Source organism: Epinephelus fuscoguttatus, linkage group LG18, assembly GCF_011397635.1.
Source record: "Epinephelus fuscoguttatus linkage group LG18, E.fuscoguttatus.final_Chr_v1".
Taxonomy (NCBI): Eukaryota; Metazoa; Chordata; class Actinopteri; order Perciformes; family Serranidae; genus Epinephelus; species Epinephelus fuscoguttatus.
In genome coordinates this window covers 34,751,125-34,895,303 of record NC_064769.1, presented here as the reverse complement: position 1 = coordinate 34,895,303, position 144,179 = coordinate 34,751,125, and the positions used below count along the sequence as shown (strand labels likewise).

General features: G+C 41.1%; 4 protein-coding genes and 1 long non-coding RNA gene across 5 annotated transcripts; 3 read left to right on the top strand and 2 right to left on the bottom strand.

Moving 5' to 3' along the window:
* The first annotated feature begins 1,824 nt into the window (after positions 1–1,824).
* Positions 1,825–3,365, top strand: LOC125905980 (uncharacterized). Its single transcript, XR_007451724.1, has 2 exons — positions 1,825–2,471; positions 2,564–3,365. It is a non-coding gene; the product is annotated as an uncharacterized LOC125905980 (long non-coding RNA).
* A 1,085-nt stretch (positions 3,366–4,450) lies between these two features.
* Positions 4,451–15,811, bottom strand: acads (acyl-CoA dehydrogenase short chain). The gene is made up of 10 exons (XM_049603961.1): positions 15,697–15,811; positions 11,187–11,347; positions 10,916–11,065; positions 10,716–10,827; positions 10,381–10,532; positions 10,069–10,239; positions 9,099–9,236; positions 5,844–5,939; positions 5,705–5,761; positions 4,451–5,611 (listed from the first exon to the last, which is right to left on the bottom strand). The coding sequence occupies exons 1-10, from the start codon at positions 15,722–15,724 to the stop codon at positions 5,459–5,461; spliced, it is 1,218 nt and encodes a 405-aa protein (XP_049459918.1). The 5' UTR covers positions 15,725–15,811; the 3' UTR covers positions 4,451–5,458.
* A 3,306-nt stretch (positions 15,812–19,117) lies between these two features.
* On the bottom strand, positions 19,118–23,793 carry crybb1 (crystallin, beta B1). Its single transcript, XM_049603962.1, has 6 exons — positions 23,684–23,793; positions 23,204–23,347; positions 22,085–22,203; positions 21,830–21,962; positions 21,131–21,273; positions 19,118–19,510 (listed from the first exon to the last, which is right to left on the bottom strand). The coding sequence occupies exons 2-6, from the start codon at positions 23,324–23,326 to the stop codon at positions 19,333–19,335; spliced, it is 696 nt and encodes a 231-aa protein (XP_049459919.1). The 5' UTR covers positions 23,327–23,347; positions 23,684–23,793; the 3' UTR covers positions 19,118–19,332.
* Positions 23,794–33,363: 9,570 nt separating this feature from the next.
* cryba4 (crystallin, beta A4) lies at positions 33,364–36,084 on the top strand. Its single transcript, XM_049603963.1, has 6 exons — positions 33,364–33,472; positions 34,163–34,206; positions 35,033–35,151; positions 35,294–35,435; positions 35,537–35,679; positions 35,845–36,084. The coding sequence occupies exons 2-6, from the start codon at positions 34,168–34,170 to the stop codon at positions 35,990–35,992; spliced, it is 591 nt and encodes a 196-aa protein (XP_049459920.1). The 5' UTR covers positions 33,364–33,472; positions 34,163–34,167; the 3' UTR covers positions 35,993–36,084.
* Positions 36,085–40,013: 3,929 nt separating this feature from the next.
* On the top strand, positions 40,014–139,095 carry grk3 (G protein-coupled receptor kinase 3). The gene is made up of 21 exons (XM_049603773.1): positions 40,014–42,164; positions 60,017–60,093; positions 91,746–91,819; positions 91,973–92,074; positions 94,933–95,007; positions 97,174–97,235; positions 97,330–97,381; positions 100,115–100,206; positions 100,296–100,395; positions 102,633–102,711; positions 103,300–103,430; positions 104,953–105,047; positions 109,940–110,047; positions 119,575–119,641; positions 125,653–125,753; positions 126,175–126,241; positions 131,505–131,600; positions 135,686–135,848; positions 135,963–136,099; positions 137,596–137,709; positions 137,809–139,095. Exons 1-21 carry the CDS (start codon positions 42,052–42,054, stop codon positions 137,968–137,970), a joined length of 2,067 nt encoding a protein of 688 aa, XP_049459730.1. The 5' UTR covers positions 40,014–42,051; the 3' UTR covers positions 137,971–139,095.
* Positions 139,096–144,179: the final 5,084 nt, after the last annotated feature.

Sequence of the window (144,179 nt, the reverse complement as noted above, 5' to 3'; positions counted from 1 at the left end):
TGGACGCCGTGCCATGGCGAGCTTCAGGTCCTCGATCTCCTCGCGCTGTGTTTCTACGAGTGCTGCTTGACGCTGCACAACGAGTGCTGCTTGGCGCTGCACACGGCGCTCTTGCTGGAAACGCTGTCTGTATTTATAAAGCATATGGCTGGAATCATGAGATTGCGTTTTACGGTCTGTGACTAAGACAATTTTCTGGCGCAGAAGCTTCGTCAATTCCTCAGTCAGTCTGTTTTTCTCAGTCCCAAGCTCCCAGTTCTGCAGGGTGAGGGACTCGACATCCTGCCTGAGTGACTTCACCGTCTCCTCTAACGCGTCGTTTGCAGTCTTCTGGACGGTAATGGTGTGATGCTGCTGCGATGCCTGAACCACAGAGTGCTGCAGCTCTCTCTCTAGTCCCTCCTTCTCTGTCACGATCACTCTATATTTCTTCTCCTCCAGCTTTTGATCTTGTTTTATGCTATGTTTATACTTGTCCTGCAACACCTGTGTTTTTTCCAGTTTGCGACTGACCTCTATCAGCCGGTTGCGCGCAGAGTCATAATTTTTCTTGACCTGGTCCAGCTCTGTGCTCAGTTTATTCTCATTTAAAGTCCTGGCTAGGATCTCCTGCTGCTGTTTTTCAACCGTTGTATTTAGCAGACCAATTTCCCTCTGAGCCTTGTACAGGTTCTCAAGGGTGCAGTCTCTCTCACTCTTGAGAACGGTAATCTGGATTTTCAGCTCTGTGTGCTCGTCCTTGTTATTTCTAGTCTCGGTTTTGAGATCAGTTATTTTCCGGTCCTGGTCCTTAACGTGCTGCATTGTTTCTTCGGCATTCTTTTCAAGTTTCCTCTTGACTTTCTGGCCGGTGTGTGCGTCGCTTTGAAGCTTTGATATGAAATTACGCAGTTTCAAAGCTTCATCTTTGTGCAGCTCAATCTCTAATTTTAGCGCATCCATATCTTTTCTCAAACGATCCATCTGGCTGCTCATTTCTGTTTTTGACAATTTCAGCTCCTTTTTATCACTTTGCAGGCTTTTAATTTGCCTTTTCAAGCAACCGATATTATCATGCTGAATTTTATTTTGTTGTGTTTGGTTTTCAATTTCCTTCCTCAGTTCTGCCAATTTTTTTTTGGCTCTAACGCCATATTCTTTATAAGGGACCAGGTTTTTTGCTTCCTCTCTGTAATATTCGCAAAACTTTTTCACTTTTCTAAGCTCATCTGTCATCTTCTCCTTTTCTGCTTCCTTGTGTTTCAGCAGTTGTTTCTGCTCCTCTAGTCTCTTGGAGGTAGACGTGTTTTTCCCTGTCAACACTGCTACCTCACGCTGCAACATCTGCACCTCCGAAGTCAGTTTCTTATTGACTGACTCAGTCTTCCGAAACCTCCTCAGTTCATACTCCTTCTGCTCTCTGAGGGTCTTTTCGGGGGACAGTTGTTTCTCCACTGTAGCAACAGCTGAAACCCGTTGCTGAAACTGTTTATTCTCTTTGATTAAACTTTCCTTGTTTCTCCTGGAGGCATCAAGTTGCTGTGGCAGGTCCGCAGTCATAATTGCGTCAGGATGGGTGACGTTCTCCATTTTGAATACTACTTAACCTAGTCGCGATGAAATGTCGGTCGTGTGTCCGTGCGTCGGTGTGGAGGAGATGTGAACTAACACGCAGTCAGATCAGAAAATATTATGGAGACTGGGTTCTACTTACTAACTTTGGCAATTTGTTCTGTGATGTCACAAAGGACATCAGCTTCTGTGTGACGTCACTACGCCCCGCCCCCGTCAGCGGTCTGTTTTGCGCATGTGCGAACCCCTCTGTCGCGAGCATGAGTCAATAATGGTCTGAGTGCGGCTCGTTTAACCTGCGCGTTGTAAACCCAAAGCCATCCGGGGCCGCTTTGCCTTTTGCCGCTGCATTTTAGCCACCCAGGCTACGTCAGCGGGACGCTTAAAAAAAACCACACACGCACACACACAACGGAACTATGGCGACAGGTAACGCCAGCACGACCGGTGGACGAGGAGTAGTTTGGTTCAACGACGAAACAATTTCACTTCTCCAGAGACGGGACGAGGAAACATCAAGCGGAAACTGTCCACGACGCTCAGAAACACAAAGGTATCTCTACAGTTTTCAGGACAAATGAAAGCGAGAGGCTTCAACAGGACCGCTGTCTCGGATTTACCTGCGACTCCGTTAACTGGCGACTTCCGGCCGAAAGCATCTGTGGCTGTAGTGACAACGGCTGTCTTCAAGCAGGAAGAAATGGCGTAGCTGTCCTCGTGAATGTCTCTTTTTCAGTTTTCTATTACAATATGAAAACATATTGTAGCAGGCGGACACGATGGGCCAGGCTGTGGGTCAGGAGGTACAGCGGGACGTCCATTAATCGGAAGGTGAGCGGTTCGATCCCCGCCTCCTCCAGTCTGCATGTTGAAATATCCCTCAGCGAGATAGTGAACCTCAAATTGCTCCCGATGGCTGTGTGAGTGTGTTAAAAGACTGGAGATTAAGATTAAAATGTATTGTGCTCAATTCACAAGCAAAGTGCTGATAACTGTTTATTTTATATTACAGGAGCAGCTGGTGCAGTGGGAGTTCACCTGCTGAGTTGTGCAGATACAATATAAGGTTTGGTGTGTCACTGGTAGAAGTTTGGGTGTTTTTCTGTTGGTAAAAGGGGTTTATTTTCTGTGTAGTACTTCCAGTGTACTGACCTATAGATTTGTGCTCCACACCTCCTGCAGCAAGGCACTTTTAATAGCTTTTATAATGTTGCTGATAGGGAGCCTGAATTTAATAAAAGCCTGTTGTGGCATTTTGACTGTTGGTTTTGTTAGTGAAGTTCACCTGTAGATATATAAACGTGAATTTGGGTGTTACACATACCTGATGCTGATGCTGATACTTCAGCTTGGCTCTCACCCTCTCCACAACGCTCTGGTCGAACAGAGGAGCACCTTCAGCCAGAGACTGATTGCTCCTCAATGCACCACTGAGCGCCACAGGAAGTCATTCTTACCTGTGGCCATTAAACTGTACAACTCCTCCCTCTGATGATGGGACTCATTTGGCTATTTATAAAACAAAACACACAATATAATTACTCATTCTTATTTCATTTATAACGCTACAACCATTTCATTGCATATTGTACATATTTCAGATTGTCTGCTTTACTATTTTATTATTTATTTTATTTTAATGTCCACTTTAATGTTTTATTTTATTTATTTCATTGTCTATTTTAGTATCTTATTTATATCTTCATCTTTATCTCTTGTTTCCATTTATGCTGTATTTCTATTTCTACTTTGCACAGAGCATTGGAACAAAAACAATTTCCCCCCAGGGATTAATAAAGTATTCTGAATCTGAATCTGAATCTGAATTCGTCTTTGGACTCTTGTCGTGTTTTCAATCACACTTGCTTATTTATTTATTTGGATCATCAATAATTTCACTATATATAATTACGAATCATCCACCAAATATTTAAATTCCCTTGTTGTCTGCTACGGTCAATCAGTCATTTTAGTGAGGATGATTTCCACAAAATTTGAGGCCCCTTCTGAAGTGAGGAATCACTAACTCCTCTGTACCATAATGCGAGATTTATACTTCTGCGTCGAATCAACGCCGAACCTACAGCATAGGCACTGCGTCGACGTAGAGCCTACGCCCTAGTCTGACGTGCACCTCCCCAGAAATGTAACTACACATCAAAGTGACGCAGACCCCCTCCACAAAACTAATATTTTATGTCCTGTGTGTGATTTATCCTGGCTTCATATGAGCAGAGGAACTCTCCACTAGCCACTAGGCTAATCGATACAATGTAAAATGCCATAGGCTTGTGCTAATAACATTAGCATGTTGTATTTGTGGGGAAAATGTGTCCAGATAAAGACAAGTGTTTGTCTGTGAATGCTGCGACTTATAGTGAAGCTGTTTTGTGTACTTGTGTTTGACATATCTCTATTAAGCCATGTTTAATGTGTGTTTTGAATCAACTAGCACTTCAAAGAAACCCAACCGCAGACTATTTTGGAGGTGTAACTGCAGAGTGACACAGACACACCACCGCACAAGTATAAATGCTCACAAAGGCGTAGGCCTTGTGCTATTGGATTCATCGTGAGGCAGACCCTACGCCACAGGTACAGCGGGGATTCAACGCAGAACTATAAATTCCCTTAGGGTGAGGAGCTCGGACATCCACAGAGAGCTGGGAGTAACACTGCTGCCTCTTGGAGTCAAAAGGGGTCAGACCCAGAACATGCAGGAGGGATTATATATCTAATCTGACCAGGAAACACCCCGGGATCCTCCAGGAGAAGCTGGAAAGCTCTGCTGAGAGGAGGGACGTCTGGAATACCTTGCTCAACCTGCTGCCCCCCCCTGACCTGGCCCTGACAAACTAATGACAATGGATGGATGGATAACTTAAATAAGCTCAGATCCTTCATGAAACACACCAGGTTTTCTTTATTTTTTTAAATGTTGAAATAGAATCCATAATTTCTCTGTAACAAGTCCTGTCGTATTTTAATCGTCATCTGCACACAATAAATTACAATAAAATATGTACACATCATTGAGGCACAGAGGTCTGTGAAAACACCCAACACAAAGCTTTTTATTAAACACAGCCTCTTGCAGATTTAAACCCAAACTGCTTCAACGTTCAGGCCAACAGACTTTATATGCTACGATCATTCAAGTATAAACTCTAACTGCCATCCAGAACATTAAATTAGTAAAACCTTAGTCAGTGTGTACATTCTGAAAACACGTGTGATGCATTTGCAGTGTTTCATGTGATCATGAATGTGTGTGAGGAAGAAGTGGGTCAAAGAAACATGAAGGCATGCTGTCGCCCTCTGCTGGTTAAAACCTCTCATGATCTTAAAGAGTCAGTTCAACCGAATCTCAGAATGGAGACTCATTCTTGATATCATCGGGATTAAACTTGGGTCTATTTGTCTGTTTTAGAAAAGAAGAGACCTCTGAGGATAATTCGGCTCATATTTAAAAACCTCCTGAACACTGAAGGAATCCTAACCAGGAGAAGTTTCAGCACCACTACATGCCACTAAATCCCCCTAAATCTTACATTCCTTTAAGTGTAAGATTTAGGCTTTTGAGCACCAAGAATTATTTCCTTTGTGAAAATACATGTAGGTGAACTGACCCTTGAAACCAGCAACACACGGATATCCTTTTAAGGCAGCAGAGACCCATTTACAGTTGAGGCAATGGACTCATAAAATCATCTGAACTTGTGTATCATCATCTCTGATCTAACCCCGACATTCAGACCTGCTGCCAAAACGAATAAAAGCTGCACCTCAGCTCGTACTGGCTCTTCTTTATCTTTGTGGATGAGGTGATGTCCCGGTTGATTTTTATCTGACTCCAGATCTGAAATTATATGTCCATACTGTAGCAAAGGCACTGGCAGAAGTTTGTCTATGACTGGTATTCCTTCAGTAACTGGCCGGCAATAACCAGTCTCTGGATCTCACTGGTGCCCTCGTAGATCTCTGTAATGCGAGCGTCGCGGTAGTGCCTCTCGGCAGGCATGTCGGACACGTAACCCATCCCACCCAGAACTTGGATCGCCTGATTTTTTAAGCACAAACAAAGACACATTTAAAAAGTTGCCATGAGGGTTTATTCAGTATGTTTATGCTCTGTTTGTTGTTGTTTTCTTACCTGATGTGAGCAGAATGTGGCAGCTTCAGATGCTGCGAGTTTGGCCATAGCTGCTTCCTGCAGGTAAACACAGGAGGTTTAAATGTGTGTTATGCTGCAGAACTGTAAAGCCTGTTAACAACCAGAGGTGACTGCGTACCTTGGTGAAGGGTTTCTTTGAATCTCGAAGAAGTGAAGCCTTCCAGGTGAGCAGACGTGCGCTCTCTATTGCCAAAGCCATGTCGGCCAGTTTGAACTGAACAACGAGAAAAATACCTGATTAGTACCTCAGTGGTTAGTTGATTTTTCAGTCATTTATGAAGCAAAAACACCAGAAATACAAAACTTCCAGCTCCTAAAATGTGAAGCCTTTTCTGCTTTTCTTTTTTTATGTCGTAAATTAAATACCTCTTCGTTTCAGACAAAAAAGGCATTTAAAGACATCACCTTGAGCTCTGGGAAACTGTGATGAACATTTTAAATTATACCCTGACATTTTATAAACTTCAAGGGTACTCCAGAGAGTAAGTACAGTATTAGGTGACCAATAAAAATTGGATTAAAAACAAAATATCCTGAATTTTAGGCCTTAAACTCCAAAAATTGCTGTGTGCTGCATTTGCTGCATATTTCAAACTCACACTTCAGGTTTGCAGTGCAGACTTTCTCGTGAGTTGCATTATGGGGAATGAAGGATCCAGCATTTTCATAGCTTCAGGCCTCAAAGTCAGGATACCTCAATTTTTAATCATTCTCTTTGAGTCCCCAAACTTTATGGAGATACTTAATCACTGTAGTCTCCCTTGAGTTTAAAAATAGCTGTGTCCAGTTGCACATAGCACCTTTATGCGGGATTTAGAGCGCATATGCCATACCCTATGACATAGCCTGATGTGCACCTACCCAGAAATGTAACTACACGTCACACTGACGCAGACCTCCTGTCTGTTTCTGTAAGCTGAAACCATTTCCCTCAGTGGAAACAAAGCTTTTATTTACTTTAATTTCAAAGATAAGAAACAATAAATCGTGAAGACAATAAAGCCTCCACAAAAATAGCATTTTAAGTCTTGTGTGTGATTTATTCTGGCTTCATATGAGCAGAGGAACTCTCTGCTAGTCGCTAGGCTACTTTTACAATGTAAAATGCCATAGGCTTGTGCTAATAACGTTAGCATGTTGTATTTGTGGGGAAAATGTGTCCAGATAAAGACAAGTGTTTGTCTGTGAATGCTGCGAGTTATAGTGAAGCTGATTTGTGTACTTGTGTTTGAAACTGTGTCTATTAAGCCATGTTTAATGCGTGTTTTGGAGGTGTAACTGCAGAGTGACACAGACACACCACTGCACAAGTATAAATGCTCACAATGGCATAGTCAGCGTACGTGGGCTATGGCATAGGGTCTGCCGCACAAGTATAAATCCCCCTGAAGTTTGCTCCTTAAAGGGATAGTTCAACATTTTGGCAAATTCGCCTATTGCCGTAATCCCTATAGTCATATGAGTAGGTACATTACCTTTAATTGTCAGTGCATGCTGTTCTGAGATCGGTGGGACAGAGCTTCCCGCTGAAATGGAGGTGAACGGTACAGCTCCCTCTCTCCCTCAAAACTAATCAAATGACTCCAAAACGCTCTGGTGGACAACACATGGCTTGCACATTCCCCATGCTATGAAATAATAATGTATAATTAAGTAACATTACGACACATGAAGCAAATACTCGGAACTACTTTCTTGAGTAAACCACTGGGCGGAGTGACACAGTGCGCAGCTGAGACAGTCCCGTAGTTTTTGCTTGTAGCCATTTGCGGTATCGTCAGCTGGACACACCAGAAGGTTTGAGGAAAGTTTATAGAGCGCTGTTTTAAATCATGGTTTACACATGTATTGTAAAAGGTTGCAGTAACAAGCCGAAGACATGGAGCAAAGTGAAGTTCACGTAGTTCCAACCAGTAGTACGGACAGGATGAAACAATGGCTATTTGTGCTGGACATCGACCCCAACACGCCTGTGGCAATGGTCCGAAAAATGTTTGTGTGCTCCTGCCATTTTTTACTGGAGGACTACGCTGAAAGGATGGAGCGCAGAAGCTCAGGAATGGTTCAAGCGGTTTTCTTCAAAGATACTGTCACACCATCTGTCGGCATTACTAAACGAGCAGACATGGTAAGTGATCGTTGTGTATTTTGCTCAGCTAAATATGTTGTTGTGGTTATGTTATGGATAAGTGCTGCCCAGAGCATATGGTGAAGTGACTGGCATTACTTCTCATTGTTGGGAATAAACAGACTGCTAGGGAACAATTTATGTTGTTGTTCCTTCAGGAGTTGTGGCGATTTATGAGTGTGGAGTTAGCATGTTCTCCCCGTGTTCCGGTGATTATTTTGAGGCGTACTCTATATTTATCTTGCACGGGTGTGCCTAATAAAGTGGCCAGTAAGCCCCACATTTACACCACCGGCTCTGGGTCTCCCCTCAGCCCCTGGTTGCTCGGCAGCCTCAATCTCTCTTCTTGCTCTCTCTTATTCCAAAACCTGTAACTCTTCCTCTGCATATTCTGGCTTCTTCTCCACAAACTTGTTGTTTTGATGACGGGAGGAACTGCACTAAACATACGCTGTTTGAAATCACTCCGCCCAGCAAGTACTGTATGTCTGGAATGTAGTTCCGGCTCTGCATTTGGCTTCAAAACAACTCTGTCTCGTAATATTACATTATTATTTCATAGTGTGGTGAATGTGTAAGCTACAAGTTGTCCACCAGAGCGTTTTGGAGTCATTTGATGGTGTATTTGATTAGTTTAGAGGGAGAGAGGGACCTGTACCGTTCACCTCCATTTCAGCAGGCAGCTCTGTCCCACCGGTCTCAGAACAGCACGCACTGACAATTAAAGGTAATGTACCTACTCCTATGACTATAGGGATTACGGCAATAGGCGAATTTGCCAAAATGTCAAACTATCCCTTTAAGTACGATACTTAAGGCTTACATGAAATACTTTACCAATATCTAACTGGAAATATTGTGTCAGCCCTGTGATAGTCTGGCCGATTCAGCAAAGCAAAAAAAAAAAAAAAGGCCAGCGGGGAAACAAACATGCAGTCAGACAGGTTTTATATAAGCCCGAGATTCAAATTAATTTACCTGGAAGAGAAGACAAATGTGAAAAGTAAACTTTATCCCCCAAACCAAACTCAAACCTAGATTACCAAACAGCTATCCTGTTGATTACACACCTTTCAGGTGTGTCCCCTCACCACTCACCCAACTGTTTGTCTACAACCTGTCTGATCACATTTGTTGCATTTCTAGCGATGTCATGGTGTTCCCAGAAAAAACCCAAGTTGTAATAAACCATAGTTTCCTGTAGTGTACAGAGTCACGTCTGACTGCTGACAGGTCTCCTGTTACCTGTATGGCCTGCAGCTTGCCAATGGGTGATCCAAACGCGGTGCGTTTGAGCGCATAGTCTGCGGCACAGTCCAGAGATGCCTGAGCGATACCGAGAGCCTGAGCTGCGATGCCGATCCGTCCGCTGTCCAGGGTTTGCTGTGTGACACAGATAAAAAGTACATTTACGACTCAGGAAACCAGACAGTGTGAGAGATGGTTGAGAGAGGACATGCTCTGTGGTGAGAGCAGTTTTTATGTTTTTCAACTGTAGAGTCAGACTTGTTTGGACTTTCAGAGGCCATCTGGCGTCAGCATGGAAACGATGTGCTTTAAATATACGCTGTCACAGTGGTACTCTTTGTATCTAAAGTCTTGTGTGCATGTAACAAGAAGATTTTAAACTCTACACACAGCCAAGAAATCAGCATTTTCTCTAGGAGATTCTTGAGGATGTTGCCCTATGTGTACAATGGATGCTATGCTGCAGGGATACCTTAAAACTTTAATTCCTGCAGCAACGCATTCATCTCAGAGCTGTTTGCATTTTTACTCTGAATGATGTTTGCAAGATAAAGTTGTCTTGTTAAACATGCTTCACCTTCAGCAAACCTTACACAATGACAGAACTCCATCTTGGCACCAGTATTGCTTTACGGATGTGTTTTCTATTGAGGAAACGGTTTTAATACTCCTGTGGTTGTTGAACAGGAAGAAGAGCCTAACTGGAACTACTCCGTGTCACATGGACGGGTGTGTTGAGAAGTGGAGTTGATATTCAGGAAGCTTCAGGAAATTTGAACCGGTGCACGTAATGTGGTACAGAAAACATGTTTGGCACGACGGCCAACTCTTACACTTTGACTGTAAGACTCACGCAGTTGATACGTTTCACACGCCCCATGCCTCTTTTACTCATGCAATGAAAAACTGCTTACAACTGATACCATTACAGCATGAACAGAGGGCATTAACAGTGCTTTAAAAGTACCATTGCAATCTTGAATCCAGCTCCACGTGGGCCCAGCATGTTGCCCAGTGGCACCCTGCAGTCCTCCAGGATGATGTTAGCAGTGGACGAGGCTCTGATGCCCAGCTTGTCTTCCTTCTTCCCCAGAGAGAGCCCCGGGTGTGGCATGGGGATGAGGAAGGCACTGATACCCTGTGGACACGGAAGATATAAACGCCATGTTAGAGGGGGAAAAAAGCACAAAGGTGAGGGAGGATCAACATTGTTACACTCGTATTGCTCAATAGAACAATTCACTCTTTATCTCTGTCGGTAAACTGAGCCACGTCATGCCTTGTGTTTGAGTTTCTTGTCTGTGGTGGCGAACACGATTGTGGCAGAGGCGTCCCAGCTGTTGGTGATCCACGCTTTGGTTCCGTTCAGCACCCACTCGTCTCCCTCCTGACGAGCGATCGTGGAGGCTGCACCAGCGTCGCTGCCATTACCTGGAGGTCAAATTAAAATCACTATATTTAAAGTAGCAGATGTGGATTTAAACCAGGTTTAAATGTAAGTATTGTTTTCTGTTAAAAACATATGCACAGCCTTTAGAGGTGAGACCAAGTCACGGTTCTGCAAGTCACAAGTAGGTCTCAATTCTTTGCGGTCAAGTCCTGAGTTGTGTTTACCTGGCTCACTGAGGGCGAAGCAGCCCACCTTCTCTCCCGTGGTGAACGGTGTGATCCACTGCTTCTTCTGTTCTTCTGTGCCATTCTTCAGTATCGGGCCGATGTAGAGAGACTGAGAGCAGAACAGGTCGATGAACACCTGCTCTGACACAATATCACACCACTTATATAATTTATTTCATGTGACAGACTGCACTCACGTTATTAACGGACACCACGACTCCAGTGCTGGCGCAGCCTCTGCTGACTTCCTCCACAGCCAAACTGTACGCCAGATAGTCCATCCCGGCTCCACCCAGCTCCTCTGGGACCTCCATGGCCATCACCCCCAGCGCCCCCAACTCCTCAATCTGCAGGAGCAGTGACAGTTGAAACGCACATCAGTAAAGCTGAGAGGGAGCTGCAGCATCACTATGTGCAGCTGTGTGTGTGTGTGTGTGTGTGTGTGTGTGTGTGTGTGTGTGTGTGTACCTGTTTGGCAGGGTAAGCATGTTCCTTGTCTAGTTTGCCAGCGATGGGGATCAGCTCTCTGTCTGCGAAGTCTCTGCAGGTCTGTCTGAGAAGCTGATGAGTGTCTGGTAACTCTGCTAGCTGAGTCAGACTTCGACAACCAGTGAGACACAAGCCGAGAGCTGCGGGACAGAAAAACAAGAGTTCAATAAAAAAAAAGCCCACCCTGGATCCAGAGGTGTTAGCCAATTATAGACCAATATCTAATCTTCCCTTTATGTCAAAGATCCTTGAGAAAGTAGTCGCAGACCAGCTGTGTGATTTTCTCCAGGATAATAATTTATTTGAGGAATTTCAGTCAGGATTTAGAGTGCATCATAGCACTGAGACAGCTCTAGTTAAAATTACAAATGACCTTCTGATTGCTTCAGACAAAGGACTCATCTCTGTACTTGTTTTATTAGATCTTAGTGCGGCGTTTGACACAATTGACCATCAAATTCTACTGCAGAGACTGGATCACTTAATTGGCCTAAAAGGTTCAGCACTAAGCTGGTTTAAATCGTATTTATCTGATCGTTTTCAATTTGTTGACGTTCGTAATGAATCATCCTTACGTACTAAAGTTTGTTTTGGAGTTCCGCAAGGTTCTGTGCTTGGACCAATCCTATTTACTCTATACATGCTTCCTTTAGGTAACATCATTAGAAATCACTCTATAAATTTCCATTGTTATGCGGATGATACTCAGTTGTATTTATCGATGAAGCCAGAAGAAAGCAATCAATTAACTAAACTCCATAACTGCCTTAAAGACATAAAAACTTGGATGAGCACCAATTTCCTGATGTTAAATTCAGACAAAACTGAAGTTATTGTTCTTGGCCCCAAACAACTCAGAGACTCTTTATCTGATGACATAGTTTCTCTAGATGGCATTGCTCTGGCCACTGCCACTACCGTAAGAAACCTCGGAGTAACATTTGATCAAGATTTGTCTTTTAATTCTCATTTAAAGCAAACCTCACAGACTGCATTTTTTCATCTGCGTAATATTGCGAAAATTAGGCCTATCCTGACCCGAAAAGATGCAGAAAAATTGGTCCACACTTTTGTTACCTCAAGGCTGGATTACTGTAACTCTCTATTATCAGGTAGCTCTAGTAAGTCCTTAAAAACTCTCCAGCTAATTCAGAATGCAGCAGCACGTGTACTAACAGGAACTAAGAAACGCGATCATATCTCTCCTGTTTTAGCTTCTCTGCACTGGCTCCCTGTAAAATCCAGAATTGAATTTAAAATCCTACTGTTAACTTATAAAGCTCTAAATGGTCAAGCTCCGTCATATCTTAGAGAGCTCATAGTACCTTATTATCCCACCAGAACACTGCGCTCTGAGAACGCAGGGTTACTCGTGATCCCTAAAGTCTCCAAAAGCAGATCAGGAGCCAGAGCCTTCAGCTATCAGGCTCCTCTCCTGTGGAATCATCTTCCTGTTATGGTCCGGGAGGCAGACACCGTCTCCACATTTAAGACTAGACTTAAGACTTTCCTCTTTGATAAAGCTTATAGTTAGGGCTGGCTCAGGCTTGTCCTGTACCAGCCCCTAGTTAGGCTGACTTAGGCCTAGTCTGCCGGAGGACCCCCCTATAATACATCGGGCACCTCTCTCCTTCTCTCTCTCTCTCTCGTATCCTATTACTGCATCTTGCTAACTCGGCCATTCTGGATGTCACTAACTCGGCTTCTTCTCCGGAGCCTTTGTGCTCCACTGTCTCTCAGATTAACTCATATCACAGCGGTGCCTGGACAGCGTGACGTGTGTGGTTGTGCTGCTGCCGTGGTCCTGCCAGATGCCTCCTGCTGCTGCTGCCATCATTAGTCATTAGTCATACTTCTTCTGTTATTATACACATATGACTATTGTCACACATGTATACTGCCAGATATTAATACATACTTTCAACATATTGTACCACAGTAGCCAGAACTATAACTATAATATTATTACTTCCATTAATGTTGTTGTAAGCTATTGTCATTACCTGCATATCTCTCTCTCTCTCTCTCTCTGTCTCATTGTGTCATATGGATTACTGTTAATTTATTATGCTGATCTGTTCTGTACGACATCTATTGCACGTCTGTCCGTCCTGGAAGAGGGATCCCTCCTCAGTTGCTCTTCCTGAGGTTTCTACCGTTTTTTTTCCCTGTTAAAGGGGTTTTTTTGGGGAGTTTTTCCTTATCCGCTGTGAGGCTCTTAAGGACAGAGGGATGTCGTATGCTGTAAAGCCCTGTGAGGCAAATTGTGATTTGTGATATTGGGCTTTATAAATAAAATTGATTGATTGATTGATTGATTGATACTGCAGATCGGAGTCGTCCATATTTAGTCAGGCTTCCTGCAGTCGGTCCACCGCTTTGGTCCGGACTGAAATATCTCAACAAGTATTGGATGGATTGTGATGGCATTCAGGCTCTCCAGAGGATGAATTTACCATCATCAGGTCAACACTTTAGACTTCAACAGTGACCCCTGATCCACAGAGTGACAAAACATTGAACAAATATTGTATTGTTTGCTCTTCCCTCAGGAGGTGAAGATGGTGAACACTAAGATGCATGTTCACAGAGCTTTCCAAAAAAATAAAAAATCTGAAAGGAAATACAAGATGCATGAACCTGTTCTCAGACAGAGACTGATGCCAGACGTCTCACATCACCAGCCTAAAAATTTCTCTTTCCTCTTTGTTGTCTGGCAAGATTATATATTTGGCATCAGTTCAAATGATGTCAAGTGCTTTTCTTCACTTGGCTGTCGACATTGACACCTCTCACTCAGCTGTCACTGGTCTTTATTTACCATTTGTGAACATAAATTATGCACTAAAACTAGTTATTTTTTAATAAATTTGACGGGAGACGAGGCAAAGGAGTTTCCGTTCTAATCGAGCTCCTCTTTTTTGATGCAGCATAAAACTGCAGCGAGAAATCTCCAAGCATTACTGAATACAGCGCACACAGTACTGTGTGTCAGCTGTCATCAGATCTGTTCAGTTCATCCGTTAATCAGTTTGATCTCAGGTGATTTTGACCTTTGATGAACTGGTCTGAGTGGTGAGACCCAGCTGCAGCTGCAGAGACGCCCACGGCCAGCCAGAAGTGACACATGACGTCGTTACGGGTGCAATGATTCACAGAGTCAATGGTCAGATTTGATCTGTCATGACAGGGTCACATTTGACCGTCTGTGAGGACAGTGGAAAAAGGGAGTGTCATAAAAATACACAAGACTGATATATTACCAATTATGTGATACTGAATGCTAACTGGCACATTAATGGAGCGGGAAGTCTGGAGTGAAGTGTATGAGATGATAAGATGATGTCACTTTGATGGAAAATGTGAGTGTGTATTCTTTTATTTTTGTATTGTTTTAATTGTTTGAATCAGATCAAATCAGATCACAAAATTTTAAAGCACGTACGTGAATAAATAGAGCGTCTTGATTGTGGTACAATTTTTATAGCTCTCTTCTGTAGCATGAAAATTGGACAAATGTTGGTTTTATATGTGTGTCCCTATACCTCTACACAGCAGGTAATCTGACCTCCGGATCTTTAGTTGTATAAAATATTGCAACTGTTTTACTTTTTGTGTATCTTAAAAATGTCTCATTTAATTTGCCTTGATCCTGCATCGTTTTAATCCGAGTTCAACCACATAAAGCACTTTGTAACCTCATTTTGAAAAGTGCTTTACAAATAAAGTTAATTCAAATATTAATATTTTGATGATAACCCATGCTTTAACGTCAGTAATGTTTTGAATGCAGGACTTTTATTTGTAGTATTTTTACAGTGTGGTGTTAGTGCTTTTACTTAAGTACATGATCTGAATACTTCTTCCACTATTGTTAAAATAAAATGTCATTTTATTCTCTTAAATCTGCGTTTAAGAGAATATTTTGTATTGCATTTGTATTTTTCTGACGTCTTTGAAGGCAGCACCAGCACTGGTTAGCTATACGTTATTTAGGTGAAAGGTTATCTTCTTCGTCAGTCACCTTCATCTCAGCCTGACAGTTTTAAAACCTGCCAAAGAAACAAAAACATATGTTTAACTATTCTATAACATTAACTAAGCTCAGTGAAATCTATTCGGTACCTGTTATTTAACTCATTGATCGGAGTTAGCCGGCTAGGCTAACATATAATCTTATTTAGCCAGTGAGCTAGCTAACTGCTATCAACATGTTAACCATTTAGCTACTTAGTTTAATTACTAATGTCAGTAACCGAAGCTGGCAAACATTCATATTTTCACCGACAAGTTATCAGTTATAATGTTAATTAAGCCAGTGTGATAGTTTCCCCATTGTGTGTACTGGTTACGTAGCATGCTAAGCTAACCAGGTTTGCTATTGCATTCCAGCATCTATCCACACGAAGCTAACAGAGCACTGGTAGCACTGTGTGTCCCCGTCAAAGTCATGTTTCTCATCGCAGTTTTTTTCTGTTGATGCACTCACCTCTCCTTGCTTTGAACAGTGCAGCCATGGCTCCTTCCTCTCGGCTCCAGGTACAGTCTGAGCACAATCACAGTTTAACTCAACTGTTATGAAGCATATTGCTGCCTTCACGTGCTGTCGGAATTATTAGTGTTAGTGAGGACTGCGAGCAACTAATGGCAAAATGTGTGCTTCAGTGGCATATTTCAATATTGTGACACTCTAGTATTTTATTGTCAAATATACGAGTTGATAATGTTATTGTGGTATTTATCATATACTATTCAAATCAACATTCTCAAATGTTCTTGAAGTCCAAGAGGTAGTCACTGAGGTGATGCTAGTGGACACTGAAGAGGTTCTAGTGGTCACTGAGGACATATAGTGGTCATTGAGGACCAGTAGGTTCTCAATGAAGTAGGTTCTAAGGGTCATCAAATCTTAGGATGTATATTGGTCAATAAGGAGGTACTAGGGGTCCTTAAGAGGTTCTAGTGGTTGCTGAAGATGTATAGTTGTAATTGAGGAAGGTCTAAGGAGGTTCTAGTGGTCACAGAGAAGATATAGTGGTCGTTGAGGAGGTACTAATGGTCCGTAAAGGAGTTCTAGTGGTTGCTGAAGATGTGTAGTGGTCACTTAGGAGGTTCTATGGGTTTTCAAAGAGGCTCTAATGGTCACAGATGATGTATAGTTGTCATTGAGGGAGGTCTAGAGAATCTCAAAGAGGTTCAAGTGGCCGCTGAGGACACATGGTGATCAGTGAGGAGGTTCTGGGTCCTTATAAAGGTTCTAGTGGTCACTGAAGATGTATAGTGGTCTCTGAGGGGGTTGAAGGAGTTCTTAAAGAGGTTCTAGTGGTCATGGAGAACATTTGGTGGTCATGGAGGGAGGTCTAGGCGCTTTTAAAGAGGTTCTAATGGTCCCTGAGGACATAAAGTGGTCAGTGAGGAGGCACTAGGGGTTCTTAAAGAGATTCTAGTAGTCACAGAGGATCTAAAGTGGACCTTGTTAAGGTTCTAGGAGTTCTTGAAGAGGTTCTAGAGGTCGCTGAGGACACATAGTGGCCATTGAGGAGTTAGTAGGGGTCCCTTAACAGGTTCTAGTGGTCACAGAGGGCATATAATGGTCATTAAGGAGGTTCTAGATGTTGTTGAAGAGGTTCTAGTGGTCACTGAGGACGTATGGTGGTCATCATTCTAAAGGGTCCTTTAGGGGCTTTCGTAGTCACTCAGGAAGTTTAGTGGTAATTGAGGAGATCCCAGAGGTCTCTTAGAAGGCTCTAGTGTCAATATTTGAAGCGTTCTAAGGGTAACTGAATAGGTTTAGAGGTTATTATGAAGTCTTACAAATCTAGAAGTCCCTTAAGAGGTTCTGGGACCTCTGAGTAGGTTCTAAGAGTCCTTTAGGAGGTTCCAAATGTCCTTAAAGATGCTCTAGTAATCACTTAAGACATTATAGTGGTCCTCAAGGCAGTTTCTGTTGAGAAGGTTCTAGTTCTTACTGCAAAGGTTTTGGTGTCCCTATGGGAAGTACTGTCCAAGTGTTGTCATCCTCTCAAAATAATTATCAGTTTTAGCTTTGAAACTTCAAATATTAATGGATTCAGAATATTCAAGTCAGACATTAGCCACAAGTTTAAAGTGAAGTTGCTCTTTTTTTTTTTTTTGTGGTTAGAGACAGTTTTCTTTGTGTTCTAACAGCAATGCAACTGAATTATTACACAACTCTCGAGCACGGTTGGTGGAATTTCCGAGGACCATTGAAGGCAGCATCTGTCCCAAGTTAACATGACGTGACGTTACCTCGCCAAATGTATGTCAGGTATGTTCTCTTTCAGTCAGTTATTTTATGTCTCCTAATGAATTTCTCTGTCAGCCAAAAGAGTGTTGATGAAATTCTGAATGCTGTTAACGCTCTTAATGCATAATATCATCCTTAAATAACGTTTTGACGATTTTATAAGTTACAAAGGAACCTACAAATGTACAAGGAACATTACTCTTAGTGAAGTTACTGCACCACCCTTTGTTTCTTTCTGGTATAACTACAATGAAATATATAACTCAAGTACTTTTTCTCATTGCTATATTGGTAGGCTACTTTTACCAATTTTGGGGATGTTCTTTGGTCCCTAAAAGGTTCTAATGATCATTGAGGATAAATAAGGATCAATGAAGAGGTTCTAGTGTCCTTAAAGACGTTGTGGTGGTCACTGGGGATGCGTAGTGGTCATTGGGAAGGTTCTAGGGTCCTTAAAAGGTTCTAGTGGGCACTGAACATTTGCAGTGGTCACTTAGGAGGTTTTAGGGGTTCTTAAAATAGGTTCTAGTGGTCACAGAGGAGGTATAGTGGTCATTGAGGAAGGCCTAGGGGTTCTTAAAGAGGTTCTAGTGGTCACTGAGGATGTATAGTGGTCTTTGTGGAGGTTCTAGTGTCCTTAAAGAGGTGCTAGTGGTCACAGAGGATGTATAGTCACTAAGGAAGGTCCAGGGGTTCTTGAAGAGGTTCTAGTGGTCACAGAGGAGGCATAGTGGTCATTTAGGAGGTACTAGTGGTCTTTAAAGAGGTTCTGGTTGTCACTGAGGATGTATAGTGGTCTTTGTGGAGGTTCTAGTGTCCTTAAAGAGGTGCTAGTGGTCACAGAGGATGTATAGTCACTAAGGAAGGTCCAGGGGTTCTTGAAGAGGTTCTAGTGGTCACAGAGGAGGCATAGTGGTCATTTAGGAGGTACTAGTGGTCTTTAAAGAAGTTCTAGTTGTCACTGAGGATGTGTAGTGGTCATCGAGGAAGGTGTAGGGGTTCTTAAACAGGTTCTAGTGGTCACTGAGGAAGGTAGGACAGTAAGTAAAGGATCTCGGTACTTCTTGCACTACTGTCCAATGCTTAGTTACAGAATAGGAAAGCAGCAAAGACTTTGAAACTTATTATTAATTACTCAAATGTACATCTATGTTTTTTTTATTTTTTTCTCCTTTTATATGTTTATTTTTTCCTACTCTCTATGCTTAATGTTTTTATGCGCAATGCCTTAATTTAATTACCTGGCATTAGAAATGTATATACCATATGTTGCTGTATCTCTAATTTAAAAAATGGGCCATATGTGATATCCATAAACTATTCTTATTTACTTCAACTGAGTCTGTAATACTGTACTGACTAAGTGCCATATAATATTCTCAAACTGATAACCCTACACCAAAATACTTTAAATATAGGTTTTTTTTTTAAATAGGTTAATGTGTAATTATTTTTAGGTTAAAAATAATAAGCCACAATAATAATTTTGTCATATCAAAGAAAATGAGATAAAAGTAAGTAAAAACCTTTAACTTTAAGGTCACAACAAACCACCTACACACCATTAACTCATACAGGACCACTATCCAAACATTAGAGTGACTTTTCAGTAGAAAGAATAAAGGTAATCCAGCCAGGGAGGTTTCAGGTTTTTCACAACATGTTTATTTTTTAGCACCATAAAAAGTCAGTGAATGTTGTCCCGTGTGTTTGCTCTCATTCTGTCTTTCCTTTGGGATGGAGCGATGATGGTGGAAATTAAGGAAAGGATTGGAGAAAAAGGGGGATTGTTTGGAGAAATAAAAAGCTGAGAGGGCTGCATGGCTACGACAGCACCAGACGGCCAGCGGGCGTCATTCACTTGCTGGCGGAGGTGAAGGTGAAGCATCCTCTCTGGTGGAACTGCATGTCCCTGATACGACGCATGGACTGGATCTGGGGCTGGAAGGCGCAGAAGTCGTTGTAGTGTCTGTAGTCACCGCACTCAAACAGGTACTGGTAGCCTCTGTATCCAGGGTACTGGTAACCCACCCACCTGAGGGAGACATGAAGAGGGTGGAGGGTTAATGCTGAGTGTCAGTATTACTTTATTCTCATAGTTCATTCTCATAATATTGTATTATTGTAGGGTTTCTGGAGACTAGAGGTCCTTTAGGAGGTTCTAGTTGTTATTGTGGAGGTTCCAGGAGTCCCTGAAGTGGTTCTAGTGATCACTGAGGAGGTTCCAAGGGTCCACGTGGTTTCGTGATTATTGATTTGGTTCTTGTGGTCTTGTAAGTTTTTGTAGTTGTCATTGATGAGATTCTAGTATTAGTAGTTCTTCAGGAGGTTCAAGAAGTCCAGCTGGTTTCATGATCATTGAGGAGGTTCTAGAGGTCCATTGAGAATTTCTAGTCATCCTGTAGGAAGCCCAAGAAGTCCTCTAAGAGGTTCTATTGTCATTGGAGTGGTTGGGATGGTCCTTTTGGAGGTTCTAGGGTTCATTCGAGAAACTCTAGTTCACATTAGGAAGGTTCCTGGGGTACTGCAAGAGATTCTAGTGGTAATTGATAAGGTTCTAGAGGTCACTGAGGAATTGTAGTTCAAAGTTCAAGAAGTCCAGGTGGTTTAATCGTCATTTAGGAGGTTCTACAGGTCTTTCAAAAGGTTCTAGTTTGCAATAATGAGATTCTAGGGGTCCCTAAAGTGGTTCTAGTAGTCATGGAGGAGGCTCGAGTGATGTTTTGAGAGGCCCTAGTTGCCACTGATAAGATCAAAGGGGTCCTTAAAGAGGTTATAGTGGTCTTTTGGGTGGGTCAAGACTCCCAGGAGGTTTAGTGGTCAGTGATGATACTCTAGAGGTGCATTAGGAAGTTCTAGAGTCTTAACGTCCTGTAAGAGGTTTTGTCATCATTGGGTCCTTTTAGATGTTCTGAGTGTCATTTAAGAGATTCTAGTTGCAATGGATCAATTCCTAGTGGCACTTTTGGAGGTTGTTGAAAATGTTGTATGGGTCTTTTAAGAAATTCTAGTTGTCACTGAGGAGGTTCTGTGACTCTTTAAAATGTTCTAGTGAGATTCTGGGGGTCCTGTAAGAGGTTCTAGTGGTTGTCACTGATGTCTTGAGTAGTGGATCTTTAGATTTTAGGGCTCGTCTAGGTGGCAGTGTACTGCCACAATCATCCAAACACCAAATGAGAAAACATCTCTTGGAATTATGGTGTTCACTCCTCCAACAGAGGTCCACACATTTGGAGAATCTATGACAGTAAGTTCTAAAGCTGTTCTGGAATCTTGTGGTGGAACACTTGTGCATTTTGCTGTGATACTTGGAAGTCATAAAAAGTGTGAAGGAAAATTCCTGTCTAAAAATACACATATGTCTCCAAACAAAACACCACGCAGTCAGCATTCACAAGCTTTCCTTGTGATGACATGCCATCCTACTTTTTATGAACAACTACATTGTAGTGGAACTCTGGAAGCCCGCAGCTTCCTCTGAAGCTATGCCCAGAACAATATCTGCAGCACAAAGCCTCCACTTGAGTTATGTATGGAAAATGAGCAAATGCATTTACTCTCAGGCTGCATGAAGAAGTCTTTTCTCATTGTCACGCAAAAAAAACACTTGATCTGCTTCTGAATTCATTCATTCATCCTGTTTGTGTCTACTCACGCTCCTCCGGGGACCCTCACGCTGCCCACTCTGTCACAGAAGCCATGCGCCCAGAGGGTGGGCACATCATCCTCCTGGATCTCCATCTTGTTGCCCTTGAAGTCGGAGAGCTCATACAGGCAGATCTTGTGCTCCATGCTGTCCTGTAGGGAGGAAATTAAGAGTTAGACGTCACGTTGTGTCGACTGCATGTGAATGAGTTGTATTTTTGTAATCACGCTGCAGCTCTGAGGGTGGTGCTGTTGGCCTGTGTGTGATCCACAGTGAAACATGTCGGCATCTGTTGGATGAATTGCCACGAAAGACTTTAGCTGCATCCAGATGATGAATCCTAATGGCTTTAATGATAGTCTGGTCTAATCTGTTTGTCGGTCAAAACCAGACATTTAAATATATCACCTTTGGCTCTGAGACAAATTTTTACTATTCTGTTATATTTTTAGATCTAGAAAATAACCGGTAATGAAAAATAATTGCATGTTGCTGCCTTGGTTTTCTCCATCTCCACCTAACAATTTAGATTTGTGGTGTTTAATAAGCATTTAATCTTCATGGTGTCATTACACTGCTTGTTTTGTGTAATTATTCCTACTAAATGTCACGTCTTCCACCACAGGGTATCTCTCATTAGCTAAAGGTAGCATTTCCCTAATGCCTCCACGTATTTAAGCTAATGTATCCAGTGTTTTTTCACTCTACCATGCGGATGGGCCTGAGGGACATGAGGCAGTCGCTGCGGTAGGAGTTGCTCCAGGTATCCCAGCGAGGATACTCTCCCTTCTCCAGGATGAACATCTCCCCACGGAAGTTAGTCTGCTCAAAGGCAACAAAGCTGGAGAAGGGGGTCCGCCGGGCGCAGGTGGGGCACAAGGGGTTAGAGAGGACAGGAGAGAGGAATTAGAGGAGAGATAACAGTGAAATATATGAATACACAAAGGTTGTGTGTCCACTTACGGGCCGCACTCCACAATGATACTACGCACTCTATCCATGCCACGGTCACACACGTTCATACACTCATTCTGGACCTCGATCATCCTGCCCTGGAAGTTCTCCTGGTCGAACAACATGATCTGCAGAGAGATGACACAAGCACAAGTTACACCACGGGCATCAAACACTTCACGTGTCCCTGCAGCTGCTTCTTAGATTTCAAGGGTAATAATATAAACCTAAAATTATCTCAGCTGCATAGACTTTTAAATATTCTGTTTAAACTTTTCCAAGAATGACCTCAGGTCTCTCAACTCTAAATTGGCCTCAAGGATCAGTGTTTTTAACCAAGTATTTTTACAGTTACTGAGAATGAATATGTAACTGAATGATAGTCACAAAACAATATTCTTTAAATATTATCTTTGTAAAAGGCTTTTGATTGGTTGTCTTGTTTGAATTTGCACCGCCTCTCATCTGCCAATCAAATCCATGTGCATTACTTGAGGCAACCTGCGTTTGTTGTGCCTGCGACCAGCCATGTTGTTGGATAAGAACGCCTTTCAGTGCTGGAAATTCAAAAATATTTTCCTTCTGAAATCAGAAAAGTGCTCTGACATGACTGTACAGTGTAAAGGTTGTTTGCTAGCTGAGAAAATGCTGTCAGCTCTGACATAATTTATGTTTTTGGGATTTTTCAGCTTCATTAACCAAATTAAAACATTTGCTAGAAAAGTCATTGAAAAGTAATCGATCTGTAAACTATTACATTTCAGAAGTAACCTTCCCAACATTGTGCATCAATAATAAAAACTTGAAATAATATAACCCTCTTCAGCGGGTACTATACTTTTGATACATGCAATGTGAATCAAAAACCTGTTTGAAATGCCGACTACAAAGGGTCATTTCATTTAAATCACACAGACCAGGAGGTGACTAAAATACTTGTGGTGCTCAAAGCAAACTCAACAGCAGTGCGCATCACTCAATTTTCACTACTTTTACCACTTCTGCTTCAAAAACATGTGCAAATAAAACCAAACCCATCTGCCGGATAGGACAGGATGTTTTTCTTTGTCATTTGGGTGAACTGGCCCTTTAAATAAAACCGACTCTGTAGGAAAGCGGTTGACTCACTCTGTAGGATCCCATGCCAGGCTCTCCGGTCTTGGTGGCCTTGCTGGAGGCAGCGGGAGCTGGGGCTCCCTTGTCCTTGGCATCGGTGCCCTGGCTGGAGGCGGACTTGGCAGTCTGAGACATGGTGAGGGGCTTCAGGAGAGTCTGGGTGAGAGATGGGGGAAGACAAGGGGATGAACAGAAATAGAGGTGTAAATGGAAGTGACAGGGCTGCAGAGCAGAGAGGGAAGGAGACGTGGAGGTTCAGTGTGGCGGTGTTAACGTTGTCAGAGGGGTGGTAGGTAGGTAGGTGTGTTTGAGGGATTTGCTGTTCATGTGGGAGGCTCATTTGGGCTTCTGTTGGGGCCTTTCCCCCCCAGGCTGAGGGTGGTTTGCCCGGGTGTAGTGGGCAGGGAGTGGGCCCTGGCTCTGGATGTGTGTGGTTGTCCCCCCCTGCACTATGATGGATGCTCTGGTGTGTCTGTGTCTGTGTGTCCTTACCTGCGTAAGTATAGCTTGCAGTGCCGTGTGTGGGAGGCTGGCTCGTGCTGGTGCCTTCAACGCTCGACCCGAGCTTTTATACTCTGGCAAAGGCCAAACGTAGAGGCTCACAGCACAATAGAAAGCCTCTCGTCATCACAGTTGGCCCGAGCCAAAGCCACCGGGTCATCGCATAGCCTGGAAACGCCGCCGGCCCCTCTGGCCTGCCTGTAAGCATTTTACTATCAAAGGAAACCCCTGACCGAGGCATTTTTGCCCATGTGTTGCCGTGGTAGGGCTGTAAGCTATAGTCGCATGTAGAGAGGAGGAATGCAAAGGTTCAGAGGGCACAAAGAGGTAATCCCTTCTCTCTGTCACCTACAGGGGAACACAGACGTACAACATACTCTCTGGAAACAAAGATCTTAAATCGGACTTTCATCTGAAACATAACAGGCAAGAAAATAAAACAGGAAACAGGCAGTAAACACACCTGTTCAGCTTTCTGCGACAGTAAAATCTTGTCTTGTTTATACTGCATATGTCACACTGAACAGAATACAAAACAAGGGTGTGATTCATATGAGATTTAGCAGCTTATCCCCTGGAACGAAATTGTTTTTCACTTTGGGAAATATGCGTATAGAGTGCTGCAGGGACGACATTTTCTGTAGGACGTGGAAGTTAGCGTTGCCCTGGTTCCTTTTACAAACTTTTGTTTTTACAAGAATATCCTCACAAATAAACACCACTTTTACCATTTTTGAAGAGACTTAAAAAGTTAACATTAGGCTATAATCAAAAATACGCTACAGTCACTGTGGTCTTATTTAGCCACTTATCAGCAGCTACATTTTTTCAGAACACAGAGATGCTTCAGAATTCACAAATGGGGTATTAACTGACATGTTTTATGTTGTAGAACAAAATGTGAAAGTGCCTTACGTTTATTTTAACTTGTCTATCACCTACAGGGGAACACAGACATACAACATACTCTCTGGAAACAAAGATCTTAAATTGTACTTTCATCTGAAACATTACTGTGGCTAGCTTAGCATAAAGACTGGAAGCTGAGGGAAACAGCTAGCTAAAATAAACCTAGCAACTCCAGCACTACTGAAAGTGCAATAGAGCTAGAGGCTTGGTGATGTGACACAAGGCTAGTTGGTAAACAACTGTAGTTAGGGAGCTAACCACTAACAAGCTAGCCAGCTGGGAAGATGCTACATCATTCTGAGCCTCTCACTGCACTCTAACATTTTATTATCAGGATTGAACATAATTTAATCCAATAAAGAATTAATTTAAATGCTTTATGATCTAACCATACTGCAAGATCATTAACTTGGTTGCTAATGTGACAATAAATTCACAACAGACGTGTTTGTAACATCGACCTCCCACTTCTGGTCTTCATGCTAAGCTAGGCTAATTGCCTCTCAGCTAACATACAGACACATGAGTGGTATCAATCTTTTCCTGAAATTCAAAATGTTCCTTTAAAACAAGCTTATTTGGCCTAACATGACGTTTAAATGCTAAATTGTAGTGTAACTGTAGCACAACTAGAGACAAACACAGTCACAGCTACCTAAAGTAACATTAGCAACATTAAACCATGAAACCAGAGTGTACTGAAGTGAACATTGATGAGTTTAATTGCTTATGAGCTAAACTTTTCATTCATAAATGTAAGATTTTTCACTCAAAGTTGCATACATTCCCTTTATATCTACATCCATAAATATATTGATGCACTGTTTGAGTTTAAAACAATATAACAGCAGTGTTGTAATCAAGGATCTCTCCTCGCTGCGCTTTAGAGGTGAAATAAAGGTTGTTGTTGGTGATGATTTTTGGATTACACCCCGGATTATGTCTGGATTATGTCACCTCAATTGTGATTATCTCCACTATGAAGCGGGATTAAATTGTGTTTGATATGTGCAGATTAGGTGTGAACTAATCCAGCGGTGTAATCTGTGTGGATCCTGTTGGATTCTGTGTCATAAATCTTAATACTGTCTTTTGGCAGACCTTCAAAAACTACTGGTGTAATCATTTATTCTTTCAGGTCGATCAGACAAAATGGATCCAGACAGTGTGTAAGGTAAAGTTACGATGGGCCCGAGTGCACACTATCATGCATGTATTGTCTTGACACAAATAGAGACGTGAGAATGAAAGAAAGTTAGAAATTAATCATTTAAAAAAAATAAAATTATTAATTAGTAAAAAAAAAGTAAAAAAATAAATAAAATATATATAAAATAATTAGTAAAACAAAATTAGTAAAAAAGAATTAGTATTAGTCAGTAATTAATCGCTTAATTGAATAAATAAGATTTTATAGCTTAAATAGGAAAGTATTTAATTCTGTTTTAGATAGCTACTGACTATTTAAAAAAGATAAATAAATGAATGAAAATAAAACCATGACACAGATGGGTTGGTCTTTTGGGGGGCATATGTAGTAAATGTGTCTGTGTTTTTAAATTGATTATTATTATTATTGATAATATATATACATATATATATATATATATATATATGTTATCATTTATTTATCTGCACTGTCTATATTTACACCCCTGGTGCCAGATATCAATCCAAATTTTGCCAATTTTAGATAATTTTATTTACAGTAATATTTTTTGTTACAGGTATTTTATTATTAAAAACATTTAAAATGTCTTTGTTAAAGGCTGCCAATATTCCAAATTTTTGTTTTCATCAGTGACTCCAACAAAAAGACTAAAACCAACAAAAAACAGCTGCTCACTGTCAGTGTATTTGTTTGGCACTATTTCCAGCGGCGGATTAATTAAGTGAGTTTTTGTGGCAGCAGGACAGTGTATGTGGGTTTGAATTATAATAAACTACAGTGTGTGTGTGTTCATGGTGATGACAGAAGATATCACCCAATGCAACAATGTGGCTCAGTGATGTGTTTTTAATAGTTTTGGGACAACAATGGAGCTCCGAGGCACAGAAGAAGACGATATATCAGGCTTTGATTAGCACATAATATTTGATAGTAATTACATTGACTATTTGGTCGTGTCATGGGATTTATTGACTATAAAGAAAATTACAAATTATTATCAGTATTATGTTGTTTCCTAGTAAAAGTAAAGTATTATCGTGGTACACTAACAAAACTCAGGTATTTGCTGAATTTTTAAACCAAATTCTTTTTGCAAGTGAACTTTATTTAGAAAGCATCTTTCATACAATTCCCTCCATTGAATTACGTCTTAAAACGTATATGTTTTCAATGGCCTTTGGTTGTTTGAAGGGATTTAAATATTTTTGTATTTTATAATTTTTTTTACGCAATTGTTCTTACTGGTGTTATTCTGTTTCATATTTGTGTACGTGTTTTATTGCGATATATTTGTGTGTCATTCTGTTAATTTGTACAGCACTTTGGTCGACTGTGGGCTATATAAATAAACTTGATACAAAATGACAACAATAAAACAACAAAAATATTTTTAAAAATGAAAAATAAAAGCCTGTAGAATAAAATAAACAGCAAAGATGAAATGAAGTCAAAACCAATAATTGAAACATAAAACTAAGACTGCAGTATTACTCCAAATTAAAGGCCAGATTTAAAGAAATAGGTCTTAATTTACTTTTAAACATACAGAGAGAGCTTGCTTTTCAAATATCCTGAGGCAGTGAGATCCACAGTTTAGGGGCATCAAAACAGAAAGCACTCGGAAAGTAAAGCAGTAGAGGACCTTATTGATCTGGCTGGAACATAAAGTGAAAGAAAATGTCTGATGTATGGAGGTGCAAGGTCATTTAAAGCTTTACAAACAAGTAAAAACATATTTAAATAACTTCTAAAAGATACAGGGAGCCAGTGCAGTGACTGAAGCAGCAGTGAATGTGATCCAAAGACGAAGACACCTGTCAAACCTATCGACCCTGTGACCTTTCATCTCCTTACATAAAATCTACAGTGCGCATTAATACTCCCAAATGGAAGAAACACATTGATTTTTGGCACCCTATGACTTTTACAATCAACCCATCCTTTCAATTTTTTAGGAGGCATTACTCTTTTGATTACACCCTCTCTCCAAATTGATGTTTTTGAGACATAAAATCTGACGTTTTAGGTGATTGAATCTGATTTGTGACTTAAATTACAGTCTTTCTTTTAACATGCGGTGTTATGTGTTCACATTCATGCCACCAGCAAATAGACATCTATAGATTTTTGCTGACCCTGTGACCTTTTCCTTCTTCTATCAATTTAACTGTACCCTCAGCTAACAGAGCTAATTAATACGCTGTGGTATTGATCTCCGCTCTCTTTTGGTTGCTTCCGATACGACGCTGACTCACAATAAATCCAACAGAACGAGCAACATATCAATGACTTCTTTCAGGGAGGAAATTGTTTTGGTCCAGCTGAGTCACCAAGAGAACATGTTGGCATTGTTTCATAGTTTCATAGTTTCAATTAGGTGCAGTGGTGGAATAAGGTAGCATATATACGTCAGATATCAATAGTTACCCTGTAAAAATGTAATAGGTAATGTAACCATTTAAATTACTTCATCAAGGTAATGTAACTTATTATTTGCTGACTTTTTAAATACTTTTCTAAAATGTTTCAAACTGTGCAATGAAGCTGAAACATATCCAGAAGTAGGCCAAAAGAAGACACTCCTGCACGAAAAAAGATGCAAAGCAACAGAATGAATGTTATATTTTACTTATTAGGAATGTGCGAGTACACCATTATCTGTATCTGTGTCTGTTCAACCAACTAAATGATCTGTATCTGTATTCGGAATGGACGGGGTTTGTGTTGGGAGTGGGTGGAGTTTAAATCGAAAGTGGGTTGGGCCTAGGGATGAGCGAGTACACCATTATCTGTATCTGTTCAACTAACTAAATGATCCGTATCTGTATTTAGAATGGGTGGGGTTTGTGTTGGGAGTAGTGTTGTCACGATACCAAAATCTTTGTTTCGGTACCAATACCAATATGAATTTCGATACTTTTCGATACTCTTCGGTACTTTTCCTAAGGGAAAAGTCCTTTTGGATACAAACCTTTAGAACAATAAATAGTAGGGGTGTAACGGTACCAAAAAAATCATGGTTCGGTAAGTACCTTAGTACGGACGTCACGGTTTGGTATCTCAAATGTTCCACCAAGTTTGTGTTGTCTCATGTTGTCTCCCTTTGTGAGGCAGACTTTCTCTTGTCTTTTTTCACGTGCACCAGCTGCGAATGTTGATACAGGTGTTGTCATACACACCACTTGTGCAATCTGTGCTCCAATAGGAACAAGAAAGGCGTTTGCGTGCATAAATGAGTAAAATAAATTAACTAAATTAATGAATTGAATCAATTTCAAATTACCGGTATTTTCCAAATGCAGTATAGTACCGTTTGGAATACTCTAGTACCGCGGTACTATTTTAGTACCGGCATACCGTGCAACACTAGTTGGGAGTGGGTGGAGTTTAAATTGAAAGTGGGTTGGGCCTAGGGATGAGCGAGTACACCATTATCTGTATCTGTATCTGTTCAACCAACTAAATTATCTGTATTCGGAATGGGCGGAGTTTATGTCAGGGGTGGGTGGAGTTAAAATTGAAAGTGGGTTGGGCTTAGGATGAGCGAGTACACCATTATCTGTATCTGTAATTGTTCAATCAATTAAATGATTTGTATCTGTGTTTGTCCAACCAACTAAATTATCTGTATCTGTATTCGGAAGGGGCGGGGTTTATGTCAGGAGTGGGTGGAGTTTAAATCAAAAGTGGGTTGGGCGTATGGATGAGCGAGTACACCACTATCTGTATCTGTATCTGTATCTGTATCTGTTCAACCAACTAAATGATCTGTATCTGTAAAATGTACTTTGATAAGGTGGAGTTTGAACTGAAGTTGTTATTGTAAGCCTGAAATTAATCAGAAGTTGATACAGTTATCATATATTGGAAAACTACTTACAGAACAATCTCTGATCAAGTTTCAAGACAGTGTTGATCACAAGAGTAATAGATTAAATACAGTTTTCCTTCATCACCAGTACAGATATTGACATGTTTTACTCGGCTTATATAAAGTAGATTATCTGTAACGGATACTTGTTTTATCCAAGTACTCGGCTCACCCCTACTACATATAGACGTTACTGAAAAGAATATATGTGGTTGCAAACCCTTTGTAATCGCCGACATTTTGATTAGTAACTGTATTTTAATTACATATGTCTTACTCAGTAACTGATTACAATTGCATTTATTTTGTAATTTAATTACATGTAATTCATTACGTTTCCAACACAGACCACAGTGTAGTTACCAGGAAAAGTCCTGCCTTCAAAATTGACTTAACTTACAAAAGTGAAAGTGCTCATTATGCAGAATGGCCCATTGAAGAGTAATTTATATCATACTATTGGGTTATAATTATTGATGCATTCATATCTACATAGCTTTAATATCGCAGCATTTTATTATACCTATGTTCCACTGGGTAACGTGTGAGTGTCATAAAGGGATCAATAAAGTCTGTAAAGTGATGAAAGATATCAAATAAGTGTAGTGGGGTAAAATGTACATTTGCCTCTGAGATGTAGTGGAGTAGTAAAGTACCTCCAAACTGTCCTGAAAGGGACAGTTCACTCTTACCTGTAGAGCTGTTTATCAGTCTGGATTGTTTTTGAGTGTTGGAAGTATCGGGCGTAGAGATGTCTGCCTCCTCCGATATAATGGAAGTTACTCAAGATAATCTGGGCGAGGAGAAGCGGTGATATTTGACGAGTTGGGAGTGGGAACATGTTGGAAAAGTACGTATTTATGAATTAGGGGTGAATACACTCAGTTACTTTCAACAGCTGCTTAAGTAAAATGTGTCTGTTATAGATTATAAGAATTGTGAGTATAACTTTGAGCCAGAATGGACTGAAATAAAGACTCAGAGCTGAAATTCTTTCGAGCTCACAGGAAATAAAGCTGTTGTTCAGAGTCGTTCTGCCCATACAGTGCCTCTGCTCTCCTGTTTACAAGTGGTTGATTATGTAAGCAGTCTCACTCACTCACACACACACACACACACACACACACACACATACACACAACCTGTTGCTGTTGACACACTGAGGACTTTTATCTTTTATCTTGTCAAAAAGGCTTTTTACATCGTGTGATAAGGACAAACACGTGTAACAATATTTGCTGGAAGTTCAACTTTACATTATGTTTCAAAGCACCGTGGTGTGTCGGCCTGTCTCAGAGCCATCAAAGGGAGTATCAAAGTATTGCTTCACCAAACGCCCGGATGAATTACTTCCTGTATTTCTGCTAGCACTCATAAAGTACACGCTATCATCGCAGTAAATCTCCCCAGCTAAACTTTATGTGAGACTGTGTTGTCATTTCACTCTGCAGTAACAATGTCAGATATGAAACCTGAGCAGGTGAGACAAGAAGTGACATTAGAGAGACAGAAATAATTAGTTTAGTGCTTAATTACTTGAGTATTTCCATTTTCTATTCCTTTATACTTGTACTCCACTACATCTCAGAGGAAAGTATGTTATTTTTAAATGCACTACATTTGTCTGACAGCTTTAGTTACTTTCCAGACTAAATATAATCAGCAAGTAAACTATGATGTGTTATTTTGGATTAAGATAAAACTTTATTGACAATTAAGATTAGCGCCACCTTCACCAGCGTGCATCAGTTATAAAAACCCATTCTGAAATGGGCCATTCTGCACCATGCATACTTTTATTTTTTGCATCCTTTAACGCGTCCCAGCCAACGTTGCTAGGCGTTCATATTTGGTTGAATTTTAGTTGAGAAAAGTCAGGTGGCCAAAATTTTACATCAAGACAACGTATAATGTCAACGTTTACTTGATATAGAATACTGATGACAATTGACGCTGATAATTTGATGCTTTTTTAACTAACCAAAATCCCCAAACGTCTCATGCTAACGTAATCTTGACGTAGAATAATGACATTTACACATAACCCAGCTTACGTTCTAATGTTTATTCACTGCTGAATGAAAATGTCATGCACCATGGTTGAATCACTGTTGAATTATATTTTAATTTTGAAAGATGTTGTTTCAATGTTGTTTCATAAATTTTAAATGTCATTTCAAAATTTAAACAGATGTTGATTTGTTGTTGATTTATGAGAGTTTTGTTAACCTTTTTACAGCCATCAGAATTTAACCTTGTTTCAATGTTGTTTTAATGTTGGTACAAAATTGAAGGTCGGTGGTGTGCCAGCTGGCCCAAAACCCAACATCTACGAAACGTCATCACGTTAACGTCCACACAATGTGAAATTCTATGTTTTTAGACATTTAAATTATCGGAAAACTTGATTTTATCCCAATCAAAATTTGACATCTGAGTCCAGGTTCGTTTCACAACAATGTTTCAGTGTTGTTTCATAAACTTTAAATGTCATTTGAAAATTGTTTCAACACTGAAACGGATCTTTCTGACATTTCAATGTTGATTTATGAGAATTTTGTTTTTACAACTATCAGAATTAAACATTGTTTCAGTGTTGTTTTAATGTTAAAACAGCAACTAGCACACATTTCAATGCTGAAGGTTGGTCATGTGCCAGCAGGGAAGGTACGGAGACCAAAACCCAATGTTTGCAAAACTTCATAATGGTAACGTTCACACAACGTGAAATCCTAATGTTGTTAGATGTTTAAAGTATCATCAACCTCATTTTCAATCTAACCAAAATTTAAAATCCGTTTTTGTTTCAGTGTTGTTTCATGAACTTTAAATGTCATTTCAAAATTGTTTCAACATTGAAACTGATCTTTCTGACATTTCAATGTTGATTTATTTACAACCATCAGAATTAAACATTGTTTCAATGTTGTTTTAATGTTGAAACAACAACTGTCATGATTTCAACCACATTTTGGTGCTGAAGGCTGTTTGTGTGCCAGCTGGGAAGGTACAGAGACCAAAACCCAACGCCTGCAAAACGTCGTCATGTTAACGTCCACATAACGTGAAATTAAAATGTTTTTAGACATTTAAAATATCGGCAACCTGATTTTTAATTAATTTGATTCAACTAAAATTTAGCATCTGTCTGATGAAAGAGTCTAGTGTCTACACTATATTAATAGTACTTTTACTTAAGTACAAGACATTAAGTATTTTTCCACCACTGTAGAAAGGTGATTGGTTAATGTATTGATAATTTAATTATCTTTATTTGAGGGTTGTTGTTTTTTTTCATGGCAGGTTGTTGTTTCAAATGTGAGGACTGGTTGTTTTTCTTTGTCATATATGATAATAACCTGAGTATCTTTTGGTTTTGGTCAGATAAAACGGGTATTTTTTACTTTTTTTATGATATTTAATGGAAGAAAAACATGAATGATGCCCAGATTGATACACAACAAAATGAATCGTTTGTTTCTTTGGAAAAAAATTGACAGAAAAAGGTTTTCAGCTGCATCTTTTCTCTCCATCCTCCTCCTCCGCCTCCCTCATGTCCTTGGCCCTCGGTATTTTCTCAGCGTCACATCTTGTCTCTCTTATATTCCTGTGTCCACTGCCACGGGGTGATAATGTGGTGTCTGCACTTCTGCCCCGTCCACAGATTAACCACGCTTTTGTCGGGGGGTACAAAGAAAAAAAAAGCCCCTCCCCTGCTGCTGAGCCGGGGCTTTCAGCATGGCCCCCTGCCAGGGGAGGCTTTAAAAGGGTGGGGGCGCGTGGCTCCTCTCACTCTCACGGCAGGACAACCCAAGGGCATCAAAGCAAGGTGAGTCCCCCTGTCCCTCACCCAGCACAACACAGCACAGCACTACACTGCACTGCACAGCCAGGGCGGCACAGCCAGGGTACAGCAGCCCCCCACCATCCACACACACACACACACACACACACAAATCCCCCCAAAAACACAGGTGCTGCCCGGGCTCCAGGGCCCCAAACGCCATCACTGCACACGGTGATAAACAGTGGTGATGGTGGGAAATCTCTGCAGCAGCAGCAGCAGCAGCAGCAGCAGGGAGGAAATGGGCAGAACATAAGATAAAGAGATAGAAACGGTGGGGGAAAGCAGTCTAGATGAAGCCTCTGGCTCCTCTGACCCTCTTCATTTTTGTGTCGCAGCTAAATATAGACTCATTCAGAGTTATTCACTCAGGCTCATTCTAGTGTCCGGGCCATTATGCTGCTAAAATGCACCCTGTTGTTGTTGCACGTTGCAGTCGAGGCTTATTATTTGCACAGAATAACACTAAAGCTGTTGTTGTTGAAAGGTTTACTGGATTTCCTGACACTTTATCACACGCTGTCCTCGTCAGAAAAACTTTGACACTTAACTTTTCTCCCTGACTGCATGTTTCGCTTACTCCTCAGACTCTATGTGCACAAAGTCTTAGCTGTCCTCTTGTCATCTCTACTCAAGGTCCCTATGTCTTCTTTTCTTTTTCTCCCCTCCTTCCAGACAAGATGACTCACCATTGCACCAAGTTCTCCGGCCACTGGAAGGTGAGTCTGCAGACGGAAACACAGATTCATACATCACCTCTCTGGAGGGGCCTTTTCAAATTACAAGTTTTCCCTGAGATGCAACCGACTGTCTCTATTAAAGCGTCTCAGCTGGAGCGGCAGACAATTTATCACCGGCTCTTAGAGCAGAGCTGTCATTTGAGGATAAATGTGACATAGGGCGCAGTAAAAACTCATTTTTAATATCATATAAATGTACCTTTAGCCTTCTTTATCATAATTCTGATGCTAAAAGTGGTTTGTCAGGGTAGAAAATAACCTTTTCTCCCAATGTGGGCACAAGTAACTCAATTTTATTGATGATTTCCTACATTACATAGCATTTTTTGTCGTGTTTATACGTGGTAGTGTTCCCATATGTATAGATGTTAAGTAGGACACAGTAAAAACAAATGTTTAGTAAGCCTTCTTTATCATAATTCTGATACAAAAAAATGGTTTGTCAAGGTAGAAAATAACCTTTTCTCTCAATTTGGTCACAGCTAACTTAATTTTATATACAATTTCCTACATTACATAGTATTTTTTGTAGTGTTTACATGTGGTACTGTTTCCATATACATAAATGTTACGTAGGACACAGTATAAACTCACTTTTAAAACCTTATAAATGTACCTTTAGCCTTCTTTATTATAATTCTGATACTAGAAATGGTTTGTCAGGCTAAAAAATAACCCTTTTTTCCAATTTGGCCACAACTAACTCAATTTTATTGACAATTTCTTACATGAAATAGTATTTTTTGTAGTGTTTATATGTGGTTTCCCATCAGCTGCTTTAACACGCCTCCATGTCCCCTGTCAGATCATTGTGTTCGACGAGGAGTGCTTCCAGGGCCGCCGCCATGAGTTCACTTCTGAGTGCTGCAACGTGATGGAGTTCGGCTTCGAGACTGTGCGCTCCCTGAGGGTGGAGAGCGGAGCGTGAGTGAACAGATATATATATATATATATGTATATAGGCACACAGATAGTTTTACAGTCAAAATGTCCATTAAAGAAAGAAGGTTGCTTTGACAGAGATAAAGTATGACAGTGATGATTCTTGGCTCCTGTTTCTCCACAGCTGGGTGGGTTATGAGCACGCTTCCTACCAGGGACAGCAGTTTGTCCTGGAGAGGGGAGAGTACCCCCAGTGTGATGCCTTCGGAGGCAGCAATGCCTATCACATTGAGAGGATGACCTCCTTCAGACCTATTGCCTGTGCTGTGAGTCCAACACATTTCCAGGAATGTCAACGCTGTGTTTTTGCCCGACAGGAAAAAACCTCACATTCATTGTTTGTTCTTTTTTTGTCTCCGTCCTGCAGAACCACAGAGAGTGTCGTATGACTATCTATGAGCGTGAGAACTTCCTGGGCCGTAAGGGTGAGCTTAGTGACGATTATCCCTCCCTCCAGGCCATGGGCTGGTGCAACAATGAAGTTGGCTCTCTCAGGATCCAGTCTGGAGCGTGAGTGTCCCCCCTGCTTCTCTTTTCCTTCCACATTTTTATTATTTCCTACGAGCCACCTATTTTTTTTTTCAACTCCCCAGCAGTTTAAAAATAATCCCAGTTTCACAACTTGTTGCAACATTTCATGATGTGGACTTCCCTGCCGTTGTGATTTCTCAACAGATTCGTGTGCTACCAGTACCCTGGTTATCGTGGATACCAGTATATCATGGAGTGTGATCGTCACTGTGGGGAGTTCAAACACTTCAGGGAGTTTGGCTCCCACTGCCAGACCCCTCAGATCCAGTCCATCCGCCGTATTCAGCAGTAACAACTTACTCCAGACCCCCTCTCCCATGTGACCCTGCACCCTTGACCCCTGCTGCTCCCCAGTGCTGAATAAACTGTCTTTCTTAAACCTTACTGACTTCCACCAGTGAATCTGCTTTTGTCACAGAGTTGTTCTGACGTACAGCCGCTCCTACACATGATGGTCAACATGATGGTGTACAGACGATACCTGGTGTCAGTGTTTCACCAATAAAGGTTGAGATGAAGACAATTTGTCATGAAGAGCTGAGTTCATAGTTTATTAAATCACAGCCTAGCTGCCAGTCTGACCAATAGAATATTTGCAAGCAACACATTTTGTTAAACTGAAGAGCTGATATGACGAGTCGACTGAAACTGAATTTAGATAATCCATTTATCATTTAATTCAATTAACAGGCAAAGATGACAGACATGATCCAGTTCCAGCTTCTTAACATATGAAGCATCTGCTTTGTTTTTCTGTGTGAAATCACTGTAAATGAAATGTTTTTTGAGTTCAGGACAGTTGGTGAGACAAGAAAGAACATTTGCCACATCGGGCATTTTTCACATTTTTTTCCCAATAGTTAATAGAGAAAATGATCGATAAATTCATTAAAAAAATCATAAATAGATGAAAGAAAATTAACATTACTTGAAGCTTCAGTTAAAATACATATACTTTTATTTAACTGCAGCATATTTCCTGTTATTTGAAACAAAAAACAAACATAATTGCTTGTGAAACTTTGCCACTGGTAGTATATATTTACTGGTTGACCAGTTCAAGGTTCTTTATTGTCAAATGAACACTTGAACAATTACAAGAGCAGTTGCTGCCATTAAAAAACTTGGGTCACAGGCTCCCTCCAACAGTGCAACTTAAATATGTATGAAAAACAAGATAAAATGAAATAATAAAAAATAAATAAAATAAAATAATAAAATGACATAATAAAAAAATAAATAAAATGAAATAATAAAATTAAATAATAGCAAAATAAATCAAAATTAAATTAAATAATAAAATAAGGTAAAATCACACAAGAAGAAACGAAAAGAGAAACTACATATAAAGATAAACGGATATAAGGTAGTGCAAGTTATAATAGAAAATAACACAACACTAAATTATAAAATAAATGCTGTAAATCAGTCGACTAAAGAGTCAAAGGAATGTGCTGTGGTAAAGTGTATATGCTTAGCAAGACTGATAATAGATGTGTATATAACAGAGGTGCAAACAGTTTAAACAAAGTTCAGACAAAAAAAGGTGAATTATTTCTCATTGTTTCTTCTTCTGCACCTTTTTAAGGTCCTTGTACTCGACTATTTCTACCTCATGGTACCTCGACTCCTTCATTTCAGAAAACAATACTGTAGTTCTCACTCCACTGTCTGACATTTATTGTTACTTTGAGATTTTACAGACAAAACATTTTATAATAAATGATGCACTGTTATAGACTGAACTTCCCATCAAAGGAGATTAAATCAGATTAATTCGACCGGCTACAACATTAGTGTATTTAATTATGAAAATCCAATAATGAGATGTACAGGGTTGAATTATCAGACAATGGGCCCTGGATACAGATCAGCAAAAGCCCCGACACACAGACTTTATAGCTGTTTAGCCTCTTTTTGTGTCATTGTTTTGCATCTCTTTGTGGTTATAATGCATCTGTTTGTGATTTTGTGTCTCTTTGTAGTAGTTTAGTGTCTATTTGAGGTTGTTTTACGTCTCTTTGTGGTTGTTTTGTGTCTCTTCGTGGTTGTTTTGTGTCTCTTTTTGGTTGTTTTACATCTCTCTGTGGTTGTTTTGTGTCTCTTTGTGGTTGTTTTACATCTCTCTGTGGTTGTTTTATGTCTCTGTGGTTGTTTTATGTCTCTGTGGTTGTTTTACATGTATTTGTGGTTGTTTTATGTCTCTCTGTGGTTGTTTTGTGTCTCTTTTTGGTTGTTTTACATGTATTTGTGGTTGTTTTGTGTGTGGTCGTTTTATGTCTATTTGTGGTTGTTTTGAGTCTCTAGTAATTTTGTGTCTGTTTGTGGTTGTTGTGGTTGTTTTACATCTCTTTGTGGTAGTTTTATGTCTCTTTGTGGTTGTTTTGTGTCTCTTTGTGGTTGTTTTACATCTCTCTGTGGTTGTTTTATGTCTCTCTGTGGTTGTTTTGTGTCTCTTTGTGGTTGTTTTTCATCTCTTTGTGGTTGTTTTACATCTCTTTGTGGTTGTTTTGTGTCTCTTTGTGGTTGTTTTGCGTCTCTTTGTGGTCGTTTTTTGTCTATTTGTGGTTGTTTTATGTTTCTTTGTGGTTGTTTTGTGTCTCTTTGTGGTCATTTTTTGTCTGTATGTGGTTGTTTTTGTCTCTCTGTAGTAATTTTGTGTCTCTTTGTGGCTGTTTTGTGTCTGTGGTTGTTTTATGTCTGTTTGTGGTTGTTTTGAATCTCTGTAGTAATTTTGTGTCTCTTTGTGGTTGTTTTACATCTCTTTGTGGTTGTTTTAACTCTACGTCTCTTTGTGGTTGTTTTATGTCTCTTTGTGGTTGTGTTATGTCTCTCGTTCTTGTCTCTCAATGGTTTTGTATCTATTTGCCATAACTTTGTGCCTTTTGTATGGCATTTTGTGTCTCTTTGCAGTTGTTTTTACCCTTTTCTGTAGTTATCCTGTCCCTTTTGCAGTCCCTGTGTATCTCTTTGTGGTCATTTGAGTCTCTCTCTGGTCAGTATGTGTTTATTTGGTGACATTTGAGGGCTAGGGGGGCCTGTTACACCTTAGACCACTGAGCCTGTGCTCCTCAGGCCCATCCCGTGATGATATATAGTATAAAACAAACAAAGGCCACTTTACTTTGAAATGAGCGCCTTTAATTTTGATGATAATTTTGATTTATGTACAATTTGCTGATATTGTGTCTTTACTTTCACTTATAGATCACATTTTTAACGTACTAGTAATATTTCTGCATTGTGTTGTTGTTAGCTAACACTGCATCAACTATAGATGATGTTTATTATTGATAATCTGTTTATTATTTTCTCAGTTAATGATTAACTTCCCAGAGTCCAATGTGATACACTGAAGTTTTTTCTGCAAGCACAAGTCCAGACCCAAAGATATTCTGCTTACTATGATAACAATTGTTAATAATAATGTTAATAATAATAATAATGATAATAATGATAAGAATAATTTAGTCGTAGTAGTAGTGTTTTATTATTAATTAATTAATTTTGGTTGGTTTTGCTTTCAAATATGACTGAAATGATCAATTATCATTACTGATGTCACTTAAACATCTGAATATTTCCTCCAGCACTGCTCTGACATGCTTTTCCTTCACATTCAAGGTGTAAAACACATTAAACACTTGTTCCTACGTGGTGTGTGTGTGTGTGTGTGTGTGTGTGTGTGTGTGTGTGTGTAGGCCTGCTGCAGCTGCAGGCCTGTCCTCTGCAGTGTGTCAGGAGCATTACCAGTACTGGCCAGGAAACGGCACTATGTTCCCACCAAACACACAACAACACATCCAGCTCACTGGGGCATCCTCTAGGGAATGATTTACTGGGCTGTATTATTAATTGTCAGAGGCTTCGTGAACCTTTAGACTCAAGTGTGGACGAAGCAACTTATTTAATAGTGACACAGAATATGTTAGAGGTGCTGCTGCAGTGAGGTGTGGCTTCAAATTAAAAAAAAGAAAAAATCAAATTTAAATAAATGTGTTTTTTTCAAGTGGTGGGAAATTTCCTGTGTACAGAGGTCGATGCTTTTCCCAGGAAAGGTCGTAAATCACTGACAAAATTGTACAAATCTATAAAAAGAATAATAAAAAAAAAATTGCGGTGATTAATAAATTAATAAATAAATAAATTAAAAAATAATAATACATAAACAACATAAAATCCAGTTTTTGTGACATGTATAAAAATAGAAATAAATTAGAAATAAATGTTTTCCTCCCCTCTGGACCCAGACTGTGGTCCGGCTCCAGCCACCGGTGACCCGCTCCGTGTTTTACGAGCCTCTCCCCGCCGCAGTGGGAGGAAGTTGAACCACAAAGCAAGCAGTGCCACTGTGCTAGCAAAAAACACAGAAAAATACAACTTAGAAGAAGGGACTCCAACTTAAAACATGTGCCATATTGGAGCTGGGGAAGGAGCAGCTTAACAGAGACGGATCGGACAGTATTGGACGCCAAGACGCTCCAGCGGAGGCAGCGGACCGACACTTTGCTACTTAGCCGGAGTGTGGACTCCCCAGCGCGGATAGCCTGGCAGGCAGGAGTCGCTCGGGGCTGGCTCGGCTCCCCTCGTTTTTACTTCAGCTACCGACCTCCGTGTGGTCGATTTACGAGACAAACACCCGCAGCACAGTGCTATATTAGGTGTTAAGCACAACACCTGGTGCTTGACGGTGTTGTCGTGCCATTTTTAACCAGTTTACAGCGACGAGGAAAGTTTACCAAGCTAAACTACCGCCGGAGCCGATTTCCATCTCCCGGCGCTCCCTCCCCCTCCTCCACCACCATCAGCGTCACCATCAGCCCACCGTCAGTCACTCTGTGCTGGCTCTCCAGGCGAGGAGGGTCCCCCCAACACTCGGGGTAACTCAACAAGCAAACTATGGATTATATTGTGCGATTTCATCTTTGCTTTTGAAGCCGTTTGGACTCTCGGTGTCATTTTTTCTGGTGCTGGTTGCTCTCGGAAACGCTGCAAGACTTCCCCAAAATAGACTCGCAGCCGTTAGCTTATTAACCAAAGCTGAAACCGAGCCAGTGTTGCTGTTAAATCCGCCAGCTAGTGAGTCTGTTAGCTGCTGGCGACCACGGTGCTTGTTCACACGTACCTGCTGGAGTGAAACAACCCAAACTCGATGTATAAATTGATTAATCATTCTTATTCGATAGTTAGCCTGCTGGCTAGCTGGTTTCATTTTTTGCTAGCTAGCGTGGTGGCTAACTAGCAGACGAACCCGAAATATCGATAATCCCAGCAGCAGCAGCAGCAGCAGCAGCGGGCTAAAGCAAGTTAGCTTCGTGGATTTGGTGTGTGATTAGTTGAGCACACCCTTTATCTTGTGTTAAACCTCTGGTGTTTAATGACATCTTTTCGGGCGACATTTTTTTCGTGATTGACTTAAGGGACAGGAAGCAAGGCAGCAGCAGCAGCAGCAGCAGCAACGACGGCAACATAAACAACCGCGGTGTGTAGACCTTCCTCATCTTCAACCTGTGTGTTTATTTGTGCCAAACTGCATCAGAGAGATTTGCATTTTCTTGGTGCACCAGCTGAGATCTTGAGGAGACACCTTGATGACACACAACCCGTCGCCTCTTTTGTTTATCTGTATCCCCCCTTTTTTCTTTCCGATTGAGACGAAGACACGTGTCGCTGTTATATTACTGCTTTCCTAAAGACACAGAAGGAGCCAGTCACATTTCCACTGTGCAGCCACTCCACTAAAATTAGACCCTTTTTTTTGCTCAACAGCACAGTGTTTACATTTTAAGGAAAAAGCCCTGCAACGCCGCACTGGAGACAAACCAGTCGTTTGGACACATTTCCATCAAGAGGGGACCAGGAGAGTCCCCAGAGACCTGTAGGGTTTGACAGCTGTCTCCAGACCCAGCATCTGGTGCATCTACCTATCTCTGTGAGACTTATCACGTTACTATAAAGCGAGGAAGGAAGTACAAGATCTTTTCTTTGCATCATTTTCCCCCCTGAAGAAACCTGCATTTTTTCCTGCACTAAATGGGATTACAAGGACGGTGCTGACTGTGTATCTCTCGATCAGCCTGTCACCCAATGTCTCCCCTCCTGAATTCCCTTTTTTCTGTCACAATGATGGTAGTTTGAGGCGAAGTGAGCAGAACACAGCCGACAGGAGACAACGACACCATTCCCGTCGATGGTCAGCCCTGCCGTCCGCTCAGCTGGCCCTGTCACGCACCTTGGCGCTTGATGTTGCTCATATCTGGTGGAGGACATTGTTTTTTTAAGCCCCTCAAATAAAACAAACCCATCCCCAGCCCGGTTATTTTATTGATTTGCTCGTCCCAGGGTCGAAAGATGGCGGACCTCGAAGCAGTGCTCGCCGATGTCAGTTATTTGATGGCGATGGAGAAGAGCAAATCTACTCCAGCGGCCCGGGCGAGTAAGAAAATCATCCTGCCTGAGCCCAGGTAACCACATTTACAATGAGCTTTCATGTTGTGCTGCTGTGCCCCCCCCCCCAGCTTGTGTTTGTTTGCCTGTCTAATGGACGAATCTTTTGTGCATGCTATGCAGCCATATAGGGAGATGGAGGCGTGCTTCCTCTCAAACCTGTGACTTACTGTAGATGCTAAATATGACCGGAGAGCTTCTGCAAACATGCTGCAGCTCAGTGGCTTCACAATTTCACCAAAACATCCATGCATTGACTTAAACCCTGTGTCATTTTGCACCTACACTTAACAGTAGTGAAGAGAGTGCTCTGAAAAGCTCATGAGGGAGCTGCACAGGCAGGCTGTGATGCAGCTACGTGCAGAACATGTCATGATATTGTCATTATTTCAAAGTGTTCATGATGTCCTGTTGTTGCCGTCTGTGCCAAACAGTCTTCACTTGATCCCGGACTCAAGATCTGATCACACATATGTTTCATGTAGCATGTGCAGCCCAATTATTGAAGCTGCTGTGTGCGGTGTTGTGGCCCTTTGATGCAGTTGCACTATCAGTATGTGCAGCTCTTGATCTGAAACCCCTGCTCATCCAAGCTGTTTGCAAGAACTCAGCCTGAGTAGGTCATCAGATTTAAACAACGCCCCCCCTCTCTCCTAACCACCACCAACATCTACACATAATTGCACATCCTTTTGTCCCTGCTGCTATGCAGCTTGTCGGGCTTGAATGTGTCTCCTCAGACCAGGTTTTAGGCATGTAGCATGCAGGCTGATTGGAGAGGATGTGGTTAAATTTGGTTATTAAAGATAGTTGCTTTCCATACGAGGTTTGTAGTTTTGACAGAGCTGTATGGGTACAGTCAAATGATCACCGTTGTGTGAACAGAAGCTTTGCCAGATTTAATTTGTTTGTCGTGTTTACATTCATCACCTTGTACTTCACTTTTATTAATCACAAACTGACACACCCGCACATGTGTAGTGGCTTTATCTTTCAAAGTGTGCATGTGGGTTAAACAATCATATCTAAACCAGGAGTGATTTTTTTTTTTTTCTTGGAGGAGGAGGAGGAGGAGGAGGTCAGCTGTTCAGTAACTGACTGACTTGTCTTGGCACATCAGCAGAAGGCAATGATCCAGGCAGTGTTTTACACACATTAATGAATATAATGCATGTTGTTTTTCCAGCTGAAATGATTTAATTAAAGGAGATTCTGTAATAGCTAATTAAATGTGCTATCCTAGATCAATTGCCATTAATATATTAGAGTTTACAATGATGTGAAATCATTCGTTGTCGCCTTAATCCAGTCATAAGCAGCAGAAATGCCCTGCTCTCTTGACAGGCTTAAGAAAACAATTTCACCTCCAGTGCATGAGCAAAAAGGCAGCCAGGGTTTGTCATATTGTCAATATTAGCTGACCTGACCTCACTTAGAACACAGAAAAAGTCAGAATATTTCAGCATCATCTCCCACTTTCGGATCATTTATCAACCACGCCAGGATCTTTGCATATTTTAGTCCCATTTGCTTCTAACGACATTAGCTTTAACGTTGCTGCTAACCATTTGTGAAAGGTCTCTAAGTTGGCAAATGTGGGTTTCCTTCCTTCAGGCGGTTGTTGGTTTCAGTTTGTGTCACTATAGTTTTAAAATGATCCTGCAGAAACGTGAAGTGTGCTTGAGACTGGCAATCCATTACAGTGGACGTTTCAGTCACATTTAATTGTTGTCAAGTCAAAAATTGGCACGAGATGTCTTCAGGTTCTTGACCCCTGTAGTAAATACGACCACTGGTCTGCCTTCAGTGTAGAGACACGCTAATTCTGACAAGTTGGAAAAAGAGGCCAACAAATTCTAGAAGGATATCTTTTCAGCCTTCTAGTGACAGACTGGGTTTTGAAACATGGCTCTCGCGCCTGGTCTGTTGGTTCACATGAATCTGCTCTCAAGGAGGACTAGCATGGCCACTGGTGGGCCTTTTTAGTTTCTGAAAGGAATACTGAACTAGAAAACAATGTGTTGAACATCCCACACCTTTTTCAGGCTTGAAACTTTGCCCTAGAAAGTTTGTAGCTTGCAGCACCTTCACACTTGGTTGCAATTGTTGCACGTGACAGATGCAAAGAGGTAACCGTGCTGACGTCAAAAGAAACCTTTAGTCAAATTTAGTCATGTTTTGCATATGTAATAGTCGCGATTTTGGTGGGAGCGGTCATGTTGGTGGATCTGTATCCAACACGCATGTTCCCTTACATGGAGTTTGGGGTATTACTGTAGCACTACAGTGCTTCATTTATAATGGTGGTGACATATTTGACTTTTGGATATTGCACTTGGCCAAATTGTGATTTTGATGTGATTTGGATTAATTGTGCAGCCCTAATATATAATATGCGGCAAAAGTGGGGTTTTAAAAGCTCCTATATCTGAGACAACTTTATTGCGGTGTGAAAATAGGTCACTCTTGGTTTTAATTTAAACTGCTGTGAGTACAACTGCCATTACCTGAATGAAGGAAGCTACAAACTTTGACATCTTTCAAGCCTGCCTGGCATCATGCATATTAGAGATGTACCAATACCACTTTATCCTTCGCAATACTGATTCAGATCCCGGAACCTTAGGTATCTGCCGATACCGAGTACCGATCTGATACCAGCGCGTAAAATAAAAATGGATGGGATATGAATTGTTGTATGTCTCAACTCCTAAAACTCTATGTAAAATATTAAAAAATAAATACATAACAGTAGAATGAATGCCATAAAACTTTTTTTCATTATTATTATCCAGTGTTGACACAGATCAAGACACAGGTTAAAGTGCAGCCAAACAATTTGGTAAAAAAGGCATTTTAAAGGCTACAGTAGAATGCTTTTTAAACTCCGCTCCGTTTCCATTTTGTTTGGCTGTAGCGTATGCATAATGACGTGAGGCATTACGTGGTATTTGACTGGTCATAGGCTGTACTCGCCGATACCACATTTTAGGCAGTATCGGAGACATTTCCGATACTGGTGTCAGTATCGGTACAACTCTAATGCATATTAACATATACACAGGTTTTTGGAGGAGTATTCCTTGAAGATGCTTTTACAAAGTTTTAATATGGAACCAATATAGGTAATTTACCATTTAGTGTAGTGTAATACATTTTTACTTTCAGTGTTTAGCCCAACATTGAAAGACCAATTTGCAGACGCAAGGTAGTTCGGAGCCTCTTGGTTCATTTTCATTTTCCAAGGGGTGTTATCAACAGTCATATACCATATTGCCTCTGGATACAATTAAAAAGACGTACAACCAATCACAACAACGAAACGTGATGTAGTGCTTAGCAACGGACCAATGTAAACAGACTACAGCGTGCAGAGATGTGGTGAGATGGTTTAGCATCAATATATCTGTGAACGAGTGTTGGTGTTTTCGCCATCAGAATTTGTTTTATTAAACACTGCACATATTAGATAAACGGTTGAGATTGGCCCAGGCCATGACAGGTGGGCTGAAAATCGAAACTGAGAAGTCTGAAAAATGATTTGGATATTGACAGGCTGGGTAAACTTTTGTTAAATCAGTTGATTGCAAATGTTCCTTGCCTTTCCTGGACTCCATTTCAGTAATATTGCCATACCCCCAGACTGCATAATTGAAGTTGTTGAGAATAATGTTGTCATACTGATGGAAATGATCGCCAAGGCACAGGTTGTAAAGAAAAATATCTCCCTGAAGTGCAGGAGAATTTGTCTGTTTAATGAGAGGAGAAGTCCTCAGTGTTGCAGTCTGACATATTGGCGGACAAGGACCTGTGAGCAGGGTGAACAGGGTCAGATATGTTAATGTTCAAACCAACCCATCACTTTAGCAAAATGATCAAAAGAAAACCTTCCACCGCTCCACCGTACTCCGACTTCAGGATGTGCATGTGAAATGTAATGGCTTGTAACTCAAATACCTCCAACCTAAAACCTTTTGTAGCCTCATTGAAAGCCTTCAACAGTTGACACAGGCTCTTTCAAAGGCAGCTGATATTTTAATTAGGGATGTCAGCTTTGCTTAATTTAATCAAAAGGTGAATTTTTAAGGGGGAAAAAAAAGCAAAATGAGATGAAATACAAGAGGCTTTTCCTTTTAGTCCTCTCCTCAGTAAGCTTTAGCATTGCTTTCGAGGTGCTATCCATTTAGAGGTGGTGAAATTTTAGTGTCTTGTAAATGTTTTGCCTTTTATTTCATTTAATGTTAGCCAGCCATGTTAACATGTGGAAACAGTGCCCACAGCCCACCTTTCGGTCTTCACTGGTTAGCTAACATTAGCCTTGGCACCAGCCGGGCCATGTGGGAGCTAGCTAGTGGCGGCACTCATTCGTCCACCATACGCTGGTGCGGAAATCTTGTGACCACTCTTAGTCTCCCCACAGGTAGCCCCGTAAAGTAAGCAGCTACATTTTTAGCGGCAAACCCCCCTTAGCTTACACTGCTAACGATGCTAACAGAGCTAGCAGTATGTAACAATTCTAAAGGGGGTTTGCAACTCAAAATTTAGCCACTTACTCACCAAAGCAACGTGGGATTACACCAGAGGGTGAGCACAATGTTTCCACAGCAGCACTGCAAGGTTGAGACGGCGTTACAAGCGGTAACCGAACGAATGGCGCTGCTAGCTAGCTCCCACCTAACCTGGCTGGTGCTGGTGCAGAGCACGGCTAACTAACCAGTGAGGACCGAAGGTTAGGGAAGGAGCCACTATGTTTGCACGAGTTTTGTCTCCCACCAGTACCAGGCGATTCGGCAGCGGAGTAAGAGTTCACGTCCCTAATTTTAATCATGTATTGCCAGTATGAATGTCACCAGCCAAACATACAAACTGAAGATCTCTACTTGGTAGGATTAACAGTAGCCACTCAAAAAGCTACGTTTATTAAGTCTATAAATCTGTATTAAATTCTGCTGTCGAGGTGCTTCTAAAAATGAAACGGAGACCCAGGTGACAGCAGATTCAGGCTGTGTGTCATCATCTTGTTCCCCAAACTTCAGTCCATGCTAAATGAGATTGCTGCCCCTCATTAGATGCTCAGTCAACAATCCAGGTTGTGAAACACTGACGCTTGAAGTTAATCCAAGGATTGGTAGCCATGAGCCAGCGAGATGTTGACAACACCAAAGACAACAGCGGGCCGTGTGATGATTAGCACATGATCAAGCACAAAGTAGGAGGTAGCGTTGAGCTGAAATTAATACCTGCACAGTGCACACACAGTCCTTCTCAACCGCATCGTGCAGAGGAGTTTCTATGTGAACACACGCGAGCACGCTGCCTTTCTGAAGTGATTTTATGTTAGATATGAGCTTTGTTATTTATTGCCCACTATTACACAGGAGCTGCAGAGATAAAAGCCTCAGCTAATGGACTTGTAAAAGCACTGTTACACTGAGTAAATCAGCCTGCAAAGCAAGACTCACATAATATGAAAATTTACTTAAAACATGTCAGTTAGGTCATTATTATCACAGTAATGTGTCCAATCTAACTGGATGAAATGGTCACATTATGGTTTTTTTTCCTGTGCAGCCTTATCACACATAATGTTATCACGCCCGAGTGCTTCAGATGATTTACTTTAATTTGGAGTGTAAAAGATATGAGAATAATGTGGCTAATACAGGAGAGGAGTGAGAGGGGAAAGGGGGTGTATGGATCTGTAGGACCAGTTTTTGATAAAGATTTTGGATTGAACTGACAAACTTTTACGATGCATGCATGATTTTAGCAGTTGTGCATGTGTGAAGCTTTCAGCTGCATGCTTGTGGGGGGCAGTTAAATGTTTCACTTTGGAGATAGCGTGGTGCTGCCACATTCTCGGCGGGCCAAGGCTGTGTCCTCTGGCAGAGAGGTGAGATTTTGACAGCAACACTGGAGGCAGTTGAGATGAGAGGCGTGGGGGAGGGCCATCGGACGACGCGCCGTTATCGAGAAATCCATATAGAGAGTCGAGACATGACGAAGTTATCCAGGAGGTGGAGACACGGGTGAAAACAGAGACTCAGGCGGAGCCAAGATCCCACCACCTTAAAGCATAAAGCGTCCTGACAGTTGCTACCTTAAAATCAAGAGTAGGATCAATACTGTAAGCTGGTTTCTCATTTTTAGATGTATCAGCCGTGGTCAGTAGGTCTTTGACGGTGCACAGGAGTCACAGCTTGGTTCATATCATGCATCTTTAATGCAGCGTCTCGGTCGCCATGGTGTTTCTTTGTTTTTCCGGGAGTTACTGCACTGCTGCTAGTGGTGCATGCGCAGAACGCCGAGTTCAACTCCAGTCGGATACATGCAGCAATAGTTCGATTTTCAATTGAATTATCTAGGTGCGTTAGTTGAGCTACGCACAGTCCGGTTTCAGTCTGACTAAGCCAATAATTCGATTTTCTCAAGCTGCATGTAAACGTACTGAGTGTGTGACTTGCACACCAATCCGCTTGTTGTACTAATCTCAGCAAATGTTGCTAAAAGTGTACAGCTAAAAGTTTGTGAGCGAAGCTTGCACTTGTGAACTTTGGTTCCATATTACGTGCAGCAGTCCACATGCATGCAGCTGCGTGCACCAGACAGTGAACCCCGTATTGTGACTGTTCGGTAGGAATACACAAACTCTTAACAGCCCTATCAGTCAGTAACGTTAGCCTTAAGTTAGTCAGACTAACCATGAAACTGTTGGCTGTTACCTGGTGAACATGCACTGTAAGCTGGTGTTAGTACGCTTGGCCAAGGCTCAGAGAAAAACACCATTCTTTATCGTTTAAATTTTGAAAGTTAGCAAAAAGATTGTGCCTTTTTTGCTGCGATTAGTTCAGTTTCCAACCCTGTTTTCTCTGGCTTGATAACAGAGCGCTTGCAGATGATAAACAACAGTCGCAACCCTCAGATATACTTTTAAGCACTTTACACTGCTTTAACAACGCCATAATCAGGATATCTGGAAAACTATAACATTAGCTAGCATTATCTGTTGTGTTCAGAGCCAAAGTGGAGAGCTGTCAACAGCATCCATTTAGATGATATCTGATCGCTTAATTGTTGGATGTGACTTACCAGAAGTATTATTTCCATAAGTAAAAAGCACCATGGCATACATAGAGGATACATTTTTCTGGTTTTCTGGGTAATGATGAAGTTTAAAGTGTCAGTGTTTCAGTTGAGTCCTGGTAAAAACAACTTGTGAGCACCCTGTTTTTCATCCAAATGATTTACAATTGTAATCTCTTCAGTGTAGTTGAAAACAAAATTAGTGCCGTTTCGATTCTCGTAACATTTTAATATCATTTTGTGGTGCTCATGGGGTGTTGAGTTTTCACAGGACTCCTGGATGTAGCGGTGAGTCATTGGAAAAGCACCAATGGGCCCATTTGACTCCTTCAAGACAATTCCGCCTCAAACACTCAAAGCAACGGTACAAATATCATTTTCCAAAGAGCACACTCACACTTGAGTCATCACTGTTGTCTGTCACCTCCTGTACATGCTTGGTGTCTTCTGTCTCAGCTGATTTGTCAGTATTTCAGAGGCTTGTTTCTGATGATTTTTGCAGAACTTGCAACAATTATTATGATTGCTGATTAGGAAATGGAAAGCAGTGTTGAGGTTATCAGGAGTTTAGCTCATCCTCAGATCAGCTACACATGCTTTGTTGGAAAAGGACATCAGATTAGCACAGTGGTGGCAACTTTTGAGTCCTTCTATAAATATATCTTTAATATACTGTATTAGAGATGCAATGATTGATCGGCTAGTGACCGGAACTGGCTGATTTTCAGCTTTATCAGCCTTGAGCAGTGAACGCCCCCAGTCAGTCTCAGCTGATCCTGTTTTGATCAAATTTACCTAGACGTATCACACGGTGGTTCACGTTCTCCTTCCCACATCGTCCGATATGAAGCTTCGTCATACCCCCTCATTAGCAACTTATTGGACCCTTTTTAGTGACTATTTCTAAAAAGCAAATAGCGACATATTTAGCGTCTTATTTGGACCATCGTGGAAGAAGTTGTAATTTAATACCATGCATGCTGCTCATGGTTTGAAATCTAATGTGTCAAGCTAAGTAGCAGACTGGGGTACACCACCCAAATCTGTATTAATCATGGAGTTCATAAGTGTAGCATAGCAAAGCTAATGCTAACCATTTTATTGAAGTGGACAGAAGATGCTAAAACACAAAGCTTCTTAGTCTGGGAGGTGTAACTAAAAAAACACAAACAAAAGTGGTCTGCCCGAGTCTGGTAGTTAGCCGAGTAGTCAATTAGCTAATGCTAATCCTTTCTGTATAAGAAGTTGTTAAATGCTAAAGCGATTAGCGCCATATTGCAGGAGGTATAGTTGAGTAAAAACTAGGGCTGACCCAAAAAATGCGAAGCTTTGTTCGATGGCACGGGATTCGATTGTGGGAGCGAAAAAAAATTTGGCGCTTTTTTTCACGTTTTTTGGGGGGGAGGCCTTAAATGCAACACTAACCCCCGTCAACGAGCCACGAGCGCACTCAGAGCACTCAGAGCCACTCTGAGTCTGGTGTCAGAGACACCTCTGATGCTCTGAGTTGGGCATCTGTTTGATTGTGCTGCAGTGTGCACCGAGGGTTTTAATTTAAAGTGCTCACAGACTCGGGCGCACTATAAGCGGGGCGGACTCTGTGAGGAATGTCCGCAGTCATTCTGGCTTCCACAGTTGAGCGCACTTCTGCGTTGTAGTTTCCTGTAAAAATGTCCGTGAAACACTACATTACCCCCAATTCTTGCACGTTTCTGTCATGGCAATGTGAAAAATACATGCCGAGCAGTCTTTTGAGTGACACTCAGGGTATCCGCGGATCCTTGAAAAGTCTTAAAAAGTCTTAAATTTTACTTACTGAAACCTGCAGATACCCTGGACACTGGTGCACGGAGCGGAGTCCGCTCGGTCGTAAAATCTGAGCTTTTAGTCCGTGCGGACCATCGTCGTCGAATGCTTCGAATTATATTCATTCTGAGCTCCAAAGCTTCGAATGTCCTAATATGGAGTCGAAGGTTGGCCCTAGTAAAAACCCAGATTTGGGTGGTTGAACTTGGTTATCTGTTTGTCTAGTCAGCAAAGGTATGGATAAGAGTCACAAATTTTCTTCAGATTGAACTCGACAAAATCAAAAAAGACTTTCAACCTGACTTGGCCCTTAACACCAGTGATTCTTGACTTCACTTGCACTCTGGACTTGCCCGTCTTCACTTGGGACTTGAGCGCAAAGACGCAAGGCTTACTTGTGACTTGCAAAACAATGACTTGGTCCCACCACTGCTGGTTAGCTTTCTAACCAAGTAGGGTCCATTTGATAGATTTGGTAGTTTACTCTGTGGCAGGAAAACGCCTCGACGCTAGTGTTTGAAAGAAAAATGAAAGAGCAAGTCAAGCCTGATGTGATCACACCCCAACAATCCCGAGGACTGAGCAGCCAAAAGAGCGGTTTCTCAACCAGGTTTTCTATTATTATAAACATTTATTGTCACTCAGATTTTTGTGGACCCTTAATGAGACACTCATCTTTATTATTTTCTAGTGGCTGTAAAGAAAATTTACAAAAATGTTTGTGTATGCTGTCAATTTGAAGAAAGAAAATTGGCCAAAATTGGAATTGGCAGGTCAGACTTTGAAGAACAAAATTAGAAATGGGAATTAGCCAAGAAAACTGTGACCGAATGTATATAACCTGTTTCAGAGCAGACATCTCAAACAAGTGTTGCACTTTGGAGGTTTTCTCAGATAAGCATTTCTTTTTGAGGTTTCTGTCGAGGCAGTGAATTAGGACAGCCAGTGATTATTTTTATAATTGCATTATAAAGTTCAGATGGAGGATAAATGCGGACAGTGCCATTGTGTTAAAATCACACGAGGTGCTACATCCACAAACTAACATTGCTACCACGACTGCTGTTTTCAGCCAACACTGCCATATTTTTCTTTTGTTTTTTAGCTCTTGAGGACAAAACATTGGAGTGAATCAGATTTTATATAAAGGTTTCAAAACTGAAACCAATCCCAAATCATTTTAGTGCCTCAGTGAGTTAATAGGAAGTGATGGCCTGTGTGAAAATTGCCCAATTTGTCTTAGGCGGCTCCATTCACACCCCCGAACCCAACAGTTGTTGCAGTCAGACTCTGAGCAGTAGCTGGAAAAACAGGTTTCAGAGTTTAACAAGTTTTCCAGGTAAAGAGAGTAATTGCATGTCTAGAGGCTTGAATAAGCTCACGCAAGTGCTCAGGTCATGTTTGTGTTGATACAGCGCCGCTTATTGTTTCGGTCACTGTGAGAAATACACAGAGCTTGGAAGTCTATAAAGTAAAGATTAAAGATCAGACTGAAATGAATTTGAACAGGTCACAGCCTTGGCACTGTGTGGTTTGTTATCAACGCAGTTCAATTACATGCCCACAGACCCAGCTGTAGAAATGACAGTGACACCCTGTTAATATGTTAAATATTTACACTTCTGCATACTTCCTGCAGCGTTAAATAGTCACTAAGACAATGTTGTTACAGTGTCGGTGTGGAGATCAGCAGCTAATGAGAGTCACTCACTGCTGCTGTGACGCTGGAAACTTTTAATTGTGAAAGAAAGATGCAAAACATGAGAGAAACGAGAATCTGTCACACTGCATGCACTCTGACCCTTACTCAAGAGATCTCAGCTGTGTGGTTCACACACATAAAAATCTATACGTGGGTTTTGAAACCTTCTCCACCCACCAGGAGCTCAGCATTGTGAAAGGGACAGTTCTAGGGTAAGGTACCGTTCGCAGTTCAATTGATGACGGTACCAACTAGATAGCAAAGCAGCCAATACATCATTTTAAAACACAGTCACAAACAGCAGTGATACTTGGCTTAAAACAAATAGAAAAGGAAACAGACCAGAAAGACCGAAACTATAAGCGCTGTAGTGATAGTTTTGGCTTGCTGAGAAGCTGATGGAGCTCCGGGGCTGGTTTCGGGGCATGTTGCGGCTCCATTCTGAAGCTGGCGATCTCACCTAGGCGCACTCTAAAAGTGCAGACACACCAAACCGACATCAACGGCAAAAACCAACTGTTAGGTCGTCTACGTCGCCTCACGTCGCCCTGTGTCAGTTGCAAGTGACACGTACGTTCTGCACCTGTGTGAGAGAGAGAGAGCGGAGTGAGAGAGTGGTACATCCTGACAGCCGATGGGGTTTCCTATCTGTGCAGCCGAGCCCCACAGCACCCCCGCGGACTATTACATCCAGACAGTCCCAGCGTTTCCTCCGCAAGTTCAGCTGCCCATTAAACCGGCTGCTTCTTCCCACTTTAACCTGAATAACAAACCAGGGCTTGGTGCTCCGGTTGGATCCATACGGAGAGCTGGGGCTGGCTGGGAAGCTAGCGGAGGCTAACTGTCTGTGCTTCCCTCCGGTCATGCTGTGGCTAATGCTCCGCTAGCCGCTCCCAGCTAGCTCCGGTTTGTTATTCAGGTTAAAGTGTGAAGAAGCAGCGGGTCTGTGGGGCAGCTGAGTGAAGTGGAGCCTGAGGAGGAAGCACCGGTTAGCCCCGGTTTCACTACAAGCAGATTCACTCGCTACAGGGGCCAGAAAATAAAACCTGAACAGCCAATCAGAGTGATCTCTCTCACTGATAAGCTCCGCCGCCGATTCAACATGCTCAATCGGCCGAAAAGCCACCGACGCCGAAGTTCCGATGGTGTGAGACACACCGCAAAAACTAGGCCGACAGACGCTCACAGACGGCCCGACTTTGGTCGACGGCTGACCGTCTGCTTGGTGTGTCAGGGTCTTTAGTTACCCAAATTTGGCACTGATTGCTTCAACCCAGCAGTAGTGTATTGGAGGGTATACACAGGGGTATGGGGTATCTTGACAGCACAAGATATAAACATTAACAGCGTCCTTGTTGGCTGAGCTGTAACGTTAGCTAGCTCAGTGGTGTTAGACGAGCTAACAGTAGATGCTAGCTTCCTTTTGCGTGGTGATGCTGCTAGCGGATGTAGTTCGGTGCAATTTACTACTTGGGTTTGCCGCACCTCAGTCTTCATTCTTGCTTAATGTAGACCTGTTGTCCTCGTTTGTGGATGCTTTTATGTGCCATATAGTGGTAGCAAAACCACAGTAAATTAATGTTGCAGCTGATCACAGTGGAGCTCATTTTAATTACTGTATATACTGCTGGGTGGCTTGTGAAATTCCCCTCAGGGAGCAATTAAGTCTCATCATGACCTATAAGAACACGTAACAATGAATTAGTCGATTATATTTGTATTTTTAATCTGAATCTGTAAAGTAGCTTATCATACAGTACGATTTATTTTTAAGTACAAAGTAGCAGAAAATGGAAGTACTTTCGTAAAGTATAAGAACCTCAAATTGCACTTAGGTTCGTGTACTTACTTCACAAATCATCACTTTTAGTCCAGGCCTAAATTCAAAATTTTAAATGTCTGAACATGTGTTTGAATGTAGACTGAGCAGCTGTGTTAATGAAATAAATGAACCGTTTCAGACAGATTCAGGTATTTAAAAAGACATGTAATTAGGTCAGATGACATTGGAAGGGTGTCCCACCATCAGTGCACTGCTTTGTCATCACAGCAGTAGCTTTTGGGGGTTTAAAAAAAGGTCACCTCGGAACAGTAGCACTGGAGCTTTTGGCTGATTGTAATCGTGGTCATGTTGTTGGCGAGGTGAGCGCGCTCCCATCTAACTGTGCTAACAGCGGGCCCATGCTGAAGCAGATGTAATGGAGGCAGAGTTATGTAACGACAGCCAAAAGGAAGGTGCAGTGCATGCTCTCATGGACCTCGTCTGTATCCAACTATGCAGGAAACGTATAGCGGGTACTCATGTCGGGTCATAAGCACAGAACTCCTCGCGTCTTGCTCAAGGATACTTCAGCATGCCTTTCTGTCTCCTGACCTCACTGACACTCCCACCTGACTCACAAATTTGCCACTATGTTGCTCTGGTGTCCTCATGTTTACCTCCTGTCCACACAGGACTAAAGTTCAGCCGTGTTTTTTTCGTTGCCCATCAGTTTTTAAGTTGATACAGCTGTGGTCTTACGTTACGGCTTGTGTTTCACTCTCACTGAGCACTCTCAATCTCTTTTCAAATTATCACTTTAAATGAGAGTCAGGTTTGTAACCACTGTTCTATGAATTGATGGCATGTAACACCTGGATTTACACCATCTGTGGCGGTCAGGAACAATGAAATGGAGCTCTGCACAGTGCCCAGAGTTTATTTCTATTTTTATATCTAGTTAGAGGATGTTGCCCATATCAGAGTGTGCTTAAGCTCAAAGAACATAAGGAAGTATGGACAGTGGGCTTTGGCTTGTAGAATGGTAAACAATAGTTTTCTAATGAGTAAACCTTCAATTGATTCCCTCAGCTAATGTGCATCCATGTCCCCATTTAAGTTTTATTTGTGGATAATAAAGATAAGTAGTTTCTCCTGCCAATTTTTTACTTAATGTCTAAGTTTACGAGATGTTTATGCAGCATATTTTCCAGCAAGTTGGTATCTTGTGGGAGCCTTTAACTACCCGATATGAGTAGCCTATCAAGAAGCATTCCCGTTTTACTTTGTAGTTTTTAATATCAGTTGAGCACCGTTTTTTCCTGTGATTGTAGAGAGTTGTTAGTTCGACTTAAGGTTGAGGTAACGTTGATGTCTTTTGTTTTCTGCTCCTTTAAAACCACACACGCACACGATAGTTTATTAGTAATAGTGCCTCTGCATCTAAAGCCCTTTTTACACAGAGATCACGCTATATTGCCGCTAAAAAGTCCTGTCTTTACACCGCCTCTGTATTTTTACACGGAACCAAACAAAGGCGTTATCGTGCCACTTCAGTGTGTGATTTTACACAGCATCCCGACATCAAGGACGCAAAAGAGGCATGGCGGGCGTGACGTTTAAAAGTGGTACTTTGCCGATTTTCAACCAGCTTTGTGTCAAAACAATGTGGGTATTATGTGTAAATGAACCGTGGTAAACCTCCATCACCTAACTAGTGTCTCGATATCCTTCCTCGCCTGCCAAAGAAACTATCGCTGGCTCTCTGGCTGCTGCGGGAACCACAGGCTGTGCTTTTGCATTTTCATATTGCCTGCCACCCATGTCTCCACTGCGGACATGATACAGTATGATACTATACTATACAAGTATTTGTGTCTTCCTACTGCATAGACGTCTTAGTTTTATTAAAAGGCCATCTTTCCATTGGTGAAATACCCCTTTAACACAACAGCGTCGACCTTGTGCAGCACTTTCTAAACAATAACAGTTGCACAACATGGCGTTAAGAGTCATGTACTGTCCCCGATATATGGCGGCTGATCTCGTCCTGTGCTTGGAGGGGACATTTTCGGTTGCTTTCTCATCTTTGAGTTAGCTGCTAACTGCTGCTAGCTGCTTTTTAAGTCTCCCGGCAGTGGGTTGCACACATAACACGTCATCAAACGTCACATGTGTGGCTAACCCATTTTCACGGACATCAGTTCCGCCCTGTCACTTCGTCCACTGCCAGTTTGAGGCGAGATGTCTCTGTCCCCCATTCCACAGTCATGCCTTTTATGCCTCAAAGCGAGGCAGAATAACAACACAACGTTCCCAGTTTGAACAGGCAGTATAAAAGAGGCTGAGTGAAGCTTGAATGATGACACATGAGCATATTTAATCGGCCATTACTCTGTGCACTTTGATTTTATTGTTTCATCTTTTACTAATTCTCTAAATTGTAAATGAATACTAACATCTGTGCGTCATGCATACACTTACAAGAGCCCTTCACTGATATATTTCCACCATCATCGTGGCAGTCCCTCTGTAGATAGTACTGCCTTATTTACCACAATGTTGCCAGCGGTCATAGTGTCAGTCATTGTCACAGCAGGAGCCTCTTTGTTTCCTGCTCTGCTGCGGTCATCTGCTCCCGTAAGCTAATGTTGATGTAGGTTCTCTTTGTTATAAAGCTCTGTGTGTTATTGAGAGTCACTGGGATGTTGTTTTTTTAAAAGACGTGTTGCTGTTGAGGTTTTAAAATGTTTTTCAACGCTTGGACAGAACATACTGACGAGATATGAATAGTGTTGAAATGAGAACATTTACGGTTGAGCTGACATTATAAAAAAAAATAACCCATGTGTTGTATGATTTATTTTTTTATGCACCTGTGTTTTCATGAGCCACAGCTGTCTGCACGCCGTCTGGCTGTCTGTAGGTTCACTGATCTCTAAACTAACCTCACCAACCATACACGCCGAATCGGGAACGTTTCTCCCCCGTATGTGTTTTTAAACCTAAATATACGACACGTCTTTTACAGTAAATGTAAGCAGCTGTCTTAATGCTGCGTCCAAAGTTGTGTTGTGGTTTCATACAAATAATCCAGAGTCAGCTGCTAATGATTCAGTGGTGCACACAAACAGGCCTTCTCTGAAAGGGGAAGTGTTTACTTCCTAGGTTCTTGTTCCTGTAGCTGCAGTTGAAATGTTATATCCACTGCTCATTCCCACTCTCCCATTAAAAGTTGCCTGCACATAACAAACTGGGACTGCTGGTCTGCTGGGGTCCCTGGTGATGATATTTAGGTCGCAAGTAGTCCCAGTTTTAGCTTTAAGTTATAGTTGCATTGCAGTGTAGCTATATTGCAGTGCGTCAATGTTTTTATTAAATGAAGAAGATATATAACCAACAATAACGTCATTGTCTTTCAAAGGAGGAAGAAGGTAAATTTAGCTCCACTGCTGTGGAGTAACAGTCACACGTTGTTTTGCTCACCTGCCACTAGAAAACTATTCATGCAACAATAACAGTTCATATATGGCGACATGGGTAATGGCACAGTTATGTGCATTTTGAATAAATACATAAATGTAAATATTTAAAGAGCTATTTGGGAAAATACAGACGCTTTGGGTTCACATCACCTCCTACATTTTTAATACTTCGCAGGGTTGCAAAATCTTTTATTGTCAACACTGTGTGTACTTGTGTAATAAACACATTGCGAAAGACTGCGATATTATGCTCAGGGCCCTGACACACTGAGCTTGCAGTCGGCTTTTGGCCGGTGTTGGGCGTAAAATTATATTTGAAGCCACTGATCTCTTTAGCAGAAGCAGTATGCAACTGATTGTGTTATTGTTGGCTAACACAGCGTAAATATAATTTGTTCTTTTGACATATGATGTCAGTCATGTGTGTCTGGGCCACGAATGTATCAAGAGACCTGGATACAGCATTGGTGGCAGGGCTACGTTCATTCCTATGAAAGTTGCTCAGTGGCACATGAGGCCAAAATTGCCACGGTATTAAATTTCTCAGATTATCAGCACTGCTTCTGCATCATTAGGCCCATAGAGCAGGTGCACTAGAGACTTCCAGTTTAGCACTCCACTAATTTAAACAAAATAATTTAATGTTGTGGCTCTTTCCGAACGTTATCGGACTGAATGGATAAAATCTTGATAGTGGAATGAGTTGGGGATTGTGACGCTCAAAAAGATGTATCCGCTGATATATAGATGTCTTTTTCCCAATAAAAGTCTATGAGAAAAAATCTTTTGGGGCCAAGTGACATCACACAACAGACCAGAAATTGCAGTACCACTGTTTGGCCACTATGAAAACTGGCTTCAGCGCCTGGCACAGTTCCTGGGGCCTGGTCTGGGCCCTCTGGGATTTTTTGAGTTATCGGGAAACAATAGGGTGCGCCCCCGATGCATCAGTAGTGAGTTTATTGTGTTCCTGGGAAGATCTCTGTTCATCCCAAACACTTTTTCTTTCATCCCCAGGATGCCGTTAGCCATCAAGCTCTGCTTTTTGCTTGGGCAAAACTGATGTGACACAACAGCAAAACATCAGCAAATGCCAATGATGAATGTCGTTTTATTTGCTGATAGAGCAATGCCAGTCAACAAGGCGAACATCTGCTGTTACTAATGTGCGGCCTACCAATCGGTGCATCCTTTGTGGCAAACTAAACTATTGGAAGTATGTATATAAAGTCACTGAAATGTGTCAAATATAACAGAAACGTTATGGAAAAGTTTTGAAAATGTGTTAAATGTGTAGGAACCCTCTGTTCAACGTTATCTCATGGTGCGTAATTTCCTTATACATTGCAGCCCTATGCAGAAGTGTTCCCCAGTATGGCTCAAGGTCAGCTAGTAGAAAATCATCCAAAAATCACACCAATCAGCATGAGCGCTCTCTGCAGTCACACACGTTTTGTTGAGGAAAAGCTTCTGCAGTCTTTAACACTTTCTTTGGACTTGATCCTGGAAACAAAAGGTTATTTATGATTGTGTTGTTTTTCTGCTGCTGGAACAGAAAACAACAGAACCTCGCCATGGGAGCCAACACTATCAAAATGTAAACACTGCAGAAATTATGACCTCCTCACAAGGAGCCAGGGCTTCTCCTCACACATGCCCAGTGTGTGCCATGCGGAGGTGTTTGTAGGTAAAGCCTGGCCACTTGTCCCTGGTGTACGCAGGGCGCTGGTGTGGTGTTAATGGGCCCGTGGAGGGGGTGCTAATTGATTCATTCTCCCAGCTCTCATTCTCATTAACACCCGTTCCCAGAGTAGCGTGTAACTCTCCAGGTTCCCCCGCTGCCTCCCATGTGTCCCTCTTCCCTCCCTGCAGTTTGACTGTGTCTGGGGACAGGTGGCAGGGAGAGTCCCAAACTGAGGCTGGGATCGCACAAGAGAGGTGGAGGTGGAGGAGGACAGGACTGACGATGTCCTGGATCAGATTATTGTCCATTAATGATGGTGTATATTAATCCCCTTCTCCTTGTCTTCACAGCATTCGCAGTGTGATGCAGAAGTACCTCGAGGAGAGAGACGAACTGACATTTGACAAAATTTTCAACCAGAAAATTGGTGAGTCTCAACATTTTTTTTTTTTTTTTAAATTACATTAAAGAACACTCTGCTGCAAACGTCCTAATAGGATCAGCAGTATTCAGTGGCATTCCTCTCAAGGAGGGAGGAGATCGCTCATCCACACACAGTTAAATAAACGATTGTTGAAATCTGTTTTATTTTAATGGGATCACGTTCACACAACCATTGCATATTACTCCTGTGAGCTGCTGAAGACGTGCTCTCAATTCATACGCAGACAACACAATAACTCAAGGCTCACTGGCTTCACCTCAGAGTTAATAGCCACATCTCCAGCTGGTCAGAGTTTTGCTTCACCTTTATTTAACCAGATACTGAATATTATGTAACAATAAATGTCACTTAACCAGTGAAATATCTCAACATCTTTTGTACGGACATTCATGTTCCCCAGAGGATGAATCCAAACAACTTTGATGATCCTCTGACGCTCCAGCATGAAGTTCACATTTATGCCTTTGAGTGAAAAATCTCAAAAACTATCGGATGAGTTGCCATGAAATTTGGTTTACACGTTTATGTTCCACTCAGTTATAGCTTTGGCAAGTATTTTTTCATCTAGCGCTATCATCAGGTCAACATTTTAATGTGTCCAATACTTTGGGTTATGACCAAACACCTGCAGGACTATTGTTTTTTTTTTTTTTTTGCTTATTAGCAAATATTAGCTATGCACACTGAACCAAGATGGTAAACAAGGTGTATGCTAACCTGTTAACAGCTGCATGTTCACATTCTGGCATTTTGGCATTTAGTGCACAGCTTCACAGAACTGCTAGCATGACAGTAGTCATTTCATTCAGGTAGCTTCTCATGTTTAGCTGACACCGACTGTTTTTTTGCACATGCACAATTATTGCCAAGAGCAGATTATATCAGCTGTAGCTAATTTGCATTAATGCCATAAATTGCTTGCCAGAAGGCCAAAAGGGCTGGTTATCATGAAAACAAATTATGTCACCACGAAGTTCGTCAAGCCTTATATTTTGGGACATGCTGTTTATTCACCATTGCCTTTGGAAGCAGAGACAATGAGACCCACCTTCACCTGTAAGCAACATCAGAAATGTTTCAACGTGTGATCCATAGTATGGCTGTATGACACTTGACTGACACGCACACGAATATAAAACACATAACTATCGTTGCGTTCAAGCCTAGTCTCCATGCTAGTCTGGCGTTTATGATCAAGGAGACCCTTGAGAATGCTGCCAACCCTGTTGTGGTCTGATCCGTCCGGGGAGGAACAGAAACGCTGGTCTTTATCTCCGCTGTATTTTCTGTAACTAAGCAACTAACTGCTGAGTAGATAATTTGCTTCCTGTTTACATCCGCCCACTGTACGTGAATGATCATGTGATGTGCTGTTTCAGGCGTGTTGGTATGGACGGAGATTATTTCTTTAATGCTGCTAAAAGGCTCGCGTGTACGGAGATTATTTTTGTTTCAACGTTGTAGTGTGGATGTGGCCTCAGGCTTTCTTATGTTGCGTTCACACTGGGCACGGAGAAAACAATCCGTGTGAGTGAATTACATGTAAAGTCAATGTAAAGACACGAGTAGACGCATTCCCGCCGAGCAACACGATGGATGTGAATTAAGCGAGTAGCATGATTTCGCGTCAAATGCTTATTAATGAGAGTTGAAAATTCTGAACTTCAACGACCAATATGCTGCCTAGGACGGACCGGCAGAAGTTAATTTACCGAATCAGTGAATTCACAAGCGAGTCAACACAAAAGTTTCTAATGTTTAAACTTGTGTGGGTAACGTGACATGAAAATTTGCATCACGTTTGTTGTGAACACATCATTAGGATAAAGTAGTTCATGAATTGCTGAAGAGATGTGTGCATGCTTGGTTTTCTATCTCGTATTAAGTCCAAATTGATGCTTTGATAACATGCACATTATTTTCTTTTGATGTTGCCTCCATGTTGGATTTGCAATTATCTTACATCTCATACACCTCACAGTTTACATAATGAACTATCATGTCAAGAAGACAAATTATTTACACAAAGTATTTTACATTTAGTAGAGAAATGAGCCATCGTCATTTATAGAAACATAGTTGGTCTCTGTATCGTTGAGGTACCTGTATCGAATTCAAGGTACTGGTATGGGACCCAGCTCTTGCTGTTGTCTGGTTAATTTGCTTTCTGTTAACTATTTGCTCCTTTCCAGTTTTTGGGGCTTGTGTTTTTGGTTCTTCCCTTCAGTATTTAGATCAAGCAGCTTGTGAAAATAAAGTGTGCAAATTAAGTCAGGAACAGCTCATGTTTTGGATACTTTTAATCCACATTTCATGTCTTCTGATGTTCATCTTGTCTGCAATATGTGAACAGTCGTCTACATCGTGACATTCTCGCTTTGCAGTCCACATTATTTTTAACATGTTGAATCCAAATGATTTGGATTCAGATTAGATGAAATGCTGTGGAGCCACAGTGCAGTGTGGTTTCATTAATGCCAGTGCAGCTGCTATGTTGCACCGTGCAGGCACTAATGTGCACCTTGATCCACTAGATATTCCATCTGCAGCATTGATTGCTTGTGGTCGGAGGTGAGGTGTTAACGCTGTTATCGGTCTCGCTGGGGTTCTTCTATTACTGCTGCGTGTCCTCACATCTCTACCCACATACCCAGCTTTCCCCACATTTTTACAGCATGCTGCTTAAAGTAAACCCCTTAAATGTTAAGTATTTGTCTTCATTTTCCTTATTGCTCAGCCACAGAGCACCTGAGTTTAAACGCTCATATTCTGACACACTGAATGTCCCAGACCTGGATTTTTGAACATCAGTGTGGTGTCTGTTTCCTATAAATCTTTTTCTGTAGCGTGTATACAGATACCTGCGGTCACTTCTCCGTGCAGAGTTATTGGTTGTGACCGTGAGGCGGCTCTGTTTTTGTGTAGTGTCAGTGTTGTTGATGCAGTGGCTCAATACAGAGCGTCATGTTTCCTGCTTCCTCCTGCCCTCCAGTCGGTAGCGGTGCCTCTGCGCTGGCTCCTCCGAGTGTTTCCACTCTGAGCAGACGGGCTGTGTGCCAGTAGATGTGGCGTACTGGGGTACCAGGGGACCACAGCCGCCCTGCAGGCTTCTGCTAGGTTTACTTACTGTTCTAGGTCTCAGCCCCCTTGTGAGAAGAGACTGCGTTAATTCTCCCGGCCTCCTTCTCTTTGTCTTCAGCTCTCCTTCTGTCAGACTTGTTGCTGTCTTTATGATCAGTATCATCAGCTTGTACTTCCTCTCTTCTACTGTGTGTGTGTGCACATGCTTATTAGACACCAGTTTGAAACCCATGACACTCAACCTAACCCAACCACCAGACCACTAATCTAGAGAAGTCCATGGTAAATGTCCTGGTTAAAGCTCTTTCTAGTGAGTCTGTTCTCAGGCTGGATCATGTCAGGTTCCCATCACGTGTCACCACTGACCAGAATCAGTCTAGTCTACAAAATTTCAGACAACAGAAAAAATATTGTCATTACAGCTTCCAAGAGTCCCTCAGTAAGTTTTTGGGACATTTGCACAAGCCTGTGTGTAGGTTCATTTTGCTACCCTTTCAGTTTACAACACTGCACCACCCAGGTCTGTAGGGAGCTAGCAAGTGGTGTCAATCTAGCGAGTACTGCTAGTAATGCCTTCCCTATCCAACAGAATTGCTGTGTAAACATTGTGCCCATCCTCCGGTCTCTACCATGGACGTATCAAGGGACCTTGATACAGCGTTGGAGGCACGGCCCTGTTCATTGCTATCAAAGTTGCTCAGTGACGTGTGACACCAAAAACGTTTAACTGCAGCTTATAAAATAACCCGGATGGACGGCACTGACTCTGCATTATTGGCCCCATAGAGCACTAGAGACTTCTACCAATCGAGCCAGCTACTTCCGGTTTAGCACTCCGTTAATTTGAATGGTGATGAAATGATTCAACTGTGTTGCTCTTTTAGACTTTCAAAATGTTATCAGAGTCTCAGGGGTTGTAAATCCATTGGTTTCAAAGCCAGGCACAATTCTTGGGGGCCTGTTCACCGTGGTGAGTAAGCGGCTTAATTTTGAGCTGCAAACCCCCTTTAGAATTGTTACCTACTGCTAGCTCTGTTAGCATCATTAGCAGTGTAAGCTAAGGGGGGTTTGCCGCTAAAAATGTAGCTGCTTACTTAACATGAGTACTTGTTTGGACTTGTTCAACGTCTAAAGTACTCACCACAACATGTGAACATGACTCATATATTTTTTTTTACTATCAAAATGGGTAAAATTTTATTTTATTGTAGACCTGCGAGCAGTGTGTTGCATTGCTCAGCGCCGGTTTGCCCGGCTGTCACTTTCTTTCTTTTTTATCTTATCCTGAGACTGCTACTGCAGGAGTTCGAGCTCTGCACCAGAGAACTTTTTGCACAAGTACCCAAGTATTCTCTGATAATTAAATTTGAGTACTCCAATATCTGTTACTTAAAATGCCCACCCTTAGTTTCCACATAGTAATGCATCTAGCCAGCCATCTGTTAGCAAGATGTTTACATCACGAAACACTCAAATTTCATCACCTCTAAATGGATAGTGCGTTGAAATGCAGTGTTAAAGCTCACTGAGTCAATGGAGTCCAAACTGAAAGGAGAAGCCTCTTTTATTTCACTCAATTTTGTGCTTTTTTACCTAAAAATTAACCGGCTAGTTACTGGTTAAACACTGAAATTACTTGTTTTTTTGACGAAAAGTCCAAAACCCTCAAATATTTAATTTCGGATTATGTGAAAATCCTCAGATTTGTGAATCTGGAGCCGGAGAATGTTTGTCATGTTTGCTTGTACTGTTCCTAGTGGTTGATGTTTATTCTGCCCTGCTCTTCTCTCATCTCCCTGCTTATCACACTGATCTGTCTTACTGTCTTCCTCTGGGCCAGGGCCAGTCCCCTGGTTGTTACTGGTCATTAGTCCGGCTCTCAGGATTCATTAGCTAGTCTTCTAGAAAACACTTGATACCAGTCCAGCCAGTGTCCCTCTGGGACATTTGCATTCCATGTAATCAACAGGCAGTCGTCCTCTGCTTCATAAGACGTTGGTCTCCACTAGTGTGGACATCTTTGTTACAGTGTGCAACACACTTTGTTTTCTCTCATGAAACCAGGATATTTCATCATGTGTTGATTTTGCCTTGACCAATCAGCAGAGACTGTCATATGTGTCCCATCACTGTCACTGTCATTGTCAGGTGATGCAGAAGCTGCAGTAGTGATTGTAAGAGCAGTTAACTCGACGTTACAGGGTGTTGACTGAAGAAATATGCCGATTTAATAAGAATAAAATGTCCTTTTCTAATTCCACTTTAATTCTAATTAAATTGGAAAATACAATAACACAGTAAGAAATGTTAAAATCTGAAATATTCATCAAGATAATTAAGTCACAATAATAATAACAGTGGGAGTTAAGTTTTGATATCGTGTCTTGATGGTGTGACTCTCTTTTAGTGAGTGTGGAAAGATGCCGTCTCAAGCCTCCACCTTGCATCACTGCCCCTTCATGCTCGGTCCATTAACAGAACAACAGAGATCTGAGAGACCTGACAGTGGTGTATTAGACAGCACAGCTTTGGGAAATCTTGGCGAGGCTGAGAGCACCACAGAGATCCGCTGTGTTGTACACATTTGAATGGCAAATATGTGGCTTTGCATGTAACAAGAGATGGTTGTCTAACATCCTGTGACCAGAGGGGTGACCATGTAGCGGTTTCAGCAATACAGACAGTAACCACAAACACAAACATGTTGCTTTAGGATCACATTGCTGTCGAAACATCAACAAGCTTCCAGTGAGGAAAATGTTGTTGATACTGGTTTTATATTGACATCATTTTAGAGTCAAACAGTGGTGGAATATAAGTAAGTACATTTACTCAACTACTATAGTTATGTACAGTTTTGCGGTACTTGTACTTTACTTGTGTATTTTCATTTTATACTGCCTTTTTATTATTATTTTTATATTATTATGAATTAAGCAACATGACAGTACATAAAGTAATTCAAATTAGCTACACCCATTTTGAAATTGGCCATTCTGCAAAATGAGCACTTGTTCTTTAGGTACTTGAAGTATATTTTGATGCTATTAATTTTGTACTTTTACTTAAGTACGGTTTTTAATGCAGGACTTTGAAGGCCAAGAAACACCAAACCGACATCAAAGAACTGATGGCTGACTGTTGCGTTGCCTCACGTTGCCTGTGGCGCGCCCAAAATGTTGCACTTGAACACATCACAAAAACAACCAATGGCCAACTAGCACATATGTGCTATAGTTCTCCATACCAGTAGGCAGTGGTAGTCTGCCAGCCTTCCAGTTTCCCTTTTCGAATGACGAAAAGGGAAACCGGAAGGCCGGCAGGACAGATTCAAGAAGCTAGTTAGCCAGTTAGCAACACAACCCAAGGTTGAAAGAACACAGATTATTTACCATGCACTAGTAAGTAGTAACACAAACAGTTATGAACCGTATCGACTGAAGAGCTCAGTGGCTAACAACATAGTCTTACCTTATATAACAAGTTTGTTTCAATCTTGTGCCCTCTTGGTTTTACTGTTGTTTGCTTTCCTCACTTCCATTTCTCTTCTCGTGCGCTGAGCTGAATTGACCTATTGCTAAACCCCGCCCTGCCCCTTTGTGATGGTCCAGCAAGCTGACGGAGTAAGCATAGAGCCCACACTGTCACTAACTGCACTCCCTGAAGAAATATGATCATATTTTTGGAAAAATGAAGCATTGATTCCAGAGGGAAGCAGACAGAGGGGTCTACAGTCTGTGTTTGAAGGATATATCCAGGATGTCAAACTGACTCAGCAGCAACAACAGGTTAAAAAGACAAAGATAGTTAGAAGCTAAAGCCGAACGATAGGCTACAGATCACAGTGTAAACGTGAACCACCACATCACTGCTGATCGCCACACAAGGCAATGAATATAAAGGGAAACTTTGCTGATAGTGATGTCAAACAACATTCATCTGCACACACTGTGATGACACGCGGCAGGTTGAATATCAGCAAAGTTTCCCTGCTTCCCTTCACTGGTTCCTGTACAGCAGGGTCGCTCTTTTTTTCACTGTTATAATCATTACAAAGCAAAAGCAGCATGTGTATACATTCAGTAGGCTATATCTTCAGTAGCTAGCTAGCTAACCCTACACTTTTCAGGGTTTGATTTTGGTTTTGGAACAGGGAAGAAACGTATATCTTTTTCCAACCTCTCCAGGTAACGAGTATCATTAATACACAACGTGCCCCAGGCACAACATTTAGCTCCAAATCCACAAAACCAGCCTGAAAATGAAGGAATCTGAAACGACTGCTTTAGAGTCAATGGAGCACAACTGTGTTCTTGTCGGACCCTGGTCTGATGCCTATTCAACATGCTGAATTGGCCATGGAAAGCTGACAAGGGTGTGGGACATGCTGCAAAAATTAGGGTGACAGACGCTCACCGACAGCCCAACTTTGACCAGTGGCTGACTGTGGCTTGGTGTGCCAGGACCCTTACCTGCGACAGAATATTTCTACATCGCAGTAGAAAGTAAAATACCTTAATTCTTCCTCCACCTGTAGGGTCAGTTTGTTTGAAAGTATATTCATAATATTTCCAAAGTAAGATCAGTGCTGTAATAACAGGACACAAAGACTCATTCATGCTTAAATAATCAGTCTGCCTCTATTATTTTGATGCCCTTCAACTCATTTAGGATGCTGCAGCTTTGCTTTTGGCAAAGAGATACAGACATTGCATACCACTTCTATGGGGCATCTGCTGTTGACTTGCTGTCTCCCCATAAAGATCCCCCTGTCTTTATTTGTTTATGCAGATCTCAGAGGATTAAAAATGGTCAATTTTTTCATGATCCAATGTGTGATCATTCTTAGAAATTGATGTTCTTTGCTCCTTGAAAAGGTGTACTTGCATTATTAAGCATTATATTATTATACCAGTGACATAAGATGGTCTCAAAATGACAGCATCATTTATCACAATTATTTCTGAGACAAATGTATTATCAAACAAAAGTAGTTATGGTGACAGGCCTGTATGACGGCATTTTCAGTTTTACTCACAGGGTTTTAGCTTCAGAATTGGACGTTGGTTTAGTCATCATTGCTGAGAATAGTTGTAGAAGCTCTGCTGTGAGTTTGCTTTGAATTCATTACTCTTAACATGCTTTGTCCTTGAGCTCAACAAGCCTTGTTGACTGTCATGACAACCAAGGTCAGGAAGAAGACACTGCAGTGGTGCTGGAATGTTTTACCTCAAGGGTACAGACCCACGATTAAAAAGGCAATTTCTACTCTAGAAGCAGTAATAAAATGTCATTTTAAAATAAATGCGGGTTTGTGAATTAGATTAGATGGAGTAGGATGAGTTTGTGCATCGAATGAGTCAAACTGGAACATCTGAAAGCAGCAAATAGTTGTGTCATTTTTTAAAAAATCCATCTGGACAACATCCTCCTCAGTCGCTGGCAGTCCATGAACTCTGCCGTCCAGAGTCCTAAGGTGCTGAGAGTCAGAGTCCTTTTTTAGACCCCGTTACAGAGCTGAAGGAAGCAGTGCTGAGGAGGTCCACCTGTCTTTACAGGTTGTGAGTATGAAGTCCATAGGCCAGATGAAATTAGGGTCAGACAGGATGAGCATTATGTAATGGACATTCTGTGTGCTCCATATTTAGCAGGCATACTGGCCACTAATTCACCTTGAATACACTTTAGAAAAGTATGTTTTACAACAATGACTGCATTCATACCTGTAGCCAGTTTACTAATGTGTTCTGCTACTTTACGTTTCCAGCTGTTGCTTTTCAAAGCAAGCTGCATTATTCATTGAAAGGACTTAGGGCCCTGTTTATACCTGGTAATAACATGCGTTTTGGGTGATTCAATTACAAGTGGACAGTGCTAAACACGTGGTCATCACTCAAACCACTTGCTGAGATGATCCAAGATGCATTTGACCACGTATCTTTTGTAGTGTAAACGCTAATCGCCCTGATGTGTCCCTGACAAGGACTGTGTTATCTGTACATGACGTGGTGGTTGTTTTGGTGTCAACACTCTAAAGCTCTATAGCTTAACCATTTTACAGTGAGTTGGACTGTACATTGCTTTGCCCCATGGAAGGAGGCATGTTGAATTCTACTAACAGTAAAAACTAGGGCCGTAACAGTACATGTATTTGTGTCGAACTGAACGGTATGCGACTTTCGGTTTGGCACGACCCTGTACCGAATTATTGGGTGCAGGATATTATTTTATCTTATTTTGTTTTATTTTAATTCCGTTTTTGCGAGCCGAACCATTTAAAATATCTAGTTCCCCGACGGACATAATTGAGTGACGGACCGAGTCCCGTAAATCTCCGCTTTCACTTTGTGCAGCGCATTCTCGCATTTTGACAACATGGCAAGTGAGCCTGACGAACCTGAAGACCCACCCGCAAACCTTAAGTCCTCCGTTTGGGAACACTTTGGTTTCAGGGTAAAATGCGAAGATGGAAATAAACAAGTGGACAAAACAAAAGCAGTGTGCCGGCACTGCAGAACAGCGGTCGGGTATGTACTTGGAAACACGTCTAACATGCTAACGCATCTAAAGCGACACCACCCGAGTTTGAACGTTAACCGGCACGACTAGAAAAAGCTGGTGCAAACTACGATATCGTCATCGTTTAAAAAGAAAGAGCGTTTCCATGACCATCGCGCTAAAGAAATAATTAACGCCATTGGAGTTGAGTAAAACTGTTTAAGCTGCACTTTAGATATAAGCATGTTTTGTTTACTGCACTTTAACAAAGTGGGAAAGCTAAGTAAGTTCCTAGTAAAACTGAATCTGAGCAGGCTTTAAAGCTGACCAGCTGCACTATACTTTTTATTTTAATTGAGTAAAACTGTTAAAAGCAGAAATGTATATTTATATTTTTCATTCAAAAAATGTGTTAAAAAAACAGCAGGATTTTATTTTTCACTTTAATATTTCTATTTTCATTCAAACAATGTGAAAAAGCTGGATTATATATATATTTTTTTTCATTCAAAAATTGTGTAAAAAGAGTTAACTGCTGTGGTGGTATGTTTTAATAAGGTTACCAATAAGTAAAAGATATTTAATAGTTGTCTGTTTTTTTCATTACTGTACCGAAAAAAACCGAACTGTGACTTGTGTACCGAGGTACGTATAGAACCGAGATTTTTGTGTACCGTTACACCCCTAGTAAAAACAGGTAAAGATAGCACACACAACACGTTAATACCAGGTGTAAACAGGCTATTTGATTACAGTAGCCCTTTTCAAGCAGAGATAAGGCCGCTACAAAATTCTTTGTTTACACTCCCTTTACATTTTACACAGAACCAGACAACAGCATCATGCCGCTCCACTGTGTGATTTTAGACAGCATGCTGGCATCGCAGCGGCAGAAGAGGCGTGACGGGCATGACATGTAACACAACAGCATCAGCCTTGAGTGTGACATATGCGTTGGCAGCCCTTTATAGACATTAACAATGGCATTGACATGGCAATAACAATCATTTACCATCCATGTTATATAGCAGGTGGTCTCATCCTCTGCTCGGAGGGTAAGGAGCTCCAGGATCTCATTGTCTCCCCAATTGGCACATTTTTGGCTGCTGTTATTCCTCTTTGAGTTAGCTGCTAACTGCTGTCAGCTGCTTTTTTGATATAGAACCTTTTATAAAGAACCCACAGATAAATGTCACTTGTCTCTGCTGAGCTGTTTGACACATTATGATTTAGGACAAATTTAAAATGCTAATGCTAATAAATGCTAATGTTGTTCTGAAGAACAGTAACAGCATTATAAGGTGATCACATGTTAGCATTGTAATTTATGCTGGTTTTGCTGCCTCTAAGTGTCCAGACATTCAAATATTGCCACTTTAAAGATAAAAGGTTATTATAAGAGAGGGTAGAACTTAGCTTGTTTATTGTGTGTTTTGGGAAACTGTTGTACAATAGTTGCAGTACAAAAAAAATGAAGGGTGCAAACAGAAAATATCAGTAAAGTTACAAGTATTAAACTATCAAACAATTATCCAAAATCCAAAATATACACAATGCCAAAAGAATATCTTAAGTTGCTAAAGAGTAATTTGCCACTAAATCTACTTTTAGACTTATTAAACTATGTTTAAGGTCATTTTATTATACTGTCAGTTATGGTCGTGGTCACTTAGAGCTTTGATCCTGAATCTGATTGAGTCCGACCTGCCGGGTTTGGGTTGAGCCTTAATTTGTCAACATTTCCTGGGCTTGAATCAGGTCAGGTAGTCACATTTTTACCAATGTTCGAGCATCAAGGTTCACTTTGACTGTACTTGACGCTGTGCAACTCCAAGAATAAGGGGCTCTGAATAACCATAAGTTTATGAACAATTCAGTTTCTGCCAGAGAGTGTGGTACTCTAAATAACCCAACAGTGTATTCTAACAGTGCTCAAAATTTACGAACAATCCAGTTTGTGCCAGCCAGAGAGCTTGGTGCTCTGAATATCCCAACGGTATATTCTACCAGCGCCCAAAATGTACAAATGAAAGAGTTTGTGCCAGAGAGTGTGGTGCTCTGAATAACCAAACAATATATTCCAACAGCGTCCCAAATTTACAAACGGCCCAGTTAGTGCTAGAGAGTGTGATGCTCTGAATAATCCAATGGTATATTCCAATAGCACAAAAATTTACGCACGATTCAGTTTGTGCCAGAATATTGTGCTCTGAATTAACCAAACAGTATATTCCAATGGCGCCCCAAATTTTCAAACAATCCAGTTTGTGCCAGAGAGTGTGGTGCTCTAAATAACCGAATACTATATTCCAACAGTGCTATAAATTTATTAACAATCCAGTTTGTGCCAGAGAGTGTGGTGCTCTGAATAACCCAACAGTGTATTCTAATAGTGCTCAAAATTTACAAACAATCCAGTTTGTGCCAGAGAGTGTGGTGCTCTGAATAACCAAACAGGAAATTCCAACTAGGGCTGCAACTAACAATTATTGTCATTGTCGACTAATCTGTAGATTATTTCAACTAATCATTTTTATCGAAAAATGTGTTAAAATGTTGAAAAATGTCAGTCCGTCTCCCCCAAATCCCAAAATTATGTCATCTTATATCTTGTTTCGTACTCACGCCAAAGGGTTATAGTTCACCGCCATGGGAGAGTGTGTACAGCTGCCAATATTCGAACGTAAGACGCTGCAATAAGAGTATTTTGGGGTACTTTTATAGAACTTTTCTATGAAAAATGACTCACACTGATTAGACGACTACTAAAATAGTTACCGATTATTTTAATAGTTGTTTAGTCATCAATTAGTTGACTAATTGTTGCAGCCCTAATTCCAACAGCGTCCCATATGGGTGGCCCAGTTAGTGCTAGAGAGTGTGGTGCTCTCAATACCCCAAAGGTATATTCCAATAGCACCCAAAATTTATTCACAATTCAGTTTGTACCAGAATATCGTGCTCTAAATTAACCAAACAGTATATTCCAACAGCACTCCAAATTTACGAACAGTCCAGTCTTTGCCAGAGTGGGCTCTGGTGCTCAAAGTGACTATTTATGAAAGCGCCCCATGTCACAAATGTCTGTAACAGCGCTGAAAAGACTTCAGTTGACTTAAGTTAATAATTAATATTTTGATATTAAACAAATATATTTTGTTACACTGGAAATTCAGGTTTTAATGGGGCTCACGCTCAAGCTACTGCTGTAAACAATTTGTTTTGGACAGAAACTATGCAGGTTCAGGTTGGGTCAGGCCTGATTTTTGGGGCCTTTTCAAGGCTGTAATCTCAATGGGACTCTCCTGGTTATATAAAGGAAATAAAATAAATAAATGTGTGAATCAGCAGCCTTTCATGTTCGTTTTGGTAGTTTATTTCTCTCGATAAAATGAAAACATCACATTATTTTCATTGTGTTCATTTTGTTATTATTTACGGTGTAATTTATTATTAGGAGCATAGAGGGAACTGACACTCAGTACCTGCGGATTAAATCATCTTACAAAATTATGAATAAGTCATCAGGTGTTGTCGTTGTGGGTCAGAGACACACAGCAGCTCAAAGCTTTACAGCGATGAAATATCATTCATAAAAATGGACCTGAACAGAATACGTTAACAACGTGAAGCCACCCGATATGACTGTGGTGAGAAATGAAACTGTGGACTAATGGAGGGTTTGAGGCAGAGGAGAAATCTATATGAGGAGAGGATAATTGATGACAAGGTTATTGTTTTATTTGGATTGCATCATCTCACAGCTCCTCCCGTTTTCATGCTTCAGCCATCTCTCCTTCTTCTTCTTCTTCATTCTTTCCTAATGTCCCCCTCTCCCCCTCTCTCCCTCTTCTTTCTCTCACTCTTGCCTTGGCATTCTCCCTCTCCATCTGTCAGACTTCTGGAATGGATGATGGAGAGTTGTGTGTTGCCTAGCAACTGCGGGTTGCCATGGGAACCCGACCAGAACTGCTGCATTTGCTTGTCGGCGGGGAGAAATGAAATTGATTAAAGGAGGAATAAAATAGGTGATGAGAATTGGAGAGGGAGAGAGAGAGAGAGCAGGGGGAATGGAGAGGAGGACGTTTTTTAAAGGAGAGCAAGAAATGGAAAGAGCCGAGAGAGAGAAATAGAGACTCGGATCTCTTTTCCCAGAATGCAGCGTTTTCTCCCGGAGGCCGGGATGCGTATGTCAACAGACTGTCCACGCCTCCGGTCCCTCTCACGTCTGTCCTTTATTCAGCCATCATGATTCACACCATCCATCTCCACATCAAAGGAATCTGATCCCTGATAGTTGGAGTTACTGGACACCAGAAATTACACGTTAAAGAAACCGTGATGCCGTTTTTATAATTAAAAGATACCATCAACTAGTAATGTAGTCAGATTGTTCTTCTGCTTTCTTTTGTTATACAGTAAAAGCTTAAAGATAGCCAAACCTACCCTTAATAACCTCTAATAATAATGATAATGATAATAAAACTTTATCTTTAAAGTGCCTTTCAGACACAAAATGCTTTGCAACACAACAAAACAACAGTTAAAATATATATTTTCCTCATTTATTTTAATTAAATCGAACTGGGATTCAAATACAAATGTTAAGACTTAATGAATGATGAATAATGAGTCAGTGATTTTGCTCACTGGGTGGACAAAACAACAAACAGCTTGTAGTTTAATGTATTCTGCTGAACAAAACCGCAGACTACAGCTTGAAAAATAACCTTTACAGGTGTTTTATCTTCTTCTGTCCACCCTCTGTATGCACAAACAAGGAAAAAAAACAACACTTTTGTTTTTGGTTTGATAAAACAGTCTCACCCCAAGGTTCAGTTAAGCCCCATTTCCACCAAGTAGGCTGGTTTAGTTCAGTCGGTTCACTACACATAAGAACATTATGTTATTTTTTTCATTTGCATTGTGAAAAGTTTTGGATGGTACCAATAAAACTGTTCCAAGCCGTACTGTTTTGTGTCACCCTTCTGTTGGGGTACCTAGCACACTGATCCGGTACCAAAAGTTGGAGCTAGAAACACTGCAGTCCGTTAAAGCCTTGCTTCCACCAAACAGTCTGGCTCCGTTCAGTTCAGTTCTGCACACATTAGAAAGTTTTTTTTCCCATTTCCATGGTGAAAAGTTGTGAATGGTACCAACAGAACCATTCCCATTTTTGTCACCCCTCTGTTGGGGTACCTAGCACACTAAGGTACTATAAGGTGGAGCTAGAAACACAGCAGTCTGTCGATTGGTCAATAGAGAACTGTAACTCTTTCTCAGGGCTGAGCAGTGGCTGGTTTTGAAGCCACTGTGGCAAGTTTTACATACATTAGTGAACGATAACTAAAATCAAAGTATGTTTCGTTGCCTTAAGCAGCAGCTCTAGATCTTATTTAACATTAACTTGTAATGTTACTCAGTGCATGAGTTGATGACCTGAATCAATCAACACACCTTAAATGTCAATATGACAACTCAGACTGTTCCATCTGTTTTATTGTGTCTCTTGAATGTCGTATGCATTAGAGATGATTGGATCTTTAAGCATAGAAACCCAGCAAATATTCTATTTCCTGTCTTGGAGAAAATGTGGCTGAGTGTCGTTCTTGTGGGCTCCAGCAGCATCGAACCCTTGCTCTTGCCTGACGATGACGAAACGCACAAACCTGCAATTTCTAAACATCTCGTCAAGAGAGACTCTCACTCCAGCCTGTTTCTTTTTGTTCTTAAATATGTTGGTGTATATCCTGGTTATCCCTCTGCATCACTGGTCAAGAGGGAATACAGCGACAGCTAGAGGGAGCAGTAAGCAACAACCCTGCCTACATTAAAGGATAACTTCAGTATTTTTCAACCTGGGCCCTATTTCCCCATGTGTATGTGTGCGTATGATTCATAGGTACAACTCATTCTAAAATTGGTTCAGTATTGAGGGAGGCGGATGCAGCCGGGAGCCGTGAAACAAGCTAAAACGGTAACGGGGGCAAATGCGTCCCGTGTAAGTTTGCGCATTAAAAGTGCTTTTTTTTCCGCCAACGTAGCATGAATTGTACTCACTCAAGTACAAGTTCCTTGCACCTATACTTGACAAAAGTAGCTGGTCGCTCTGAAGCTGTATGTGGGAAACGCTGGTTGTATTGACTCGTTCACACCAACGTAAGAACAAAAGATGAGGCTTTATTAACTTTGCCGCTCTGGTTAACATGGTGCCTCTTTCAGACACACTGAGACTCTCACGTTCTCACCTCTGTAACCTCAAGATAAGAAGGTGTCAAACATACAGGGGTTTGGCTTGATGGTAAATGCTTGTCTCTTCACACCAAAAATAGTAGGGGAAGGGGATCGACTTGCACAGTATAGCCAACTGCAGTGACATTACAATGCAGTGCAGCACACTGTGTACTTTGAAGTTCAAACACTTTTCAGTCAAAACCTCCATTGTATCAGTGTTTTTGTTGTCTAACCGGTGTAGTTGTGTGACAAGGTTTGGGGATAGTCAGTTAAAATTTACAAAAATATAAAGTAGTTTCTTCTGTTGAGCTGTGACGTTTAGCCAACGAATGTCAAGGGCTTACGAGAAATATGGTGTTTGTTTGCTGAAAAACAAATATTGAATAAACATTGTTTTTCATAAGACTAGCGCCCTTATCTAAACATGAAGTGAGCCACAAAACATACTGTTGAGAAAGGCTCTGTTCCAAGTATGTGTTTTTAGTTATTAGAGTTGTTACAATTGTCAGTGGGATTTTGAGTGAGCACTTTTTACTGACTGACTTCTGAAAGTTCTGGTTTCACTTCAGCTCTCTGTAGAATTACAGTCACACTTATTGTTTTCGTTTTCAAATGCATACATTTTTCTCTGTTTATGCCTTGTGTTCACACCACTTCAGTGTTTTCAAACATCTAAAACAGAGACTTTTTAAACCCTGCTTTGTGTTTAGTTTGGACAGGCAGGAACTGAGACTTTTAAAAACGTAATGTAGACACTCAAGTTCGCCTCCTGATTGGGTCTTATCAGTCATGATGTGTCCTTCCCTGATTCGTCATGCCCTTATGACATGACCTGTTTCTGGAAGAAAACAAATACATCAGCCTTAACTAGTAATGGTTAGTTCAGCATGGGTAACAAATTACAGGCGCTCTTTAGCTATTAATTGAGTCACTTGTGACAATTCCAGAGTCCAGCTGCATTTTCAGCTCTACATGCTGGAGGACTTGCTGCTCTTTTGTACTACTTTCTAGGAATCAGTTACTGTTTGTAAGCAGCTTTTTAGCCCCCAAACATGGGTGTTCTTTAGGTATTGGAGGCTCTGATTCCAGCATCAAACATGGCTATTTTTTAGGGACCTGTCACTGTTTTTCCAGTGGCTTTTTAGCCCCTTAACATGGGTGTTTTTTAGGGACCTATGGCTTTTGAGGCATCAAAAGTAAGTGTTTTTTAGGGCCAAGTAGCTGTTTTGTCAGTGGCTTTTTAGCCCCCAAACATGGATGTTTTTTAGGGACCCATGGCTCTTTTTGCAGTGGCTGTTAAGCCCCCAAACCTTGGTGTTTTTGGGGATCTCTCACTTTTTTTCCGGTGGGTTTTTAGCTACAAATGTGGGTGTTTTTAGCGACCATTCGCTTTTTTTTTAATGGGTTTTTAGCCCCCAGACTTGGGTGTTTTTGGGGATATGTCGCTGTTTTTCCAACTATTTTTTATTTTTAATTTTTTGCTCCAAAAGTAGGTGTTTTTAGGGACCCGTTGGTGTTTTTCTAGCACGTTTTTAGCCCCCAGCTGTGGGTGTTTTTTAAGGACCCATGGCTTTTTTTTGCAGTGGCTTTTCAGCCCCCAAACTTGGGTGTTGTTTAGGGACCTGTCGCTGTTTTTTAACCCCCCAAAGTAGGTGTTCTTTAGGGATATGTTGGTGTTTTTCCAGCATGTTTTTAGCCCCCCCTTCCCCCCTTTAACGCAGGTGCTTTTAGGGACCTGTCACTGTTTGGTGTAACCACCAAACTTGGGTGTTTTTAGGGATTTTTCACTGTTTTCCAACCGTTTTTTTAACCCTACAAGAATATATGTCTCCTAGGTACCTATCAGTGTTTTTCCAGTGGGTTTTCGACACCCAATGGTGGGAATTTTTTAGGGACCCATGGCTATTTTTGCAGTGGCTTTTCAGCCCTAGAACTTGGGGTTCTTTTAGTGACTAGTGGCTGTTTTTCCAGTGGGTTCTTAGCCCCACATATGTGTTTTTCAGGGACCCATGGCTCAGGCACCAAATGAGCTTGTTTATCCAGCTGGGATAGTTGCACAAAAAACAGGGTTTTTTTCCCAAAAACACTGCTGCATCTCCTGCTGGGACAGTGGCATGAACAGTGGGTGTTATACCAAAACATTGCTGTGTGTTTTTTACAGAAACAATGCTGCTTTCCCAACGGGGATTGTCCCCCCAAAACTGTGTATTTTAAAAACAAACATGGTCTTTTCCTAACCATAACCAAGTGGTTTCTGTGCCTAATCCTAACTACACCTTAAACACAGCATTGCTGAAATGTAAAGTTTCAACATATCCGCTTCATAATAACATGCAAATGTAATGTATCTGAGGGTTGCAGAAATGTGCAATGCAGACTTTTTCTCTGGTGATTGAGTTGCTATGATAGCTTCCTCTGGTTTGGACTCTGCACCTCTTCATTTCCACAGAGGCTGGTCCTGTGAAGACAGTGTAGTATTGGTTAATGGTGAAAATTTGTGTGTCAAAGTCCACCACAGTTGAACACACTGGGAGTTACTCACCCCTGTAAGTGAATTTGCTGATAGCAGCAGTTCCACTGAAATTAATGTTTTTCACTTGAAAGCATTGCTGTTTTTAGATGCTGGGTTCACTGTGTGTTTACCCATCATACCACTGGCACCATACCTCATGTTGCCTTCCAGTGTTGCTGGTATTTAATAGTACTCCGGCTGGAGTTCAGTACTGGCTTACTGTTTCTCCCCTACACACTGCAGAGACAGATGTCAGCTTTTTCGCTTTGTTGCCCATTTTCCATTTTTCTCCCCTGACCCATACCGTTCCCTCGTCTCCCCTCCTTTACGGATTTTGGCAGCGAGTGTGCGTTTGTCTTTGTCCTTAATTGTACATTTGAACTGGTTCATAATCATGTTCATGTTTTTTGTCTTCATCTTTTAGAAATATAAAATTAGCAGGCATATTAAAGGTTACACCATCTGTTGGTGACCACATCAGTTTCTCCCCATGTGTATTGAGTGATAATAATAGTCCCAAATATTGCTTTAGATGCATCCAGCTTAGATGAGATGAAGCTGTTTAACATGCTGCGTCAGGCCTGCAGACACTCTCCATATGCTTGTATTCTTTATTGTCTTGTCTTGCGTGTCTAGTTAGGTCTTAACCCACATGTATAAATCATACACGTGTATGATTTACGCTCTGTATTATCTCTCCACACGCAGCACCTGCTTCTCTTAGCTTGTTATTTTTTCATGAACTAAATGTCTCAAGGTGTCCATAATTCCATGTTAGTTGCACAGCAAGTAGAGCGTGTTCAAATGTCAAGAGCTGCCGTGTTGTTTAGCATATTCAACGCAGCTGCTTTTGCAAACAGTCAAAGTTGTTCCAGGACAAGACATCCGCTCTGTCATTTGTTTTAACTTTTGCAAACAGTCCTGTGGTGATAAAGTGCTCATGGAAGTGCCTTTAAATTTAGCACGTGAAGGCTCATACTTTCTTTTTTAAGGCTATACGTAATTCTGTCTTTATTTAGAAATAAAAATTAGGGTTCGCCACATTTATCAGGGCTTAATTGCATCTGATGAATATTTGATTTGTTATATTCTGCAGCTCAGACATCATGTCCAGGCTGCGCTGACAGGTTTTATTAATTATCATACAAAGTTCTAGTTTTTTTGCCTTTTTAATCAGCAGATAAAAGACCTCGGGGGAAATAAATCTACAATGGAGGATGGATTCATGTTCAGAGAAATGGTTATGGTTTGGAATTTCAAATATCAGTAATATGCCTTGCAATGTGAGGAAGACGGTCCTTAAAAGCCTGTGGAATAGAGCTGTAGTGATCAGTTGATTATTGATTAGGTGATCCTCAAAAAATTTATTTGCAACTATAGTTACTATCATCATTGTAAACTGAACGTCTTTGGGTTTCGGATTGATTGATTGGACAAAACAAGACATTTGATTTGGTCACCTAATCAGTGAAAGTTTCAATACTTAATGACATTTTTAGATTAATTGATAATTGTGAGAATATTCTGTAGCTCTTTATCAATAATAAGTTAGTTGCTTAGGTGTACAGTACAGGCCAAAAGTTTGGACACACCTTCTCATTCAATGCGTTTTCTTTATTTTCATGACTATTTACATTGTAGATTCTCACTGAAGGCATCAAAACTATGAATGAACACATGTGGAGTTATGTACTTAACAAAAAAAGGTGAAATAACTGAAAACATGTTTTATATTCTAGTTTCTTCAAAATAGCCACCCTTTGCTCTGATTACTGCTTTGCACACTCTTGGCATTCTCTCCATGAGCTTCAAGAGGTAGTCACCTGAAATGGTTTTCCAACAGTCTTGAAGGAGTTCCCAGAGGTGTTTAGCACTTGCTGGCCCCTTTGCCTTCACTCTGCGGTCCAGCTCACCCCAAACCATCTCCATTGGGTTCAGGTCCGGTGACTGTGGAGGCCAGGTCATCTGCCACAGCACTCCATCACTCTCCTTCTTGGTCAAATAGCCCTTACACAGCCTGGAGGTGTGTTTGGGGTCATTGTCCTGTTGAAAAATAAATGATCGTCCAACTAAACGCAAACCGGATGGGATGGCATGTCGCTGCAGGATGCTGTGGTAGCCATGCTGGTTCAGTGTGCCTTCAATTTTGAATAAATCCCCAACAGTGTCACCAGCAAAACACCCCCACACCATCACACCTCCTCCTCCATGCTTCACAGTGGGAACCAGGCATGTGGAATCCATCCGTTCACCTTTTCACAAAGACACGGCGGTTGGAACCAAAGATCTCAAATTTGGACTCATCAGACCAAAGCACAGATTTCCACTGGTCTAATGTCCATTCCTTGTGTTTCTTGGCCCAAACAAATCTCTTCTGCTTGTTGCCTCTCCTTAGCAGTGGTTTCCTAGCAGCTATTTGACCATGAAGGCCTGATTCGCGCAGTCTCCTCTTAACAGTTGTTCTAGAGATGGGTCTGCTGCTAGAACTCTGTGTGGCATTCATCTGGTCTCTGATCTGAGCTGCTGTTAACTTGCGATTTCTGAGGCTGGTGACTCGGGTGAACTTATCCTCAGAAGCAGAGGTGACTCTTGGTCTTCCTTTCCTGGGTCGGTCCTCATGTGTGCCAGTTTCATTGTAGCGCTTGATGGTTTTTGCAATTAAAGTTTTTGCAATTTTCTGGACTGACTGACCTTCATTTCTTAAAGTAATGATGGCCACTCGTTTTTCTTTAGTTAGCTGATTGGCCATAATATGAATTTTAACAGTTGTCCAATAGGGCTGTCGGCTGTGTATTAACCTGACTTCTGCACAGCACAACTGATGGTCCCAACCCCATTGATAAAGCAAGAAATTCCACTAATTAACCCTGATAAGGCACACCTGTGAAGTGGAAACCATTTCAGGTGACTACCTCTTGAAGCTCATGCAGAGAATGCCAAGAGTGTGCAAAGCAGTAATCAGAGCAAAGGGTGGCTATTTTGAAGAAACTAGAATATAAAACATGTTTTCAGTTATTTCACCTTTTTTTGTTAAGTACATAACTCCACATGTGTTCATTCATAGTTTTGATGCCTTCAGTGAGAATCTACAATGTAAATAGTCACGAAAATAAAGAAAACGCATTGAATGAGAAGGTGTGTCCAAACTTTTGGCCTGTACTGTATATCAGCCTCTGGGCTGAAGAATATACCTGTCATCTACTCTCTAAAGTCCAGATAAAACAGCATTTCGAGAATATCCAGCTTCAGTATTGTGATGTTTTTCCAAGTGTGACAGGATAGGCAGGGAGGATATAATGATAAGAAGAATATGTTTATCATTTAAAAGTGGCCGTGTCATAACAAACGCTGTACACCGACGGGATACCACTATCCATCAGGATGAAAGTGATGAACCTTGTGCATAATTTGGAGCGGTTACATATACCACTGTCCTTTAAAGAGAATAAGTCCCAGCCAGCGAGCCTGTGACCAATAGACTGTATGAAATAATGGACGTAGTCAACCTGATGTCACCCATTGGTTTGTAGACTCGAGTTTGGCATTTTGCCCATTGCCATCTTGGATTTTTGGAGCCAGATATGACCATATTTTGACGAGAGGGTGGATCTAACCTTAACACTAGCTGCTAGCTTGGTTAGCATGGTGCTCTATAGTCAGTGGTCAACTGCGATAACACTTGTGCTAATTTTTGCTAGAGAAACACAAGCTCAAAACCACTACAACAAAATGTACTTACAGGTAAAACTACACGTTTGACTCCTCGGAGGGTCGAGTCATCGAAAAAGCTTTTTAGGCAACCGAAACAGGGGGTGAGTTATATGATAATTCACCCCCTGTACAGTTGTCATGAATGTTAAAATTATTTATAGAGACCAAAATTGTTTTGCACCAGACTGTAAACATGTTTATTTCTGCTGTAAAGTTGGGCATTTTAACATGAGGGTCTATGGGGATTGACTCGCTTTTGGAGCTAGCCTCAAGTGGCCACTAGAGGAACTGCAGTTTTTGTCGTTTGGCTTCATTTTGCGGCCTCGGTTGTTGCCACTTGGTTATAATAAACACTAGCAGCATAGCAGTATCTGTTAGGAAGAGAGGGACAAAGCCCATCGAATTATCCCGGTAATTGCTGATACAGTCCACGGTAAAATGCCTTGAGCATAATCTGGAGTTGCCACAGATACTATCATCAGAGTGAATCAATTCATGCGAACACTTGAAGACAAAGCGACAGATTGATTGAGTTGCAGATTGATTGGTGGGTGGATGTCACGATATTATTGGTTGTAACTGGTTGGTACGTGAGTACACGTCATTTACTGTTTCAAGAAAAAATTACTGGATTTTAATAAAAGAATGAAAAGAAATACATATTTAGCATTTTGTCTTGGCATTGCTGCAGCCAGTCATGTCTCAACATTTCATGAAATCTATTGCCTTAACTACGCACAGGAGAATTCTGTTCCCCGACTTAGGGCTTCCAGGCAGTGTATCCCCCGGAGTAAGGCGTCTAGTGCTGTCTTCAAGATAAACTCAAGCAACAAGTCCCCTTGGTGAAACACCAGCAGCTGGCTAATATTGCAATACAAATCTCAGCATTGACAGTCACAGGCCAGAGGGAGAAACAGGAGCATCACAACCACCACAACACCAGTACACCACCCAAGGCACGATGGGACTCTGGTTTCACAATTTCAAAAGACAATAGGGGAAAATGAAAACTAGCTCTGCTGGTTTTACACTATCAATACATTTCAACAGCACTCGAGATGTCCCATTAACATGGTTTTCATTTAAATATGACATGACTAGCTGTGACTTGAAGTTACTCTGCTACAAGGCTGAAAATGAAGGGAGTGAAGGCCGAGAGAATCAGCTCAGGCTTTAAAGGATCAACAAAGCAATGAAAAACAAGCCCTGCCTCTACATCACTGCATCCATTTTATAGTGGATTCATTTCTGACACAATGCCAGAGTTGTATCTGAATCCCTTTTTCTGAAATCACAAGTCAAAACAAATGGTTTCACCTCAGTGATTGCAGCTGACAGCGGCGCTCTTTAGCCTGCACTCGCACTCAGTAATCACCATCAGACTGCAGAGCAAGAGAGCAGCAAGATCAGGAGAATACTTAACATTGTTTGCTAATCCTGATGTTGTATCTGTCACATTGTGCAGAACACACACACACACGCACACTGAGGTCTGCTCGGTGCTGGCTCTGTTCCAGCAGTAAAGGTCAGTGTATGTATAATGCAACACAGACAAGTCATTCTCTGTCTCACGTGACCCATCAGTAAGAAATGTCTTTTTACTTGTTCCCAAATTGAGTTGAAACAAAATGATGGTTTTCTTTTTCCAGTGCTGCTTCACCTCAGATATATCTGCTGACTTTTTACACAGCAGGGTGGAGAAGGGAAACCTGTAACACTGTTATTACAGCCATATTCACTCCTCTGTAGCTCCGATTAGAGCCACGACTGACAGTTGTTTGCATTATGGATTAATCTGCCGAATTTGTTCTTGGTTGATAAAGGCCCAGATGCACCAAAGTGACATTGAAGAACTAGTGGCGACGAAAGCTGGCTGTTGCCTTGGCTCACGTTACCTTTGTCTCCGCCCAAAAGGTGCACATGAACACGCTGTAAAGACAACAGCCAACCAGCGGGTACGTCCTGCACCTTCATGAGAGGAAATACGTCTGCGTCAGGATGCTAGTTAGCCAGTTAGCACATTAACAACACAATCCAGTGTTAAAAGAATGGAGCATATTGACGGTGCGCCAGTGAACAGTAACACAAACCATCAGGAAACGTTTCTGTGAAAGAGCTCAGTAGCAAAAGAAAAGTAATCTTACCTTATGTAAGATGCTTGTTTCGATCTCATGCCCTCCTGACTTTAGCTGTTTTAGCAGGGATTTCCTTTAGCAGAGGAAATCTCCGCTCTTCGCTAGGCTAATTTATACAATGTAAAACGCCATAGGCTTGTGCTAATAACGTTAGCATGTTGCATGTGTTTGGAAAATGTGTTTAGTATAAGACAGTTGTTTCATCGGTGAACCTCTTGAGGTGTAATGGAGCCAAAATGTTGTAACATTACCTATGTTGTCCCTGGCTTCATATGAGTAGAGGAAAAGTCCGCTAGCTGCTAGGCTAATTTATACAATGTAAAATGCCATAGGCTTGTGCTAAAAACATTAGCATGACGTATTTGTGGGGAAAACGTGTCCAGATAAAGACAAGTGTTTGTCTGTGAATGCTGCGAGTTATAGTGAAGCTGATTTGTGTACTTGTGTTTGAAATTGTCTGTTTATTGTCTGTTAATGTGTGTTTAATGTGTGTTTTGAATCAACTAAACTTTACAGCACGTCACAGAAACCTCCACCTTTGACTAGTGTTTTTGAGGTGTAACTGCAGAGTGACACAGACACACCACTGCACAAGTATAAATGCTCACAACAGCGTAGGCTCTGCATAGAGCTGACGCACACGTAAAAATCCCATTTAAAAACTAGGGCAACAGACGCTCACCAGCAGCCAAACATCGACATGGTGTGTCAAGGCCTTAAAATGTCATCACAAAAGTCTGACTAAAGGTCTTCAACACTGGGGCGTTTGGGAGATTAATTCACACGTAAATATATTGTTTCAAACTGCTGATTTTGTCACGAGAACTTTAACACAGAACGCAGACATTACATGGTAAAAAAGCAAGGTAACTTTGTTTAGAGCAAGGTTTATTTTTCTGAGCTTATGCACCTTGAATTCAGGCATCAACCGACCACACTGGACGGAGTCGACGTCATGTCACATTGTCACAATAACGGTGGACTTGTTAAAACTGTTGCAAATTTGCATCGCTGCAGGTATGAATAGTTTCATGCAAAGTATTTGTGTCACATATTCATGACGCCCACGGTGTGTAAAAGCCTAAAGACTCCAAAATGTCAGGATATTACAATGATATTGTTTTGAGTACTTTAACCTCGGTCACTGCTCTTTGCTAACGGCTGAGTGAATCCTTCCATTTGAAATGCTCGGAAAAGAAATGGAGTCGACCTTTGCAGTGGAACTTGGACATTGGACGATTTAGACAGTCTTTCAGAAATCTGATGCCACATTTCATATGGCTTCCTCAGTTCTGGTTTCAGCTCAGAACCAGCTCTGGACTCCAGTCCTCTACCTGCTCCTCACAGCGCGGCCAACTGTTGCCCGTGTGTGTGCAGATGATGGAGGACGGCGGCTGTCGTCAGAGCAAGCCAGTCTGGTATTTTTAGACATTTCAGGTGATCTCGCTAATGAGACAAAGCTCAGAGGAACTCGTGTCTGATTTGAGCTTAGGTGTGTGTATGTGTGCGTGTGTGTTTGTGTGTGTGTGTCTTCCCTGGAAGAGGCCATTTGTTGAATTAGCTGGGCAGTGTTGAAGTGTTCAGCGATTAAGGTTAATCCTTGAGTCTTGGTGATGTAAGAACTGTCGTTTTTCCCCGCTGTCCCTCTCTTTAATGCCTCTCTCACACGTTCAGTCCTCGCTGTTGAAAACCTGTGTGTGTGTGCGTGTGGGAGAGGGGAGGGTTGTCAGCAGCACCCATTCTGCAAACAAGGATGCCCTGTGCACTCGGCTGTGTACATACACACCATGTGTGGATGCATGTGAGCACGTTTATTTGTATGAGCCTGAGTGTCGGTGTCAGAGCAGAGGGGAAATGATGCATCACGTCTGGAGGAGAGATAAAGCAGAGGGGAAGAAGTGGAGGATGGATGATAGTAGGCACGAGGCCCAAAACAAATGGTTTCTGCTGCGAGCGCGCCTTAAACTGAATCAGGGAGGCCAATAAACTGAAACAAAAGCCACTTTTTAGAAGTGAAGAAGCTCATTTTCTCTTTGTTCTGGGCCTGATTCCTGTCACTAAACAAGTTACAGATTCTCAGACAGTTGCAGAAGCCTGTTGTTTATCTGCAGAGACAGTTGGGCCTTTAATACAAGACTGTTTCATTTCTAATTTCTTCTGTTTATAACTTTGTATTTTAAAATAAATGTCAGTATACTTCACATCCCATTAGACAAAAAGCAGCACATCCTCAAAAATTCGAAGCTGGAATCAGAATAATTGATTGATTGACAAATAACTTCTGCTCTAGCTATGTTTTACTTTTAAACAGACAAAGAGTTGAGATGCACTTATTTATCATCCTTAGCCATTCCTTCATTCAGTGCTAAGCTGCTGTCAGTGAAAACAACACTTCCTGCACAGATGTGTCAAAATAAAAGCCTTCCAGGAGTTCATAGGGTGTTGCTCTGTCCCAATTCTATATCACACACTAGATGTATACAGTATACCACAGCAGGGATGTCCAAACTTTTTTTGAAGAAGGCCAGATTAGATAATGTGAAAACACCTGGGGGCCAGCTGTTTCTTGCATCATACAGGTTATTTAAGGTGCTTTCACACCTGCCCCGTTTGGTTCAGTGCAATGGAACTCAGGTTCAGTTGCCCCCTAAGTGAGGTTTATTTGGGCAGGTGTGGACACAGAAATCGCACTCTGATGTGCACCAAAACAACCAGATGGAGACCTACTTGAAAGTGGCGGCCTTCGCTGTTAACTTTAAATGGAAATGTCAGCTGTTAGGTGTCTATTTGCCAGCTGACTGTTTGTGAATAGAAACACATTAGTTCCAGCTGCGTAGTTCTTGCTTTTCTACAAACTGTATAATGGTCTCAAACTGTGAGGTGAATGTAAAAAAATGCAAAGCAGTTTTGTTTGATATTCTAATATTGTGTGGTGTACCACACTTAGTATGCTTTGAACAACAAGCTGGGAGCCATTTTAAATCAGCCCGCGGGCCACAGTTGGCCCCGGGGCTGGACTTAAGACATGCCTGTATGACAGTATGCAGTAACTGTTTGTGCAGTCACTGTTCCTCTGTGCTCTGCTGTTCGCTGACTTCACGTTGTGTCGCATCGTGTGCGTGTGTGTGTTTTTGTTTGTGCATGAGGGAGCTGTGTTCCGATACAGAGCAGGTGAGAGGCTGCAGCATACTTATAAATTAGAGCAAAATGCTAAAAGGTATAGATAATGAAACGATATCGGAGTGTATTGATACTATGGTCTTTATTAGGACTGCCCCCTGAAAGTCTGAGATTGGGATCATCAGTCAGAGACTCCTCAGTCGAGGACGTGACTATGGGCGGAACCTATGTGACATTTTGAGTACGTATTATGCTGGTAACCCACCACGGGAGATTTAAAAAGCAATTGGTAGCAGTTAGTGGCTAACTCAAAGAAGAACAGGGGCCGTAAATGTCCTCAAATCTTACGCTGCAAACACAAGACGAGATCAGCTGCCATATAACAGAGAATGTAAATGATTTTGATTGATGTCACGCTCTTTGTTGTTTGGAAAACGCTGCCAATGATTATGTTATGTCTCACTAGAGGCCGACGCCCATCACGCCTCTTTTGAGCGCAGGATGGAGTCTGTAACCACACTGGAGCGGAATAATGCCACCATCATTTGGTTCTATGTAAAAATGCAAAGGAGGTATAAAGAAGGGACTTTTTTGGGGGGGTCTGTTTTTTCGCTTGTCAGCGTGCTGTGCAGTCTACTTCTGGGGATTTTTTGGGTCCCCATTTTAGCTATGGAGTGAGCGCTCTTGACTTTTTACTCTGCTCTTTGGTACAGACAGCTGCAGACACAATGCAGCGGCGTGAGGAGGAGAAACTTACAGCTCACAGCAAATAATACAACACAGTCTCTGGCTTTTGTGTCATATCTAGCGTTGGCAAAAAGTGTTGTCGCGCATTTCCAATCTGTCATTAGCACAGCTAGCTTGTACTTTATTACATGAATGCCACTGTCAGACTGAACGTCCTGCTGATCCTGTTCAAACTTTAAAACTTTATATATATAAAAAAGAACCTGAATCCTTGAATATTCGTGTTGAACAGCCAAATCTGATCCCGCTGGAATCATTCTGAGTCGGATACAGCCCTGGTATTTGATCATTTATGTCTGGGGCTTGTTGAAAATCAGGTTTCAGTTCTTATCCCCAGCTGCTGCTGATTTAATCTTATAAAAAGAAAGTAAAAGTTTCTTCACAGGTTTACCTACACCACGTGTATGTGGGTATTTTTGGAAACAGGGTTTTTCCTCCTTTATTAAAAAAAAAAAAAAAAATCCCGTCCACACACACACAGTTTTTAAAAATCTAAAGTTTAAATAAAAATGCAAAACCACAATTGAAGTGCTGTCTAAACCAACAGGTTGTTGTAGTGGTGTTGGATTATGGAGCAGTGACCTCTGTACCATATTCATTTTCTTACTTGATATGGGGCAAAGTATAATTGCACTGTAACTTTGATTGAGTTCCCTGATTAATTACATTTTAAATGTTGTTCAGGAGCATCATATGTTCTTCTGATGCCACAACAACCTCAGTTCACACCTTGTTCCTGCGACAGTCCACCGTGACGTCCTCCAGGACAGTTGTGTAGGTCAGAGTGATGATCAGACTCATGATCTGTGTCAAGAATCTTGTTAGCCGTCTATTTTTGCTAATACTTGATGCTAATCAGGTAAAGCCACACAGGGGAGCGCACCAACACGCAAACGCTGAGAGCAACAGTGTCTCAGCAGCAAACAGCTCCAGCACGCTGCTGCTGCTGCTCGGCTCCTTCCTCCTCTGTCCTCCCGTCTCTCGTCGTCTCTGTCCTCCTGATGTCTCTGTTTTGACCACAGTGAACTGTGAAACCATGTAGCGGTGTCATAACGCTGCAGACGTTAGACAGTAATCAGGGGATCGCCATAACCCAGCGGCCCGGCCTCCCGGCGGGCAGCAGCAGCAGCGTCTACTGTACATCTCATCTCCGTGTCTCCACACCATTTTACACACACAGCCCGTAGCCACGGAGGCAATTGCCATGGCAACAGCGCATCTCATCTCTTAAAGCAATGTGAATGCGTTTTTACCCCCCCACCCCCTCGTCGTGAGATTTGAATCCATTGTTGGAGTGTTTGAGAGTCATTTTCAGCCAAAAAATGCCTGGTGCCATCTTCTGTAATTATGAGGGTGTGTGTGTGTGTGTGTGTGTGTGTACATTTGGAGGCTGGAGGCTCAGAATCAGCTGCAGCATCAGCCCTAATAAGAACAAGACAACCTGGATCCATTATTGAGGCTAATACAGTAGATGGAGCTGCCCTTACAATCACACGTTCATGTGATGTTCCAGCTGTTCACCTCAGTGTGTGTCTGCTGGACACGTTTGGGTTCACTGACATTTGACTCGCCCATTAAAGGTACACTATGCAGGATTGTCGGTTACTGTGTGTAAACATGCTCGCCAGAGAAGATTAAAGTAAACGTAAAATCCAGAATCACTTGTTTGTCGTTTTGCCTCACCGGGCACATCACCAGGATTTAAATACTTTTTGGAGTTGTCAACAAAAACCTTCCTGTCTGAATTCATTCATTCAAATTACAGACGTTCATACCGTTTGCCTGGTTTCCAACAGGTAGTCTCACTAGAAACAGAAATGGCGGACATGCTGTGGAAAGGGACCAGCGTGTCAAGTTGTTCACAACACTTTTTGAAATCTTTTTCGATGCTGATGAGCTTATTATTTACCCGCAACACTTTGTATTAATTACACACACTGATATATCTCTCAAATCATGAAAATGAAACACAGAATCCTATCAGTCGAGTTTATCTCTTGTTCTGGATTGTGTAGATTAATACATCCATCCACTAAGACTTTTTTCTCATTTTAATAGTTAACAATAAAAGTTAAGAACATGTTTGTTCTTGTCGTTCAGGACGGGCCAGTTGTACAAGTGGGCGAGCCCATCTGTTTTTTTGTAGTTGTGTCTCTTGGATGCCTGCGTCAAACAGCCCTGACCTCACACTCATAAACTGGAGCAACTTCTCAGTTTCTGCAGTGTGTTGCATTGTGGGAAAGTAGTTTACAGGTGTTTTTTTTAATGCGTACGGACTGTCAGAAACAGTATCTAGCACTAAACTGGGACGCAGCTCTTGAATGTCTGAACCACATTTTGTGCCAGTCCATCTACTACTGAAACTGTTCTATTAAAGGTCCACGTTTGAATTGCACATAAGGTCACTCTCCTGTGTGAGCACATACAGATGTTTTGGTGTTGGACAGTGAAGGAATGAAGCATCTCTAACCCTGTCATTTTTTATTTTTTTTGTTCTTTGTCTGTACTCTGAGAGGGGTATTTAACTGTCACGTTACTGTTGTGCTCCTGTGGTTGAAACGGAATGAACACATGTAGGAATTATCCTCAGGGCACCTTAAAGTAAAGTATGTATTTGTGTCTGAGTGACTAATGGGGGTGACACTTTTTAAACTGGTCCGATGCTGAGCCAGTGGCTGCGCTCGGGGCGTTTGCGCCACAAATTTACATCCACTAAAAGTGCTTGTTTTTGCCACTGACAGGCTCAGATTGTTATTGTAAGTGTCTGTCAACATTATGGAAAGGATCCCTACAGAGATAGAGCTTTTTGAAATAGAGTAAGATCCTTTTTGTTTAACCACAAACAGCCCCGAATTCACTATGGCCAAACCCACCAGACTCCATTTAAATGAAGAGCGATTTAAACATGTACAGAGGCAGCATGTTCACATATCTAACTGGTTGAATTAAGGGTTTATTTCAACAAAATTAGATTTGGGGATTGTCAGAAAAGTAGAAAGATGAACCAAGACAGCTTTTGTAGGTTTTATTTTGCCTCTGTCGACTTTTAACGAAGTGTGTTACATGATGATAAAATTGCCGTTTATTTAAATGGAGTCTGGTGGGTTTGAGGACAGCGATTTCAGGGTTGTTTTTGGTTAAACAAAAAGGATTTTACCCTTAAACAAAAAGGTCTGTCTCTGAAGGGATGCTTTCCAAAATGTTGCCAGACACTTCAAATAATTATTTGAGCGCTGTGGAGGACCAATTCCCAAAACTGTTGTTCCCAGCAGTAAAAATAGGGATCAAGTTGAAAAATCCTGATCAAATTTCATGACGATCACCAAGATTTCTGCTTTTTGATGACTCCTGAGTTATGCAGTGCTTGTTTTTCTTTGTTGGCTTTGTTGTAAGGCACCTAAACTCCTTAAATGTGGAGACCTATAAATACATTTGATTGTAATTCTGGTGCTACTGTCGTGGTTAAAAAAAGTTCACAGAACACAATGATTTTATCACTGGCATCGGGTTAATTGTAACAACAGCGAGTGTTTGTAAATGAATCAATAGTGTGGGATGTTCCTCCTCACTGTGTGTCTCTCCTTCCTGTCCTCCAGGCTTCCTACTGTTCAAAGACTTCTGTATGAATGAGATCGACGAGGCCGTGCCACAGCTCAAGTTCTACGAAGAAGTAAGTGTCCCATGTGTGTTCGGGATTAGACGGCATCATGGGATCGGTGAGAGATTAGGCCTGTAATCCCGCTCGCTCCCATTTAGCCCTCCCAGGAAGTGCTTTGCGTTGTTGTGTCGTGGCGCTGAGATGACCTCGCGTGTCTTCTTTCAGATTAAGGACTACGAGAAGCTGGACTCGGAGGAGGAGAGGCTGAGCCGCAGCCGGCAGATTTACGACGGCTACATCATGAAGGAGCTGCTGTCATGTTCACATGTGAGGGCACCGTCTGATCCACACTGCGTCACTAATGCACTCCAGGTCAAGTACATGCAGGGACACACAAAGTGCACCTGCTAGGATGAGGAGGCTCTGTTTCTGTGATGTAGTGGTTCCCAACTTGACGTCTCCCCGTCTCATCTGAGGGCTCTGAGATGACTGGAAGAATAGAAAATAAAAACATACTCCTCTAGAAAAGCTGCAGAACAAACTGAGGACATGGAGTTTTAAAGAAGTAGCTGGAGGCAAGGAGGGTTTAGCAAAACATACATTCAGGTTGCATCATGGGAAGTGTAGGATCCAGTGCTTTTGAAGCTTTACTCATTTAAAGGAGCACTTCACCCCTCAAATACTTACTTGTATATCAGTTACTCACCCTGTGTTAGGTTCAGTTAATGAAGAAAACTTGCGCTTGCTTCCATGATGAACGAAGAATCCAAATCTGAGAGAATTATTGATGAATTGAAGTCATAGGGGTCCACTTTTAATGACAGAAAAACTATATCAAAACATCAGTTTAGAAACTCTCACACAACTTGTGCAGTATAATTGAAGTCTCATTTATCTAGTCGTATGCTCAGTACGTCTTTAAGAGAGACCTGAAAGGGAAACTTATCGATGCTCTCTTCAAAGCCAGACTCCATTGAGAAAAACAGTAATTTTACCTCACTGAGCGCAGGAGCTGCTGGTCTACTGCTGCCTCGATTAGTCAGTTTGCTTATGTTGTTGTGTGACTTTGGTGTTTTAAAGTGTTAGTTTGGTTTCCCCGAAGTCACACAATAACACAAGCAAGCTAACTGATTGAAGCAGCGGTAGACCAGCAGCTCCTGTGTTCAGTGAGGTAAAATTACTGTTTTTCTCAATGGAGTCTGGCTTTGAAGAGAGCATAGATAGGTTTAACTGTTAGGCTACCAGGGCGGCACGGTGGTGTGGTGGTTAGCACTCTCGCCTCACAGCAAGAGGGTTGCCGGTTCGATCCCGGGCGTGGGAGCCCTTCTGTGCGGAGTTTGCATGTTCTCCCCGTGTCAGCGTGGGTTCTCTCCGGGCACTCCGGCTTCCTCCCACAGTCCAAAGACATGCAGATTGGGGACTAGGTTAATTGATAACTCTAAATTGTCCATAGGTGTGAATGTGAGCGTGAATGGTTGTCTGTCTCTATGTGTCAGCCCTGCGATAGTCTGGCGACCTGTCCAGGGTGTACCCTGCCTCTCGCCCGATGTCAGCTGGGATAGGCTCCAGCCCCCCCGCGACCCTCAAGAGGATGAAGCGGTTAGAAGATGAATGAATGAATGTTAGGCTACCTTCAGCCCTAGAGTCATCTCCTTTGGTCTGAATCAGGAACTAATTTTGTTCCAAAGTTGTATAGTTGCCTAGAGTTGGTTCATGTTCGTGGACCAGATCAAATGCCTTGTGTGAGAAAGCTGCTCTTGATTGGTCAGAATTTCCATGTGGGAAAAATCCAGGAAGTAAAGCAAACGTTGAAGAAGAGTACACTTGCAAGATAAATGTGACACTTTCTAATGTCACAATGGAGGGACAACTACGCAGGTTGATTTTAGCGCTGCTCATCGTGGACTATATTGCTGTCATTGTTCATTTTAGTCAAAGCATACAGTTTGAAAACGAGGCGCGGCTCCAACTAGAAAACAATGTTGTGATGCATTGGATGTGCTGAATGTGCATATTAAGGCAGTACAGGAGGAGGTGCACATTAATAATCCTCCAGGACTGTAACATGCTCATGTTTAACCCAAACAATGTGTCATGTGACTGCAGTTGCTTCACATCCAGGTCAGAACACCTTCTCACCACAAACCAACCGCACCAGAGTTCGTCTGTAACCAGACTGAGACCACCTCTTCAAGAAGGTCTCAGTCTGGTTGTTTTGGTGTGTTCACACCTGCCCAAACAAACCACTTTTAGGGGGAACTTCAGTTTGATTGAACTGAACCAAACAGGGCAGGTGTGAAAGCACCCTAAGTATAGTTCTGCATGAGTGTATGAGAGTTTGTAAACAGATTTCTGATATAGTTTTGCTGTTGTTGTTTTTTTTTTTGTTTTCTCTTCCACAAATTTAACCCTCAATCTTGCTTTTAAATGATCACTAAAGGTCTACAGCTGAGTGCGGTAGTTGAATTCAACATTTGAATTATGCATTACATAGTTATCTTGGATAGGTTATTTTTAAATGAAATAGTTATATAGAAATTGTTACAAGCAATTCATTTTGTGTTTGTGTGACAAAACAAATACTTAAACATGATGCTGACAAAAAAGTCAGATAAATTAGCATTATTTTACTTCTACAGTTCAGTTCTGTTGTTTTATTTTGACTGTTTTTTTTTTTTTTTTTGCTCTAGTGGTCACAGTTACTGGATTTTCTCCAGAAAAATTCAATAAATATGACAGAGTGAGACCAAACTATGTCCATACTATATTACAGTAACTCTACATATGATTTACCAACTCAAAAAAGTGGATTTAATCTAAAGTTATTCAATAAACATCTAAGACTTTGCACATATTGGAGCACAGAGTGATGGCGTTCATATCCCCCACGAACAGCACACCACAGTGCAGCTTTTGTCCTCCAGCAAGGCAACAATTTAGGATGTAAAGCAGAGTTAATGCTTCCTGCTGAAGGGAGGAAGTTATTAAACACACCACCCACCCACCCACACACACACACACACACACACACACACACGCAGATATTAGTCCTCTTCATGGTGACGTCCTGGTTGTGTTACACTAGGGGACGCGCATTGTCTTACAGAGAAAACAGAACTGAAATTACTGGTAAAGCTGCATTTTCTGTAATGACCCTTCCTTTTATTTCCTCCTCTTTGTCTCAGCCGTTTTCAAAGAAAGCAGTGGACCATGTGCAGAGTCACTTAGCAAAGAAACAGGTTCCCCCGACTCTCTTCCAGGTAAAACATCAACCTTTCAACATGTTTATCAGTGTTTGAGTTTCTTCTTTTCCTGATTTAACAGCAAGAAACACATGACATATGATGTATTGTTGTTCACAGGTGTGCTTTCCCTGTTGTGACATAAACAAAACTATACTCAGAGTAATATAATAAAAATACCACACACTAAACTCTCAGCACAAGAAATGATTTGTGCTCTGCAGTGATGGCCGACAGTGGATAATGAAAGTATTGGAGACCTCCCTTATTTTTGTACTTTGCACCCTCGACACATCTGAGGGTGTAAATTATGCACACACACACACTCTCTCACACACACACAGTAACCTTTACAAGCCTTACTTTTACAGGACGCTGCAGTTTCTGACCTTTCTCAAAATGGCTGGAGTGGATTTGTGTGATGGCTGGGCGATACGAAAAACAAAACAGATGAAACTTTTTGCAACACCTGTCAATATTGATATATGTAATTTAAAGAAAAAAAAATCTTCCCCATTGAATTTAGGAATCTCATAAAGATTAACGTGATGGCCGCCTATGGTCGTTCTCTGCTGCGGCTAATAATAGCTTTGTGTCTGTGATGCTATTGGCTGTTAGTAAGTTGTCAGGAAATGTTCTGTCGGTGGGTTATGAAAGTTACTCATTTCCTTATTAAAGGTTCACTATGGAGGATTTTCCTGAAAAACAGTGTCACACAGTGTGTAGACTCATGCAGAAGTAATCCCTCTCAGTCGTCACGTATGACCCACTCTCGTGTGTGGTGGTGTATTTGTCTGCAGAGACTCTGCCCTCTGTCTGTATTCTCTGTGTTGTGGATGTTTTGTGTTCCCCCACGGCGCTCAGGTGAGGTCGGGGCTTTATAAAAAGATAGTGACCAGGAGCCAGACTGCAAGCAGCAGGCATCCAAGAGACACAGTGCGGAAAAATATAGCGAGATGAAACGCCACACACTTTCACTGCAGCGGGCTGCCCCCGACTAAGAATTTACCTTGTCATCCAGTAGTTGTCATTTAGGCTCGTTAGTCAACTAGTCGCCAGCAAGTTTACGATATTAATTCAGTTATTAAATGATACATATTTTGGTGGTTTGAGTTGAAGGTGTGAGAAAGAATAGTATCAGGAACATTGTTAACACTGTGCTACATTACAGAGAAATACAAACCGTACTAATGAACCTTCATTAATATAGGCCTATATTTTATCTCCAAGTGCACGTCACACACTGAGCGAGCCGCCTGTTAATGACGCTGTGGGCTAATGGGCATGTAGCTACTTCCATGTTTCAGATGATACGTCATGTTTGTAGTCGACCAATGAAGATGAGTTTACATATCACCTTGGGTTCGTCCTTCACCTTCTCAAAATGATCCCACACTTTGGATTTCCTGCCCGACATGTTATTAACTAGCCTGTGGAATAACCGCAGGTACCAGCCCTGGAGATTAACCTGACTCCTGTCTGACTGCTGAGCGTGGACATAGTCATATAGGTTTTGATTTATTTTGACAAGGGGGCAGCTCCTTATAACTAAGCGACCAATGACCTTTCTGGTCGACTATCGGGGGCAGCCTCTCAAATCGTATACTTTTAGGGAAATGTTTCTAAAAGTGTGTATTTTGTATCGCCCAGCCTTGATTTGCAGTTTGTTTTCATCCTCTCCAACTCTATCAAAATTATTTTTAAACTCCGGATTCTCAGATTCATGCTGCTGGTAATTACATTCATACATTCAGAGAGGCGCATCAATTGCCAAAAGGCCACCCAGGAAAATGAAATACTGAGAAACAAGAGTTCTTTCAGCTCAGTAAATCTAATCAACAATTTCCCGCTTTAGACTACAACAACACGGCTCTTATCCTGGATTCAGTTTATCCCCAGTGATATTGCATCAACCTGTCAGTATTTCCTGTACAGTTTGCGAGCCCTTCGGTGTTGCTCAGATTTTTATGTTCAGCTGGAAACACTGAGGCATCTTTGGAGCAAACACACAAATGTTCACTAGGAGTTTCTGTGCAGTGGATTAACTTTAACAGCAGACAAAAGGAGGCAAACAGAAGCTTCGTGAAGTCGAGATCAGTCGTCACAGCAGTGCACAGAGGATATATTCACAAACATTGGCAGATAATTTAAACCTCATAGTTACGACTGTCTGTCCCCCTGCAGCCATACATAGTGGAGATCTGTGACAGCTTGAGAGGGAAGATCTTCCAGAAGTTCATCGAGAGGTGAGACAGGTGGAGGGGATGGATGGAATAGCTTCATCATTTGTTCAACTGATCCACTAAATTCACATTTTACCTTCTGTGTTTTTTCCCTCAGTGACAAATTTACTCGCTTTTGCCAGTGGAAGAACGTGGAGCTCAACATCCATGTGAGTACAAGCTTTAAAGTCACTGTTCACACCTGTTGTTTGGTTCATTGGGTCCAGACCAGAGCTCCTCCAAGTCTGATAGTCATGCTCTCAATTTTGGAACTACTGCTCCCATGGTGCTTTTGGGGATGCCAACAGGAAGTATAATGTCGCCACACTGTTCGCCTTAATTTGAGGCTTTTTGTGTGATGATTCTCAGTGATGTTCTGCAGTTGTAAGGAGTGTCTGTTTTCTATCATTTCTAAGCCAGTTTTTGGATATTTATTGATAAGTTAACCTTTAAACCCTTGAATTTTGTTGAATCTGTCTCTTCAGATCTTCAGCTTTATGGAGGTACAGTACTAAATTGCTCGACAGTTGCATTAAAGTGTCAGGCAGGGACTTTTTAAGCCTGTATTGGCAAATTGTCACCATTAAATGTTTGCCAAATTAGCTGTTACTAGTTCCTGTTTACAGTGTACCCATGAATGTGCAGACAGCTGTCACTGGATTACTTTGATACTGAAGAAAACAAGATTTCTAAGTGAACTTCTGGACATTAATTTGCAACAAATAAACCTTTGTACCTTTGAATCTTTCTCTTCAGTTGTTCAGCTTCCTGAGGTACAGTCCTTTATTGCTGGAGTCTTTTTTTTTTTTTTTAAGTGACAGCCAGGGACTTAATAGATCAGTGGTTCCCAACTAGTGCTGCCACGGAGTCCAGGTTTCTCCTTTGTCATTAGTTAAAGGTCCACACAGTTAAATAGTCGTCGAGCTAGTTTGCTGTCTCTGACAAGTAGCTGTCTGTAAAGATAAAGTGTGTTTTTTCAAACTTGACACGTTTGAAAGCCACTTGTGCTCCATTCAGAAAGGACCTGCCACCCACTTTTGTGCCGCAATCCACCAGTTTTGAACCACTGTTATCTTACTATATAATGATGAAAACTCTGTGTGTGTCTGTTCCACGTTTTGCTCCTCACTGACTTGGTCAATCCATGTGAAATTTGGCACAGTGGTAGAGGGTCATGGGAGGATGCCAATGAAGCAATATTACATCAATTGGCCAAAGGGGGGCGCTATAGCAACCCATTGAAATGTCAAACTTTGAATGGGCATATCTCATGCCCCGTATGTCGTAGAGACATGAAACTTTGCACAGAGATGCCTCTCCTCATGAGGAACACATTTGCCTCAAGAACCCATAACTTCCGCTTACATAGATTTTCCGCCATTTTGAATTTTTTGAAAAACACTTCAAATGGATCTCTTCCTAGGAAGTTTGAGCGATCTGCATGAAACTGGGTGAACATAATCTAGGGACCAATATCTAAAGTTCCCTCTTGGCAAAAGTTGGAAAACTTACTAAAACTGAGCTTCTATAAGGCAATGAATATTGCGGAGGGCGTGGCTCATCACATAAAGGTGTATAACATCTCAAGGGTTTCACCCATCACCACGCAACTTTGTAGGCATATGACCACACATAATCTGAGGGGACCCCTCCATTATTGACCCCATCAAACAAAATGGGGGCGCTAGAGAGCTCATTTCTTATCTAGGCCTAACCGCCATATGGATTTTTACTAAACTTGGTGGATATGTAGAACAGGACGCCTCAAGGTGACTGGAGAAATTTAACTCTAATTGGCAACTGGGTGGCGCTATAACAACAGAAAAATGCTTCAAAATGGCTAAAATGCGACCGATCGCTGTGGCTCCCCCTGTGGACCAATGTTGGTGTTGTTTTCTTCTAATGTTTGGTATGACTAAGTCATGGTATGGTATGCTGTACATAATCACAGAAACTGTCAGTCAGTCATTCTGTCTGTCCCACGTTTTTCAAAAACTTTGAATACATTTAGTAGATTATATTTACAAACTGTTTATATTAAAAGTATGCCGAATTACTCATAAGCAGCACAGCAGGGAGGTTCTGCAGCTATAAGGAGCAGATCTCGGCTTTATGGACGAACGATACTAAATTATTGGAGAATTGCTTTAAAGTGTCAAGCAGGGATTTTTAAACCTTTATTTGCGAAATGTCTCCATTAAAAGTATGTCAAATTAGCTATTACTAGTTCCTGCAGTGTACCCATGGATGTACGAACAACTATTTTGATACTAAAGAATACGTAATAACCTCATGGTTCTCAGGCAAGTTCTGCAGCAGCACTTTTTTTTTTATTTGAACATTTATTTGCCATGTTTATAGTTGACTTTATTGTGACTGTAAGGGTTGTTTGCACATGTTGCTTTCTCCCTCCAACATCCCTTCTTCAAATCTCTCGCCTCAGTTTAAAAAGCTCTGGTCCAGACCAAAATAAAAATCAAAAGTACACTCTTAGTTCCCGTCCATTTCATGTTTACTCCGACTTACTACAAATGAACCAAGAGATGTAAACATCACACCATATGGACTGACAGGTAACTCATTCATTGGACAGCTGTAGTGACTCATGCTGCATCATCAGGATCAAAATCAGAACAGTGTTTGTTCCGGTGACTGATAACGAGTCATGCAGCACTTCACTGCAACTAATGTGTTTACTTCTGTTATTTGGTGCCAAAAAGAGAAGAGAAGAAGCAGGCGATTCTGAATCGTTTTCAGGGTTCCCACGGTCATGAAAGCCTTGGAGAAGTTCAAATCCACCAGTCGCACCAATTTGCTCAAATTCAAAAGATTAAATTCTTGTGAAAGAAAAGTGATGTTGCTCCAGGTTTCAGGTCTAATTTTCTCTTTATCCCCCCTCTCAGCTGACCATGAACGACTTCAGCGTGCATCGGATCATCGGCCGGGGCGGCTTCGGCGAGGTGTACGGCTGCAGGAAGGCCGACACGGGGAAGATGTAAGCAACGAGAACAGAAAGCTTTAAAGGACTCGATCATGCTGTGACTGCCGGTGTGTCATCTGTGGCGTTTGTTGTTTGAATGTCAGGTACGCCATGAAGTGTTTGGACAAGAAGAGGATCAAGATGAAGCAGGGGGAGACTCTCGCGCTCAATGAGAGAATCATGCTGTCGTTAGTCAGCACAGGGGTGAGTTATACCCGCCAGCAGCTGCTGTTCGGTGTTTATTAAAGACTTGTTATAACGGGGCGAAGTAGAGATGTACGCCTCACTGCACTGAGAAAGATAACAGCACAGTTCTTACGTGGAGATTAGTTGTTCATAAACATTTACACCCAGTACTTATCAGGTGATATATGACCTATTTATCTGGAATCACAAAACATTACACCAATTACGTCAGACTAAATGACCATACAGGGCCTGGTGAGATCATTCCCATTCATTTTAAATATTACAAACTTTGGAACAGACATATTTCTCCATGTACGCAGATAAGATTAAGTCATACCTTCAGTGACAAAGGTTAAAGAGACGTCCACATTAGAGACGTTATGTTAGCAATAAGGGTTTTACAAACAGTTTTACCCTCTTTACATCAGCTCCCTGTTTGTTTTAGGATTGATTTTAAGATCTTATTGATTACTTTTAAGGCAGATTACATTTCAGACCTTTTAATCCCTGATGCATCGTGAGATCCTCGGGCAGAGGTCTTTTATCTGCTCCAGACTGAAGACTAAAGGGGACAGAGCTTTTGAAATCAGGGCCCTGAGGCTCTGGATAACGTTCCTGGGACATAAGTCTGTCTCAGTCAATGTCTTCATTCAAGTCTCTCCCAAAAACATAATTCTGTCGGAAAGCATATCCTGATTTTATCTGAGCTGTCTGTTTTTCTGCTATTTTATTGATATTAATTTTCATTTACTATATTTCCCTTTGATCCATGTCTGTACTCTTTGTGATCCTGGTCGCGGGCTGACTCAAACTACAGCCCGCTAATAGGAACACAGCTCAAAACTGAATTTTATTTGGGAGGGGAATATGGAGACCTGGGCACTGGTTAGATGGAGGAAAGTTTACAACAGTTTATCTACTTGCACGACCCACATTTTTACGATACAAAACTGGTTGAATATCAGTGAGGTATCTCTTAAAGTATAATTTTGATGTACTTGTTCTTAACCTTAAGCGCTATTCGGGCGGGATTAGTTTTACATAGGGATGTGGACTAATGTCAGTTTACCGCAGGATGTCTGTAATATAGATGTCTGAGTTGTATGGGACAAGAAATCTCTGTAATTCAACCAGAGATGGGAGTGGTAACTCGGTTTGCGCCCTGGCGTCACCTCCCATCGGCATGTGTGTGCTACGTTGCTTCTTGATTGGTCTCCCACGTACAGTAGGGCTATGCCATCATTAGAAAAATGTCCACTATCACGACTGCTGACAACACCGAATGCTTCTTCAAGCGCCTCCATCATCGAAAAAACGCGGAAAACTTTGTAAACTTGGAAAAACGGTTGTAATAGGACGTGACGAAATATTTACACATATTTTTACAGAGGATCACGTTCGCATGGGATTAATATACCCGAGGTATTTTCTTCGGACCGTTTTACAGAAGGTAAAAGTCTCCGTAATTTTTACTGGCATTATCCGTAACAGTTACAGACATGGCGCGTTCAGACGGGACTAAAATCCCTGGTAATAATTACTTTACTTTTACGTAAGGCTTTTGTGCAGTGTACCCCACCTGCAAACACAAGGTAATGTGTGCTTTAGATAATTGTATGAACTAAATGAAAGTTAATTAATGTATGACAGCTTTACTTCTTTATCAGGAGCATAATGAGGTTGCTGGTTATAGAACAGCATTAGGTGCTGTCTCTGTTTTGCTAGCAAGCATAGTTGGTATAATTTCACTAGAATTAAGTGGCGAGCCAGCAGCAATGTGTGTGAAATTAATGTCTGATAATCTAAACGACTATGAACTCATTATTACTTCAAGACTGGAAGGGACGGCACTCGGTGTGCTCCAGCCATAACTGCTCCACAAACTTTCAACTGATTTCACCACAAGGCTGTTAGTGTTCATGTCCTAACAGACCTGTTATCTGTCGGCTTTTCCTGCTCCGAACTATTGTTATTTAATCGGCCATTAAAACTCCTCTATTGGTCGACCTTTAGTTAAGACCCCATGTGACATTGCAGACGGGTATGAAGAGACATTTAAGCAACTATTTAAGGCTAATGGGTGTAAAATTATCCAATATTTTACAAAACGCAAAGAGAAAAGATCAAAATATTATCATTTATTTGCTGATACTACTTCTGCTCTTCAGTGTAACTAGGATCTGTTAGTCGTATTGGAGTATTTCTACTTTCTTGTATTTGTATTTTGACTCTCTGACTCTCTGTGTCTGCAGGACTGCCCGTTCATCGTGTGCATGACGTACGCCTTCCACACCCCCGACAAGCTGTGCTTCATCCTGGACCTCATGAACGGTAGGATGACCTCCACACTCCACCCCCACCTGCCCAGATTATTAAACCCGACCCCAGTCAGTCCATGCTGAGACGCACAGATTGGATTATTCAGACAGTCAGACAGTCAGGTCATTCCTCCCACAGAGAATCAAGAGTTGATGGGATTTTGACCTCACTGCTGACGCCTCACGACCTGCATTTGTATTATCCCTCCTCACATCTAAAACCAGCTCTGCTCTGCTCTGCTCACACCTCATCGTTTCCTCTTACGGGTTTCTTTATCAGTGGCTGCACTCAGTGTTTCCAGCCAGTCTCACAATCAAAGCCCTGAGTCACCTCTTAGAGTCGACACAGTCATCATGGTACAGCGTACAGTATGAGACTGTAACCCTCGCTGAGCTATAAATACAGTCAGTCGATACATGTGAAGACAGCAATGGTTGGGGTGGGGAGTCACAGAAGGCTTCCCATCGATTCTCATTTTCCTCCCCGAGAGGGTTACCACAACGTATTGATGGATATTGATTGAGGCATGAGGTAGTATGAAGTCATACTGATACACTATGTTGTGTATATCATTGTGTGTGTGTGTGTGTGTGTTTTCAGGGGGCGACCTGCACTACCACCTGTCTCAGCACGGTGTGTTCAGTGAGAAAGAGATGCGTTTCTACGCAGCCGAAATCATCCTGGGTCTGGAGCACATGCACAACCGCTTCGTCGTCTACAGAGACCTCAAGGTGCACTGTCTGGTTTTGTAATGTATAAAGAATGTCAGGTGATTTATTTGGTGCTTTAGATTGGATTATGGTGCATAATAATGTAGGAATGCACTTTTGCTTTGTGCTTTTTAATATATTCTTTTTATTTTTTTACTTTATGTTTATACGTTGTTTTTGTTATTTCTTATTTAATTTTTTTGCGTATTCTTTTTATTTTTAATTTATTATATATGTTTTCTTTTTTCCATTTTATACATTCTTTTTATTTATTTTACTTTATTTTTTTTTTACATGGTTTACATTTTAATGGTTGTTTTTTTTTCATTTTTAGATATTCTTTTTGTTTATTTCATTTTTCATATATTCTTTTTATTTATCTTTATTTTTATATATTGTTTTAATATTTATTTCAATTTTACATATTGCGTTTGTTTATTTTTACTTTTTTATATATTTTTTTGTTTATTTATTTTTTATATTCTTTTTTATTTTTACTTTATTTTTTATATATTTTTCTTTTTATATATTCTTTTTATTTATTTTTACTTTGTTTTTTATATATTCTTTTTTGTTTATTTCATTTTTCATGTTTTCTTTTTCTTTATTTTATTTTAATTTTGCCTTTTTTATATATATATTGTCTTTATTTATTTTTACTTTATCAGTATTTTTTGTTGATTTCATTTTTATATATGTCCTTTTTATTTCTTTTTACTGTTTCATATACTTTAATTTTTAATATTCTTTTTTATTTCTTTTTACTTTTTTATATATTCTTGTTGTTTATTTCATTTCATGTATTCTTGTATTTATTTTGTACTTTATTTTTTATGTATTCTTTTTGTTTATTTCATTTTTGTATATATTCTTTTTATTTATTTATTTTTATTTTTTGATATATTACTAATAATGATAAAAGAAAATTTAGTCTATTAATTAATCACATATATTTATACGCAAGTCTGATATTCAGATTATTTAATGGAAATATTTAGAAAACAGTCCAGAGACTCAACTGACACAGATTCAAACCTGAAACATTAAAGATGTGCGTGATGCGACTCAGTCCACTGAGCCACCATCACACCTCCACAAACGCTATTTCAAAGCCACAGATTGATATCAGCCATGTTTTCAGCCGTCCTCTGTTTTTCCTCTGATCCCCCTGTTTGGACTGGTTGCCATAATAACAGATATATTCTGCTGGAAGTCAGGGAACAGTTTTAGGGCTTCAATAAACAGTGCAGAACAATGCAGATAATACTTTGAGGCTGAGTGTTGGAGGGGGAAGACAGAGAGTGAGTCACGGTTTTTTGCCAAACAGCGGAGGATAACCAGGACAGGAGGTTTTTCTTTTATTGTCTGTATCCACGCAGAGTTTTCCTCCTGGTGAGCGGAAATTGGAGCTTAAGTCGTGAATTAGTGGGGTCTCCAACATTGTTTCCTGCGCTTATGATGTTATCTCTTGTATTCACCATCAATATCACCCTCTCTATCCCTCCCCCCTGTGTCTCTGCCCATGTGTGTGTCCTCCCTTCAGCCAGCTAATATCCTGTTGGATGAGCACGGTCATGTTCGTATCTCCGACCTCGGCCTGGCCTGCGACTTCTCCAAGAAGAAGCCCCACGCCAGTGTGTAAGTACCTGTGTTAAAGGATTTACTGCTCCAGGGGGAGGTGGGGTGATTTAAAGACTGGTCACTGATTTTGATCCCAACGGTGCTGTTGAAAAGTTTGTAATCAGCTGTTACACTGATGTTTTTCTTCTTTCCTTCGATCATAACGACTTTACATAGATAAAAACAGCATAAATCAGACACTTCAGACACACACTTGTATTCATTACATTTCTAAACAAGAGGAATGTAATGGGTCAGTGTCCCCAGTGTCTCATGACACGGGAGATTGCTGTGTGAACTTCGATTTTGAATTTGTTTTACAGTCCAGACAAGCCGTAGAGACCCTTGATTGAACCACAAGGGTGCAACTGGGCTCTGACTATTGAATTAGTCTGGTTTTTAGGGATGCACGGTAACATCGGTACATCATCAGCAGATGAAGGCTTTGAAATGAAATATTAGCATCAGCCTGAAATGAACAATTTGCCGATACGACAGGAAATAAAATGCCATTTTAATAATGCGGCTGAGCTCTTGTGTGTGAACAGGGGCTGAGCAAAACAGCAGTGAAACGCCACTCTCCGTAAACAACAGCTAAATGCAGAGTGAGGCTGTTTATTTATTTTATTTACTGAAGTTATGAGAAGTTGTTTTCATTTTAGCTCTGGATGTTCGTCTCTTGGGTTTTGCTGTCGTCTTTGGTGCGTGGTGTTTCCCCATCCCGCTTAAAGGAGAGACAATCAGTGTTGTAGAACCAACGATAGTCGCACTCATCACGCCACTGCTGTTGTGAGCATTTATACTTGTGCGGTGGTGTGTCTGTGTCACTCTGCAGTTACAAGTACGCAAATCAGCTTCCCTATAACTCGCAGCATTCACAGACAAACACTTGTCTTTATCTGGACACATTTTCCCAACAAATACAACATGCTAACGTTATTAGCACAAGCCTATGGCATTTTACATTGTGTAAATTAGCTTAGCGGCTAGCAGACTTTTCCTCTTCTCATATGAAGCCAGGGACAACAGCAACATTTAACAAAGGTAACGGCACATAATTTGGCTCCATTACAACTCACAAGGTTCACTGACAAAACAACTGTCTTATACTAAACACGTTTTCCAAACAATTACAACATGCTAACGTTATTAGCACAAGCCTACGGCATTGTACATTGTATAAATTAGCCTAGTGGCTAGTGGACTTTTCCTCTGCTCATATGAAGCCAGGATAAATCACACACAAGACTAAAGATGCTATTTTAGTGGAGGCTTTATTTTCTTTGATCCCTCTGCAGTCTTGAAGAGGTTTAATTTGTCGGGACTTTCTACAGCATAAAAGCACCAAAAACCATTCAAACATTTAGAGTCGTCGTCTCACACATCTGACTTTTGGGGCAGGAGATTACAAACTTTTCAACAGTAATTGAACCAGTAATTATGACTGCCTTTAAACTGTTTTTTGGGTAATGTTATGGTCATTTTGTAATTTCGCTCAGGGCTGAGTTTGATGAAGGAAAAAAAAAAGATTTAGCTGACTACTCAATATTATCAGTCCACTTGTACCATGAATGGAAAAGTAAAGATTTTAAGACTTCATCCAATGGGTCAGGCGTGTTTTTGTGTAGCTGTACCGATGAACATGTTCCTCTCTGACAAATGAAATCATCCTAATCTACATTCAGAAGGAAATATTTACACAGTTTGCAGCTCTCTGTGGTTCTGATTAAATTATTCATATTGATTAATCCAGTGTTTCTTAAATGTTGCTTTACTTTGGAAGGATGTGTTGCAAATGCACATAATGATGCTGAAAACATCCTGAAAGATGGGAGACATTTATTGTGCTGCACTTAATTTTTAATGCACTTTAATGCACTCTGATATCCATCGTGAGAGACGGTTTTCCTCACAGTGATGTCATTGATTTTCTTTGCTTAATGTCCTGTTTGTTTATAGAGATATATGCATGCAGCTGTGTTGTCAGACCTGATGATCAATTAGATGTTACGGGACGTTAAAAGGTTTGATTTTATGGTTTTGTTAATGAGACAAGAAAGAAAAATATAATAATCACTGAGCCTGCTGGTGATGCAGGTCACGTGTTTCTCCTGCAGCATCTTTCTGTAATACAACAGCAGCTCCAGTAATTTACCAGAAGCTAAAATGCCGTGCGGAACAAAACCGTCATAACGAGAGACGAGGGAAAATATTTCATTACCCACCTTCTCCTCAAATATTAATCCTGCCCGAATGTGTAGAGCTGCAGTGGAAGCACATATCCTCCAATGTGATGAAGAAAAACCTCATTATGATGAAATACTTTCACAAAATAATGAGCTGGTACTTCATAATATATGTGTTTCTCATTATTTTGAGGTGGTGTGTCATTATGTTGGGATACGAGGCCAATTTCTGAGAAACTAAGTCACTTTGGGGAGATACTTACTGATGTTTTCAAGATAAGAAAGTAATTATTTTGAACAAGTTTGTCATTATTTTGAAATATTAAGTCATTATTTTAAGAAAATGTCTCAAAATAAAGTCTCTGTTAAGATACTAAGTCTTTATTTTCAGATAAGCACGTCATTATTTTGTGAAAGGTTTTTTTTCTTACTTTTGAGATGCTAAGTCATTATTTTAAGATGCGCTATTGTAGATATTAATATTTCAGGACATGCAGGTCATTATTTTGACATACTAAGTTATGATCTATAGATATTATGTCATGATTTCCAGATAAGCAACACATACTTTTGATATGTTGTCATTATTTGGAGACACTGAGTCATAATCATGAGACGAGTATGTCATTATTTTGAGATATTATGTGACTGCTTTTTGATAATAAGGCATTAGTTGAGATACTCATTTTTTGATATACAGAGTCATTATTTCGAGATGAGCAAGTCATTACTGAGTCATTATTATGAGATACCATGTCATTATGTTGGGATGCTAAGCCATTTTTTGAGACATGGTTGTTTTGCAGTACAAAGTTATTATGTTTAAGTACTAAGTCGTTGTTTTGGGACACCAAGTTATTATATTTAAATAAGTACGTAATTATTTTCAGGAAGTTTATTTTTTATTTTTGAGATGCTAAGTAATTATTTCAAGATATGCAAGTCATTATTTGAGAAAGTAAAGTTATACTTATAGATAAGGAAATGATCATTTCTGAATTTTTTTGACATACTGAGTCATTTTGAGATATTACGACATTCTTATAGATATTAAGTCATTATTTCCAGATGAGCAAGTCGTTATTTTGAGATAGTGATTCATATTTCAAGAAAAGCAAGTCATTTATTTAGAAATACTAAGTCATTATTTTGAGATCAGCAGATTATGATTTTGTGAATTTTTATAAATACTTCTTGATTATTTCGAGATAAGCAAATCATCAATATGAGAAATGTTTTTAAGTTTTTAGGTACGACTGCTGCTGTTCATAGATGTTATGTCATTATAGATATTAAATCATTATTTCCAGATAAGTCATTATTTTAAGATATTTTAATTATTTTGAGACACTAAGTCATAATTTGGAGATTTTTTTGAGATGAGCAAATAATTATTTTGAGATAATTTATAATTTCAGGATAAGCAAGTCATTATTTTGTAATTGTTTATTTTTTTTTTATATTTTTTGAGATACTAAGTCATTATTTTGGTAAGTTATGTCTTTATTTTGACATATGATAGATAAGCAAAAATCATTTTGTGAAATTTTTTTGAGATACTAAGTAATGATTTAGAGATTCTTAATTATAGATATATCAATTTTCAAGATATGCAAGATAAGCAAATTATTTTAAGATAACAAGTCATCAATATTTTCTTTATTTTTTGAGACACTTCATCATTATTTCTAGATATTTTGTCATTATAGATATTAAATCATTATTTCCAGATAAGTCATCTTTATATAGAATATAAGATAATGTCATTATTAGGAGACACTATATCTATCTATCTATCTATCTATCTATCTACCTATATATATATATATATATATATATATATATATATATAAAATTTCAAACAAAGTAAGTCATTATTTTGAGAAAGTAATTTATATTTTCAAGAAAAGCAAGTTATCTTTTTTATTTTTAATTCGCTAGATACGAAGTTATAATTTTGAGATAAGCAAGTTATAATTTCTAAGTAAAGTAAATGATCATTGTATGAATTATTTAAGCTACTAAGTCACTAGAGATGAGCAAATCATCATTTTGACATTTGCCATTATTTTGAGATAGTTATTCATAATTTCAAGATAAGCAAGTCGTCTTTTTGTGATTTATTTATTTATTTATTTTTTTATTTATTTATTTATTTTTTTTTTTAGATATTAAGTCATTATTTTGAGATTGGCAAGTCATAACTTGAGATAAGCATATAATCATTGTTTAATTTTTTAGATTCCAAGTCATTAATTTGAGATATGTTGTTACTATAGATATTAAGTCATAATTTAGAGATAAGCAAGTTATCATTTAGTAACTTTTTATTTAGATACTAAGTCATTATTCTGGGAAATTATCTTGTTGTCTTGTTTTTGAGGCACAAGGTCATTATTATACAATATTATGTCAGCATTACAGTTACTGAATAATTATTTAGAGCTATGCATGTCATTATTTTGAGATGTTATGTCCCTTTGAGACATGAAGTCATGATCTCGAGACAAGCCATTCAGAGAATTTCTCATTATATTGAGATATCAAGTCATCATTTAAAAATAAGTATGTCATTATTTTGAGAGGGGTTCTAAGTGTAATGGCCAACAAGATGTTTTTTCTTCATCATAAAGCTAAGTTGTCATTTAATTTTTTCCTTAATGGCAGAAATAGGCTTCTATAAGTGTGTGTCTGACATGAAGCTGTGCTGTGTGTTTGTCACAGGGGCACTCATGGCTACATGGCTCCGGAGGTTCTTCAGAAGGGGACGGCGTACGACAGCAGCGCCGACTGGTTCTCTTTAGGCTGCATGCTCTTCAAACTCCTCCGAGGGTAACCACTCCAGCTATCTCATCCTCTTCTCCTTTTTCCTGTGCTCTTCACTTCCTGTCTGCTTTCAAACCCTCTTCAGAGTTAAATCTCTTTGAATCAGCTCTCCACCTTCTCCGCCGTTTGGTGTGTGTTTGATCTTGTTTGTGCGCGAGCCTGTGTGTGTGTGTTTGTTTGATCTGGAGTGTGTAAATGCCAGAGGTCCGGGCCCAGTAGGTCAGGAATCGAGAGAGAAGAGTGTGTGTGACGTGTCCTTCCATTGATGTTTGGATCGGTGTGTTTGAACACTTTAAAGAGGAAGAGTGTGTCGGTCTTTGGTGAAAGGTTGGCTGCTGCAGAGACGGACGGACATGTTTTAACACTCAGGTCCAAAATTATGAATCCCAAAGCTAATTTTAGTTTCATTAATTCTGTTATAAACATTTAAATATATTTTTTCTTGCAGGAAAATAAGGTGTTAGCTCACACTCAGGACTATTCCAGCTGGAGCTGCCTTTCTTGATACTGTATAAACTTCAGTCGGCAGGCTATCAGATCCAGGTCGGAACACGTTCTCACCATAAACGAACCGCACCAGAGTTTGTTTGTAACCAGACTGAGACCACCTCTTCAAGAAGGTCTCGGTCTGGTTGTTTTGGTGCGCACCTGAGTGTGATTGCTGTGTTCACACCTGCAGTTTCAAGTTAATTATTCTCGTAACTACAGACAACATCCCGCCTGTCACTGTCAGGCGTATTTCTTCCATGCACCCCACATATGCAAGTAGGGCAGTGTTGTGAGATACGTCACTCGGTTATCAGAGAACAAGGGTTACCCTGGTAACCTAAACCTCGCTTGGTATCTCACTATGGGAGATGTAGCACGCTCCTGAATTGCATGCCCCGAAGCTCATAACACCTTGACCCACACTGGTCAACACCACAAGCCCTCCCCTTGGGCTAGCACACAGGCAGGCTATACACAGTTAACATGAACCCACACTCAGGGCCGAGTGCGCCAGTGAAGGTGATGGTGATCGGTCACGCCTGAAGGCATTCCCATAGTGAGATACCTCAGAGAACCGGGGTTATCATGGTAACCTTAAGTTTCCATCTGCAGGCTGCACACAGTCACTTCACTGACAAGAAACACGTCCTCCACAAACTGTTAGGTTTACACAAACAGTACACCGTGTTATGTGACATGTTGGTTCAAGTTGTCTTCAGTTACTTTATTACAATATAAACAGTCGCGTTGTGACAGTATACAAAGTCACAGTTTGGTTCATACCCTTGTTTAAGAGTCATGGTTTGGTGTCAGTTTGGTACTACGGGGGAAAACACATGCTGAAGGATGTGTTTCTTTTTATTTATTTTGAACAGACAGTAGTGCAGGTGTCAGAGACAGACAGAATCCTCCTGCTGGGGACTGAGGGAACATTTTACCCGCCGGCAGCTTTGGTACAAATAAGGAACATTTCAAACACTGAACAAACAGTTTCCCAAAAGACAACAGGTCACTACATGCTATAAAACTAGCGGCATCTCCTATGATATGAAAGTGAAAACACAAAATACACTGAATAATAAAAAATATAAGTTGCGCATTAGAGGAAGTAAAAGTGTCACAGTTAGTTCCTCCGTGGCCACATTCAAAGCACCCAAACATACATCATCCCTGCAATTGGCACATCTGGGTCATGCAGCTGAATGTGCATTAGCATGTTGCTACCACCAGCAAATGTTGGTGTGCGGCAGTTACAAACGCAAGAGCCTCTTTTTCAATAGTGGACTACACCTTGATGTCGATGAAATTTCTTTTAGAAATACCAAACAGGATGCTCCACACCATCATCCCCTTCTGGATGGAGGACAGCACCCACTCCTGCGTCAGTGGCATCAAGACAGTTTAAACAGGCAGTCAAAGGCAGGTGCAGCAGGTATGGAGGCGTCAGTCAAAGCTTTAACGCACCCAGACGCCTTCTTGCAAATAGTGGTACCTAGACCAGCGAAAGCATTTTGGAACTTAACAAATCAGAGCCGCGGCAGCAGAAAAGTTTTTTCAGAACCGTCTTTAATAACCTGCCATCCCCCCAAATATGGGACAGTGCAGTGCTTGCATCATCGCAGAGACCTCTCTGTCAGTTTGCCCTCAGCTTTGGCATTCTTTGTCTCTGTTGTGAAATGAAACCACTATTAAAACATATTAATCCAGGCAGTTTGATGTAGGCAGTAACCCACCGTTAAGTTTAACGACAAGTAAGAAAACAACACCGCCTCCCTCCACCTTTCTGCCAGATTTGGATTCACCAACTGCCTGGTGTGAGCAGAGAGAGACGCCGGAATTTGTTCGTACCTGCGCAAAGATCAGAGCTACTAACAGGTTGATGAATGCAGAAATACACACAAATTCGTTCAGCTCACGTTTCATGAATAAGACCCAGTGTATTCAGCATGCGGCTGCGTGCACCGGCCCGTGACGGTATGGTATGAACCTCTAAATTCAAATTTGTGTAAAGCAGCCCATACGGCGTCTCATGATCTTTACAGTGTGTCTCCAAGTGTTCCCAGGGAGGTGAAGCTGAGGTCTGTAGACTGCAGAGTTTGAGTCATGTGAGGTCAGCACTCCTGATGGAGCTCTAGTGCATCTTTAGAGTTACTGCTGGAAAATGAACCTTTATCCAGACAACTCAACGAGCATCTGCAGAATTAATTCCGTCTTCAGAACAGCCCTCTTTCCTTTTTGCTCTCCTGAAATAAGCTCTCTGTTTGCCTCCATAAAGTTCAGACTTGGATTTATTGATCAACATCCTTCCGGTCTCCAGCAGTGGATTTTGATGTTGTTTGGCTCCGGCTGAACAATTAGACTCATTGAAGATGTAGTTTGGAAGCTGCTACTCTCCCATTAAGCCTGCCAGTTGTCATTTGATCACCCTCACTAAGTGGAGTACGGCGCTCTTTGCATCTTGGACGGAGATGCCGTTCTGTCTTGTAAATATGTTTGCTTGATATGTTGGCTTCAGATGCAGAGAGCTTACTCGAGGGCTGCCTGCTGGATCAGGATGTGTTTGTCTGAAAATCTCTCCAGCTTGAATTCTTTCATCCCCCTTTAAATTGTCCAATTGAGCCGCTCTGCTGCTTCTTCAGCATTCAGAGGAACAAACTGCTCCTTAACAGCTTCACTTAAACTCTTCTGACTTAATGAAAAACTGGAAAATATTCTTTATCGTTCGTAATTGAAGTTGGAAGGAGTGTCAGTGGAAACAAAGACTGTCAGAATTTAATCAGTCTTGTTTTATTAGTTAAAAATAATTCACATTTTTCTGGTTTATATGGGTGTTTCCAAAAAGGTTAGTAGGATGGTCTCTGCGCCATCAATAGCCGTGCAGGAATTTCTTCTAATTTGGCACAAATGTCCTCCCGTGTTTAACGATAATCTGATTAGATTTTGGTGGTCAAAGGTCAAGGTCACTATGACTTTGTCTGTGTCATTCTTGTGAACACAATATTTCAAGAATGTGTTGAGGGAGGTTTTTCGGTGGTAATTAAGCACAAACGTCCACTTGAACTCAACGATGAACCAAATTCAATTTGGTGGATAAAGGTCAATGTCACTTTGACCTAGCCCATGGCATTTTAACGAGCACAGTATCTCAAGAAAACCGTAAAGGATTTTGTTTTAATTTGGCACAAACATCCACTTGACTCAAAGATAAATTGATTAGATTTTAGTAGTTGAACGTCAAGGTCACTGTGACCTCATCTTTGTCATTGTTGTAAATACAGTATTTCAAGAATGCATTGAGGTTTGAGGAGTTTTTTGTTTTTGTTTTTTTATTTGGCACAAATGTACACCTGGACTCTATGATGAAATGATGACATTTTGGTTGTCAGAAGTGAAGGTCACTGCCGCTGACCTTGTCTGTTTTTGTGATATCTCATAAGAAGAACATCTTATGGGAATTTCTGCAAATTTGGCACAAATGTCCATGTTGAGTCAAGGATGAACTGATTTGATTTTGCTGGTCAAACGTTAAGGTCACTGTGACCTTGCATCTGTCTCATTCACTTAAAAAAAATATCTCAAGAAAGCCTTGAGGGAATTTCCTCAAATTTGGCACAAACGTCCACTTGGACTCAAGAATTAGAATGTGGCACTGTGACTTCACAAAACATGTTTTTGGCGATAATTCAATAATTTATACACTAATTATGACAAAATCCCACACAAACAACTTCACTGTGACTTCATAATGTTCTGCAGAAACACTTTCCTGGCCATTACTCAACGTCTTAACTCAGGAGCAGAAGGGGAGACATTTGGTCAGATACTGAAATGGTGACACTAATCTTGGGTGTACATCTTGACACTGTGCTGTTTGTATAGATCTGCTGTGCTGCCGGGGGGAAGATGTGTGAAGTGTAGATGCAAACTCTAACTGCAACTTGGCAGGTTCATGGACAGTTGGCAATTCTTGAATGTATTTGAGTTCAGAATATTTGAGCCATTCACACTGAGAATTGCTTAGATTTTCTCAATGATGTGAATACTGACTATAATCATCTGTACATCGAGAGAAAACGATTTAACTAGACAGGACTGTAATGCCCATAACACTTTTTATTTTCCTTTCATGTACCGAATCTGGGGGCCTTCTACCTTTTTGGAGAGTGCCACAGAATGAAGGATCCTGATTGAAAAACTCTTTAAATCCCTTTTTAAAGACTTAAAGTTCCTCTTTTCTCTTAGCTACACAACTCGTCTTATATTGCTTGTTTCAACCTGATAAATGTCACCTGTTCACGAGGAGGTACCAGTCTGTGAGATGCGATCATCGGCATGATCGACATCCCCAAACTGTTTGCTTCGAGCCGTTCTGTCAGGAATCAGCAGTTGTAACAGAGGATGTTCACTTGTGGAGAATGCTGAGGCACTTTTCCTCACAGTCAGTAAGTTGTAAAGTTCTCATGGCAAAATTCTCATGCCAATTAAAAAAATAAAGACCTCTTTCCAAAACTCTAAACAGGGTTTAAGGCAATGACGTCCATGGTACGGGTAGGCATCATGTTTAGAGTCTTCATCAGGGTGTACACTAATAAAGAATGAAGGGTCTTCATGGACTTTCCTACGGAGTAAGCTGGCCAGTCGTTTTGCCCTATCTGTGAAGAGCACCTGATTTTTTAGTCACTTACCTGATGTCTTGACCCAGTGCAGCACTTCGTATTGTTTCTTCAGAACAAATATTAGTGCTGGAACCAGTACGGGTATTTTTTGTTTTGTTTTGTAAAGACTTGGGTGAGTCCTCATGGGTCATGTTACACAGTCAAATAGACACGGGTGTGTAGGCTCATTGTGGGACATGTAATGGTTCTTACCACAGAATGGTTTAATAGACGAACACAATTAAGTCACACAAAACAATAAGTACTTGTAAATACTGCACAAGCACTGACACCTTTGGGGAAACTTCAGTCTGTGATCTACAAGCACAGCAAAACTGAAGACGCAAACAAACTGCTATCGTATTTTGCCAGTTAGTCACGACAGAAACAGAAACAACTGATTGTAAAGTGATGATTCAAATCAGCTCGATGTCACAGAAGATGACAGTGAACACTGACACTTAGTTACTGATTCGGCTGCAGCGTAGTGGCTGTGAAAGGAAGCAGCGACTGTGAGGTTAAAGTGTCGACTCACAGCGTTAATTGGAGGACGATTACATGCAGGTTGAATGAACAGTGCAGGAAGTGTAGCCACATCACTGCCATCATGCATGAACAGTCGCAACCCTCCTCAAATCTCCGAGTCAGCACTCCAACGTGCAGGTGGATAATTAGAGGAAGAGTTAAGATCTGGGTCGTCTCAAATGACCATGTCTTAATTTATGGTGTTGGAATATTTATGAGCGTGCTGCTTCAGTTTGAGCCAGTGAGGTTAAAGTGTGTGAGGTGTGATTGTCAGTGTGTGTCTGAGTTATTCTTGGTTTTTCTTGTTCTCCTTCTCTTTGTGCCCTCCTTCACCTCTCCTCCTCCTCCCTTCTGTTTACAAATGGTGGAATGTAACCCAAGTACATTTACTCAAGTACTATGCAAGTACACATTTAAGCTACTTGTGCTTTACTTGAATCTTTTCTTTTGATGCCACTTCCTGCTTCTGCTGCACTACATTTATCTGACAGCTTTACGTACTTAATAAATAAAAATTTTTACACACAAAACAAATGAGGGGTTTATAAAATAGTGTATTTTCTTATAAATTAAAAACAGCTGAAACAATTAACTGATTGATTTTTTAAACAATCTTTTTATTTTTTTAACATTTTTTTTTTCTTGTAACATTAAATGCGAACAGTAACATTTCAACAGTCAAAATAAGTACAATATCCCCAACCCTGGCAAGAACAAAATGAAAAATAAATAAGTAATTAAAATAATAAAAATAAAAGTACGTAAATAAATAAAATGAATAATAACATCAGATTATAATCACAGCAGTACATAATTTGCAGAAAGCTTCAAATTATTCAAAACCCTGAGTTTCCATAAAGTCCATATAAGGGCTCAACAAACCAACAAAGTTCTTGTCCTTCTTTTAAGTGATTATACTTATGTACTTTTACTGAAGGAACTTTATTAATGCAGGACTTTTACTTGGAACAAAGTATTTTTACAGTGTGGTTAGTCTTGCCACCAGACAATCAGAGATCTCCGCCTTCTGATAGTCTGGGACACTCCTTTCTAAAGTGTGTTTAACACACCGGAGAAAATGGCCGGCAACAAAGCAACGCCTCTTGCATTTTTTCAAAGGACACGCCCTCCCGGAAATGTGCACTCCCCCTTTTCTCGTCCGCAAGGAAACAAACACACAGAGAGCTTGAAAATGGATGCCGAGAGATTAAACTCTGTTTTATCAAACGTGTGCTCAGTCCACAAGATTGTGGAAATGAAGGACTTATAGCGACTTTGTTTAAAACTTTTAATGCAGTCAGACTTTGTTTACGAGCACAAGAGTTCAGCGAGCCACCGAAGGACCGCCCTGCAGATTTACTATTGGTTCTGTAACGTAGGGAGTTTTTTAAACTCTGAAATTGTATCCGCCCATCTAAACACAAAACCAGGGAGAAAGTCATCAGTCTTTAGTTAAGCAAAGCGTCTAAAGACTGACTTGTGAGTCTACAGTGTGGTATTCATACTTTTATTTCACCAAAGCAGCCCCTCCAGTATGCTGCTACGTCAAGATCGTAACAATTAACGCAAATTTAAACACTCCTTGTGAATGTTTGCGACTTTACAGCCTTGTCCAGTCACCACGACTTTTTCATAAATTCGACCAATCATCGTGGTTTCCCGTGAGTTTCACAAATCACAGCAGTCTCCAACATAACGTCACCAAACTAACTTCCTTGTTTCCAGTTGTGTAGATGACATATGCGACACAAACGTATCACATTTGCCAACAAAAATTACAACTAAAGACTAAGAGTGAGTCAGTGCATCATTATGTGTATCTGTTGAACCAAATAAATCCTCTGTATCCACATCTGTACTCAGAATGGGCGGAGTTTAAACCAGAAGCAGGTGGGACGTAACAGGAAGTTGTTATTTAAGCCTGAAATTGATATGGGGTGATCAGAAGTTGCTGTATTTATTATTTATTTAAAAAGAATATGTAAATAGCCTCAGGACTGAGCTTTAGATCATTTTTGATCACAGGATAAAGAGCTGAACACAAGTACGGATATTGACATATTTTACCTGGATGATAATCCGACTTGTAAAAGTACAACAAGTATTTAGCTCAACCCTACTAAAGCCTCTGTAAGGCAGTTCTCTGAAATGAAAGCACGTGGGGGATGGGGGTAGACTGTTTGCACCTTGTGCAACATTGTGGTAGAACACAAACAAAAGTAGTTGATATGACAAACACATTTTTCACCTGAAAAACACACCCTGAGAATGGCTTCAAGCTGTTGACAGCAGACAAGACAAATCACCAAGACAGAGGCTGTTGTATTCAAATCTACTGCAGGTGCAGAAAGAGTCAAGGTGAGTTAAATTAAATAGGCAGGTTAGTGAAAACGTTAGTGTGGTAAAAGTCACATAGAACTAGGGTTAGGACTCGTTAGGATTTTAACGATTCCGATTCCTTACTGATTCCTTTTTAACGGTCCGATTCCTACATTATATTCATTATACTTGCTATACTTAAACAAGTATATAATAAACAGAAATGCAATCATATAAATACAAAAACTTTATTTTAACTGTTGCACAGTACAATTAGATGAAAATACACATTTGTGTGTGGTGTGTATTTCAAATTTAGAGCTTGTATCATCTCCCTGAGAATATATAACAACAAAACGTGATTCTCTGATTTCTACAGTAACACTATTACCTCAAATTAACCACAGCAATGTAATAAATGTAATAAAAAAATACTTATATGCACACACATTGGCTGTTCGTTTCTACCGCTCCCCCTCGCTGGAAGTGGACCTCCCGCCGCCCGCCTCCGCCTTGATTAAACACTGAAAATAAAATAAAAGAGAGACACAGGTTTTTCCTATTTTATCTTATTCTGTTATATTTCTCTCTCTCCTCTCGCTGGAAGTGTCAGACCTCCCGCCGCCCGCTCCCGTCGCCCGCTCCCGTCTGAAACACGGAGGTCTCCCTCTCCGCTGAGCACCCACGGCGCACGCCCGGCCTGTTAGCCTGTAACCATAACAACTGTGTGACACAAACTCAGAGCTTTAGACATTAAATAATGTCGGGCTCGGTTGGGTTCAGACAGAAATATGCGGCCCGTGTCGCACTCTAATGGAAATGCACTTGACGTTTGGGTTTTTTTACAATCTAGGAACCGGTTCCGGAACTGGAACTTTGGACCTGGTTCCAAAAAGAACTGCATCCGGATCCCAACCCTACATAGAACATTTTGTTTTTTTTGTTTTTTTACTCTCACTGAAACAAGCTGCCTTTGATTTTTAATGAATGATTAAGAAAATAATTTGCAACTATTTTTTGGAATTTTTCCTTTTTCCTGCAGGTTCATTGCACAAAAACACCGAACAACATCCCTTTTTTTATTTTTTTTAATCTATTGTGTAGCTTATTATGTTCACCCTTTCCAATGTATCATTATTATTATTATATTATTATTATAATAAGGTGATAATAGAACAAGTTGAGACAAGTACAGGGACATATAAACAGCCAAAAGAGAATCTATAAAATAAGATGGAGACTTACAATAAAAGTAAAAGAGGACAAGGTAAACTAATAAGAAAACAAACAAAAAAAGAGAGCATTAAAGAATACAACACAGGTAAAAAAAAAAAAAAAAATCCACCTGCTCCCACATTTCACTGCAGAAAAATGCCTAAAAACGTTTTAAAATACGTCTCAGTTTTTTAGAAAAGCTGCCGTGAAATCAAACATTTCAAGCGCAAAACCCTCCAAAGAGCCTGTGAAATCCTGAAAGTATCTGTGTACTTCCTCAAACATTTGTTTTCTCATCATCTGTCTGTCTGTCTCTTCTCTCCCGCTCAGGCACAGTCCCTTCAGACAGCACAAGACCAAAGACAAACATGAGATTGACCGCATGACGCTCACCATGGTAAGACACATGTACATGTTTCCTAGAGCTCTGCGCGGTGACAAAAGGTGCACATGATGGCGGATGCATATATTACAAGGAGTCTTTGTGTCAACACACACAGTGGAGCACATAGGAGTCTTTATTTAACCCTGAACACATGGGTTTGGCCCGTGTTTACTTTACAGTAATACCAACTGCACACAGATGTGTATATCCCTATGCACACGGTGCTGCATGTGAACACACACCTGATGCACGCCAAGTCAGAGGAGTCAGATGTACCTGTGTGAAATGTGCCGACAGCATGTCTCCGAGCTGACAGAGATAAATGTCTTTGTTTTTGGGTCATCTTTTAGTCTCTGCGCCTGCTGCCATCCAACACTCAGCTGTGTGTTTACTTTGCTGTATCATGGGAAGACGCAGGAGATGAGCCATATGACAGAAACCCGGCTTAGATAAACTGAGCGAACAGCCAAGCTGGAAAGTTAAAGTACACCCCCCCGGGTCAAATGGATTTATAGCCACATCCAGCGCAGGTTTACTCAGAGAGTTGAGGATCTGTGGTTGAAGAGAAATAAAGAAATAAGGAAGCTGAGAAATGCAGAAGGCATTACAGTTTCATCTGCTTTAAATCTGTCTATTTTTAATTAAATTTAAAGCCCCTCCCACTCAAAATATGTTGAGCTTCACTGCACACAATGATATTGTGCAGTTTGTTTCCACATTCATCAGGTGGAAAGTTTCCCTGAGCTCACCTTAAGGCTGCTCTCAGCCCTAGAGTGGTCTCCTTTGGTCTGAATCAGGGACTAATTTTGTACCAAAGTTGTATAATTGCCTAGAGTTGGTTGTGTTCTCACGGCAGCATTTACAAGAGGACCAGATCAAATGCCTTGTGTGAGAAAGCTGCTCTTGATTGGTCAGAATTTCCATGTGGGAAAAATCCAGGAAGTAAAGCAAACGTTGAAGAAGAGTACACTTGCAAGATAAATGTGACACTTTCTAATGTCACAATGGAGGGACAACTACGCAGGTTGATTTTAGCGCTGCTCATCGTGGACTATATTGCTGTCATTGTTCATTTTAGTCAAAGCATACAGTTTGAAAACGAGGCGCGGCTCCAACTAGAAAACAATGTTTTGATGCATTGGATGTGCTGAATGTGCATATTAAGGCAGTACAGGAGGAGGTGCACATTAATAATCCTCCAGGACTGTAACATGCTCATGTTTAACCCAAACAATGTGTCATGTGACTGCAGTTGCTTCACATCCAGGTCGGAACACATATTATTAATACATGTAGGCCATAGATTGGTACATATCATGGATTTATACATTAAATAACAACCTCAGCTGTGATTTCTTTCTGTTCTTCATTTTCTGATTTCCTTTGATGCCACTTTTTCAGCTTTCAGACAGGATGAGTTGGTCGTATTGGACCTGGGATGTCTGCGTTTCCGTTACTAGCTCAGAGAAGTTCCTCTTCTCAGTCGTATTACTTCTCTCCATGCCGTAAACTTTAAGGACGAGGCCTGTAAACCCAAAATATATCAGGGCAGGATGTTTTTAGGCGCCGTATTTATCAACAGTCAAGTTTCATGAATCACATGCGAACCCTAACATAAGATGATTTCTGTGCTGGTTTGTGAAATAGATTGATAACTGTTGTGTCTAGCTGTTAAACTTTTGAAACAGAGTAGATTTTTCATGATGGAAGAGAAGTAGATTGATTTTTGTGGAAGTAATAAGTAAATTAGATGCACATTATTATTCAGAGCAGAGTATTTCTGTCTGTTTTGAAACATGTCTGAAGAGGATCTTTAAATTGCAACATGTCCACTACAACTCTTGAGTCAGCTTATCAGTCGTCATTACAGCCGCTGAAATCACTCAGTCTGTCTCCAGCTTGTTACGACACTGCGACTTATGGATGTTAAAACAAGAGCTGCAGCCTGGACGTGCAGAAACACAAAGGTTTTTACTGTTTGTTTTGTCCTCCACATAAATAACGTCTCACCCTGGGGGAATGTGTTCACAACCTGTCTGCTTGTCGTGTTTGTTTCACTCTTGTGACGTTGCCGCTTTCCCAGAGCTCAGCAGTTACCTTAATGAGTGTAGTGTTTGTACTGATGCAAATGATGGACAGCACTAAAGAACAACACTGTCTGGAGACACTGCAGTTAGTGCGTGGATGTGTTGCAACAATTAGTCGATTAATTGACCAGTCAATCAACAGAACATTAATCTGCAACTAATTTTTTAGTCGAAATATTGTTTTTGTAGTTTAGATGTCAAGTGTTTGGTTTCTATCTTTGGTTTTTGGATCATTGGTCGGACACACGAAGACATTTGAAGACGTCACTTTGGGCTGGGACAAATTACAGCATGCAGTTTTCACACTTTTATAAACAAAACAGTTGATTCATAGAGAAAATGATCAGCAGATTTATCGCTGACAGATATAGTAGATACCTGCAGAGAGAGATTTTTTGAGAGATATAATGGTAAAGTATTATGTTTTCAGAGCTGCAAATAATTTTCAGTTTTCTAAGCAAAAATGCCAAACTTCTGCTTGGTTTAACTTCACAAACGTGAGAATTTGAACCTTTATTTGTCTCACTTGATAATAATAAACTGAATCTCTTTTGTTTCTGACTGAACGTACAAGTTCCAGAAGTTGGCATCATCAGGTTTTTAAAGCTCAGGTAATATTTAGATGCTCTGTCCCACTGGCACGTTTCAGTCTGCGCCAAAAAAAAGTCTTGAGGCTGGATATTAGATAATCCAACCCTCCTGACCCTGCGTTTCTAAAGGTCCGAGACACAATGCTGAGTGGAAATGACGCGGTGTATTGAGTGTGTCATTGTCCGTTAGAGGAATACACTGCCGAGCCGTTTGATGTCATGGGTCAGATTCAGCAAACACTCCAGATGAATGGTGTCCATTGAGCCCACCCAGTCACATATCTGCTCTCACCCACTCCTTCTTTTCTCCTCCTCCTCCTCTTCACATCCAAGCCAGAGCCCTGCAAAGGCGACGTGTTGTGTTTGAGCACAGACAAGTTTACAATGACAAACTGTGGAGTGAATTTTTTTCTGCGGCGCAGCTTCAGCTCCTCTTCACTCTGCCCGTGCCAGCGGCAGCAGCAGTTGTCCATCACGGTGGAACGCGTCCAAATCTCTGTGTCCGTTTATGTGTTTTGTCGGGACATGAAGCAGCGGAGAAGGGTAGCTGCTCCCCTCCCACACACACACACACACACACACACACACAAATGGAGACACTGTTTGGCTGAGCAGGACCTTTAAACAGAGAAAGTATGATCTTTCATATCGCAATAAATCCAGATTAGGATTTTAATCCAGCCACTTAATCTGGTTTATCCCCTTAATCCTCGTCTGTGCGTGTGTGTGTGTGTGTGTGTGTGTGTGTGTGAGAGAGAGAGATAGAGATAGGGAGGGGGAAAGGCTGCGATTCGGCCCCGACCGGGCTAAAAATACTGCTCTATATGTCTTTGTGTTTATTAAACATGATGAATGGGCTCATTACATAAACACGGCAGTGAAGAACTGAGCAGCCAAGACAGGAAGAGATGGATGGAGGGAGGGAGGGATGGAGCAGATCCTGATAGCTGGCACTTCTGCACTCGGAAACGTCTCCACGAAGCAGAACGTAAAGCTCGTCAGCAAGAAAATAAAAGGCGGAGGCTGACCTGTGCTAAAGCAGAGGCTTTTAAACTGTGTGGCGAAAGTTTAAAGGGTTCTTTTTTTAAAACTGGATCCTATTTCCCATGTTTTTGTGTCTAAGTGACTACTGGGAGCAACAGTTTCTGAAACCGGGATATTTGCACTGTCATTGTACATCCGCTTAAAGTGTCAGAAACATTATGGAAAGGATCCCTACAGAGACAGACCTTTTTGTTAAAGAGCAAGATCCTTTTTGTTCAACCAGAAACAGCCCTGAAACCGCCATTGCCTAACACGAGACTCCATTCAAATAAACAGTAATTTTAGCGTGTATAAAGCCATCTTATTTTCCCATCTAACTGGGGGAACTGCAGGTTTATTTCAACCAAACAAAAGTTGGGGATTGTTGGAACAGTGGAAAGACAAACAAAGACAACTTTTGTGAGTTTTACTTTGTCTCTGTCGACTTTAAATAAAGTGTGTTTTACAGCAATAAAATAGCTGATTATTTAAATGGAGTCTGGTGGGTTTGATGATAGCGATTACAGGGCTGTTTCTGGTTAAACAAAAAGGATCTTTCTCTTTAAGAACAAGGTCTGTCTCTGTTGGGATCCTTTCCAGAAGTTGTCAGACTCCCATAATGAGAATCTGGGCCTGTCAGTGGCAAAAACAAGCACTTGAAGACACCAATCAGACAGCATGTTTTAAAACATTTGGTGCACCATGTTACCCCTTGTTGTTGAAGCCTGTCTCGATTAGAGTGCTTTTGGCAGCTTGTTCCAGTGTTTCTTTCATTTTTGCTAGGTGTTACAAAGGTGTCACAAATCTGTACTTTAAAATCTGCATTAAAAAGCGGACAGGCAGAGGGGACTAACTGAGCTGAGAGCTGCTGAGAGGCTGTTCCCAAACCAAACATTGGTCACAGGGAAACTGAGGTCCGTTTGGGTGTGTGAGACCGTTGGACAGAGGAGAAATCACAAGGAGTACCACCAGCTGGTCCAAGAGCTTTGCCTGAACAATTGGCTCAGGGCTTGTTTTAGAACAAGTCATGGACAGTGTGACAATCTGCTGTCAGTCATCGTACCTGATGCAAATATGTCTTGCAGCTTGCCCAGAGCAACGTTGAAACAGAGCGAACATTAGCTTGACACAAACTATGTATGCTACCGCTTGCTGTCATCGCCACCACAGAAGGGCTGCCTCTCAATTCATCTGATTGGTCAAGGGGAAGACTCACCATTGATGTTGGTGAAGATTCTCAGTCATCCAGGTCATGGTGATCTATATCGTAGGCAACTGGACTTGCTTGAGTTTCTTGAAGACGTCTCACCTCTCGTCCAAGAGACTTCTTCAGTTCTAACCAAGTTAAAACTGTTTTAACTTGGACTTGCTTGTCCTTGGACTTGCTTGAGTTTCTTGAAGATGTCTCACTGCCAATGAGGTTGGGCTTTTTCAGTTCCTGGGTTGAAGTTTTTTTGACTCAAGGCGCCCGTGGCACTCTTGCAAAAACATTTGCATAGAGTGGAAAAGCGCAAGGTTCCTTAGTAAAACAAAAACAGTGAACAAAATGTCTAACTCTCATTGAAAACCACTACATAACACCGCCTCGGGCTGCACGCTTTGAATGTACTCTGATGGTGCAAACATGCCCTGAGTGTTTACAATGCAGCCTGTTTGGCGGCTGCTGGCTGCAGCACTGTCACTCAATTCTGAAGTTTAACATGGTCAACAACGCCAGCAGCGACTGTGAGTCACAGCTGATGGAGGCATTTTAGTTACGTTCAAGTTCCTGATTGCTGCAACTTGCGTCCAAATTTGCTCTCTTAGCAAGAAGGTGCTCCTCATAACTGCAGAACCTGCCTGAGAAATGTCACGTTTTTAAGTTTTCTTCAGTATCGAAGTAATCCAGTGATACTAATCCATACATCCAAAAAATAAAGCTCAAAATAAGCTCAAATACAGAGCTGAAGCTGTAGCTAAGTGTGGTGACGTTACATCCAGCAAAGCCTCCTGATTATGGGAAGTATAGTTCCATATTTAGAGCGTGGTTTATCCCTCATATAGAAGTGAAAAAGAATAATAATAGCGATTTTTATGTTGCACAATCCACATATCTTTGACATTCCTCCATCATTGGACACACAGACTAAAAAAGTCAACCATTTAAAATATGCAGGAGCATTTTTGTCTGAGGAGGAGACCGAGCGTGTCAGACCTCTTTGCAAACCCCTGTGCTGTAGGTGCAAATGATGTCAGTCTATTTTCAAACACCCCATTCTCACTTTCTCCCCCTCCTTCCTTCTTTCTTCCCTCCTTCCCTCCCTTCCCTCCTTTCCTCTCGCAGAATGTGGAGCTGCCAGACTCTTTCACTGCAGAGCTCAAAGACCTGCTGGAGGGGCTGCTGCAGAGAGACGTATCCAAGAGGCTCGGCTGTCAGGGCCGAGGGTACGACACCCAACACACACACACACACACACACTAAAGTTCACATTAACCTTCGTGCCATATCAGCGTCTGTGTCCACAGGCGTGCAAATGAATTCATCAGTCTGATAGATTTTGGTAGATGTGCTCATTAAGGCCAGAGACACTGGGCGGTGCAGTTTGCGGCCCGGTGAAGACGGATAGAGACGGACGCAAGTGATCCGACAGAAGCCGAGTTCATCACTAATTTCATCAGCGCTGTCGTTTCGCATCAGTTTATGACAAAAGTGGAGTGATGGATCAGTGTCTGCACAGGGTGTGCACATGGTTAAATAGCAGGATTAGGAGTGTTTGTCGGAGGGGATTAATGTGGCAAACACTGCCACCTAGTGTGCAGATGGAAACTAACACCTGTGTGTGTGACAAACCCTTTTCTCTCACAGAGCCCCAGAGGTGAAGGAACATCAGTTTTTCAAAGGCATTGACTGGCAGCAGGTGTACCTCCAGAAGGTGAGTGAGCGCTGACTCCTGCATGAATCCTCTTTTTGTTCTTTGTGCTGCAGCTTTTTTTCAACATTTCCTTATTGAGCCTGTGTTGTTCTGGTGTCGGCCTTTTAAAGATGCAACTGCTTTGAGTGATGCAACAAGTCTGAAGGCCCCTGTTTCCTCAGTTTACTTTAGTATTAGCCTACGTTTGAATTAATACAAACAATATACATTTTAGTTCTCATATTTCTGACATATTTTGCTTTTGTTACTGTCTGTTTATTTACTGTATCTTGCTGATTCTTCTTGATATCGCACTATCCCCATGGCGGCTGCAAAACTGCAAGTTTCCACGGCTTTACGCCAAGTAAAGGTTTATTTTATTCTTTCAACTTCATCTTTTGAAACAAGAACAGCCCCGCCATGCAGGATTTGTAGATAAAGAGATCAGATTTGTAAAGTAAAAAAAACAAAAAAAAACCTCTATTGTCCCTTAAAATTCAAACATTCAAGCCCCAAACAACACAGGTATTGAATGTTTTGTCCTGGTTTATATTCACAAAAGGGTCAAAAAGCATATTGAAAAAACTAAATTAACCAGCTGGCCACTTGCGTTGTATAATGTTGATAGTTGTTTGAATTTAAGTTGTGACGGGGGGTGACCAAAATTCAATGTCAGTACGTCTAATCAAAATCAGTACAAGAGACACGCACATCTCAGCGTCCAGTGTTGTGGGTGCAGGATCAAAGAAGGACAACGTCAAGTGCCAACATCAGCGTAGAGCGCTGAAGACAGATGACACTGATATTTTGTTGGTTTTAAGTTGTGTTGTTAAAGCAAAAATATATATGTGTAACGAGTTGTTACGTTATTAAGCACCCAGCCAAATTTGAATGATCAAAAAAGTCGCCGAGTATAAAATTATGTTTCAAAACCATGTCTGCTGAATATGTTGAAGCCACGCCCACTTGCAGGACAGCTGCACCCTCTTTTAACTGTAGCATCTTGCAGCTGTATTGGACTACCAGAGCCAGAGAACACTTGACCTACCCCAAAAATCAACCTCATTCTTTTCAGTGTGACACAGAATGGTCATTTTCAATCATTTTTTTCAAACATCAGCAAAACTCAACAGCTCTCGTTCTCAGATATTGTAAGGGCGGGGCACTACTGCATCATGGAGCAGGCTTTTAACCCCACCCAAAAGATCCTGGACACAGAAATGGTGAAAGACAGTTTAACTCCACAATGCAGCACTGTATAGTTCAGTGATTTTACTTCACCCTGTCTTTAAATAACCACAGTCCAAGGTCTTCCAAACGCCTCATGCCAGCATCACCTTGAAGTAAGATAAGATAATCCTATATTCGTCCCACAGCAGGGAAACATTAACATTACAGCAGCAGAGGGACAGAGAGCAAGCAGGAAGCATCAGTAGGAAAAAAACACAAAGCAATATGTGAGTACGATTCAATAAAAAGAGAAACACAGGTCGCTATGATAAGTCAACTCTACAAAACAAAGAGCAATATAATAAGCAAACAGCATATAGAAACACAGAGCGATATAAAAGAAGTCAAATATATAAAGAGACCGACAGGATGCCTGAAGGAGAATGTTAATGTCCACATTATGTGACATTAACATTGTGATGTTGTTAGACATTTAAAATATCCCGAACTCCATTTTCATTCCAACAAAATTTAACCTCTGTCGAACATAAGAGTCAAACGTCTTGTGTGTAGATTTGTAGTAATTAAAACAATTGAGTTCTTACTCATAGTTCCCATTTGTTGAATTTTTTTTTTTTTTGGAAAGGTGACAGCCCAAATACATATGATTTGCTGCTAAAGAGAAAAACTCTGGTTTGGCCCTTTAAATTTAGACTTTCATGCCCAAATAACACCACAACAGTCTAACTTTATATTGACAGGAGGTTCACAAAGCAGCTAGAAAACTTGTTCAGATCAATAAGCACAATAACAACATGATCAAAAGCTGCTCCTACAACGTGGGCACAGTTTTGTAGACTCCAGTGTCGATAAAGTCTGCTGCAGCCATGGGCGGATAATGTGACAATGGGCCCCTGGGCACAGATATGCAAACAGCCCCGTCACCTCGCCTACACAGGAGCCAGACACACAAATTTGTGATGGTTTTGCGTCTCTTTGTGGTCATTTTGAATCTCTTCCTGGTCGCGATGTGTTAATGTGACATTTGACATTTTGCAAGTAAAGGCCAAGGGGCCCCGTGACACTTTGGGCCCCTGAGCCTGTGCATCATATCTATCTGTGGATAGACATTAGTGTTTTATGATCAAATAAAAACAACATCCACAAACGTACAGTATACGACAATTTGTGAGTCATCTATGTCAGCACAGTTGCCAAAATTAAAGCCACATGTCCCTGGAGTATTTTACGTGAAAATATTATCCCACCCTATAGTGACAAACTAGTTGTGAGGAAAAGAAGCCGTTCCCACTTTAAAGCAGCTGTGCGGAACTTTTCCTTTCCGTTGATTATAGCGCCCCCCTTTGGTCGAAGCGGTAGGACACCCACAGCCTGGTGTCGTAAAATCTCGACTGCAACTGACAATTACCGCATGCATTTGTTTGGAGAGCGAGAGGATTAACTAACGTCAGGTCAGTCCAAGTAATTAGTGGAAACATGCTAACGTTACACAAGTTAGTAGTAAAGTAAGACCTGTTCATAAATGTTCTGGTGTAGCTCTGAATTTCTTATAAACTGAGGACGTCTACCTGCTGTATATTTGTGTTCATGGTCACAGTCACAGATAATTTTGTGGCGTTTGTTGTAACGTTACTACACAAAAGCGGTTCATATCAGCTAACGTTACATTTAGCTTGCTTATAACTTCCATGTCGTTATATATTGAAGTGAAACAACGTCTAACAAGTTGCGGTATATTCTCTAAATAAAAACAAATATGACATACCTGTCGATTAGGAAAAGGGCCAACTCGGTATCAGTTTTAAAACCTTTCAAATCTCTCTCTCCACTTGGTGAATGCCCGACTGAGGTTTACATGTGTTTGGGCTCGAGCCCTATCACTGTCCCATTTAGCCTTCCTCTGTTCTTCTGTTCTTTTTCTTTTAGATGGTGCTCCTTCTTTATCCGCCATGACATTGAAAGTACAACCAAGTCCTTATAGACACATCTCTGGTAAAACTGTTATGTGTTCAGCAATGCCCGTTGCGTACTGCTTACCCGAAGAACACTGTCTGTAAACATGGCTCTTCTTCTTCTGTGGTTTAATGGCTGCGGGCTGCTGCGGGCGTGCAGACTTATTTCCACCTCGGGTGCCGTATTCTGGTTTGCTGACTTCGGCTGTCTGTCCGACCCGCGCGAGGCTACGCTGAATAGCCATATAGAGAAAGGCTTTTTTGTTGCTGTTGGGTTCAAATATATGCGGATCTTCAAGGGGGGGGTGATACGAACTAGGGACAGTTTTATAAATGGTAAGAGTTCCACACAGCTGCTTTAAATTCCACGTAAATAAGGTAAAAAGCTGAGTTTTCCCACCTGCACTTAGATGCAAAATGCAAAGCCTTGAAATGCAACAAAACTTTCCGTTCATAAATGCAACAAAACTCTGTTAATGAACTTGAAGTTAGAGCTATATATTGTGTGTAAAATACAGTGAGGATGTATTTATTTGTCAAATTGTTTTACATTTGTTCAAATCCGTTGGTATTTGCTTGTGGACTGAAGAATGCAACAACATAAATCTTGTTTTTATTTGTAGATTTCACTCTACAGATAAGATGCAGCAGAAATGATCTGTACTCGAGTCAAAACTGTGCTGTCGCTTTAAGTACTTATGGAATGTAACTGTAAAATTCCTGTTATTCAGACATGAATAATCAAACTTAAAGGGTCCAACCAGTGTTTGTACAAAATGTATCTCTCTAAAGGTCCACTGTGTCAGATTTAGAGGGATTTAGTGGCCTCTAGTGGTGAGGATTGCAGATTGCAACCACCTGAAACTTCTCCAGGTTAGAAATCCTTCAGTGTTCATTGTTCAGGAGGTTTTTTATTGGGAGCTGAATTATCCACAGAGGTCTCTTCCTCTCCAAAACAAAAGGAGCAGGTGATTTAAACTGGTTAAAACACTCAATAAAGCAGTTTCACGTTACTAATCTGTGTTTCTCAGAGCTGCTATTTGAGAGAGGTTGCTATCTACAGTGGCCATAGCAAAAACGCCAATGTCCCTATCTAGTTTAGTTCAGTTTATTTGCACATACATGTACAGAAAACACAAGGATAAGAAGTTAAAACGTTAAAACATTGTGCAGGAGAGTCTTCCCTATTAACAGTCATACATAAAAGAAAAAGATAAAAACAAAGATTGCATAACTGAAAAAGAGTTCCAGATGAAGACGTATTGCAAAATTGTTAAAGATATAAAGAGAAACACAAATTACAGTAGTAGTAGAGTCCTTTCAGATGTTCTTTGATTAACGATAATGTAGAGATTGAAGAAGGGATGGTCCTCTGTGAGCCAGTGATTGGTTTGAAGTCCACTGAAACATAGCTGCACATAAACAGCTCATTCTTAGGTAACAAAAACACAACAATTCTTATTTTCAGGTGATTAAACACCAAAGAAAACATACTTATTGTGTAATTATGTTTAATTTCTGCCATTTGATTCCCCTAAATCCTACACACTGGACCTTTTAAGTACAAGTCGTGGCACTACAGCTGTAAATCATTCCAAAAATGATGTTTAAATGAAAGAGATCAAAGAAACAATTTGTTTTAAGTACTACAAAACTGTTCCTAAATATGTGTCAGTATCTTCAGATCGTCCAGATGGTTTTTGACCCTTTTATTTTCAGTATAAATGTGGACAGATGCCTCAAAGAAAAATACATTTAGAAATCAGAAACATATTTAGCCGTGTTTTTAACTGTGTGTCATCGGTGACAAACGTGTAAAACCAGTGGTACCGTCCTTATTAAAGAGGAAATACAGGTTATTGTTGTAATAGGAATCGTGTGGTCTCCATCTGCAGCAGATCAGGTTCATGTCTCTCTGTGTAAAGCGACAGTGGATGGAGCTACACTAGTCATTAGTCCGGTACAGTCACAGTTGCCATGGTTACCCCATCACTTGAGGGAAGCACTGCTATGGGACTGTGGCCTTGTTGTTTTGCTCACACTCTCCTCCTTCTGTCACTTGTCTCTCTTTCTGCCATTTTCTCCTCTTCTTCTTCTTTGACTGATAACTGTCTCTTTGTGTTCTCTCCCTCCGCCCGCAGTACTCTCCTCCTTTAATTCCTCCCCGGGGAGAGGTGAACGCCGCAGATGCTTTCGACATAGGCTCCTTTGATGAGGAGGACACCAAGGGCATCAAGGTACGGCAGACTCTTAAAACACCCAGGCACTTTTATGTAGCACACACTTCAGGTAAACATGGCTGTGAACAGACGTGTCCTGTCTCGAGTGCAGCGTTTTTACTGACATAATCGAAGGTGTGTGAGCAGCAGAGGGGAAACTCACTGACACAATGACATCACATGAACATGGACATTTTCAGCATTTAGAAATGCAGCAGGTCGCTGAACACAAGTACAGTTTTCTGTGGTGACGACATTTACGTGCACAAGATATTCATGTTTTTTGCCCTTAAGTAGAAGTAATATCTTTTTCAGATTATCTCTTTACATGGCTAATAAAACCCGATATTTCACTAATACTCCCATTTGTATGTGAACTCTGGTGCTGGCACTGGTATATTGAATATAAAAATGCTTGAACAATTAGTTGATTCAATGATTAACAGAAAATAATTGCCAATTACTTTAATAATTGAGTAATCATTTTAGTGATGCTTTAAGTAAAAACAGCAAAAATTAATCGGTTCCAGATTCTCAGATGTTCAGATTTGCAGTTCTTACATTTCATGTTAAAATAAATCAACACACACACATCCTGTTGTTAAAATGATCCAGTTAATTTATTTAGGGGCGTTTCAGACCTAGAGTCGTCTCCTTTGGTCTGAATCAGAGACTCATGTTGTTCCAAAGTTGTATAATTGCCTAGAGTTGGTTGGTGTTCTCACGGCAGCATTTACAAGAGGACCAGATCAAATGCCTTGTGTGAGAAAGCTGCTCTTGATTGGTCAGAATTTCCATGTGGGAAAAATCCAGGAAGTAAAGCAAACGTTGAAGAAGAGTACACTTGCAAGATAAATGTGACACTTTCTAATGTCACAATGGAGGGACAACTACGCAGGTTGATTTTAGCGCTGCTCATCGTGGACTATATTGCTGTCATTGTTCATTTTAGTCAAAGCATACAGTTTGAAAACGAGGCGCGGCTCCAACTAGAAAACAATGTTTTGATGCATTGGATGTGCTGAATGTGCATATTAAGGCAGTACAGGAGGAGGTGCACATTAATAATCCTCCAGGACTGTAACATGCTCATGTTTAACCCAAACAATGTGTCATGTGACTGCAGTTGCTTCACATCCAGGTCGGAACACCTTCTCACCACAAACCAACCGCACCAGAGTTCCTTTGTAACCAGACTGAGACCACCTCTTCAAGAAGGTCTCAGTCTGGTTGTTTTGGTGCACACCTGAGTGTGATTGCTGTGTTCACACCTGCCCAAACGAACCGCACTGAGGGGGCAAACGAACTTGAGTTGGACTGAACTGAACCAAACAGGGTGGGAGTGAAAGCACCCTAAGTACCAGTCAATATTGTCCACACTTTAAAACCCTCGGTAACCAACTGAAATTATCGCCAAAAACTCGATACACACACAGTGAAGCTGGCAGCAACCACACGCTTCAAACACAAAATTTGACTCGTAGGAAATACGATTTAATAAATATTATTCATCAGTCACACACACTGGCTTTTTGTCTCTCAAAAACGATCACTAAAAGCACGATGTATCGTTTTAACACTGAAACTCTAAACGTACGTCAGGTAAAACATGAATCAGTCCGATAAATGTTTTCAGTATTTATTAAACATGAAGAAAAAAGTGTCACCTGCAGGTTTAATCAAGACAATGTTGCGATCCGACTTAGATCTTCGTCAGGTCAAAATCTTTTGACCTACTTTGTAATGTGCGTCTAATTATTCCCCCTCAATATGACATCCATAAACACAGTAAGATAGCGAGCTGTCTAACCCTAAAACAAATGTTTCCGTGTAAAACTATCCACCGTCATATTAAACCCAGAGATCTGCGCAGACGTCTTCACGCTAACAGCTAATTCTTCATTCTCAGCTCGGAGTCGTAATTATTTTCTAAGCATTACTTTTGTGATTTGTGCAAAACATTTTATTCTCCTCATGAACTCTCGGTCTTTCTGGTTTGTGCATCTGATCAAGACGTTTCTCAGAAACCCATTAATACATGAAGGCCACGGCCGGATTGTTGAGCCATGTCCTTTCTCTTTGACTAAGTGCAGAGCGGCTGCCGTTTGTGCTCATATTCCCGAATCACAGGCAAAGTTTTTGATCATGACTCTCAGCACAGGTACGGCTTCAGAATAATAAGCAGGGCTGGTTTAGACTGAAGCAATTCAAAGCGTCTTGTGTTTGTTGTCTGGGTTCCTCCTTCATTAACGTTAATGTGGCTGCAGCAGCAGTTATTCATCCTCTGACACGCCAGCGCAGAGAAATAAAAGACAAAAAAAGTTTGCTTACATTTCCCCAGACGGTGCTGGTCATTAACACACGAGTAATAATGATGTGAGAGCTGCAGTCTCCAGACGTTAATCAGGTTCCTGTCTGAAACACAACAAATAGAGACAGTGAAGATTACTGCCGTATGAACACCCAGTGTGTTGTTGCATTATACTGAGAGGTGTTTTAGACTGTGCCCTCACTGATGTACACGGGGTGGACGAAATATGAGAAACACCTCTCATCATTCAGCTCAAACTGCGGCCTCCACAATGATCCTACTGTTAAATCAACACGTCTCTGAAGACATTATAACCTTCAGAAAGGATTTATTGCAGGACAGCTGTATTAGACTGAACTAGCTTCACCCAGATGTGCCTAATAAACTGACTATTGATTGTATAGGAGTCTTAACAATATCATTTTTATCAAAGCTACAATATTTCACAACACAAACCAGGATTTCTAGGATTGTTGCGGCCGTAATTACCTGATTTCATGGCTTTTCTTTTAAAAAAAAAAAAAAAATAAATAAAAAATGCATGTTGTAGTTTTTTAAGTCTTTTTATTTCTATTTATTTTATTATTTTTTCAATATATTTATTTTATTATTTTCTATTTTATTTTCTTATTTTTTTTAATTTTTTAAAAATTAAATACAATTTATTACAATTGAATTTCACGCCAGCTTTTCTAAAGGAAAAAAAAGCATGTTGCAATGTTTAAAGGCTTTTCTAAAATTTATTAATAAATCAAGCCAAGTTTGTAACAATTTATATAGTTTTATTTTTCTATTTTATTGTATTAATTTTTTAAACATTTTTATTATTATTATATATATATTTTTTTGTATTTTTTTTTAACTTAATTTATCAAAATTAAATTTCACGGCAGCTTTTCTAAAAAAAAATATGAATGTTGCATAGTTTTAAGGCTTTTTTAAAATGAATTTCAATTTTTTAATACATTTTTTTATTTTACTATCTATTTCATTTGTTTATTTTTTATCATTATTTCTTTAAATAAATCTAATTTATTAAAATTAAATTTCACAGCAGCTTTTCTAAAAAAAAAAAGCATGGTGCAGTGTTTTAAGGCTTTTTTAAATTTATTTCATTCATTTTTTTATATTTTTTTATTTTAATATTTTCTGTTTTATTGTATTCGTTTTTAAATTTTTATTATTATCATTTATTTAATTTTATTTTTTTATTTAATTTATTAAAAATTAAATTTCATGGTGGCTTTTCTTAAAAATGCATGTTGCATTGTTTTAAGGCTTTTTTAAATTCATTTTTTATTTTATTACTTTATTTCATTATTTTTATTTTTTGTTAAATTTAATTCATTAAGATTTAAAGGCAGCTGGTTCTAGTGAGCCGTCGTCAACTCAGAACTCAGTAGATCTGTGCTCTATGGTACAGTCATCTCTGCTGGTCGTTCTTGCTGTCTTCCCTTCATCTGAGTGCAGTGATATGAACCTCTTGTAATGTGTGATGAGCCAGATTATTGATCTGTTTGCACTTTAAACTAGCATCAGCAAGACACACGAGGCTCTCAGAGGCCAGGAGATTATACTTCTAATTAATGCTAACAGAAACAAATCAGCCGCAGGTATTTTGCCTCGAACTAAATAATAACTATGCAAAATAAAAACAATATAACTCTGAATCAAACTTATAAAATTAACTGCAAATTACACAACGATGTCTAATGGTTCCTGTACCAGAATGCTTTAGCTAATAAATGTGCTGCACCCTTTCTCTCCGTGTGTCTGTCCATCTGTCCTGTAGCTGCTGGACAGTGACCAGGAGCTGTACAAGAACTTCCCTCTGGTCATATCAGAGCGCTGGCAGCAGGAGGTGGCAGAGACGGTCTACGAGGCGGTGAACTCGGACACGGACAAGAACGAGGCTCGCAAGAGGGCCAAGAACAAGCAGCTCGGCCACGAGGAGGGTAAGACGACAAGAGAATGATCAAAACAGGAAACAAACACTTGAATCTTTGCAGGATATTCTAACAGTGTGTGTGTGTGTGTGTGTGTGTGTGTGTGTGTGTGTGTGTGTGCAGACTACGCCTTCGGAAAGGACTGCATAATGCACGGCTACATGTTGAAGCTGGGGAACCCGTTCCTGACCCAGTGGCAGCGCCGATACTTCTACCTGTTCCCCAACCGTGTGGAATGGAGGGGAGAGGGCGAGTCACGGGTCAGTTCACCCCACAGCACACACATCCAGAGGGGACCCGTCATGCTGTTCTTTATTTTATGTTACATATGTAATGTTACATCGTAGAGCTGCTGCCTGACAGTCAAACAAACGTTAGTCGTTTAGACCTCGCTTTTTCCAAGACACAGCATGTGTACGGCCCTTATTTCCAGGGCTGGTACCTGCGTATGTGGGATCATTTTGAGAAGGTGAAGGACGAACCCAAGGTGATATGTAAACTCATCTTCATTGGTCGACTACAAACATGACGTATCATCTGAAACATGGAAGTAGCTACATGCCCATTAGCCCACAGCGTCATTAACAGGCGGCTCGCTCAGTGTGTGACGTGCACTTGGAGATAAAATATAGGCCTATATTAATGAAGGTTCATCAGTCAATCAATATATCATTTAATCATTACATTAACATCGTAAACATGCAGCCGACTAGTCAACTAATGGCGGTAAATGATGGCTATTGGTGGACTAGGAAAACTCTTAGTCGTAAAAGAGTGTTTTTTTAGCAGTAAAGCAAGTATGAACCTGAAAATGTGCATGATAGGTCCCCTCAAAGAACGTCCCTCTCCATGTTCATGTTCATGTGTGTCATTTTCATGTCCGTCTGTCCTGAAGAGAGGGTGCTCTGCTACTGTTTGTCAGTGTATGAACGTTGTCTGTCTGTCTGTCTGTCTGTCTGTCTGTCTGTTTGTCCTGACGCCACACTGAAGGAGACGTGGCTAAAACATTTTAAAAAGCAGAAAGAAGGGGTGAGTGTTAACACAAAGGTCCAGGTCCCCGCTGTGTCCTCAGCGCCCCTTCAGCGTCCCTGCTGTCTCTGTTCAGGTGTTTAGAGCTGTAGTCCACCCCCCTGCTTGAGCCTCAGTAGTGAGCTTCAGTCTTAACGCCCTCCTCGAACTGCTGCTGGTGACTGAAACAACAGGAAGAGCCTCTCTGAGAGGCGTTCAGGTGCAGGAACTCACAGCTGGTTTCAAGTTTCAGTATTTCTCTTTCGTCTTTGTTTTACAGTTTTCTCTGAAACTCTTAAGCCTCTGTAGAGTCCTCCTCCCTCCTCCCAACAGTTTTTCACCTTATGAGCTCTCGTAAGGGCTGAGATGTTTTGTGAATCACTTTTATCTTTAAGGGATCTAGCTTTAACTAAAGGGGAAAGTTGGAATTCAAAGAATTTTCTCAGAAATTTGTCACTCGTAGGAACTGTTTGTCCAAGGAGGCTTTGTAAATACGGCCCGAGGACCTTTAGTGTGACCGAGGTCTCTCAGCTGTGGCTTCACGGCCCGTCTGATGCTGTCATGTTACTTTATAATGGTCCAGGATTTTAAGAAGTCGCAACTGAGACTTGATTTTGCTCCCAAAGTAGTCCAGTCTGACCCCTACAGCTCTGCAGCCACTCAGCTAGAAGTCTGATGCACCATCATCTGTATTCTGCGTGGTGCTCTTCACCTTTACTCATTTCTGATTGGTCAATTTTGTTCCCAGCAAAACCTGCTGACGATGGAGCAGATCGTGACGGTGGAAGAAACGCAGATTAAAGACAAGAAATGTATCCTGCTGCGCATCAAAGGAGGGAAGCAGTTTGTACTGCAGTGTGAGGTACGACCACCGGGCCACCTTTTCTCTCTGAGTGTCTGCATCTTGTCTGTGAGGTAAAAAGACAAAGAGCTGATGTGTTTGTTTCTCGTGTGCGTGCAGAGCGATCCGGAGTTCGTGCAGTGGAAGAAAGAGCTGACCGAAGCGTTCACAGAAGCCCAGAAGCTGCTGCGCCGCGCCCCCAAAGTCATCGGGAAAGGCCGGGCCGGAGTGGTGGAGCTCTCCAAACCTCCCCTCACACACCGCAATAGCAATGGCCTGTGAATACACAACACACACGCACGCACACATATATAAATATATATATATCACACACACATACACACACACACCTGTACACACACACACTGCATCCCACCTCCTCTCCCTCTCCATCAGCTGCCCCGACACCTCCCCACAACGCCTCGCAGTGTGTACGGACCATGCACACCAGCGTCTTACCCACACACACACATACACACACACACACACACACTCGACCAATCATAAGCGCGATTTTTCGTCTGCCATGGGACCTTGCCAGTTCACCAAGAGGAAGAGAGAAACATTCGGGAGGGCTCAGCATGTGAAGAACTTCTGCATGAATGTGACAAGGACTGACGCCCGGTCCTCTCTTGTCCCCGTCTTTCTCTTTTTCTCCTCCCCTCCCTCTCTACACCTGTACCCCGCCGCCGCCGCCACTGCCGCCGCCGCCGCCACCACTGGATGGGGCTTTCTCGACCAGGACCCACAGCAGCCTGGCGGGCTACAGGTCCGATCTCTCGGAGGCGGCGCCGGTGAGGCCCTGAGGCTTTGGCGGGAGGACAAATAAAAAAAGGCTGCTCGACCTGTTCTCCTCTAACCATCCCTCCCTCTGTTACTGAAGTGCGTAAAGTGCCAACATCAATATTTACTTGAGTCACCTAAGCACCCTGGAGGAGCTGCTTGGTGGCAGATATCGCCCCCAGATACACACAGGAGGTGGCGGCGGCGGCGGCGGCGGCTGTGGTGGTGGTTGATCATTCCAATGCAGACAACAGGAAGTACAAGGACCACAGACTCTTTCAAGATTGGCTCCTGTACAGCCAGTTGCCATAGAGACTGGGATTCCATTGGCTGACAAACAGCAGCCTGGTTGCTATGGGAACCATGAAGACTGGTATACCTGGGGAACCGGTAACCACGGACAATGGTGTAACTATTGTGTATGAAGGCTACGCTTGCAGAGGAAGAGGCGACGGAGGAGGGAGGAGGGAGTGACTCTGAGTGTACATACGAAACCCTTTCTCTCCCTCTCTGTGCATCTCCAGTGTTTTAGTCCAACGTGTTTGCATTATCGGGGACTTCTCTGTCTGCCTGTTCGTGAATCTGTCCTGGCTTTAGGGGAAGAAGAGGAAGAGGAAGAGTGTTTTCCTGCTGGGTGGGGTGGTGGGTGGCGGGAGGGTGGGGACAGCTTTCAGTCACTCGCTGCGTTTACCTCAGTTGGACTGTGTCAGTTTGAGGCGTGAAACCTCTCCAAGGGCCGAGTGTCACGCTCCGTGTTTGTTCGTCCGTGCGTCGTCGTGTCGCGGCTTCTTTTTTGGAAATTCATCATCGCACGCAATCGTTGGGTTTACAGCTTTCAGCTTTTTGTGGATGGTGAATGAAGAAGACGAGCTGAAGCTAATTAAAGGAAAAATCCACCCTTAAATACACCAAACTTTTATAGAGGCATTTTATATTAAGATAATCTCTCTGATGTTTGAGGCATTTCAGGTGTTTGTTTTTTGTTTTGTTTTTTTATGAAGGGTTGTTTTAGTTTTTGCACTCATTACCGCACCCTGCCTCATGTGCATGTCGTTCTGAGTTGTAGGGATGGGAAGTGATAAGAGTTTATTGATACTAGGGCTCCGACAGACAGTTACTATCATTGTCGAATAATAAGTCGATTATTTTCCCAACTTCAGCCAGCATTCTCGCTTCCTTACGCTATCTGTGTGTTACTGTTTCCAAGTCCCCTTCGGAAACCACAACAACAACCTCCAAGCTCACAACTTAGACTTTGAAAATGTCACGTTATTATGCGTTAAGGCATGCCTGCTTTCTTCTTACTGTGAGTTGATTTAGAAGAACTTGTGGACGGACCTCGGAACACCCCAGACTCGTCTCGCCGGACTCTAATGCCTCCGACGTTGATCCATTTCTTGACTCGGCCAGTCAAGGTGAATTTGCCACGTCTTTTAACTCTGGCAGCGACATTGATCCGTTTCACTTCACGCAAGCTTCTGTGATGTCATCGTAATGATGCTCTGCTAGAGTCACATACAGCCAGCAAATCATCTGTGGTTTGAACGAGTCCTCTAGAGCTAAAGAACAGATAGGTGTCACCTCAGATTTAGTTTGGCTATTTATCAGTAAAGGTTGGATAAGACAGTGACGACTGTTACTGCTTTCATGGCGTTTTCTTTTGCCATTTTAATGACAGTGCTCGACTCCCCACGTGCAAATGTTACACCGAAACAAGTTCACCCCCGACACTATTTTTACAAGACACCGTCGCTGTATCTGGGGCCTAGCCCCACCCAAGAGGACTGTGATTGGCTTAAAGAAACAAAAAACAAGCAAGAGTGTTTTTCCCCTGCAGCAGAAAGACAATCAGTGGTCCTAGACTTTTCTTTAGCGCTGACTCGAACCTGTGGCGATAGGTCCGCCTTGACAAGACTAATCGATTGTTGTTTGGTCTACAAAATGTTGGTGAAAAATGGCGATCAGTGTTTCCCAAAGCCCAAAACGACATGTCCTGTTTTGTCCACAACCCAAAGACACTCATATATTCACATTCTAAAAACTGGATTCGACTCGATTATCAAATTACTTTGGGATGAGTTTAATAGTTTCTTATTGATACCCATGCTAGTATCGATTCTGTTTGTTGGTGCTAATTCCTGATCAGTTTTCTCGGTGGAACAAAAAAGGCCCACACAGGTTTTATTATCTGAGTCTGAACACAGTGTAGCAGCAGTCTGTCGTGAAGGTTTCCTTAGTCAGAAAAAAGCTGCTAATCCTGTAGCTATGGTGTGGATGTTATTATTACAGGGTGTTTACCCTCAGTGACGGACGTGATGCTTGGTTGTGAAGCAGCGTCGCTCGTGCGTAGAGACTTAAATACGAGGCATTCCTATTTAAGCCCAGCTTGTACAGGAAGATTTGTCAGTATATTGCTGGTGTTTCCACCCTGACTTGAAATGATCATTTTACAGTTCTTACAAGCAGCACTGTTGTCATCTTTAGTCATTTTTTCATCATATTGGCAGAAATGGGCCACCGTAGTTTTCTAGCAGAATAAAAAAAAAACACCATCCGTCAGCAGCGTGTTTATCTCACATTAAAGTGTTTCAGGGTGGAGATTTCCTCAAAGTCTACTCATGATTTATTTTTTTGTTCCTAAATGTGACACAGTTCAGATGAGGTGAAACGTCTTCAATCGGGGGGGCTTTGTACGGTTTCGCCGGCAGCTTCGTCGTCGCCGCGAACCCCGTTGAAGTTTGAAGGGCAGAAACCGCGCACAATCGTATGGTGTGGATTAAAAAGAACACGCAGCGGAGGAGCAGGAGGAGCCGATTTATTGTTGGATACATTCATTGATTTCAGGGTTTTTATTTTGACATGCAGTACAGTGTCCTCGTCTGTGATGTCCATGCATTTCCAGAGCTGTGATGTGTGACCTTCAGTAGGAAAAGGGTTGATTAGGGGTGCATTGTGATTTTATTTTTCTTTCTTTGTAGCCTTTAACCAGTCAGGGGGAGATATTATCGTCTTATAGAGAAATTTTGCCACCTCTCAAGGTGTCTTTTATTTTTGTAAACCAAAATGGTTTTTATTGTTTCATTGAAATTTATGTCTGTTGCACCTTTTTAGCCCAATGTGTTACTTAATAGTTGTTAAATGTGCCAAATAACTGTTGCTGATTGAGTGGAACCAATGGGAAGCCTCCTTTTTCTGAACTTTTTGAACCCTTCTCGCCACACACGCCGCTTCACAAACTGTGCGGTGGCGGCGTCGAGTCTTCGAAGGGTACAAAACTGTGACCAAACATTTTTCCGGAGAAGACAGAGGTGTGTGTGTGTGTGTGTGTGTGTGTGTGTGTGTGTGTGTGTGCGTGTGCGTGTGCGCTGGCTTTCCACCACGTTGCCATAGGGACTCTCGACACACCATCCAGCTCTCTACTCTAAAAAGTTTTCTTTCACACTGTACGTATGTCATGTGAGTGTGCGAGCTTCATTATCTCTCTGTATGTTCATGCAGTGGACTTTTTTTTTTTTTTTTTTGGTGGTCATACACTCTGCTCAAACACACGCTCAACACACGACAATTTAAAAAGGATGGCATATAGGAAAAAAAATTCAAAGTATATATAAATATATGTGTATATGAAATGACAAAAATGCTCTAGGTTTATTTAAAAGATTTAATGTAGAAAACAAAATGAAAATGTTCGGGGAGGTCGGGGGTTTTGATGTGAGTATAATTGTTTGTGGTGAAGACTTCAGCTCAAATCTTGCACATAAAGACTTTAGATATTGTACCTGCGAGTTCCAGATGATTATTTTTGTTTGAATACAGGACTCTCTTTGCTCTTTCATATTTATTATTGCGTGTGTGGGGAGCTCTCTATCTCTCGCTCCGTCTCTCCTCCACGTTATGAGCTCTCAGCCGAGAGCTCGCTGTAGAAAAATCCTCCGGTTTACACCCATCAGAAACTCTCTTGTTTTGTTTTTTTCATATGCCACAGACAAACACAAATACTACTGGCTTTGGGTTTATTATTGCCATTAAGGTTATGATAATACTGATATATAATTGATAATATTATTCAATGATTATTATTAAATTTATTTTATTTCAATGATTTTTATTTTTTTGTTTTCGAGACAGGTAGGAAGTTGCGTGTTGGACTGCTTGTAAAAACAGTTCATGAATAAAAATCCTTTTTCCGTGTTGCTTCCTGTCACGTTTGCTTTGATTCTACAGAGTGTGTGCCTGAACTTATGTCTCAAATATCAGCTCATATTTAACCCATATTGTTACACGTTTGTTATTTACGTGAAAATATTATTTGACAAGTCATTTTGTGCAGATTTAGTTTTTATCCTTTTAATGACCCTAAAATGTTCCTTTGGTCTGAAATCGGCTGTAACCAGTGCTGACAGGTAAGTAAATCTTTCCAGGTATTTGTACTTTACTTGACTTTCAGTTTTCTGCCACTTTATACTTAATTGCATCTCAAAGGGAAATATTCACTTCATCTATACCGGACATGAATTCATAAACGACCCAGCAGTATATGAAGAAATTAAAATGAGTTCCAACTTTACCAGCTGCAACATTAAAAACTTTAACACATAACATATGACAAACATGGACACTTTAACATATATATATATTACATGTGTGGACATACAGTGTACAAATTCTTGGATTTTAAACCTGTTTGAGGATGATAAAATATTTTAGTATTATGTGCTTGAGAGCAATGAGTAATATATTTCATTCTGAAATGGGCCATTCTGTATAATTAGTACTTTTACTTTTGGTACCTTAAATATATTTTGATGGTAATACTGTTATTTTATACCCTGTTTTTTTGGTGATCTGGTCACAGTTGGACAGCACTAAATTCAAGTCTGAACCACCACCAAGACACATTGTGACACCATCACTCATATCTTTTGTAGTGAAGATGCAAATGCGTACAAGCGTACAAGGACTTCATCATCATCATCATCAGTGCAGGACGTGGTGGTTGTTTTGGTGACAGTGCACTAAAACACTCTATAACGTACCAATTGAATGTCGAGTTGGACCAAGTGTGTCGGAGACGCTCAAACAACACAGCCACCAAAGCAGTGGTTCCCAACTGGAGGGTCACAGGTCCGTTCTGAATGGATCACAAGTGACTCACAAACATGTCAAGTTTGTAAAAAACACACTTTATTTTTAATTACAGTGAATTTCCAGCACAGAGCTTTTATTTTGAAGTGTCATTTCCTGCTGTAGAGTGAGTGACTAATGGACAGCTTCTGAACAGAGATGACAAACTAGCTCAACAACATGGCCAAACACAAGTTTGACACTGAATGTATTAAACTGTGTGGACCTTGACTCATGACGAAGGGGAAATCTGGACCCCGTGGCTGCACCAGTTGGGAACCACTGAACTAAAGTGACTAGCAAGCATGCTACAGCAGCTAGCAAAAGTGTGGACGTAATAACTGCACGGGGCAGTAAAGAAACCTGAACACAAGTGGTCAGCTGGAGACGCATGATAGACACAGGTGTGAACAGTGATGTGTCCTGGCTTTCCAATTTGTGTTCAGATTAACGAAACACACGTTAACAGCAGGTGGAAACAGGGTCTTACTAAAAGATTCAGAGTTTAAGATTTAGGGGGATTTAGAGGATTCTAGCTGCTGATTGCAACCAGCTGAAACTTCTCCTGATCCACAGGCGTCTGT

Coding starts and splice junctions, on each gene's coding strand:
- acads (XM_049603961.1), bottom strand. CDS start 15,724: ATGGCTGCACTGTTCAAAGCAAGGAGAG. Junction 10,240..10,380: donor ACAAGAAACTCAAACACAAG/GCATGACGTGGC, acceptor CCGTGTCCACAG/GGTATCAGTGCCTTCCTCAT. Junction 5,762..5,843: donor CAAAGAAACCCTTCACCAAG/GTACGCAGTCAC, acceptor GTTTACCTGCAG/GAAGCAGCTATGGCCAAACT.
- crybb1 (XM_049603962.1), bottom strand. CDS start 23,326: ATGTCTCAGACTGCCAAGTCCGCCTCCAGCCAGGGCACCGATGCCAAG. Junction 21,963..22,084: donor ATCATTGTGGAGTGCGGCCC/GTAAGTGGACAC, acceptor CCCCTTCTCCAG/CTTTGTTGCCTTTGAGCAGA. Junction 19,511..21,130: donor GTGAGGGTCCCCGGAGGAGC/GTGAGTAGACAC, acceptor TGTCTCCCTCAG/GTGGGTGGGTTACCAGTACC.
- cryba4 (XM_049603963.1), top strand. CDS start 34,168: ATGACTCACCATTGCACCAAGTTCTCCGGCCACTGGAAG. Junction 34,207..35,032: donor AGTTCTCCGGCCACTGGAAG/GTGAGTCTGCAG, acceptor GTCCCCTGTCAG/ATCATTGTGTTCGACGAGGA. Junction 35,152..35,293: donor CTGAGGGTGGAGAGCGGAGC/GTGAGTGAACAG, acceptor GTTTCTCCACAG/CTGGGTGGGTTATGAGCACG.
- grk3 (XM_049603773.1), top strand. CDS start 42,052: ATGGCGGACCTCGAAGCAGTGCTCGCCGATGTCAGTTATTTGATGGCG. Junction 92,075..94,932: donor AGCTGCTGTCATGTTCACAT/GTGAGGGCACCG, acceptor TCTTTGTCTCAG/CCGTTTTCAAAGAAAGCAGT. Junction 97,236..97,329: donor TTCCAGAAGTTCATCGAGAG/GTGAGACAGGTG, acceptor TTTTTCCCTCAG/TGACAAATTTACTCGCTTTT.